The 140,912-nt window shown below is 51.7% G+C and overlaps 4 protein-coding genes across 10 annotated transcripts; 1 reads left to right on the plus strand and 3 right to left on the minus strand.

Moving 5' to 3' along the window:
• Positions 1-66,141: 66,141 nt before the first annotated feature.
• On the minus strand, positions 66,142-69,249 carry FOXL1 (forkhead box L1). Its single transcript, XM_068527859.1, has one exon. It carries the CDS (start codon positions 68,959-68,961, stop codon positions 67,924-67,926), a length of 1,038 nt encoding a protein of 345 aa, XP_068383960.1. The 5' UTR covers positions 68,962-69,249; the 3' UTR covers positions 66,142-67,923.
• Positions 69,250-75,848: 6,599 nt separating this feature from the next.
• On the plus strand, positions 75,849-105,845 carry MTHFSD (methenyltetrahydrofolate synthetase domain containing). 5 transcript variants are annotated; one of them, XM_068529447.1, is made up of 8 exons: positions 75,849-75,919; positions 90,268-90,371; positions 90,943-91,056; positions 93,295-93,408; positions 96,172-96,262; positions 99,217-99,329; positions 99,583-99,708; positions 105,276-105,845. In XM_068529447.1, the coding sequence occupies exons 2-8, from the start codon at positions 90,309-90,311 to the stop codon at positions 105,750-105,752; spliced, it is 1,098 nt and encodes a 365-aa protein (XP_068385548.1). In that variant the 5' UTR covers positions 75,849-75,919; positions 90,268-90,308; the 3' UTR covers positions 105,753-105,845. The 5 variants fall into 5 exon arrangements, with proteins under 5 accessions (XP_068385548.1, XP_068385544.1, XP_068385546.1 ...); XM_068529443.1 differs by lacking the exon at positions 75,849-75,919 and adding an exon at positions 86,657-86,735; XM_068529445.1 differs by lacking the exon at positions 75,849-75,919 and adding an exon at positions 86,657-86,735 and having other exon boundaries at positions 90,982-91,056.
• FOXC2 (forkhead box C2) lies at positions 77,459-80,336 on the minus strand. 3 transcript variants are annotated; one of them, XM_068529104.1, is made up of 3 exons: positions 78,432-80,336; positions 78,156-78,212; positions 77,459-77,835 (listed from the first exon to the last, which is right to left on the minus strand). In XM_068529104.1, the coding sequence occupies exons 1-3, from the start codon at positions 79,839-79,841 to the stop codon at positions 77,827-77,829; spliced, it is 1,476 nt and encodes a 491-aa protein (XP_068385205.1). In that variant the 5' UTR covers positions 79,842-80,336; the 3' UTR covers positions 77,459-77,826. The 3 variants fall into 3 exon arrangements, 2 of the variants coding, with proteins under 2 accessions (XP_068385205.1, XP_068385204.1); XR_011071573.1 differs by having other exon boundaries at positions 78,156-80,336; XM_068529103.1 differs by having other exon boundaries at positions 77,459-78,212.
• A 13,449-nt stretch (positions 105,846-119,294) lies between the features above and the next one.
• On the minus strand, positions 119,295-121,976 carry FOXF1 (forkhead box F1). The gene is made up of 2 exons (XM_068528304.1): positions 120,995-121,976; positions 119,295-119,536 (listed from the first exon to the last, which is right to left on the minus strand). Exons 1-2 carry the CDS (start codon positions 121,959-121,961, stop codon positions 119,376-119,378), a joined length of 1,128 nt encoding a protein of 375 aa, XP_068384405.1. The 5' UTR covers positions 121,962-121,976; the 3' UTR covers positions 119,295-119,375.
• Positions 121,977-140,912: the final 18,936 nt, after the last annotated feature.

The raw sequence follows: 140,912 nt of genomic DNA on the forward strand, positions 1-140,912 counted from the left end.
CAGGGCCTGGGTATTTGTGAATACCTGAATAAACTTCTTTAATCCAAAAACAAACTCCTGCTGAAAGAAACAGGCTGAAAAGGCCTTTCAGGGAGTGTTTTCCAACTCACTGGTTCATGGTTTCTTTGGATCTCACCGTGCTTCCTGTACTAATGGTCTCTGAATGCGTTCCCGACTGTGGCTTACTGGCCTGCCGAAGTCCCTGGCGTTACAGGGGAGGAAGGGAACAGGTAACACAGCAGATGCTCAAAGGAGCTGCCAGCACTGCATAGGTGGAAACTGGAAGGAAAGATATGTGGGCGAGAGCGCTGTGTTCTTTCTACAGCTTTCTTAAGGACGTGCTTCCCGAGGTAATGTTTTAAAAACAAAGTTATAGTCACACATTACACACACATGGGAGTAATCTGCCGGATTAAAAGCAGATCTCTCAAATCAGCATTGAAAGTTCATAAATACAAGGGCTGATGACGCTACTCTAATAAATAGATTTGCTTTTGGAAGATCGACAACTTGCATTTTCTTTTAAAGTCTATATTATTGAGATGATAGTGGGTCCATTAAAAGAGTACCGTACCGACCTGGGGGTTAACCCATGGCCCAGTGGGTGGGTTAAGTGCTGAGGCCGGAGCCCTGGACTTGGAGTTGTAAGGTTCAAGTGTGAGAACCAGCACATCCGCGTACTAGCCATATGAACTGTCCTAACTTAGTTTTATTCTGTCCCTGCCTCTGCAGCCTGATCTCCAAGGTGAAGGGCTTGGGCTGGATCAGAGGACCTTTTCCTCAACCAACCAAAGTCATCCTTATCTGAGCAAATGTCCCAGAGCCCCCACGCCTTTAGGTCCTATGCCCTCTGCCTGCTGTACGGTGATCCCTGACAGGGTCCAGTCTCGCCACTATTGCTGTGTAACAAACTACCCCAGAACAAACTGGTGTCAAACAAAAGCCCTTTTATTTTGTTCACGGTTTTGCAGATCAGGCATTTAGCGGCTCAGCTGGGCAGTTACCCCCGCGGTCTCCCGTGTGGGTGCAGCCAGGTGTCAGCTTGGGCTGCAGGCAGCTGGTGGCTCCCCTGGCCTGGACATCCCAGGTCTTCCATTCACATGGCTGGTGGTCGATGGTGGCCGTTGGCTGCGCCCTCAGCTGGGACTGTCGCCCAGAGTGCCCATGCGTGGCCTCTCCAGCATGGGGGTCTCTGTGTGCTCAGAATTCTTTTTTGGTGGCCAGTTTCCCCTAAGAAAAGTTTCCAGAGAACCAGGTGGAGGCTGCATGGCCTATTGTGACCTAGCCTCGGACATCATGCAGTGTTTCCTCCACTCCTTTCTACTGGTGGTCACAAGGTCACCAGGTTCACGGGGAGGGGACAGCATTATAGAGGCAGGTCACGTGTAAGAGCACCTGGGCATGAGACACGGTGGTGGCCGTCTTTGCAAATCATATTCCGCCTCAGGCTTCAAGAATCACAGCTGAAAATCTCTAATGTCTAGATTAGATTCAGTTCCTAATGTTCCTCCCTCTTAGAAAAGAAAAACATCTCTAATTGGGCAATATTTCTTTGTTCAGACTCTTTTTTTAAAGAGCTTAATCGAGGTATAATTGGTGTGGAATAAATTGCACATGTTTAAAGTGAGCCATTCAGTAAGTCTTGGCATGTGTACGTGCTTGTGCAGCCATCACCACGATCATCCCCTAAATGTTCCTCATGCCCCTGTACCATCCCTCCCTCCTGCTTCCACCCAGCAGTGCCTTCGTCCCCTGGCAGTGACCCATCTGCCTCCTGTCCCTAAAGATGTCTAGAATTGTATGTATCTGATCGTAAACTATGTACTCTTTTTTGCGTAGCTTCTTTCATTTGGCAGTTCTTTCGAGATTCATCTATGTTGTAGCGTGTTTCAATAGTTTTTTTCTAATTATTTTTTAAATTATTTTAATTTCTTAAATTTTTTTTTAATTATTTAATTATAGTTGATGTACAGTAGCATGGATCAATAGTTTTTTCTGTTCTTATGGCTGAGTAATATTCCCTTATATGGATATAACACAATTCTGCTTATCCATTCATGCGTTGATGGTCATTTCAGTTGTTTCCAGTTTGAGGTTATTATAACCAAAACTGCTACCTACATTTGCCTTCATTTCTCTTGGAATACATACCTAAGAGTGGAATGGCCACATCATATGGCAGGTGTATGCTTAACTTTTTAAGAAATTGCCGAACTGTTCTCCAAAGTGGTTGTCCTGACTTTCATTTTCAGCTCTGACATGTAAAAAGATCGGCATCACTCCCATTCTTACCACAAGAAAAATCCTGAACAACCTGAAGATCGATGGCTTTTCTCGGACACGTCAGAGAACTGGGGTCAAAGGGCAAACCATCAGAAGGTCGTAAGTACAACGTACTTCCTTGCAACAGGAGCTGCAGGAGCCGTAAACTGGGAGGAACATCTTGTTCAAATGACAAGTTGCTGGAGGCTGAGTGTGGGCTGCTGTGAGCATGAGAAACTCCCAGGGCGGCAGGCTTAGGGCACGTCCACGGTTTCGTGGCTTTTACCTCCAGAAACTCCACCAGGTTTCACCAGCAACGAGCTGAGGAAGACCCCGCACAGGTGTGGTCCATCTGCAATGTGGCTGTCTTCCCAGGTATGCAGTGGTACCTCACTGTGGCTTTTATGTGCAGTTCCCAAATGGCTAATGATGCAGAGCGTCTTTTCATGTGGTTCTTGGCCGCCCATAGATCTTCTCTGGTGAGGTGCCTGTTCCAATCTTTTGCCCGTTTTTCCACCAGGTTGTTTGTTTGCTTATGATTGAGTTTTGAGAGTTCTTTGTATATTCTGAATAAAAGTCCTTTATCAGATCTATGATTTTCAAATATTTTCTCTCACGATAGAGTTTGTTTTTCAGTTCTCTTAATAGAGTCTTTTGAAAGCAGAAGTTTTGAGTTTTAATGCAATTCAAAATTTCTCACTGTTCATGCGCAGATCACGTGTATGTAAAAGCTATAGATTATGACGAGTCTAAGAGATCTTTGCCTAACATATGGTCACAAATGTTTTATCCTTTTATTCCAGAAGTTTTATAGTTTTAGGTTTTATGTTTAGATCTATGATCCATTTTGAGTTAACTTTGGTGTATGGTGAGGTTGTGATATTTTATATTTTTCAAGGGAAGAAAGTTTCCTTCTAGTCATTGTTTTCTGAGAGTTTGTTTTTTTTTTCAATCCGGAGTGGGTGTTAGATTTTGTCAGACGTTTTCCCTATCTTTATTGAGATGATCGTATGATTTTCTGTTTTAGTTTGTTAATATGATGAATTACATTGACTTTCTAATCAATTAATCTTGCCTTCGTGGGACAAAGCTCACTTAGTCACAATGCATTCTCCTTTTTATATATCACTGGATTTGATTTCCTAAATTTTGTTTAGCATTTTTGCTTCCATGTTCGTGAAGAATATCGGTCTGTAGTTCTCTTAAAATTTGTCTGGATTTGGTACCAGGGTAATAATGCTGATTCATTAAATGAGTCCTTTTCGCTTTTTAAGAAAAGTTTGGGTAAAATTGGAATAATTATTCAACTTAAATGTTTGACAGAATTCACCAGTGAAGCCCTGTGGGCCTAGAGTATTCTCTGTGGGAAGGTTTCTAACTACGAATATAATTTTATTAATAGAGAATACTCTTATCTATCTAATCATCTGTTTCTTTTAGAGTTAGCTTTGGTAGTTTGTGTCTTTCAAGCAATTTGTCCACTTTTTCCAAGTTGTCTGTAAGATCTGTAGTGGTGTCAGTACTCTCATTTCTGATACTGGTGATTCGTGTCTTTTCTCCTTTTCATGATCAGCTTGGCTAGATGTTTATCCTTTTTTTTTTTGTACTTGAGTTTTGTTTTTTATTTAGTTTGACATTGCTTTTTAAAAAATTGTATTGAAGTATAGTTGATTTACTATGTTGTGTTAATTTCTGCAGTAGAGCAAAGTGACTGTACATATACATAAATATATACATATATATATTCTTTTTCATATTATTTTCCATTATGGTTTATCACAGGATATTGAATATAGTTCCCTGTGCTATACAGTAGGACCTTGTTGTTTATCTGATGTTTATTATTTGTATTGATCTTCTCAAAGAACCAGCTTTGGGGGTCATTGGTCTTCTCTATTGTTTCCTGTTCAGAATCTATCTCCACAAAAGGAGCACTGCCTTTTCTTGCTTCCCCTGTGCCTAAGGAATCCCCTAAGACAATACCTCACTTGTCCCTGGTCTAGGGCTGAGCTCCAGGACAAAGTCATCTACTAGCTCCCAATTTCATCAAACCCCCTAAGCCCCAGTACCTCCAAGTTTCATGTGACAATCAATTTGTTCACAGGCGGAGCATTCCAATCAGATACTTCAGTAAATGCCCATGTGTAGATTTTGAAATACTCTGGCCCCTTACAAAACAGCTTCAGTGACAGGGATATGCATGCAGTATTCATTTAGTGACACGGATGTTCGTTCCCTGGCTCTGCCCTTTGCTAACATATGACCTTGAGCAAGCGACTAACCATCTCTAAGCGTCAATTTCCCTCTCTGTAAAATGGGAATAATAATAATAATAGGGTTGTTTAAGGACCCAATGAGACGATAAATGCAAAGAGCTTAGTACAGAATCTGGCACGGGGCAAGCAGTCTGTGAACAGTTGCTATTAAAATATGACAGCGAGCGTTATGGTCTGGGACTCTGTTCCCTTTACTACTAGAAAGGAAGGATTTATGGTCTTCCTTTTCTTATGTTGATGTTGGAGCTAATGTTTATTGGTTGTAAATGTTAAAAATATAAACCTGTGGTAGAAATCCACAGACTGTGCATTTTGTCCCATTAGGGCCGAGTCCATGGCCACACCTGCTCAAGCACTGAAGTTTACATTTCCAGCACCCAAAATACACTTCAGTTATAAAAGTATTGCTTCAGAAGCTTGACAGCTCTGTGGCCGTGTCACAGGAAGAGCTCAGATCACGGGTATTTGTCCAAATACCATCACAGGTATTTCCCTGGGATGCAGTTGTGTTCACATGGCCGAGGAGGACTGGGGGTGTGAGGGCACGAGACCCCTGTGGAGCCAGGGCCTCTGAAGCCGAACAAGCTGGCCCCGCTCCCGGGTGGGAACGTCCTCACTGGCATTCTCGGGGCATGATGCGAACCCCTGCGGCCGGAGGGCTGGAGAGCAGAGGAGGGAGACACAGAGGAGGAGAGGGTCCAGAGGAGCCAGCGTGGGAGAGCCGGAGGGGCCGGGATTGGCCGCCAAGTCAGGGAGGACTTGAAACCTGCCAGGCTTTCTGTGGCGGTCTTTGTCTAGGGGGGTGCTGTGCATCCTGAATAGCACATGGCAGACATGGCTCTGTGTGACTCCCCAGGTGTGTTAGAAAAGGCCGGGCAGCCTCTGCTGGTCTGTCTTGGGACACTTCGGGAATCTTTGACGGGCACGTAAGATGCCCAGATGGCCAGTCACTCTATGGCCAACATGTAGCTGGGGGGAGGGTCGGGGGTGGCCGGGCCGGGGGGGACACAATGGGGGGGGGGGTTGGGGGACAGTCAGAGAGAGAAGGGTGTGCTGAACCCACGAGGAGACCCCAACCAGCCCCCGTCTAGGGGCACCCGCGTGAGAGACCCTGACTGAGCTGCTGACGGGACTGTTGTTGCGTTAGTATATTACTGTTGGGGGCGGCTTGTCACGCAGCTAGCGTTCGTAACGGGCACACAGCCCATGCCTGGTACGAGCCTCCGAATTTCTGAGGGCCTCGGGGTTTCCGTCAGTAGAGTGAGCATTGCAAGGCGGCCTTCTGAGCATTCCTGGGAGAAGCAGAAATGTGGAGAACCGAATCCCTGCCTGCGTCTCTGCAGAGCCTTCTTCCCTGTGCCTGTGTCACCTCCCCTTCTGTCTCTTATAAGGACGCTTGTCATCTCAAGATTCTTGATCACATCTGCAAAGACCCTTTTTCCAAATAAGGTCCCGCTTACTGCTACCAGAGGTCAGGCTGTCAGCATATCTTTGGGCATATCAACCCCCATGGCATCCTTTACTTAAAGGCAGTGCGGTTCAGGAATTAAGGAAAAGCCATCAGCCCCAGGCGTGAATCCCAGCTCTGCTGTTTCCCATGGGGTGGCCTTTACCTCTTTGAGCACCGGTCTCTCCATCTGTAAAATGGAGCCCCCACAGCGTTGCCGTGAGGATCGACGGAGATGGCACATAGGACGGCCCTGGAGCTGAACTTAGCCACACAGTAGGGCCTCAGGACTGGGCAGCCCAGCACAATTTTGACCTGGCAGTTAGTGGTCAACCATACTGCACCCGCCAGACAGCAATGTCACATTCCGGGACTGCGAGGAGGGGCCGTGCTGGTCCTTTCCTGCGTGGGAGACTGGGCAGACCAGAGGGGGTCAAGGAGGGGGCGCTCAGGCTGGGAGGAGGCCTGTTTTAACCCCTTCCACCCTCCAGCCATGCAGGCGGGGCCTTTCCTTGGTCTCTCCTGTCCCGCTCTCCTCTTCATCCGGCTTCGAGTGCCAGCCCGACAACGTTCCCAGCATGTCAGCCAAGGGTGAGCCTCCCCCGCACCCTCGGAAGGCAGAACTTTGGAAGACACGCTGTGGCATTCTTGGATAGCCACGGCGGCCTGCGAGAAGACGCATGTCCCTCTCTCTCTGGCCTCCCCGCCCTCCACCCATTCGCGGGCCCCCCAGCAGGCCAGCAGCAAACGAGGGCCCCGGCAGCGAGCTCTGCGGTAGACTGAACCGGGTGACCTCTGCGTTTCCCACTGGCGCCCGCACCGGCCCAGGGCAGGGATCCTCAAGCAGGCCTGGATTAGAGGTTTGGGGTTTGGAACATCCACACTGGGATAAAATCAGAATTTTTTTTTTTTTAAAGAAGACAATTTCAGAAACACTGTCTGAAAAACAAAGCAGCTTTTTAGCTCTTTCTCTGAAATGACATCAGCGGCCACCACAAAGCCTGAATCGGCCCCATTGCTTTCGGCCGTGGGGATGTGTCATTTCCCCTCCAAAATACCCACGGCCTTGTCCCCGATCCGAGCCGACCCGGAGCCGCTCGCTCGGTGGGAAGTGCCCGCACTTTCCCACCCGTGCTCCAGAAGGGCCTTGTAATCGGAAAAGTGCAAGTTGCAGATGAACTGGGAGCCCAGGCCAGGAAATGGGTTTTATGGCGCTGTGTTTGTCCTTGTTTTACATCCATCTCAATAGTGCCGTCCACGTGGGCATTCGAGGACTGGGATTCCGGGAACGACGTTGCCCAGGACCAGCTGCGCCCTGTCGCTCCCACCCCAGACCCAAGCTCTCAGCCCCTCCCCACCCCCTCCCTCCAGCCCCATCCAGACTCTCTCGCCTCTGGGGTGTTCGAATTGTGTGGAAACTGGAGGATGTTTTCAAGATGGATTTTGTTTAATTGAAGCAGCAACCCAATTGCACTTAAATTTGTTTATCACCACATAAAAATAGACATATAAAAAAAGACTAGAAAGAAATACAGTGGCATATTAACAATCTGGTTGTCTGTGGCTGATGGGTTATTTTTTCTTAATTCCTTCTACTTCTGTAAATTTTCTCAATTTTGCTTTTGTGACACAGAGAACATTATTTATTAAAAACCACCAACTGGATCTTGTCTCAGGGCCAAAATGAGCTACTTAAGCGAGTGGAAAGTCAGGCTTTATGGAGAGCCAGCAGTCCCCAGGGACTTATTTCTTTGAAGAGACACTTTTTAAAAACTCAGAAACAATCTGCATAGTTGAAACTTGTGTTCCTCTGGGATTGTTATTCCATCATTAGTTAAAGTGATTTACTGAGTCACAGGAAATTTCGCCGCTGGACCAAAAAGTGATTCCATTTCCCAAGCATTCACTGAGTGTTTGCCCTGATAAAGTTGCCACGTTCCTGCCCTGGGTGGGCGCACAGTCTAACGAAGGATTCGGGAGTCAGGTCTCTTGTTCATTCACTCAGCAAACATTTATTGAGCCCCTGTTATGCACCAGGCACTATTTGGGGAGTGCTGGGACGCGGCAGTGTGCAAACAAGACCAAACCCCCTGTCTTCATGGGGTTTAAATTTATGGCAAATGTAGAAAAAGAAGAATGTAAAAAATGCTCAGAAAGTGCAGAGGAAGGAGCCGTCTGTGATGGCGGTGATGGAAGGAGGGGGTGTCCATGTCAGGGAGGGTGTCATGGGTTGAATTGTGTCCCCCCCACCCATATTCGTCTGATGAAGTCCTAACCCCCAGTGCCTTGGAATGTGACCGTATTTGGAAATAGGTTTGTTGCAGATGTAATTAGTTAAAATGAGGTCTTCAGGGTGAGCCCTAATCCAATATGACTGGTGCCCTTATTAAAAAGGGGGGGATTTGGACACAGAGACCTCTCCCGCTCTCTCCATGTCAAACACATTCTGATTCATGTGAACACGTGTGTGTGTGTGTGTGTGTGTGTGTGTGTGTGTGTGAGCCTGGAGGGAGAGACCCCAGAGCAGCTAGAGGTTCCTTCCCCTTCTGCAGCCCCAGGCCCATCATTCGCCTTTGGGAGAGAGCTGATGGAAGCAGGGCCCCCGTATTTAGTCACTCATCACGCGTTACTGAGCTCCTACTACGAGCCAGACGCTGCTCTAGGACAAAACAGACACAAATCCCTGTCCGGGTGGCCTGACCTGGTTTTGAAGGATAACTCCGGCTCTGCGTTAGGAGCGGGCCCAAGGTGGAGAGTGAGCAAGGGCAGGGGTACCTGAGATGTCGGCCCCAGCAGAGTCTCAGCAGGTTCTGGGTGCCCAGGAATGAATGACTGAACAGACAAACGTGTAGCCTCAGGGCACTGGAGGCCAACACGGAACCTGAGAGACAACCCCGGGGAAGAGGCTCATCACCACCGTCGGTGATGTGACAGCAGCGGTCCAGCACTGCGTGCTCACTTCCTGGGCTACTGTATCAAATGACCACAAACTCAGCTTAAAACAACACACATGTGTTCTCTTACAGTCTGGAGGTCAGAAATCTGACGTGGGTCTCAGCGGGTCAAGTGAAGGTGTCGCAGGGCTGGTTCCTTCTGGAGACTCCAGAGGAGAATCACTCCTTTGCCTTTTCCAGCTCTGGAGGCGCCTGCATCCCTCAGCTCGTTGCCCCGCACCCCTCCAACCTCCACTTCCATCGTCACAGACTCTGACCTCCTGCCCCCCTCTTATAAGGCCCTTCCTGTTGCTCCATGGGACCCACCCGGATAATCCAGGATCACCTCCCATCTCAAGATGGGGCCATTATGCAGCCTACCCAGGTACCTCTGCCAGGCTGTGCAAGCCCATTCCATCCATGGTCTCAGGGGGTCCTCACAGCTGCCCAGGGAGGCAGGTGCTTCCAGTGACAAAACTGGGGCTCAGAGAGGGTGAGTAACTTTCCCAGGGTCGCACCTCCAGGACCTCGAGGAGCGGGGATGCACACACGCCGGTTCTCTCCCCGCCCTTGCTGGAATGGCCCCGCATCACCGCGTGGCAGGGAAGACACAGACAAGCCCATCCCAGACCACCTGGACACTCACAGGAGTCCCCCAGCTCCAAACCATCACCTCGGAAAACCACATCAACTCTGAGAAAGATTCACCCCCAACCTCATCCCTGTCACCCCACAAGAAGCCCAGTCTCCCGCGGTTGAGAACAAAGTGCCTTTTGAGCGCCCGGGGTTCCTCCGAGGAGCCCCTTTGCGGGGGGGTTGGGTGGTGGATGATTTCTCTGTGACAACCCGCCTCGCGGGGCGCTGCCGCCGAGTCGCTGGGTGAACCCGTGTGTCAAGCAGAGAAGAGCCAGAAGCCCCTCTGGCACCGAGCATGGGGGAAGCGGCCGGCCGTCTCCAGAAGAGGCAAGCAGCCTTGTTTATTTTCATTTTTGCGATTGAAAATGCTCACTTCCTAGGCCCCTCCGCTCAGTATGGCTGTTCCTTTAAAGAGAAAAAGGAAGTGTGGTCCTGGCAGCGTGAACCGAAGCAATAAAAAATAAATCTTGGTAATTGTTGTGGAGACAGAAAGCAAAACAAACCGGACTTAAGTACATTGCAAGAAAATGTCAGCGTCGGAGGCCGGGCCATTAGCGTGCGAAATCGTTTCTCTCCCCGGAGGAACCGCTGGATGGGGACCAGCCTGTTTGATTTTCTACATTCCTCCTTCTGGGGTTTCTTGGAATGTCAGACTACTGCGTTTTTTTTTTTCTTTTTCCTGAAAAGGACGGGTGGCTTCAGAGATGGTGATGGAGAAACGTCAGGAAAGAGCCTGAGGGAAGACAGCCGTCAGTGAGCCTTCACCGCTCGGCAATGGTTCCCGTGTCCCAGGGCCCCTCGGGCGAGGGCAGCAGGCAGGGCCGGGAGGGGGTCCTCGAAACACCCCCTGGAAGCCTCTGGCAACAGCGGCTCCCCTTCAGCCTCACCAAAGGGAGCGCCCAGCATCACGTCTGCAACACGGAAATAAAATGGAGTATTTCTTTATTCCGGAGTCGACTCACCTGTGTTTCCAGAAGTGATAACAACCCTCCCTCTCTGTGCCACTTGCCACAGAAACAAACTTCAGAGTTGTGAGTGGGTGTCCAGGAGGACCTGGACTTTGGAACAGGAGTGCAGAACCCGAGGTGACGGTCTTGGAGCTCGTCCCGGTGCTGATTCCCTAAACAGCCCTGATTTGCCTGAGAGGGTCCCTCTTCATGTCGGATGCCCCGATGGGACCTTTCACTTTCGGAAGATTCTGGTTGGGATGACTGAGTGGCGTTGGGGGTCTGAAATCACCCATCTCCCAGATGAGGAAACTGAGGCTCAGAGAGTGACAGAAGTGGCCCAAGTCATAACAGGGGCCGAGCTGGGATTTAAACCCAGGCCTGATTGAGTCCAGCGCGTGAGCAAAGCACAGACATGGCCGCTCGGCTTGAGTTTCCAGTGTCCACCAAGGTAACTGTAAGTCAGACTTTGTTTGGGAGGAAACTCATTTCTATCCTGAACTTTCTGCAGAATTTAAGACCCAAAGGTAAACCACTTGCTTAACTTAAAAAGGTTCAAATTGTTTTTCCATCGGCACCTTCTGCCCAGCAGGAGTGCCCCTCTCTGGCTGCGTCTGAGGTTTAGAATTCCAGGTTTACCTGGTGAAGGTTAGCGGTGTCCCAGCACCTGGAAGGTGAGCAGAGATCCGCTCTTTCTGAGATCTTCCCTGGAGAAGCTGAAAAGAGATTCTCCTCTCCTTCCGTCTGAAAACGCATCCCAAGGCCCTTTTGTCTCTGGCACCTTCTACGCTGGCTCTGGTTGAGAAGGCACCGAGGGGCCGTGCTGGGCTTCTCCCACTAAATCAGAAATTTGGACACTAAGTGTGCAGAGGGGGAGCCAGGCCTCTCAGCTTTGAGCTGAAGCGAGGCCCATTGACTGGCTGGGAATGACACATGGCCGGGGATTAGCGGCTTTACAGACTCTAAACAGCTGTAAGAGCAAGGGGAAGCGCTGCAGCTGCCCCCGGGGTAAGGAGGCCGGCATTCGGGCGGGGGGCACCTGGCCCCTCCCCGCTCACTGGCTGCGTAACCTTGGCCTCCTCTGCGCAACGGGGATTTGTAGTCCACTGTCGGCCTCCCTGAATCATCTCATCCTGTGCGCTGACACCCCCTGCCTTCCCTCCAGAGGGCTCTTCCTGACCCCGGACAGCAGGAGCGGCGTCTGACCCTGTTCCTTCAGGACGAAACAGAGGCTCTCCTCATTTGGGGAGGCCTCGGAGGGAGCCGCCTGTTTCTGAACCTGTGAAAGGCGCCTGGATAGCTTCCAGATTGCGAAGGTGGCCTCAGTTTCCATGCAAAGCAGATCATCCTGCAGAAGATCAAAGGCCCACGCTCGCCTAAACCAGTGGACGGCGGCGAGGCTCACGCGTCAGCTGCCGTCAACTAGCCGTGCCTGCCTGAGGTTTCTGAGGCTCCACCCCGACCGTGGAGAAGGGTGAGGCCAGCGACTGGTGACATCTGCCGTGGACGTGGTGGAGTGTGTGCCCTGGATTTACTTCTCCCGACCTAGACCTCGGGCTAATCGGAGGAAAGAGCTCAGCACACACGGATGTGAGTCTAGAGGCACCATGGCCACAACAGCCAACATTCTTTGTACCATTCCGAGACTTCGACACATTTGGTCTCTTCATCAACCCCTGGAGATAGGACTATTATTGGCCCATTTTTTTAAAGATGAGAGGACTGAGGGGCAGAGGGATTGAGTCACGTGCTCAGTAAAAGGCAAAGTAAAATGGAGGCTGCACCTTTAACCACTTACCTCGTGGACTTCTGGGACGGGAGGAAAGGCTGGTGGCTTTGAATGGACAAGACTGGGTTCAATTCCCAGAGCTGCTGTTACCAGAGAGGTAAGTGGTTGAGGGCTTTCAGCAGACAACCTGGTCTAGCCCTGGATGCAGGCAGATAGCAGTGTTTCCATTGTATCATCTGGGGTTCAGAGAAGGAAATGGACTGCTCCAAGGTCACACAGCTTGGAAGAGAAGAAACCAGGGCAAGCATACAGGGCTGGTCTGTACTAACTGATGCTCTTTCCTGTACGTTAGATGAGAAGGTGACTCAGCCCCTGTGACCAGGGATGTGAAATCAGAACCAGTCCCGAGAATGAGCTGGAAAACCAAGCAATGCGACCCTTCTTCTTAAACACGGAGCTCTGATTTCACACGGCCGCCAGTCTCCGAAACGTCCTCCCTGTGTCTGTGGATTTGCGCGCTTTCCGGTGGCTGTCAGGACAGACGCAGACACCCTGGACCACACCAGTGCAGCTGTCTGATGGCATTCCCAGCCCAGTTGGGAAAAGGAATTAGCACAAACCTCAAGAGAGAGCTGTTCTCATGAAATGCACGGCCTGGTTGGGCTGCTCGGAGTGGGAAGGGAAGTTCACAGTCTCTTATCTGCTGACTCGCCTGGCCCCGTCTCCAGCGAGTCTTTCAGCCCCCACGAGAGAGGATCTGGCACAAAAAGGGGGACAGCAAACACCGATCTGAACAAAAGCCGAACTCCAAGGTCTTTACCTAGAGCCCATCACCGTGACCTCTTGACCCCTGTTTTGGGGGTCATGACCAGACTCTTTGCTCGAGGAACATAGCTGCCCTGGGGTCCCCTAAGAGCTGTCTTCTGCAACGTGGAGAGAGTCATCTCTGGATGCTGCCGGCTCCTGGATGATTCCCTGTTGTTTCCAAGCACCCTCAAATCTGAGCTTTGGGAACCTTTTCTTGACACGTGGCCACCCCAGGAGCGCATTGCTGGCCTCTATTGCAGCGCCCATGCCCTCAGCAACCAGGCGCCGTGTCGTGGCCTTTGTGACGGGGCTTCCCTCAGAGCAGTACGGGCCACAGGCACGTGTGTGAGTGAATTGTGACAATCCCTCGTGCCAAGGACCGCCGTTGCAAAGAGGGCCCACATGAGCAAGCGTACCTACAACCTTGCAGACATTTCCCCCATCCTCTTGGATTTAAATTTTTAAATAGGGAAAATATTAACAGTACCTTAGTTCCAAAAATCAAAACGATTCAAAAAATGAATACTTGGAAGTTCCACTCCCTCCCCTAATCCTTCACCCGTTCCCACTCCCCCTAGGTAATCAATCTCCTTAATTATTTTTGGCTTATCCATCCTGCATGTCTTTTGGAGGAGGGAAAATATTACACACACACACACATACACACACACATGCTGTACACACATGCATATCTATGTGTGTACAGAAGAGATACACATACGAAATAAATATATATTATATGCAAAAATATGGCACATTATGCATTCTGTTTTGCACTCAGGGTTGTTTTCCCCCTTAACATCGCTCCCTGGATATCGCCCCATGTCAGTCCGGATCACACCTTCTCATTCCTCTTTACAGCTGTGTAGGGTTCCACTGTGTGGATGGGCCGTAGTTTGTTCAACCGGATCTCCTAGGTGTGGGCATTTTGGTAATTTCCGATATTTTGCAATGGCAAGTCATGTTGCAGTGAATGACCTCCACACATATGCTTTCTCATCGTCAAGGAAAGTCTTTTCTGTGCAGCGCAAGCCTGTATATTTTACACGGTTGAATATTGCATATTGAAGAGCACAGACTCTGGGGCTCTACTGCTTTGGCTGCAGCTCCACCCTTATGAACGGGCTGACTTGTCCTTAACAAATCACCTGCCGTCTCTGTGCCTCCGTCTCCTCTTTCGTAAATGAGGATGATAAATAGTATTTTCTCCATGGGATCGTTGTGAGGACTACAGAGCTGATGTGTAGAGGAATGCTTATACCTGAGCCTGCCACACAGGAACTACTCAGTAAATGTCTGCTGGGTGTGTCTGCGCCAGACATTGTCAGAGGTCCACCCAGGCTGGTAAATGCGTAGCTCTCCAAAAAAAAAGTCCTGAGTTGTAGCATTTGCTGATTCCCATGGTGTAAATACTCCCACATGGCAGTCGCTCAGCATGGAGTTGGGAAGCACACAGTCTGCTCTTTTGATGCAGTGCGAGCTGGCCCCCGCACCTCCCGCACATGCCCTCTGACCTCCTGCCCGCCTGTGGGCACACTGGCTGCCCAGCAGCCAGCCCTGGTGGCTGGGGTTTTTGCCTGAAGCCTCACCCTGGCCTGGCCTCCTTCCTTTCCCACTCCCACTTCCTCACGCCTCCTCAACCTGTCTTCCCTGTGAACTTTCCGAATCAGCCCCTTTCACACACAACCTTGCTCCAGGGTCTGCTTCTAGGGAACCTGCCCAAGACCGCATCTCAAGATATCTTTTTCCCTAGAATGCACTGAGGTTTGGGACGCAGTAACACTCAACAAGCTTGCGAGTTCTCTTTTCCGTTAACCCCTCCACAGCTGTCTCCGGGGCTTCATCTACGTCTGCGCCCCAAGGTGTGTCTGTCGAGGGTCCTGACTCACGGGGCAAGGTCCTCTCCTCTGACTCAGCAATGCCATTTCCTGCCCACAACCTTCTAGAACTCTTGCACTTTTGACACAATGGAGACCAGCCCACCCCTGATTCACCAGCTCAGTTTTCTGTCACATCCTGTACTTTCCCTGAGGATTTTTCTGTTCTCCTCCTGACCAGGGCCAACGCCAACCAGCCCACAAGCACCAGAGAACAGAAAGTCAGCCAGGCAGACTCCAAGATGGTTCAAAAAAATAGAGGCAAACACGCGCGGTCAAGAGGTCCTTGGTCCTTCTCTCGTTGGAATAGAATTCACTGCGTTGAGGTATACATAGTCTCTGAGCTTCCTTCCTGATTTCCCCCAAAAAGAGCTTGGTGGGGGGATGGCACAGTGTTCTATGTGGTGGAAACGTGAAAGAATCACTCACCAGCAAGTGTAATTGTTCTGGAAACCGTTCAGAATATTCACGTGTCCTGTAATTTTTCCCCAAGTAAATAAGGTGGAAAAGCATCAGAAAAGAGTCAAAGTTTTCCTCAGGAATCCAGACCACAGGGAGAAAATAACGAGTTGCCATGGCTCACCCTTGCGAATCATTTCTCCGTGAACCTAGCCTAGCATGGATGTCTATTTAGGAAGAGATACTTCCGTATCTGAGGTTGGCTTCCATACTGAGTGGAACGAGAGGGATGCCAGAAATGGCCACTTTCAAATCTAGTGAAAACAGCTAAGTCAACAAAGGAATAACAAGATCCCAGGTTGCAAAACAAGTTGGAAAAACTTTTCTAAGAGCTGTCCTGGTCACCACACCACACAGATCCTTTGCTTTGCCTCTGGAAGCATTTAGCTCAGGGTTACTTCCGGAATTAACCTGTAGGCATAGGAACGTGCTTTTAGGGTGAAACTTCACTGTTGTCATTGTTGTTGCTTTTTACAGAGCTCACCGTAATGTATTTTAAATGTCTAAGACTAGTGACATTTTCACATCAGTCATGAAATCATTACAGAACTCTATCCAACGCCAGACGAGAACCGTTGTGTAGATAAAGTGATAGTGTTTTTCCTTCCTGCAGAACTCCATCAACAATCCAGAACTATGTTCACTGGAATATTTTGAGTCATAAATCTGAACTTAAATTGATTGTCTCCTATTAGGATCATTTTAAAATGAAGCAACACAAACAAACAGAAAGAAAACAGAAACAACTAAAAACGTTAAAAACCATGCCTATCTACAGAAGACAAAATGGAGGACTCGCAATTTGGAGGTGAATATGAGCATGGCCCACATCTAATCTGGAACATATGGGTCCAGAATTACCCTTTTACATTCAAATTGGCAAATAAGAGATGCATTCTCAGTTTCATTTTCTTCCAAAGAATCTTTCAGATTTATGAATAAAGTGCAATACTTTGGACTCAAAGCACATACTTTGGACTCAAAAACCTGAGTTTCTTCAGTCTTCAGTCTATTGCTTACAAGATGCTTAATGTATAAAGTGCAAATCCCTTCCCCTAGCTCAGCCTGGGCTGTAGTGTCTCACAGGGTTGCTGAGAAGATGATAAAACACGAGGCATAGAACAGGGTTCACTATGTTATCACCTGTTCTTATAGCACAAGCTCAGTTCTATGACTGCTCTTGTTTTCTTAATTGGTCCCCTATTTGAAAGCGATTAGTTATTTAAAACATAGAGTCTCTGTCTCCAGAGCTTCGCAATAATGCAAAATAATTCTACACGATGCACACAAGGGAGCATGGGCATGCGCGCACGCGCGCGCGCGCACACACACACACACGTCTCTAGAAGGATAATTTTCTCCAAACCACATTTTAAGGGCCTGTGTGATTTGGGCAGGGATAGCGGCTGCTGCTTTCCCAGCAAATAAATTTGTCCAAATCTGTTTACTCTCAAATTTATATAAAGAGCTTCATTAGCAACAGCCATGGACTAAATGGCCGCCACATGGCACACAGAGACAGTCTTAGGATGTTGGTTTACCCAATTTTGCAGAGTGATTTGTTTTTAATGAATTATGCACACTGATCATAGGCTCTGCTCAAAGCCTCATTTACTCTGGAAATTCCTGAAATTGCTATTCATTTTTCCAAGTTTTTTTTTTTTTCCCTTGAAAGTTCACAAACACTTTCTGAGAAAGAAAAGAATTAACACACATCTTTTTGTAGATTAGGAAACACAGATGATTTGATAGAAAGCAGGTTCGCGTGAAATACTCATGAAAATGAATCAGATCTCTGGCTTTCTTTTAAAAAAAAAAAATCTATGGAAACCCTGACAGCAAAGAAACTCTGATTAAGTAAATTCAGAGTAGATTCATGGACTGGGGTCTTAAACTTCTCTGGAATAGCTCATGGTGCTGAGAACATGGCAGAAACCAAATGAATATGTGCGAGCGAGTTAATAAAATCACACTTCCAAACACATTCTTTAAGAAGTTGAGCAAGAAATTGACCCTTTTCTTAGGCATCGTATCCATGGAGCTGCCCGTCTAATGGCTCATATCTATTCTGTGGCCGTGTGTGCTAGAAGAACGTCTTCCCTTCCCCATGGACCAGACAACAGCGGGGTCTCTGGGTTGTGTCTTCTGCATGGTTGCAGCTGGGAGACAGCATTAAGTGTGTAGACAGGGCGGGTTCAATGCTAAGCAGCATTCACAGAGGGATGAGAAAAACAATCAGCTTGCCTTTTGGTCCACCCCTGCCCCAAAGACCAGAGCACGGACACTCGGGGCACCAGGAGTTGAGCACTTGGCTGGAAAAGAAGCCCAGTGTGGGCTCAGTCATCCCATTAATGCACATCGTTGAACACCCACCACAGAGAAGGCATAACTGGCACTGAGCAGAAATCAACTGGCCAAGAAGCCATCCCTGACCCCCCCAGGGGCTTGCAATCCAGCCGAGAGATAAGACTAAGAGGCCAAAAATTAGATAAAATGCAAGACGCAAATAAGAATGCAATGTGAGTCAATGCAAAAGACCAAGCAAGGGGACCCTGACCATCAGGCAAGGTGATGTCTACCAGCCGGATCTGGGTTGAGTCTTGGCTTCACCAGAAACCCGATGAGCAACCTCGTTAGTTATTATCCTTCCTAAACTTCTGCTTCCTCGGCTGTAAAGCAGGTGTAATGATACCCTCCCCTCTAAGATTGCTCTAAGAATTAAATGGCATAACCCGGGGCAAGGCAGTCAGAGCAGGTCTTACTGTCCCCAGCGTCCACTGATGGTGAGAATTTTCCAGGGTACCCAGCAATTTAGGAGACCTCACCAGAACCAAGTCTGGTTACCCAAGTCTGATGCTCTCATGCTTAGTCAACAGGCCAGCAGGCATTTCGTGAAAAAGAGCCCGTGATCGAGTAAGTTTGGAAGATGCTGGGTTAAACAAGTTTCTTTACTAAAGGACTTAAAGAGTCCTTATCTTCCCATTGTGCATTCAGAATCTTCATGAGGGAGGAAGGGCTTCACAAACTTATTTGAACCTCAAATCGTTTTGTTTTCTAAGGAGTGTTTCACAAATCTGTTTACTTCTGAACATCAGCACAGTGAAAGATCGAGCTGGATTTCAACCGAGGCCTGTCTAACTCCCATTCAGCCTCTTTCCATTTCATAGCTCCTTTTGAAGGCAGGAGCTGGTCTTTGACAACTTCACTTTTTGCCAGTGCTTCATATAGTATTTGGTTATTTTATGTGCTCAGTTCAATAATGGATGAATGCGGGAAAGAATTCAATGATGTAACAGAAAGAATGGGCGCGCGGTGGGTGCTTGGTGATTTCCTTCCTTCCTCGGGTAAAAGATCCATTCAGAGTGCCAGAGACACCAGTTACACCAATGAATTTTAATGCACCAGAGAATTAAAAGTCCATTCACAGGGTTTCAGATTCCACATTGCAACTAACCTTTACGAAACTGCCACTTGTCAAATTTTGGTGTAGTATCAAAGAAGAAAAGCTACAGTGATCTGGAGAACCTTATCAAAATACTCCTCCCTTGTCCAACTATCTGTGTGAGGTGGATTCTCTTCTTATACTTCAATCAAAACGTATTGGGTTGGCCAAAAATTTCATTTGGGCCAAACCAATATTACAACAAAGTCAGAAGCAGACTAAAAATTGAATTGTTTTCTATTGTAACAAACATCAAAGAGATTTGCAAAAATGCTAAAACAATGCTACTCTTCTCACTGATTTTGGGGGAGGGGTTGGGAACATACTGTTATTTTTCATTAAAAGTGAACTATGTAGGTTATGGGGTTTTTTTAAATAAGCTTATTTATTTTATTTATTTATTTTTGGCTGCGTTGGGTCTTCGTTGCTGCGCGCGGGTTTCTCTAGTTGCGACGAGCGGAGGCTGCTCTTAGTTGCGGTGTGCGGGCTTCTCATTGCGGTGGCTTCTCTTGTTGTGCAGCACGGGCTCTAGGCACACAGGGCTCAGTAGTTGTGGCTCGTGGGCTCTAGAGCGCAGGCTCAGTAGTTGTGGCGCACGGGCTTAGTTGCTCCGCGGCATGTGGGATCTTCCCGGACCAGGGCTCGAACCCGTGTCCCCTGCATTGGCAGGCAGATTCTTAACCACTGCACCACCAGGGAAGCCCCAGGTTATGGGTTTATTATTGCTATTTTAAAATAAATATTCTAAATGTTTCTCAGTTTTAAATTCTAATGCAGTGAATAATAATAGATATAACGCACAGACACCAAACTCTTTGGGACTCTCAGTGATTTTTAAGATTGTAAAGGGGTTCTGAGATCAAAAAGTTTGAGAACCACTGCTCAAACTAAGTACTTCCTGAAATTTCCCCCCAAACTGAACTCCATGTGGGAATGGTTCCTAAGATACTGGAAAAGTTTAGAGGCATGATCATTGAGTTCCTAGGAAAATGCCCTATGCAGGACTCTTCTTGCTCTAAGGATCTCAAATCTCCTGTGTATTTCACAGCCATATGGAAATTATTTGCAGAGATTTTTAGGATTATACGAAGTGGCAACACAAAATGGGCCCATTATTCAGATGGGAAAAGTAAAGGTAAAAAGTTGAGACGGTGCCAAAGAGCAGATCCTGGGTGGATCCGCCCTGTTATGGGGGAGGAAGACCCCAGTTCTCCAAACTTCCCGGGAGCCTCTGCAGCCCAGGAAACTGTGCAGGACCCAGCTTTTCTCATGACACATCCATGGTTTGGCCTGTGGTCTCAGCTGCAATCATCATGGGAATAGCTTGTAGTATTCTGGCCCCTGTTCATTTCCGTCACCACTGAAAGCAGGAATTATCCAAGTGGGTGGAAAAAGAAAATGTGAACAATTTAAGAAACACGACAGAAGACGTAAACAAGAGCCCAGCCGCCCCCTGTTTGCTTCTCCCCAAATTTGTTTCCAACGTGGTGTTGTTCATCCGAGGTGTGATTGATACCAAGGCCTGAAATGCAGGGATGATTTAAAGTGACAGCCGGGACCCATTTCACTGCAGTCTGAAAACTCCAGCCTCCCTGAACCCACCCCGTTACAGCCCAGGCTCAATTTCCCACACACAGCACTGAAAAATGATTCCCAACACCAGACCGCAAGGGGCTTTTTATCTTTGCTGTCAGCCTGAAATACATTCAGAACTCAAAGCAATTATGGAAACATTTGGGTCTCCTGAACTTTTCGCTGTTGGGTTTCTCTACCAAATAAAATGAAATGAAGCTTAGTTCTTTGGGGATTAATATAAACAAAGATCATAAAGGCATCTAGTGAACGGGGTAGGGGGCGGAGATCACAGGCTATGAACGACCAACCTCACTTGCATTCAGCACAAGAACATCTTGCTTCGTGGGGGAATCAGGGGCTCTAGGAGAGGGCCTTGCTATGAATACAGTTAATTCTTCTAATTAGAACCCAGGAAAATGTTGTTTCGGCTCCCCCCGCCGCCTTACTCTGCCAATCTACATCTTCAGGGTCCTGAATAGCACCAAATGCAAATGTCCTTTTTTTACAAAAAACAAGAAGGTGGTCAGAGGGTCTAGAGGGAAGAAGGGAATTTTGAAGTATGCAGTAAGTCAACAGACCCGTGAGCAGTGGGACAGTAAAATTTCACAGCCAGGCTTTGATCTGGATTTCAGAAAAATGAAGCCATAAATGTAGAATGTTTTATGAACCCCAAAATAAGAAACTCTTTGTCTTTTATCTAAAATGTCTACTGAGAAAAATCAGAGGATTATCTAAACGTCGAGCTCGTTATATTTTATTTGTGGCAGGGTAAGGAGAGATCACAAAAATATTTACTGAGGTTTATTTTAACTCAAAATAAACTAAATGTCGTTTAAAAAGTATATATATATATATATATATATATATATATTCTTCAAATGGGTTTCAGTGGACAAATCCATCAACCCAAATAGGTAGAAATGAATGCCTTTTCTTGCTGAGATGGAAATTTCCCCTCTGAGGCTGCTCTGACTGCCTTGAAAGTTTCATTCTGTTGTCAGCTCTGCAGGTGAAAATCCTCTCTCCACCCTTTGCTACCTGCCAACTATCCCAGAATGATGGTAAAAGCCACACCGTGATGGGTGACATGACAACCCGAAACCCAGCCAGACCCCTCATCAGCGCCCTACATACATCACTGCTTTTATGCTCTCTAAACCCAGTACCCGATTTAATACTTGTCACATAGTAGGTGCTCAAGAACACCAGCCACCTGACTCTTTTCACTGGAGTTCGGTCCTCTCTGGACAGGTGCCACTGCACCCAGTTTACAGGTGAACAGACCGAGTATTGAACAGTTCCCCTAAGTTCCTCAGGGCCACGCGGCCAGTATGTAAGCCCAAAGGACTCTTTCTTACAATGCCACTGTTGCTTGTAAAGTTAGCCAAGAGGAGGGGAGAGGTGGGAGCAGACCCGAGGAAGATGAAAATTCTCCCAGAAAATGGAAAGCAGAGAACGGGTGGTCTGAGTGTGTTGCCCAGAGGAGCAGGGCCTCGTTATTCCCGGCACCTGGTCCTTGGCACACCTGAGCTTGAGTGTATAAAGGTGCCAGCGTGGCTGGAGAGTGCAGAGGTGTACACTTGGACTCTCGGGATGCTTTAACGCTACTGGATGCAAAGTCAGTGCCCGTCCCGTTGTGAACTCGCCTCCGCGGAGTCCTGCGGGCGGCATCCACCGACTCCAGAGACCAGCCCACAGTGTGCCCCTGTCGTTCCCGAGCTCCGTGCTTCTTTTTTTTTTTTTTTTAAAACTTTATTTATTTATTTATTTATTTATTTATTTATTTATTTATTTATGGCTGTGTTGGGTCTTCGTTTCTGTGCGAGGGCTTTCTCTAGTTGCGGCGAGCGGGGGCCACTCTTCACCGCGGTGCGCGGGCCTCTCACTATCGTGGCCTCTCTTGTTGCGGAGCACAGGCTCCAGGCGCGCAGGCTCAGTAATTGTGGCTCACGGGCCTAGTTGCTCCGCGGCATGTGGGATCTTCCCAGACCAGGGCTCGAACCCGTGTCCCCTGCATTGGCAGGCAGATTCTCAACCACTGCGCCACCAGGGAAGCCCAATCCGTGCTTCTTTGCATTTTTGCATATCTGTGGTAACTGCCAGGGTAGGTGCTTCCTTCCACCTCTTTTTGCAAAGTGCTTTGCTCAAGGGTCCCTCGGCAAAGGTTAGTGCATTGTCTCTAGACAAGTGCTCTAGTCCTGCAGGTCGTAACCCATTAGTGGGTCATGAGGTCAGGGGAAGGAGCCATATATCTGTTTTTTTTTTTTTAAAAAAAAGTAGAGCAGGGCAGAATGGAATGGAATGGAATGGAATGGAATGGGCTAGACCAAGGCACATTTCACATGGTAAGAAGAAGCATCATCTCTGAAACATCTGTTTTGTTGTGTGTGTGTGTGTGTGTGTGTGTGTGTGTGTGTTTGCGTGAGTATGCATGTGTGTGTGTGAGTGTAGCCTGGGCACGTTAGTCAGGGCTACACTATGCTGCTGTATTAAAGGGACACACAATATAGTGCCTCAACAAGGTAGAAGTTTGCTTCCCTGTCTGCACCCAGCCAGAGGTGGGCAGGGGGCCAGGGTTAGTAGACAGCTGTGCTCTGTGGGATAATCTAGACCCCCAGATCCTTCCCAGGGTGTTCCACCTCCCCTGGGTGTGACCCTCATCAGCCTGGCCTGGCCTGGCCCCCGCCTGCAGCAAGCCGTATGGCCCACAGGAGAGGGTGGAAAGGAAGCGGAAGGCAGGTGCTTTCCTTTTCCAAGGGCCCCACCTGAGGTGCGCACACTTCTTCCCACATCCTATAGGCCGGAAGGTAGCCTCCGGGTCATACCCACTTGCTAGGAGAGGCTGATGGGAAATGTAGTCTTCCAGCTGAGCAACTGGGTGCCCACTCAAACTTAGGGGGTTCTAGTACTAAAAGCAAGAAAGAGAGAATGGAGGCCAGGTAGCATCCCCCACTGCCCCGGAGACCCAGGTGAAATGACTTCTTATTAGGGGTGTGTTTAAAGATGTTTGAAAGCCACTGCCTCATGGACACTCTTTCTTGTCCTTTATGAAAACCCCCAGGATCCCCTGATCTCATGAAAAGGGCATGATCTGAACTTAAGGAGAGTTGGATTGTAGCCTTAGCACTCACTGGTTACGTGTACTCATGCAAGACCTTTGGCCTTCTTGCTCCTCAGTATTTCAGCAGTGAGATGGGGGCATGGTACCCAGCTCCCTGATTCAGGGGCTCCTCGGAGTGTGAAATGAGATCAGAAAGGCAAAGCATCTCAGCAAAGTGAAGGATGCTCTGAAAGACAGATGTGATTATCCTCTTCAGATTCCCACTCTGCTGCTAATCACCCATGTACACTTGAGTGAGTTTCCTCCCTTCTGGGTCTCAGCTTTCACTTTTTTGTTGTTGTTGTTTTTGAACCTGATTGGGTTTTTTTTTTTGGTTTTTTTTTTTCAGCTTTCAGTTTTAACACAGGAGAGAATCAGATTTGGTGGTCTTTAAGGTCTGACATTTTAGAATCTGCTTTTGCTGTCCCCACCCTGAGTCTTCTCTATGTGGTCCGAAGCTACTTAACTGTAAGTTTAAACAAATGAGCTGGAATACTATCGGGAGGATGTCGTTTTTGCATGAATGCACTGCAGATGAGTGTGTGAAACATTATTGAGAGAAATGTTTATGTTTCAACATGATCATGATAAGACATGGATTGTGGCTGAGTTTGCTGATGTGAAATCACTGAGGGGGAAGAAAACTGAAAGTGTTTAAAAAAAAATTTCGCGTTAGGTGAATGTGTGGGAGGACCTGATTTCTAGCATCCCAACCTCAGATGGTGTTGGAAAAGAGAGAGATCGGAGTGGGTGACATTTTAGTAAGAATGACCATGTGTTAAGCATGCTTCCTTGCCAGCCCCTCTCTACATCTCCCAAAGCCAGCCCAAGACCAGTTAAGCAGAGAGTAATCAACCAACATTTCTGACAAAAGGCCATGACTTTTGCTCCTATGCCATATCTTTATACCTTGAAATTGAGTTCTTGACATGCTGTGCTTGAAATGTACAACTTTTAGCTAATTAGAAGACTAAAAAATGCAACTTAATGAATTCAAGACTTGTTTATGCTAACCTGCCAAGGCGTTTGGCAGTGAAAAAGTGTGATTTGGTGAACATCTGATTACAAGCCATGCGGAATTCCATATGCAGAGAGGCTGGGTTGGATCGGATTTTTATTGAAGTATTCTCTAGTATGTGAACTAATTTCCGACTACTTCATAAAGACCCCTAAGCAGGGTTGACAAAGGATTTATCATAATTATTGCTCTGGCCAGGAAAATGATTATAAGTGATACATGTGTAAATTGTGTTTATAAAGTTTCCGAGTCACAATTAAAACATGCTGTAATTTTTCTTCCTTCTCCCTTTTTTTCCTCCTAGTGATGACTTGCCTTTAAAAACTTCCTTTTTTCTCCCTCAAATTAATACCTGCCAGAGATTTCCTTTGGACAGAACAGACTCCCAACACATACCCATACACATTCTTAAGAAGCTTTTGATCTGCCATTTTTTCAAGCCTGCCCCCTGAGAAAGTAGTTTAGCTATCAATACTTTACATAACCCTTCTTTCAAAGCCACAAACTCAAAATAATTTGCAAATGCCATTCAGTGCTCATTCAGTGCTTAGCGCAAGCCATTTTAAAATCACAGAGTACACTGAGAACATGTCAAAAAAGAACAGAATGGGGTTCAGAGGGCTAAGCATGAAGGAAGACAGGAAGAAGAAAGGAATGTGTCAAGAGCCAGGATAGAAACATCACTATAGGGAATTCCCTGGCGGTCCAGTGGTTAGGACTCAGCGCGTTCACTGCCGAGGCCCAGGTTCAATCCCTGTGTGGGGAACTAAGATCCCACAAGCTGTGCAATGTGGTTAAAAAAAAAAAAGAAAAAAATCACTATATTGTTTGTTGGGCAGAAAGTTCTGCACACTTCTACTAGAGCAAACTTAGTTATGATGTTACTGTCCATATATGTATTATTTTTGTCTCTTTGAGCTCTCAGGGTCTAAAAGTGTGTATTTAAAAATCTCTAGGACTTCCCTGGTGGCACAGTGGTTAAGAATCCGCCTGCCAATGCAGGGGACACGGGTTCGAGCCCTGGTCCGGGAAGATCCCACATGCCACGGGGCCACTAAGCCCGTGTGCCACAACTACTGAGCCTGCGCTCTAGAGCCCACGAGCCATGACTACTGAGCCCATATACCACAACTACTGAAGCCCGCGTGCCTAGAGCCTGTGCTCCTCAACAAGAGAAGCCACCGCAATGAGAAGCCCGCACACCGCAACGAAGAGTAGCCCCCGCTCACCGTAACTAGAGAAAGCCCACACACAACAACGAAGACCCAACAGAGACAAAAATAAACAAATAAACAAATAAATTTATTTTAAAAATAAATAAATAAAATAAAAATCTCCAGCTAATGAACACCAGATGATTTATCTATTCCTCCCCATTTATTGGAAGGACCATTATAGTATCATAGTTTCTCGTCCTTTTTTTTTTTAAAGCAACAAATAAAGACTGCAAGAACAAAGGATTCCGACACCAAGAAGTTTGCAACAACTAACCATACCCCTCCCTCACCTCGCCTTTAAAAATGCTTTGCTGAAACCTGTCAGGGAGTTTCGGTTTGGGGGGCAAGAGTCACCCTTCTCCTTGCTTAGCCCTGCAGCAAACCTTTCTCTGCTCCAAACTCTGACGTTTCAGTTTGTTTGGCCTCAGTGTGCATCGGGCACATGAACTTGTGTTGGGTAAAGAATCAGTCTGAGAAACATCTTCTTTTATTTATTTTTTCTTTGAGAGGTATGCCTTAGTTTCCTCCCAGCTTTATTGAGATATAATTGACACCTAACATTGTATAAGCTTAAGGTGTGCAGCGTGTTGATTTGAGACCTTTACATGTAGCGAAATGATTACCAGCTCAGCATCAGCTAATAGCGCCTCCAGCCTGGCCCGCAGTTACTACTTCTTTTTGTGGTGAGAACGCTTAAGGTCGACTTTCTCAGCGACGTACATGATACAGTATTATTAGCTGTAATCCCCTGCTGAACATTAGATCCCCGGAACTTATGCATCTTACAACCTTTACCACCTCTCACGGGCTGAGGGGCATTTTGAATCTCCAGGAGGGAGTGTAGCATTCGGCCCTGGAACTCTGTTTTTCTGGAGGATCTCTTGGGGGGATTATTCCGTCAGGCGCACTTTGGAGGATGAGCTAAACCTGGAGGCATCTCGGAAAATATTCTGTGGTTCCGTCCTGAGGAGCTGGTGTCTCCCAAGGGGCCAATCATGAACCGAGCTCACACCCCCTCAGTCAGTGCTGATCTGGTGCGCTCTGTTAGCGCTTGGACCGTGGATGAACAAGACACAAGGACAGGCCTGAAAACATCGAGACTTCGCATTTTAATGGTAAAAGTGTTTTTTGGGAGATCATGTGGCTTGTCCCTTGGGTTTTGCATTAGAAGTCAACACTCCCGCAAGAGGGTGAGCTCAGAGCCCAACCGCCAGAGTTCAGATCCCAGCTCCACGATTCCAACCTGAGTGACCTTGGGACAGTTACACAACCTCTCTGAGCTTCACTTTCCTTATCTGCAAAACGGAGATGCTGATTGTGCCACTTCCACCGGTTGCTGTCGGGATTCAGTGGAGAAGCCACAGAAAGCACTTCCCCTAGAGCCTGGCACTTAATAAACACTCTGTGAATATGAGCTATACCAGAGGCTTTTTCTCTATTACACTTTGCTGTGATTCAGAATGGAGCTGAGGCTGCATGGCCTAGGGATTTCACGTATGAACTTGCAAGCCAGACCACCTGGTGACCTTCAGCAAGGCACTTAACCCCTGCGAGCCTCAGTTTCTTTGCAGCAGGTGGGATAAGAGCAACCCTAGCCCGCGGGATTGTTGCAGTTCAGTGAGTTAGTATTTGTGAGCGCTGAACCCAGTGCCGGCACAAGGCTTACACTCACTAAACCTCAGCAGGACTGCGCACTCCCCTCTCTTCTGAACACTCCAGAAGCGGATCAGGTGGTCTCTGCAGGCTCTGTTCTTGCGTGAATGATGTTCTCCTGGGGCAGATCCCCGCAGCCAGGAGCCACACCGGCCGCATCTCCGTACCTGGCTCCCAGCCCCACGCTGGCTGGGGTCAGGCACCCAGGAGAGACTCGGCCCTGACAGTGCACTTTCCCCGAGGGTGCGGGGCCCCTGGCTGTGCCTGTCAGCCGAGGACTGGCATCTTTCACACGCGTCATCAGATCCTGAGGTCCCAGAGGCGCGGAGTGCTTGGCACCAGAGCATCCGCTGAGGGAGTGGCCAGTCCTCAACGAAAGCCCCCGAGGCTGAGCATGCTGAGTCCCCTCGCCTGGCACTTGGAGCAGCGGGAGGAGACGGGCCTGACCTTTCCTCCTGATGTCCTGCCGTCTGCGTGAGGTCTGAGAAGCCAGGACAGCGTGTGGCCCTGTGAGATGTCAGCGGACTCTGGTGCTGGCTCTGCTTCCCTGTGGGTGCTGGGCAGGGTCTAAGTCCACAGTGACACCCCCAGGAAGGGTCCTGTCCACTGCCATCGTGTCCTCCATCTCCTTTCTGATGGGACTTGGGGCGAGTCCCGGGCACCATAAGTGTGAAAGGGGCTTAACGACAGAGAACTTACCTCGGAGCCCGCCCAGCAGCCCTCGGCCCCCACAGGTCATCGCAGGCCGCATCACACATGCCAACGGCTTCCTGAGGACCTTCTCAACCGCACCCAGGACAGGCCGGACGGGCCAAGGAGCCAGTGCCCCCAGGAGAATCCCAGGGGGCGTCCCCAGCTTCGGGGCCCTCAGTGGACCCTGCCCTGGCCCGCCCGCATGCCCACAGCGGGAAAGTGTCACCAAGGAATGTTTATTGCCTTTCTGGCTTCCCCGTCTCACTCCCAACACACCACTGCCCAAGCCGCATGTCAGGCTCTGCTCCGGGAAGACCCAGACTCAGACGGTGCTGACCCTGTGGCCTCCGGGAGCGCGGGCTCTTGTGTCCAGCTCCCAGCTGGATGCAAGTTTCCTCCTGTCCTTAGCAGCCGGGCCCTGGCAGTGAGGTCACGAATTCAAGTTTCTTCCTTTGCAACATGAGTGTGATAACGGCACTTCCCTCCTGGTATCAGCCTCAGGACTGACCGAGTCCGAGTACAGAAGGACCAAGAGAACATGTGTGTCCAGGGAACAAGCAGCACACGCAGGGCAGCTGCTGTTATGTGTGCACTTAGCACAGTTTCTCAGCCAGTCGGAGCCTCAGTTTGCACATCTGTGAAATAGGAGAATAATCAATGACAAAAGCCAATACAACGCTTGCTGGGAACCTGCACAGAAGGGGGCTCGATAAATATCAGCTGCTGTTGTAATTGTGATTGTTGACAACGACTGCCTGTCACGACTGACCCACACACAGCAGTGCCTGAGATGCTGGCTGAATGACAGTGAGGAAAAGCTGACCAGCTGCTGCAGAGGTGAGGGTGGGGCATAGATCCAATCAGTCACCCAATAGCCACAGGCAGTATTCCCCTGACACAATTCCTTGTCAGATCACAGAAGGAATGCCGAAGGGGCCAGGGAAGGGGAGGTGCTCTGATAAAAATCAGTAAAATAACATCCAACGCTGGAGATCAAAATATGCATCTGCAGTTTAACTGTTTGCTTTGTCCTTCAACAGCACTGTCCCGGTGGCACTCGGACAGCACGGCTGGTGGGCTGTGACTCCCAACGCAGATGAGAATAGCCCCGCGGGGACCAGATGCTGAGCAGTGCTTTACCACCACAGTCAAGGTGAGTCCCAGCCAGGTGCCAGGTCGGTGCGAGCGGCTGTACTGAACGGATGTGGAAACTGAGGCTCAGAGAGACGGATTCACCCGCCTCCCGCCAGCCAATAGCGGAGCAGGGGCTGAACCCGGTCCATGTGAGGACCACGGAGGAAGGGCTGGAAGCACCAAGGAGGATCAGATGGAGAGAGCTGAGATGGAGAGAGCTCTCCACCTCTGGTCTCAGCCAGGGCTCCCCGTGGGGCAAACGTACACCGGAGCCAGGGTGCAAGGCCTCTGGGAGGTGTTTGCAGAGAAGGGCAGAGGCGGAGCAGGGACGGGCTCCGGGGACAGCCCACCACCTGCTGCAACAACAGAATTCCCCCTTCTCCCAGGGTGGCCACAGGTCTTCCGTGGACACCCTCGCAGGCTCCTCCGCCCCTCCCTCCCCCGCAACAAAGCTGGCAACTCCCCTCTCTGAAAAAGAAGGGGAAAAGCATGAATACATTGGCCGGCTCCACATGATAAAATACTGTATTAGTCCCACCATTTCCTGCTAAGTCACTCTGTTCTTTTACAAAGTTCAGCCACTTACCAGGAAGATGAAAACAAGGAGTTCCAGCCACGTAAAAATCTGTGCAATAATCCCACCACGCCCAGAGCATGCGGCAAAGGCCACACATGTGCCCACAGTGGGCCACCTCCCTACCCCAAAGGCATGGGCGGGCAGCCAGGGAGGGGACCCAGCGCCCGGCAGCACCCTACACACCCAATGCAGCCTTCTCCCGCTCTCTGCTGAGCTTGGAAGCCGACCTCCCTGGATGGGGTTCAAACACCTACACATTTTTATCAGCTTTTAAAAAAATGGAAGTGAAAAGTCTAATGGGATTGCTGAGTAGAGATTGAACAGTTCCAGGGGAGGAAATAATATGGGATAAAAAGAGGGTGTTGAGTTTCAAAGCTCCTAATAGAACGTTGGCGAAAACTTCCATAGAAAGCACTTGTCCTCAGAGTGCCAGATTTCATTATGGATATCTGGTCAGAAAAAGAAGTGAAAATGCCAAGTAGAAGAAGAAATTAGGGTGACCGAGGACTTTCATGGTGGGAGGAAATGTTTAACTAAGTGCATTATTCATTTTTCATTGACTTAAATGCCAGGGGCTTTAGCTCAGAGTGTGGGGCTGGCAGTAACGTCCAGGCCCAGCAAAGCTGTGCAGTTCAACTTCTTTTCTTTTTCGTAATCTCGGTTAAACAGCTCTGGTCCTCTGGGGTCTTTTGGCTGAGAGCAAATATTCTGTCTCCTCCAGGGAAACTCTGCCTTTTTGCTTGGCAGAAAAATGGAACTGGTAACCTAATAGAACTTGCGTTTCTCTGGTTACCAGGACTGAGTGAGCCTTTAATCTCCATTGAATTACCCCATCCCCTGGGATTGGGTGGGAGGTCTTTGAGTCAGTGAAAAGTTCACTGTGGTTTTGACACAGGCCTGCTATTTCTTGCGTCTCCAGAGGGGACTCTGTGAGTGAACCATTCTTGAAATCACACAGAAATGCCTTACTTTTTCTCTCTGACTCTGACATACAGCAGTGACCTCTCTTCGTATTTGATGTGTTCCAAAATGTCGTAGTTGCTGCAAACTATTTCCCTAACTGATCTGGAATGCAGACTAATTCCCGTGCCCTGAAGTGGTTCATGGGTCCCAAATTTGGAAATCGTTTCGTACATTTAAGACTAGCCTTGTTAGGGCTACAGTTTAGAGTCATGTTTAATAAACAGGAACCCCCCCCCCGGCAAAAAAAACCCAGAAAAAACAGAGGAAGACTATGATCTCTGACCCTATTATCATAAATGTTTTTTTCTAATTCTACAAACATTGTGGTAATAATCATAACAATAACAAAAATAGAAGCAAACATTTGTGAGACACTACCTGCCAGGCACCGTACTGAGTATCTTACATACTCAGCGCATTGGATTTTCCTAATTATCTGTGTGAGAGGCATTGACACTCACAAAGAAGTTCACAGAGGGGCACAGAAGTGGTGTGGTTTGCTCGAGCTGACACAGACAATAAGAGGTGGCCCCAGGACAAAGTTCTCTTTGGTGAATTCACTGTCATCTGAGTCGTCCACAGGTGTACAATTTATGGGTATCTTACAATCACTGATGCCACAGCTTTGACCCAAGGGACCACCACACCAAAAGCTTCTACTCCAGTAAAGAGTAAGAACCAGCGGTCACTTTCTTCTTCCCACTTATCCATCCTGGAGAGCTGGTCCACGGCTTAATTCAGATGTTGGCTACGGCACTTGCACTCGTATCCCATTGGCCAGAAGTTAGTCATACGACCATGCCTGGGAGGCTGGGAAATGAAGTCCTTACCTGGGCAGCCACATACCCAGCTGAAGCCCTGGGATTCTATTACTAAGGGAAAGGGAAAGTGATACTGGGTGACAGTAGCTGTGTCTGCCACAATCCAGGCACCATTGTGTCCCCAGCGACTGTCCCCATCTCCAGTACATAAGTCTTGAATAAATAAACTCACCTGTCAAAGTTTGCCAACCTCAGATAAGAACCCCAACCATTATTCCAAGCTTCCGGAAGTCCCAACATTAAAAAGTAGAGTAAAAATCCTCTTATCCACATAGGTAAGGCAAATGCTGGTACCCCCATTTACAACTGAGGATGTAATATCCATGCTCCCCTACTTCCTTACCAAGAGGACCCCGATGTTATTCAGGGTGACAGTAGAGCCATCACTCTTCCTTCCAGAAGGATCCTAAATAATCTGCGTGGATACTCTCTGCTCCAGGAGGTGGAGCCTCATCCCGCCCTCGAGTGTGAGCTGAATTAGTGCATTGCTTCCAAAGGATGGAGACTAATAGTAGCCTTAGAGTGAAGAAGGCTGGCAGACACTATGTTAGTCAGGTGACCAAGGGCAACGTCACCAGTGAGAAGTCATGTGGATATGATGCCCCGCTCCAATATCTCTGTGCGTATAACTCTAGTCAAAGCACGAGAAAAGCCCAGCTGACAAACAAACGCAACCTGGGGGACGTTCTACAAAACATCCAACCATGCCTCTCTGAAACTGTCAAGGTCCTGACAACAAGGAAAGTCTCAGAAATTGTCACAGCCCAGCAGAGGCTAAGGAGACATGGTGACTAAATGCAGTGTGGGACCCTGGATGGGACCCTGGGACAGAGAAGGACCTTGTGGGAGAACTGGTGAAATCCAAAGAAGGCCTGGAGTTTAGTTAACTGTGTGTATCAGTGTTGCTTCTTACTTTTGAGAGTGTGCCATCGTGATGGAAGATAGTAACAGAAGGGGAGACTGGATGCAGGGTATATGGGAGCCCTCTGCACTGTCTCAGAAGCTTTTCTGAAAATCTAAAATTGTTCCAAAATAAAACATCATCAAAATAAAGAAATACCCAGCATCCCTTGCAGTTAGAGGCAGCCAAATGACCCGGTTCTGGCCAACGAGATGTGAATAGATGTCTGTCCGCAGACGTGGGTTTCTAGGAAAGCTATCGTGTGTGTGCGTGTTTTGTTTTGTTTTAAATAAAATCTTGGCACACACCTCTTCCCCTTTTCTTATCACCTCCTCCATGCCTGAAATGCAGGCTTAGTGCCTGTACTCAGGACCGAGGGCAGTAAGCCAGAAGGAGACCCAGTTCTTAACAAGCCCCTCAGCCACTGCAATGTGCTGGACTGTCCATCTTTGGAATCCTTGTTGCACAGGAAAATCAAGCCTCATAGCCTGACTTCATTTGATGAAGCACTGGGTTAAGTTTCGGTGATATGCAGAGTCTACTCTAGTTGATATTAAGTGGAATCATAGGAAGTTGCCAATAGTTGATTATTTGGACTTACAAAAATGCAGTTACAAAGTGTGACCTACCATGGGTAATTTTTTTTCCAAATGTCATTAAAACATCTTCACCAACTATAAATCTAAATAACAAGCAGTAGCAAACTGCTACTCTCCAACATTTTTTGGGGGGTGAGCATTTGGTCTCTTAAGAACCATAAGAATAGATCTTAAATGTTCTGTTTTACCTGGGATGCTGTCACTTCTTGACACTTCAGATGATTCAGTGAAAGAGATTCTCAACCTCTCACTACTGCATGCATTAGATGGCACTGTTGGTGTTTTAAAAAGATTCTTATCTTCCTAGCAGTTTCACTCTTAGGAATATGCCCAAAAGAATTGAAAACAAAGACTTGAGAAAATACTTGAATATTCGTAGCAGCACTATTCGTAATAGCCAAAAAGTGGAAACAACTCACATGTCCAGAAACTGATGAATGGATAAGCCAAATGTGGTCCATCCACACAGTGGAATATTATTCAGCCACATAAAAGGAATGAATTCGTGATACAGGCTACAACACAGATGAACCTTGAAGACATTATGCTCCGTGAAAGAAGCCAGACACAGGAGACCATGTATGATTCCATTTGTCCGAAATGTCCAGAATAGATAAACCAATAGAGACAGAATGCAGACTGGTGATTCCAGGGGCTGGAGGAGGGGAAAACGGGAAGCAACTGCTCAATGAATACAGAGTTTCCCTCTGGGGTGACGAAAATATTTTGGAGCTTGATAGAGATGGTTGTTGCACAGTATTGTGAAAGTACTAAATGGCACTGAATTGTACACTTAAAATGATTAACTTTATGTTTTGTGAATTTTGCCCTAGATTTTTTAAAAAAACAACAACTTTTTTTCAGTGTGTTTAAATACATGATAGAACCAAGGTAATCCAACAAAATGACTTATAAAACCTTAAAAAAACCTTAAAACCTTAAAAAACCTTAAAAAACCTTAAAACCTTAAAAAAGATAAAAGAAAATAAGATCAAGCCAGCCCTGCCTGCTAATGCAGGGGACACGGGTTCGAGCCCTGGTCTGGGAAGATCACACATGCCGCGGAGCAACTAGGCCCGTGAGCCACGATTACTGAGCCTGCGCGTCTGGAGCCTGTGCTCCGCAACAAGAGAGGCCGCGACAGTGAGAGGCCCGCGCACCGCGACGAAGAGTGGGCCCCGCTTGCCGCAACTAGAGAAAGCCCTCGCGCAGAAGCGAAGACCCAACGCAGCCAAAAATAAATAAATAAAATATTTAAAAAAAAAAAAAAAGATCAAGCCAGCCAAGGGCAAAAAGCTCTCTGTGCACTGGGCTTGTACCTCCAGTGTGCCAGTTATCTCTTGCTGCAGAGAGAAACCCTCGAAAATGCAGTGGCTTAAAACAACGACGGCATTTATTTTGCTCACGAATCTCTGCATCGTGCAGGGTTGGGCAGGGACGACTCATCTCTGCTCCACTCAGCGTCACCCAGGACTGCTCAAGGTGGAGGCTGGAATCGTCTGGCGGCCCTCTGGCTCACCTGGCTAGTGGTCGATGCTGGTGGGGACCTCAGATGGGCCGGGATCAGGACCCGCACATGTGGCCCTTCCGGGTGGCTGTTTGGCCTCCTCGGAGGATGGCAACTGGGTTCCAAGGCTGAGCATCCCCGGAGGTCCAGGTGGACGCAGCATCACCTTTCATGTCTGAGCCTCAGCTGTCACACAGCATGGCTCACACCACAGTCAGCAGCCTGGGTAGATGCAGGAGTAGGGGACGGTCAGCGTCTCAGTGTAGGAAAAGCAGGGGGCTGCGGTAGACGGGTGCAGCCATCCTGGGCAGTGCGGCCTGACACGACCGTCATGTCGTAGGTGTTTATACTCTTGCATATGAAGGACTGACACGGAAAGGACCAGGAAGAAGCCTAGTTAATAACGTATACCTAGGAATCTAACAGTAGTTTTCAGCTGGTGATGGAGATGGTCTCTGGGTTTTCACCAGAGAGCTTAGAAGTCAACCCTGCACTCTCACGGACGTTAAAGGATCATGTGGAAACAGTTAGCAAATGTCCAACACTACTGAACTCTGTCATCCGTACGTTAAAAATCTTTCTCATCAGCGGCCTCCCATTTACAGCCATAATGAACAACCTCTGGGCTAATTATTGCCCAGAGATATTTAGTTGACTCCACATACACTGTGAACTGACTGAAAACATTAAACACATCTGTGTTTACCCAATCAATAACTTTCCTCTTCCCAAAAAGAGAGAAAAGGAGAGTAAGAAAGAAGAAGGAGAAAAAAATTGATCCAAAGTTGTTTGGGTTAACACCAGCATTTTCGTCTTAGGGATGAAAACCACTTCCTCCGAAGGCCAGACTTCTTATAACACGCGCTACGAGTCAGTTGGGAAATGTTTAGGGAGGAGAGAGCCACCCCAGCTGCTCGGTCTCACCCCATAGTTCGACATCCTTCCGAGGCACCCTACACAGAGAGTGGGGTGGTCCTACTCCTCCCTCAGGATCCCCCAGACTTCTGTCCTCACGAGCGGATCCCACACATCGCTGGGGAGCCTGGATAAGGAAAGGGGTGGAGGGTGGTGCAGTGGTGCCATGATGTAGCTTGAAAACCCTGGAATGCTGGTAAATCCCACACACCCAGAGCCCCTGGGCTCCTGTTTCCACCTCCTCTCCCCACCTGGAGCCTCAGTGTGTGCATTTCTCATGGAAGGCCAGCTGCAGGCCGACGTGTGCATGAGGAGAGAAGAGGAAAAGGCTTCTGCTCTCAATTCCTATTAAGGAGAACACCATCCACTTTTTACTATTTAGCGGAAGGTGAGAGGTCAGACAGGGCTCTGACAAGGCCAGACGCTCCAGCCGCCTCCTCCTGGCACCGAAAACACAGAGCAGTGATCTCCCTCGATGGTAACTAACCTCACAGAAATAAGATTGTTAAAGCCCACGCGTGACTTATTTCTCATGGCAAAGTGATGACCAGGACGCCCAGTCTGTTGGCGATTATTGTCGCATGAGTCCCTAGTCTTTATCAGAGAGGCATTTTCCAAATCTGTGAGAGCAGAGCTCACAAGGAAGATTAAAGAGCTGCAGCGGCCCGGCGGCCTGTGGCCGTGCTTACTGTCACCGCGTCCCCACCGGAATGGGGGCTGACTGCTAGTTACAGAGGGAGCCTCGTGCGAGGGAGCTACTTGGAGACTCAAGCTCCGTGCTCGGGTGCCCCCTCCTTGCTTCCTTGGGGTGACCTGTCCCCCAGCCCCACCTGGAATGACCATACTTCCTATGGGAGAAACACACCCGGGGCCTGGGTGCTGACTTGGGATGGTAGGTTCTCCAGGAAAGAAGGGAATGCAGGCAACACCCGCCGTCCCCCACTTTCACCTCCGTGATGTCTCCCAGAGGACGGTCGCCGTTGATTCTCTCCCACGGCAGGCGATCTTGCGTAGTCCTCCGTGTTTGGACAAGCCCACCTCACCTGCTCCTGGGCTCCTTCTCACCTGTGTCATTACTTTCCAGGTTGGTGGGGCTGTGGACGGCCTGAGCCTTTGAGCTCAGGCCACTGTGCCCAGCCCTTTCATCTGTTCGATTCGATGCTAAGTCTGCCCTGAGCTAGGGACGCGGCGGGGAAAGGGGAGCAAGGCAGACGCTGTCCAGGACATCCGAAGTCGGGGATCTGGGGAGTCACAGAGATTCAAGCTGTTGCTGATGGGTGAGCGTGGCCAGCAGGGGAAAGGGCTGGGGTGCTGCAGGCAGAGGAACAGCCGTGGAAACCTCTCTCTCTCTCTGCATCTCTAAGCCTCCTCACCTGGAAAGGGGAGAATGTAGTTACCTGGTCTCCATGCTTCCCTCCTAGCGCCCTGCACCCTCCTTCCCGCACGTGAGCTGCAGGGATTCTTTTAAAGCCTAAGTCAGATGCTGTTCGCCTGCTCAAAACCCTCCAGTGGTTTCCCACTTCACTTGGAATTAATGAAGTCTTTGCAAGATCCCACAAACCCTGCTCCCCTCGCCCACCCCCACCCGCCTGTCCTCCACATACCACCCCCCGACCCCCTGCCTACTCTGCTGCAACACGCCAACCGTCTGCACACACAGACAGCTGCCTCGGGACCTTTGCACTGGCCGTTCCATCCCCTCTTCCCAAGACACCCCCCCATCCTCACGTGCCTCTGACCTTGCTCAAATGCCACTCCTCTGAGAGGCTGTCCCGTGCCCCTGTGTGACATCACTGCCCCCTGCACCCACCCCGCCCCACCCCCAGTCACTCTCTGTTCCCTGGCCCTGCTTTTGCCTTCCCAGCGCTTTTTGCCACTTGATACGGTGTATCTTTTTCCATTTAGGGTTGACCCTCCTCTAGTTTGTTCGTGGCTGTATCCCCACACCTAGCCCAGAGCTGGGCACACGGTAGCAGCCCATGTTTTGTGTGGCCCTCATTGAATCGGGGCTGGTTCTAGATGACCAGTAGAATACTGGGAGGTGACACGGGTGACTTCTAGACTAGGCCACAGAAGGGCTTGCAGCTTCCCCCGTGGGCTCTCAGAACACCTGAGCCGGCCCCTGAGCCACCCTGTAGGAAAGGCGGCTTCCTCGTGGCCCAGTGAGAGCACCTACGTGCAGAGGGAGATGCCTCACCCCACTGCCCCAGTTCCCATCATGGAGACAAGGCCTCCGACAAAATGAAGCAGAGACGAGGGGTCCCCACAAGCCCTGCCCAATCGCAGACTCATAAGCAAAAGAAAAGCCACCGTTGTCTTAAGCCGCTAAGTTTCGGGGTTATTTGTTACGTTGCAGTGATGACCAGAGCGAGTCCAGAGAAAGGGCTGTACTCGGATTCTTCTCCCAGAGTAGGCTTCTGGGGATCCCCCGCCAGGTGTGAGGGTCAGAGATCAGCGGGTGCCTGGCGTCTGCCCAGCGCGGCACCCAACAGTCGGGCCGGGCCCTGTCGTGTGTCAACTTCACACACCAGTCACAGGGCTTGAGCTCGGCTCTTCCCAGCATCTTCAGGGGCCGGAAGGCGTGGGGGGGAGGGCGGCTGGGAGGGTGTGGGGTGAGTAGAGACGGTGGGTCTAATCAGGCCTGCAGGGTGCTCCGAGCTTCTCTTGGACCCAGGTCGGTAATTAAAATGTCACCAGGGGCACATACTATTCACACGAAGTGACGCTTTGTACAGGGTCACAGCAAATTGAAGTCACCTGGCAAGAGGCCCCTGGGGCTCTGGGAAGGCGCCTGTCCCCGGGGCCGCGGGTGGGGGCTCCCGCTCAGCCGTCCACGCCAGCAGCACGGCCTCTACAGAAGTGAGTGGCAGATGTGGGGAGCAGGGGGCCCATGCCTTTAAAGAGGCCGAAAAGTCAGGATTCCAGCCCATAGTGGAAAGACATGCAGCAGGGGAGCTGCCAGGGTCGGAGAGTGATTTGGTTCCCTGACAGGAGGCTCCAGAGGAGAAGCCAGATCAAAAGAGGCCATGGACGCCTTGGGGATCTCGGCCTGGGAACACAGGCGAGCCCTCTGGCATCTCCCGCCCAGACCAGCCTCTGTCTCGGGCTTCAGAGGGCACCCTGGGAACTGGACTTTTCCTGCCCCATAGCTGACTCTCCTTGGACCCCTCAGGAGGCTTGGGACAGCACGCCCCGTCGTCCAAAGGCTGCTGTCACCCAAGGCTTATGCCAGGCGCCCCAGACACCGCCGTGCTCAGCGTCTGCTGTGGATCGGCTCGTGGCATTCGCACGGAACCCTAGCAGCCCTGTTCCCCAAAGGAGCACCCAGCCCGAGAGGCTGAGGCTCTGCTTCCTGCCCGCCGAGTGTAACCCATGGGCCAGCCTCGGAACGGGGAGACTACCCTTTTGGGAAAAGCCTGGAATCCTGGCAGCGGTGGTGGGGAGTGGCCTTCAGTCAGCTCATGACCCTCTCCCCAGCCACTGATTAATCAATCTGCTGGCTCGACCTTTCACCTCCAGGGGACTTAACCTCATCTCTCTCCCAGTCCGGGGCCCCAGGACAGTTTGGCAGGACCACATCTCACTCTCGCGAGAGCCCCCAGGCCTCTGAGATCCGCCTGTCTGTACCACATGCACGATGAGAAACATGCTTTACACCTCACCCCGGCATAACCAGAACAACATTCCTGCTACCCCCGATATGGTCTGGAATTTTCTATTCTATTCTAGCCTTGTTTATTTTTGTTGTTGTTGTTGAAGTGTAGTTGATTTACAATGTTGTGTTAATTTCTGCCGCAGAGCAAAGTGATTCAGTTATACATACATACGTATATATCCTTGTTCATATTCTTTTCCATTATGGTTTATCACAGGATATTGAATATAGTTCCCTGTGCTATACATTAGGACCTTGTTGTTTGTCCATTCTATATGTAATAGTTTGCATCTGTTAATCCCAAACTCCCAGTCCATCCCTCTGCAACCCCCCGCCTCCCCCTTGGCAACCACGAGTCTGTTCTCTATGTCTGTGAGTCTGTTTCCGCTTTGCAGATAAGTTCATTTGTGTTGTATTGTAGATTCCACATATAAGTAATAGCATATGGTATTTGTCTCTCTTTCTGACTGACTTCACTTAGTTTGATAATCTCTAGGTCCATCCATGTTGCTGCAAATGGCATTATTTCATTCTTCTTTTTATGGCTGAGTAGTATTCCATTGTATATATGTACTACATCTTCTTTATCCATTCCTCTGTTGATGGACATTTGGGTTGCTTCCACGTCTTGACTATTGTGAATAGTGCTGCTGTGAACATACGGGTACATGTATCTTTTTGAATTAGAGTTTTCTCCAGATATATGCCCAGGAGTGGGATTGCTGGATCATATGGTAGCTCTATTTTTAGTTTTTTGAGGAACCTCTGTACTGTTTTCTATAATGGCTGCACCAATTTACATTCCCACCAACAGTAACTTGTTTATTGATTCTACAATTCATTATCCCAGTGTTCCAAAAATGTGTTCCCCAAAGTTAACATTTTCTTATTGATAAACCCTCCTTTTTGTCGTGACTTTTTTCATTTGCTCAGTCAATAAATACAAGTGTTATTTACACTAAAGAAAGAGTCCTTTACCCCAAAGAGATACTCTGAGAACCACCTAGTTCTCAGAAGTCTAATTTAGCAGAGATTCTCAACTAGGGTGCTCCAACTTTGCAACTCATTGGAGCCACCTGGAGGGTTTTGACCCTCCCAGTGTGCAGGTCACAGCCTGACCAATTAAGTCAGAACCCAGGGGTGTGGTAGGTGGGGCAGGAGGACTGGTTGTTTCTAAGGGTGATTCCAGTGCCCAAGGCAATAGGGAAAAATACTGTTTTCAAAACAACTGGGTCTGGGTGGAGCCTGAGACTCTGCATTTCTACAAGCTCGCAGGTGATACTGCTCATCCAGGGACCCCACTTGGAACATCAAGTTTTAAACCCTGGCTGAACACAATAATTACCTGGGGAGCTTTTAGACCCCATCCCAGGGGAATTGAACGTGAGTTCCCGGGTCCCAGAGGCAGCATTCCGTATTTTCCTGAAACTGTGCCCTTGATTCTAATGTGCTTGGGTCAAGGGGTGCAAACACCCGGCTTCGAATCCCACAGCCGTGGGGCCGTGGATGAGTTCCTTTGTTCTCTGAGCCTCAGTTTCCCTATCTATAAAATAGGGATGGTGTGTGTGTCCTGGGGGCCTTGAATGGGACTTAGACTCGGCCAGGTGGTCTGGTGGGCAGATGACACCCAACTTTTATTCACCTGGGCTGAGAAGCATGAGGAAGCATCATGAGAAAACGCACTTCTTACAGAACCTGGAGTACTTTCTGGAGAGGGAGAGAGAGAGAGAAATCAGTGAAACAGGAGGGCCACTCTGGGACTGGGCCCGTCGGCCACATGGAGAGGGTCCTTGTCCCCATAGCATCCTTGGGGATCCTGCCAGGCTCTGCCCCCTGGCTCTGCCCTTCTCATGCCCCTGGGTACCCCAAGGCCTTGCCATCCAGGAAGAAACCAGTCTGATGGACAATCCGTTCCTTCCAAGCTTTGGAATCAAAAGACTTAGGCTCAAACCCCAGCCCTGCTGTGTGACCTTGGGCAAGTGACTTAACCTCTCTGGGCTCCCGTCTTCATCCGTGTAAAATAGGAATGATAAGGATCCCTCTAAGGCCTTTGTGAGGTAAAAAGAGGCATTATGTGCACATGATAAATATTATTATTTTGATTTGTGCTGGCTTGAATGAAATAGGCGTTAAGGAATAGGTAGGATTGTGAGGTCAGGTTGGAAAATGGAGAAATAAAAAGAAAACATATTTTCAACTTCTCGGAAAACATCTAAATGCTCCCGATGGAAATCTGTTTTTCAGCTGTGACAGCACCGCCCCCAGGCTTCCAGTCTCAGCAGACAAGGGCTGCTTTCTAGAGCTGTGTGCCCTGAAAACAGCGCCCAGGGTTGTCAGAGCCCAGATGGGCCGAGGGCCTCCGGGAAGTCGGGCTGAATCCAGTCTGACCAGACCTGGGGTGTTTGCCTGGGTGCTCAGGATTGTCTCGACATGGCCTGGCCGTGTCCGAGCGTGCGAGACTCCACTGTGGGGCCTGACAGCCCCGCTTGGCAGTGGGCTGGGCCGCACGTTGGCGCCAGGACTGGGAGGATGACGAAGTGCTGAAGTCTGCCCGAGACGGAGTCGTATCAGATTGTGTGGCTGCCAGCTCCACGCTCCACGCTCCACGCTCAGCGAGCGCATCCTTGGCGACCGACGGGGAGACAGGAGGGCAGGGCTGGCGGTTGTCAGCTGGGGAGCTGGCCAGACGTGGCCCGGGGGCTGAGCTAGCGTGGGGGGTAGAAAGCAGCACTGGACTGGGAGGAAGGCCCCTGATTCTGTCCGTGTCACTGACCAGGTGATGAGAGAATCGGCCGCGCAGTGAAGAGCGGAGGCCCTGATGTCACATGCGTGTGTGGGCGCTGCTGCACCCTGCCTCGGATGCATGGATGCAGGTAGATGATGGGCTAGACAGATGGATGAATAAACAGGCAATAGAGACAGAGATATATGTAGATGGTAGACAGACAGATGATAGATAGGTGACTGATAGATAGGTGATAGGTAGATAGATGATAGATACATAGATAGGTGATTGATAGATAGGTGATAGATAGATGATAGACAGATAGACGACAGATAGGTGATTGTTAGATAGATGATAGACAGATAGATGATAGATAGGTGACTGATAGGTAGATAGATGATAGATAGATAGATGATTGATAGGTAGATAGATGGTAGATACATAGATAGGTAGGTGATTGATAGATAGGTGATAGACAGATAGATGATAGATATATAGATAGATGATAGATAGATAGATAAATAGATGATAGATATATAGATGATAGATACATAGATAAATAGATGATTGATAAATAGATGATAGAAAATAGATAGATGATAGATGTATAGATAGATGATAGATCGTAGATAGGTAGATAGATGATAGATGATAGGGATGGGTGGGTAGAAATGGATGACAGATAATATAGATAGATGTAGATATGGCAATTGGGAAACGTTGAGCAGTAACTGGATATCTTATTATTTTGAAGAATTATTGTTCATTTTTCAGGTGTGAAGATGGTCCTGTACAGAGAGTAGACCCATGGCCAGGCCTGGCCAGTCGAATTCCTTCGTGAATTTTATGTATATATGCTGAGGAGAGAGCAGCTTCCACTTACCTCTTGGATCTCCAGGACCCAACAAATAGCAGGGGAGAGAAAACTAAAACCAGAGCACCGTGCAGCGCAGGTTTGCTGTCCGCCAGGCACTCACTTCGGGCAGAGAGACAGATGAACGAGGCAGGGGTTTGTGCTCGACGAGACTGAAAATTCCGTTCCTCAGTCACACCAGCCCCATTTCAGTGCTCTAAGAGCCACACGTGTCAACCACCTGGGACAGTGAGGTTCTGGAACGTTCCGTCGTAGCAGACCGTTCTTCTGGACGGCGGGCGCTGTGTTAGGGAGTCTGAGAATAGGTGCAGCTCTTGTGAGGGCAGCGAGCTAAGAGTCCCTGGGCTCCCAGACCCCGCGTCCTGCGTGGCGAGGAGCGTTAGTCAGCTACTCCCTCCTACTCCTTCACCACGAAGGCAGCTTTTGTTAACCCGCCCGCGAACATCTTACTGTTTATTGGCTTCCCGAGTTAGACTCACTATGTCCAGGGCGGCTCCAGGTCTGCATCTGGCATTTCCTCTTCAAGTTTCAGTGCATGTCCCAGTGTCTCTCCCCAAATTCCACCCCCAGCTGCCCCTTTCCTTGTGCCCGGCGTGCAAAGCAGGCCAACAATGCCACTGGTTCCCCTCTGGGGGGCTGACAACCACAAACAGCCCGAGCCCCGCTCAATTTCAGCCCATCACTAACCCTCCAGACCCGTCCCCCAACCTGCCTGGACCAAGCCCTGACCCCCACGGTCTGCTTCTGTCCATGACTCCAACTCCCAAATGACCTAAATGTACCCAAACCATTTTGTCGTTTTAGTACAGAGGACACCAAGGATGGCCCTTTCTACAATGAGCCACTGTGATGCTTGAGCTGAAATGGCTCCTCTGAAGCCAAGGTGGGTCCACTCGGGAGGAAGGGAGATTTTCTGCTCAGCGTGGACTCAATGCCCACATCCTGGGCTTCACGTCACTCTCACATCATTTGAGATTTAAGGTAGTTTTTTCTCTTGGCTAAACGTTTATTGTGGAATTGATGGAAGCTGCCTGTCTGCAATGACTTCTAAGGCGTCTGGGCTCCAAATGGCTGTTGGTAAAAGATTTGTTGGGGACATGGAAGGTTTTGGACAATTCAGACTCTGTGGCTCAGTTTCTCCATTCGCCTGGCTGGCACAGGTCTGGAAGGAGTAATGTAAATGTCAGCTGGGAGCTGTTGATGAAATAGATCAAACAAAGCCTCTGGGAAGGTTTGCTGGGGTTGGGAAGCAGAATGACTCTCGGTGGCTGGATGCTGGGTGACGCAGGTGGGGCTGTAGAATCTGAGAGCGTGGTGCTGGGCAGCAGGTGGCCAGGGACCAGGAGCTCCAGCAGGTGGGCAGGGTCCCAGCCCAGCAGTAGGAGGACAGACGCCAGAGGCAGTGAGGTTTGGGTGCACCTTGCAGGGTCTTCTGTGATGCTGGATTCAGGGACAGGAGCCCAGAGCCTGGAAGGACTGAGAAAAGTCAAACAGAGCCCCAAGCCTGGGAAGGATAGAGCATCAGGCCAGGACGTGGGCTCATAGTAGCAAGGCAGAAAGACACACGCTCAGTCAGGAACCCTGGTGGACCCATGAACGCGAGGAAGAAGCTAAGAGCCCAGTCGCTGGAACTTGTTTGCCACAGAAAGGTTCTGAAATGATTGTGGCTGCCAGCTGAAGCCCCACCAGGCTGTTTACAAACCCAGACCTATACACAGCCCTGTGGGGCCCACACCTCTCCCTCATAACACTGGATGACGTTGGCTCTAGTCTCAGGCAGGAACTGCCCTCATGGAGGCAGAATGCCTGCCTGAGCGCCAGGCTTGAATCCTATCTCCCTGAGCTGCCCCAGTCAGAGAAATTTTTTGGTTTCCCAGTATATATAAAAGTTATATTTACACTACACCGTGGTCCATTAAGTGTGCAGTAGCATTATGTCTAAAACACAATGTACATACCTTAATGTTTTTAAAAACTTGTCGCTAAAAAAGGCTAACCATGAACCTTCACCGAGTCATAGTAGTAGTATCTATGGTCACTGATCACAAATCACCATAACAAATATAATAACAATGAAAACGTTTGAAATACTGTGAGAATTACCAAAATGTGACACAGAGAAATGAAGTAAGCAAATGCTGTTGGAAGAATGGCGCCGATGGACTTGCCTGATTCAGGGTTGCCACAAACCAGCAATTTGTAAAAATCTGGAAGTGAGATAAAGCAAAGTGCAGTAAAACAAGGTGTGCCTGTACTGAGCGGGCAAAACCACAACTGTCGATCTTGTCCTGGGGCCGGGCCACCCTGCACTGTACTCCTCCAGTCTCTGACGTGGGCGGGGGCGGGGGGGGACACTTGTTCACCTTCCTGTGATGTTAGGAGCACTCGCTGGACATGTTTTGGGGCAGTGGACATGGATTCCCGCCTCGTGTACCACAGGGCTGGAAGACGGGGAACTACGCTTCTCCACAGACGACAAGCTCTCACACAAGGTTTGGAAGGCAGAAGCCACGTGTGTTTCTCTGGCAGCCACAGAGGACGCATTCGGGAAATGCATGTTTTCGTAGCTGCCTCTGTGTTCCCCTGCTCGGGCCCACAAGGCAGCCCTGTCAGCAAGGCTTTCCTGCAGTTTTCTGACCTCTGGGCAACAGCACCAGCCCGTCGAGTCTTTGAATTCCACTCACAGTGACAAACCTGCAAGCTGGATACAACCTCTCCTGACATCCCTCCACCAGGCTCTCTGAAGGTTTGATTCCCTAATGCCCTACACCCAGTCCCTTCCCTTTGAAATACCTAGTATTGCTTCAGTTTTCCTAACTGGACCCTGCCTGTGACAGTGAACTCTGGTGGAAAATTTTAAGAAGCTCTCATCTACCCAAACATCTCTTTTTCTGAGGAGAAAACAGTGGTCCATAGGGAAAACACTCTGTCACGGTCACCAGTTTGCAGACTCGCTCCTTGAATCCTCACGGCCCAGAACCAGGGCCACCAGCCATGCGGCTACTTAGATGTAAATAAGTTACAATTGAAGCAAATTTAAAATGCAGCTCCTCAATTGCCGTCTCCACATTATAAGTGCTTGGTGGCCACCATATGGGAGACCACGCACATGTATATTCTAGTAGAGAACATTCCCGTCGCTGCAGAAAGTTCTTTTGGACAGTGCTGTTCTAGGCAATCGTCTGTAAATCTCTGCCCCTTTTGTAGAAGCACTAGAGGGGTGACTCCTTCCAAATCACTTGTGTTACAAATGGAAAAACTGAAACCCAGATTCAGATAGTGACTCAAGATTTCCCAGGAGCCGGACAAGGCCAAATCTTACTTCCCTCCACTAATTTGAGTCATCTGGTGGTTCAAGTCAAAAATGTTTATTTTCATGTCAAATACGACACTAATCCAGGAAACAATTTTCAGTCATTAAAAACACCACACAAACAAACAAACAAAAAAATCATTAAGAATGGTAAAAGAAAAACAAGTAAGTAGTTATTCTTATAAATAACCCATTAGCATTGATTTTTCAATGGATTCAACCAATTGCCTTTTAAATAATATGGTGCTAGGTTTCTTTTGATTATTATTATTCCCAAATCAAACCGTGTTTTGTATCTGATTCAGATTCAAAGATTCTAAGTAGGACTTTAATTCTTCTCTTTCCCTTTTTTTTTTTTTTTTTTTTGGCCACACCGTGCAGCCTGTGGGATCTTAGTTCCCCACCAGGGATTGAACCCGTGCCCCCTGCATTGTGAGCGTGGAGTCTTAACCCTAAGTAGGACTTTAAGTGGGATGTTGGCAACAATGTCTGTAAGAGCCGAGTGATGGAAACCAGGGTTCATTCTGTGAATCATGGCACACGTCTGTTTTCTACGAGTTGGTCACTGGGGGATAAATCCCTTCCTGATAAAAGGATCTAACTGGGTAATTTTTTCAAATCACTGTGGGAGCACGTTTTCTTGGAAGGAACCATGAGTGTTTTGTATGTAGGAGTAGTTATTTCTTAGAAGACGTTTTCCTCTTTAAGCCTTTCTGGAACAGATGTCTAGGCTCTGACCACCTGGGAGTCCAGGGGATGCCCCACTGTCAGGCAGTGAAGAATACGATGGGACACGGCGTCTGGGGTCCCTGAAATGGGAGTTTCGAAAAGAGCGAATAGAACCTTGAAGAAAAGCAATGTGCTTTTCCTCAACATAAGGTTTCCTCCCCCAAAACAGCGTCAGAGACTGTCGGAAGCTGGGCATCCTTCCAAAGGTTAGAGACGGGGCCAAAACATATCATTTTAGCCTTTTCGGATGGCCATTTCTGTCTCGGAAATGTTAAATACTGTCTCACCACGGTTGCCAAAGCCCATCCCTTGAGCACAGCCCGGCGGCGGGTAAGCTTCTGGGGACCAGGGCTGGGAGGCAGAGAGGAGTGCTCAACGTGCGTCAACTCCGAGCCGGCGGTGCAGCCTGCAGGGCTCGCTGGAGGCTCAGAGGTTCAGGAGAAGCGTGCTGGGTGGGAAAGGCCTGAGCAGCGGGCCTGTATTTGCCGGCTCACTGGTAAATGTATCTGCGATCTCTTCCTGTCTTCAGTACTTACTACGTTCCTTGCATAGTGAATCCTGCCTCTCTTTCGAAGCATCAGATGCTTGCCCACTGAGGGAGCTGAAGCACTGCGGAAGTGCGTGGCAGAAGGGCGCCTGACCGCAGGGGAGTTTTGAACTAAGCACGGCTCTTTCTCCAGCCTCTGGGGCAGCTTCCTGGCAGGGCCAGCGGCCACCTCTGCTGCAGGAGAGGCTGCCAGTGCCCTGCCCTCGCGCCCTCACCCTGCCTGAACATCCAGCGGCTTCCCAGGGCAAGCTCCTGAGCCCCGCCTGAGGGCGCCCCTGGCCACAGCCCTCCTCTCCGAGCTCATATCAGGCCAACCCTTTCTATCCCTAAATGGTCACTCTGGCAACTCGTTTGAAATAGTGTTTGCTCACACCTCCTACCAACCCCGGGAGGCAAGCTGTATGATTCCCACTTTCCAACAGGGGTGGAGGAAAGGCTTAAGGAGGTGACTTGGCCAAGGTCACATAACCGGAAAACGACAGAGCTGTGGCGTCAACCCAGGTCTCCCGGCTCCAGATGCAGTGCTCTCCTGCTCCACCCAAAGCCCAGAGGGGACGGACCCCTAGAACCTCGTGGGCCTTGTCACCGTGACCCACAACATATGGCCGTGACTGAGTCAGGAGAGGGAACATTTATCTGTGCTGGTCCTACAGTCACATCAGCTGCCTTGTCCTCGGGCAGTGGCTGTACCATCTGAGTAGACACAACAAACTTTTAATAACTCTACACAACTCTAAACCAGAAGTATATTTTTACTCTTGTGAGTCAGCCATTTATTTGTCAATGATGGCCAGTAAAGGAAAAGGCCCAGGGGCCATTTATAAACAGACCGTAGACCCTAGAGACCTCCCAGGGGAACCGAACTGGCTAGAAATGCACTGGTCCCTGCAAACTGTTCCACAGGAACAGACAAGCACTGGGGGCCGCCTGGGAAGTGGGTTGCAGGGGTGCCAGAGGCGGAGGAGATGTTCGCAGGAGACCGCATAGTGACAGCACATGGGCCTTGGGCAGACCTGCATCCCAGCTCCACTTGGGACCCTTCGGGCAGAGTGATTAGCTCTGCTGGGCCTCAGCTTCATCATCTGCGAAGTGGGCAAGATGATGCCAGCCTTTCAGGGCTTCGTGGAGATTAGAGATCAGGTCCATAGCGGGCAGTGCTCGAATGTCACTCATGACGGTGAACAGGGTGCTGGCGGTGACTGTGATGGTGGTATGATGGGAAGGGGGATTTGATCCGTATTCATTCTCCAAACAGGAACCGCATTAGCTGAACACCTACTGCGTGCCAGGTGCTCACCACGTATTGGGAGAGGAAGACGTGTGTAAATGCAGCCCCTCTGCAAAGAGTTAAGAAGTAGAGGAACAAGAGTTCTGTCTCGCTGGGGCACTGTCCGGCGGGACAGAGCTCAAAGGGCACACAGCCCATGACCAAGCAATTTCTTTTCCTGAGTATATCCCCAGTCGAATCTAGGATTGTGTTCTACAAGAAGGCATGTGCAAGAACACTCAACAGTTACTCCCAACAGTCAAGAACTTCAAACAACCCAAGCTCCCACCAGCAGCAGGATGAAGAGGTCGTGGTTTCTTCATCTAGGGGAATATTACACAGCAGCGAAAATGGACCAACCACTGCCACACACAACCCCGTGGATGAGTCTCCATCATAGCACCGAGGGAAGGAAGGCAGACACACGAGCACATGCCGTTTGAACCCATGTATACAACAGTCGAGAGCAGATAAAACTAACTGATGGTGACAGAAGTCGAAAGGGCAGTTATCTCTAGGGCTAGGGGTATTGACTGGGAAAGGGCACAAGGGAACTTTCTGGGTGACAGAAATATTCCAAATCATAACCTGAGAGGTGATCAAGAGAGTGTCCACATGTCTAAAATTTTATGGATATCGTACATATATATATATATATATATATACACATATATATATTTTAAGAGTAAGATATAATCATAGAAATGTCAAGACTGGAAACTACCTAAGAGACCACCTTGTGATGCAAACTCAAAAGTCTGCAAGGGCCAGGAAGATAATCAGAGTCACTGACATGGGCCAGGTGTAAGGCAACAGACACTAGGCTGCTGAGAGTGCTACCAAGGATAAGATCTGTGAGATACAGTGTGTTTTAAAATATGTCTCTTTGAACCAAAGAAAACGGCCAAGCTCTCATGCCCCCAGCCATCGGCTGCAAGTCTGAGGCCTCGGTATGCAATCCTTCACTCCCCAGTCGGGAGCGCAGGGGCCCAGAGACACCTCTGGCACAGCTGAGTGGTGGAAAGAGAGTGAGCCTCTTTCAAACACTGTGAAACAGGCAGCGGGCTGCGGTTCAGGGGCCCGGGCTGGGCAGTTAAAAGGTCCCGTTTCCATCCGAAAGACCTAAGACTCCTGGAGTAGGTCGCTTAACCTTGCTCAGTGCCTCCATTTCTTTATCAAATGGATGGTTCTTGAGTATCACCTGCTTGGCTACAGAAACTCCATCTCACGTCTTTGCCATTCCACCGGGGTGCCCCGCTCATTGAAGGTGCTCAGCAAACATTGCTTGGTCAAATTAATCAATCAGTCATTCTGGACCATATCAAAGGGACGTGCTGAGAAAAAGGGGTAAATATGAAAATACTCGGTAAGGTTATCAAAATGCAAGGTGCTAGCTGGAAGTCTATCACAGGAAGCCAGCTGTTAGCAATGATGATGCTGAGGACGCTTGGATTCAGATACCTAGTCTAGGACTACAACTTCTCCCTCTGAAGCAATTCAGCTTGGCCATCGCAAAGCAATTAGACCAGTCCCAAATCTGTTTGCAGACATCCTGTTTGTCCAATACGTGCTTTTAAATGTAATTTTTAACAGATGTATTTCATTAGGACTCTTTTGGTCGCAGGTGACAAAAACACAACACACTCTGGCTTAAGTAAATTGGCTTAAGAGTTTTTCGGTTCCTCTAATCAAATATCTGGGGCAGAGTGAGCCTCAGAGACTCAAAGGCTGTTCTCCCCTCCCACCCCTGACATTTTCTCTTTTTTATTCCAAGAAAAAAGAAACCACCAAACTGACATTCTCCTCCTTGATATATTCGGATGGTGTGGGAGAGAACTGAAAAGGGGGAAACCTTCTCACTGAGTGACTTTCGGGTCAGCTCCGTCCACCCACCAAAGGTGGGAACCACATTTGCAGGCACCTCCAGGCTCCCATCTTTCTCAGAGAAAGAGCACGTGCTTCCCAGCTCCAGTGAGGAAAAACCCTGTGGTAGACTCTGATTGGCCCAACAGGAGTCACATGTCCGAAGCTGGGCCCAATCACTGTGGCCCAGGGGTGGAGTCTGATGCAGACGTAACTACTGGAGGAATGCTGGGCCGCCAGCCCCAATTATTTCTGGTCCCTCAGACAACGATTTGTGGGGGTTTTTTTAGTCTCTACCCAACCACCTGCTTTTCCTCCTGTTACAGTTCCAGAAGGACGGTGAGTGAATGGGGGCATCAAGAAGAGAGGGTAAAGACTATTGAAGAAGGGGGAGAGGAGAAGAGAGAAGAAATGGTGTCTGGAGGGGTGCGAAATAGACGATTAAATTATGCGTAATGATTATTGTTTACAAGGCATCACTTTCCTCATCTCTTTGTTCCTCCACCAGAACCCTGGGAGGTGAGGCCAGGCTTCGGGGCAGGGATTACGTCCCACTCCACGGGGGAGACAGACCGCAGGGAGGTGAAGTGGCTGCCTGCATTTACTGGTTAGATTACGAAGAAGGGGAGGAAAAGGACCCAGAGTTTCTCGCTGCCTCCCCCAGATCTCCCTCTTCCCCTGCACTGCTTGCCAAACATCAGCCAGCGCCGGGAGTGTGAGGCTTACCAAAGCACAGACCACTGTTCCACGATTTCATTAATGTTTTCCTTTAAGTCGACTCTCGCTTTTTACTTTAAAAGTAAACTTTGAAGTATGGCTGACCATGGACAATCCGTATCTCTTGATATGTAGATTGTAAACAAAAGCAGGTACAAGAAAAGCAAAACAATGCTGTTCAGCCCTAGCTAGATATTGTTCCCTGGCCACGGCTCCACCCCCAGGCCTTGATCTGCCTTACTTACATGAGAAGATTGGCAGGTGTTAGAGGGAAGAAAGACCACGGCCCCACCGACTGAGACTCTCCTTGATGCCATCAGATGGCGCGGAGGAGAATGGAAAGGGGGAAAGCTTTCTCACTGGGTGACTCATGACATGTTAACACTCAAAATCAAATATGGAAAAGCGTGTTTATTATGGTTGTGTGTTCATTTTCAGGATATCTCTGCTTTTTCCTGCCCCCTTATTCCTTCCGGGTCTTAGTACATAATGAAACAGGGTCCTGCCACTGCAGCATTTGATGTCTTGTAACTGTGGCACAAAATAAGTAAAACAAAAATGTACGTGTGTGTGTGTGTGTGTGAGAGAGAGAGAGAGAGATGGGGGGGGGGGAGTAATACTCAAGAGAATGGAGTTAAATATAGGACCAAAGGGGATATTTCAAGGTACAAAAAAGGAAATATTAAGCCTATCAAAATGTAAAATATTGTTCTACTAGAATTGACTCTATGAAGTTTTTCAAAAACATAAACCTTAAAAAATTGCATTTTTAGGGGAAGAGAAACTTGTTAAATACAAGAATGTAATCAGAAAAATCCAAAATGTGGGTAATGCCACATGATAAATGACCTATTTCTTAACAAGTAAATTGCCAAAAGAAAAAAAGAAGAGAGAAACCAAAGGACTAAAAGCCACCAAATGCAACGTATGGCTTCTTTTAGATCGTGGTTCAAAGAACCCAATTTTTAAAACTTATGAGAAAATAGGGGGAAATTAATCAGGATCTTTATGACATTTAGGAATTTATTGCCAATTTGTGATCAAGGTATTGTGAACTTTTAAGGAGTCTCTCCTTATGTTCTAGAGATATGGACAGAAATAGAGAAGAATGAAATGATAGAAAATCCAGGATTCATCTCAAAGTCAAGGTTGATCCTGAGCTGATAAGGGCTGAAGCTTGGTGAGTAGTACACGAGGACATTCTCTACTCTTGTATATGTTTTAAAGGTTCCGTTATAAAAAGTTTAAAGTAAATCAGGCCTTGTAAACGTTAAGTCCCTCCTAAGTTATATTCTCCTAAAATGTGGGGAGCCCAGTCCTCAGCGTCTTCCAGGCTGCCCTTCTCTGGGCTGATAGAATCAAGGTGCTAAAGTAAAAGGACCCATCATTCTTGTCCGTCACCCAGCCAGTGGCATGACTCCTGGACACAGAGGCGGTGGGACCCTGGTCCTGGCTTTAGGGGAGGGGGTCCTGACCGGTCTTCAAAGGAGGCAGGTTTTGCCCATTTCACAGCCCACTGAGAATTCACAGTTCTCTAATTGTGAACCAAACATGAACCTTTTTTCAGCTAGGGAGCTCATTTATGCTTGGCAGACGGCAACATCTCATTTCAAAGCCAGGAAGGGAGGACTTTAAAAGATTTAAAACCCAACTCCAAAAGCTCCTTGGACATCAAATAGCTTTTTTGAGACAAGGTTTTGATGAGTTAAGAGCAAATGAATCAGAAACATATGGATTAAATTCCCCTTAAAATCCACATGGGTTTAAAAAATGAAGGGGAATGGAGTTTGGCAAATACCTTTTTCAGTTTTATCAAACCCCAAGCATTTTAAAAACAGTGTGAGATGGTTGGCAAATCCAAAATGCAGCTGAACTCATCCAGTGCTAACAGCGGATCTTGGGAAAGGATCTGCTGAACAAGTTGGGGACGCCACGCCAGGGTGGCTGTTAGCTTCTCCTCCATCCAACGAGGACAGGCCTCCCCTCCACACACCGGAAAGCTGTGAGCTGAAGCTCCGGCTAACGGTGCCATAAAGGGGTTCTGGTCTTTGTAGCCGCCGTTCTTCTTGATAACTGCCTTAAAGGAAATTAAGGGAAATTGCAAAAGGCAGCATTTCCATTCTGTTCAGGTCCCCACCCCGAATTAGAGACTCCCTCCAAACCCACCCTGTAGCCATCTGTGGGGAACCCAAATGGCGCTCAGCAAAAGAAAGTAATGTAGTCTCAGCTCTGTGTCTGAGATGGGGCCCCTCCCTCAGACTCTGGACAGAAACCGAGTACGTGTTCTTCAAGTCCCTCTAGAGGGAGGTCTGTGGTCAGGCATGCACTCAGGGGTCCCTCTGCGCTCAAAAGTGGACACCCAAAGCGGGTGACAACGGAGCAGCCCTCAGCCAGCCCTGGAGCCAACTCCTTTTTATTACAGGTGAGGAAACTGAGTGCTGGGGGCACAGGGCCCCCTGGGGTCACGTGTCGGGATACACAGCAGCAATGCAGGGGGGTGGGCGCCAAGCTTCCCGATTCCCAGGCCACACACGGGCCGCATCTCAGATCACGTGCTGCACAACCAGAAAACATTCTAGAGCACAACTAACGATGAGAATCCTTGTGGATGGAGTCCTGAGAGGGGTGCAAACGTGCATCAGTGGCCCCCACGTTCCTAGAATAAGCACCAGTTCTCGGCATGCATGTCGGTGCTATCTACGGGGTGGCACCTAATCCATCATATTCACGGAGGACCCGCTAAAGAGGTGGATGGGAAGAGCGGTGAGAGAATGGACTCAGGGCCGGCCTGCATCCCACGTAGAGCCGTGCGATGCTGAGTGAGCTAGCGAACCCCTCTGTGGCCCAGCTGGCTCGTCTATAAAACGAGGATGCTCATAGCTCCCGTCTGAGCGTGCGGTTGGCGGGACTGCGTGCGTTTCTACACGAAGGCTGTCGGCGTTGGTCTGGCCCAGGGGACGCGTGCGGTCAACGTCCACTGTTGTGGTTGTTACGCTGTGCCGGTCCCTGCAGATAAACGACCTCACCCCGCTCCATCCTCACCACCGCCCTGATGTCATTACCCCATTTGAGGGATGAGAAATCTGAGGCTCCAAGAGGCTGAATAACTTGCTAACAAGGAGCAAAGCCAGATTTCCAGTCTAGATAGGCCTGGTTCCCGGGCCACCTGGAACCCAGAAGGCGCCTCTGCTCCAAGTTGCACGGGCTGGATGTTCAGCCTTAGCTCGGCCCCTCGGCCAGCTCTGAGCAGTGGACAAGCTGCGTGACCAGTCACCACGGGCCTGTCTGAATCCAAAGCTTCCCACTCCTGTTAGCCAAGGAGAGGCCGCCCCCACCCTGACCTCAGCGCAGAGTCCAAGCCCTGCTCTGTGTCCTCCCAGCTGGGTAACCGTGAGCAAATTCGTTTACTGAGCCTCGATCCCCTCATCTGTAAAATGGGCCTGTTGTTGGTATTTACATCACGAGGCTGGAAAAAATAAATGACAGAGGCCTCTGCTGCTCTCGCTTGGCAGAGTTCCCAGCACTTGCTAGCTGCCCGACAATAACGGAGGCTCCAGACTGTGTCGTCACCCACCCTCCAGCCTCCACCTCCAGAAGGACAAGATGTCTCCATAACAGAGTCCTTCAAAGGCAGTTTCCTTTCTACAGCCCAGCCTCATGCCTCCCAGAACCTGTCTGGTGTCAAGGCACAGAAACACAACGAAATGCCAGGGCTCCAGTTGTCTGCGTGTCTCCACTGACATTTTGGGGTTGGCCTTTGTGGTCGTTTTGCTCGTGAACGTGCAGACGGCTGCATCTCATCACGCTTCAGGATCCAATACCAAACCAATCGCTACAATTCTAAGATGCCACCAAAGACGGGATCCTACAGATGGCCCAGCGTGATGGGTAATGGGCTCAACCTCCCTCAACCGTGGTTTTCCCATCTGCAAAATGGAGCCAGTAACACCTGCTTCGACGGGGCAGTACCAGGAACACAGTACGTGCTCAATAAATGGTCTTCCCACCATGGGAGACTCTATTCCAATCCCCAGTCCAGTTTCACGCCAAGAGCCAAGAAAACCGTAGATCAAACCATAACCCATAGGCGCAGGGATGTGTCCGTCCCCTGCGCTTTCTTAAGATGAAAAAAAGGCTTGCTTCGCTATGTCAGGATCACAGACCTCTTACGCTTTTAAAACCCAAAGAGGAGACTCGGGGCCTTTGAAGCCAACGTAAATACAACTGTTTAACAGCTTATTTTAACTATCCAATGGGAACCCAGTTGCTTAAATGGATTCACGTTGCCAGCAATCTCTTTTTGCGACATGGTATTTGTTAGAAATCAGGATTTTACTTAACAAAATGTCCTGCGGTCGCTCCGCTTTGTTTCTTAACAGGGCTGTCTTTATGTGAGTTTTCTTTGGCTTCCCAATAGAAGAGTAACAGATTCCTTTTGAAGTTTTTTATTGATGAATGAGCCGCTATAAATAACCCTTCGTGGCAGCCGCCCGATCTCAGAAGTTTACTCTGGAATAATAGTAGCAGAGGGAATGAAGGGCAGTTCACGGCAGCGTGTCATGAAATACTTTAATGGGCTTCATACTGTTTAACTTAATCTTTACAGATGTAAAAACAGAAATACAATTATTTTAACAACTATTATTACATATTGCTTTGCTAATGAAAACAAAGTCCTGGGAAGCACTGGGAGACACCGAAGGGATCCTTATGAGCCTCATGAAGCTGTGCTGGATGCTGGCGGGCATCCCCGCAATCTGGGGACAGAGGGAGAGTCAGTGATGGAGATTCTCCATCCCCCCAAAGTCTCTTTCTGCCTTCCAGCTTTGCCACACGCACCCACGCACATGTACCCACACACACGTACCCACGCACACGCACCCACGCACACGCAACTACACACACGCACGTCCTAATCGTGCGGTCGTACCGAGTGCAGCTTCTTGGAGCTGATCTCAGGCTCGGCTCTGCGGTATGAATTATGGGGCCCGTGGAGAATTTCGGTCGCTGGGAACGACAACCGCTTGCTCCTAATGGAGCTCGAAGGGCTCTTCCTGTTTCTCACAGCCCCCAGCTGCCACTCCACCTCCTTGAGCCTAGCCCTCCCCGCCCCCACCCACACAACGCCAGCTTCCAGGGAGCGTCCCCTCGCCAGAGGGGAATGGGATACGACTCACTCGCCAACCCATAAATCCAGAGGTCACGCCTGCAGCTTGAGCGTTCTCCCTGCCGCTCTGGGAAGTCGCGGAGATTAAGTATGGAACCCCTGGGTCTGGTGCACAGTGCTGTAAAGACCGCTCTCCTCCTTGATTCTTCGGGGAGGTCTTTGCCTACAGAGGCGCGTCCAGAGTCGAGACAGGCATTTTTCTCATGAGCTGCAGCCTAAGCCCCCCTGCCCTCCAGACTGGGAGCCGGGCGCCCCCACGGGACCCTCCACTATGTAACTCTGTGCCCTGGGGAATTCACTTCCCCTCCCTGCTCCTCGGTGGGGCCCTCGCCAGAAAACCAGGAGATTGCCTGAATTTTGAACCCTTTGGGAAATGACAGGATTGGGCCGAGAGAAGTCAAAAACATTTATTTTGAAAGCTCAGCTGGAGACTGGGGGTTGTATCCGTGGTGAGCAACAGACTTGCCCGCTAGTCAGTGGGCCCTCTGGACTCTCGCAGCCTCCACCCCATAGTTGGGGTGGGGAGTGGGCAGACCCTTGAGAGCAAAATAGAGGGCAGCTCACTCCCAGGGGGAAAAAGCCAGGCTGGGACCCTGGATGCCTGCCTAGCTCTACGCATGTTTACCCGTCTGGTAAGCCCCACCACCCGCCCGTCCTGGGCTGAGTGAGTAATGGAGTAGAGAACAGTCTGTTTGGAAAGAAGCATCAGGAGTCGGACAAATGCCTTCACATGATTGTCCTACAGATATTCACTGTTATGCACCAAGCACTGGGTTACAGCAAGCTGAGGGACGCCCGCTCTGACAGGAGAGTCAGGCGTGGAAAAAGTGCAATCCCGTTAACAGACATTTTTTTGGACGCCTTCTAAGTGGCAGGCACTAGGCTGGACAGATAGGAAAAAAGGGGCAGAACAGAAAATGACGTAACCTTTGCCCTCATGGAGCACATCGCATCGTGGGGAGGGACAGATGCGAAACTCATCATTGGGCAAATAATGACCTAACTGCAGTTGGGATAAGTAATCTAAAGAGCTGCAGAGTTCTATAAAAGTGAAAGGGCAACCAAAGAGAATCTGAAGCTGTGCTGTCCAGCGGGGCTGCGGCTAAGTACGTACGCATCGCTCTTGAGTTCAAGCAATGCGGCTCATCTCAATTAAGATGTGCCATTAGCGCAGGATACACACCGGATTTCCAAGACTTGGTGCCAGAAAGATGTAAAGCATGTCGATAATTTTTTATATTAAGTTCACACTGAAATGATAATGTCTTGGATAGGTGGGGTTAAAAAAAATAGATTCCCTAAAATGAACTTTACCTGTTTCCTTTCCATTTTTCTTTTTTAAGGTGGCTACTAAAATTGTTGAGTTACTCTTTTTTGGCTCGCTGGTCTAGAAGGTCCAAATATACATCCCTGATCAAGAAGCATTCTATGGCCCTTTAGCTTGAAAATCCCAGAGAGATGGGAAGAAGTTGGAAATGTGTCTATGCCACTAGCTCTGTTCTTTGGGTGTGGAGATCTCACAAAGGGAATATACGGGGTTTCTCAAACCTCAGGGCTATAGAGTCGGATAATTCTCCATTGTGAGGGGCAGTTCTGTGCTTTGTAGGCTGTCCAACAGCATCCCTCAACACCCTAGATGCCGTTAGCACCCCTCCCCTGGTTATGACAACCCAGACTGTCTCCAGGCATTGCCAACTGCCCCAGGGGGTAAGATTGCCCCCAGTCGAGAACCAGCCTACTAGACCAATGCTGGACCAGATGAGGTCAATGGTTATTCCGCATTAGAATCACCAGGTGGTCATGCAACCCACCCAGGCCAAATGCCCTAGCATCTCTGGGAGTGGAGTCTGGGAAGCACATTTTGTTAAGCTCCCTGGATGGGTCTGATGTGCAGACCTGACTGAGAACCTCATACAGGATGCTGTTTGATAGGCGGTGTGTTCCCTGCCTGTGTCCTTCACTTTAAGAGGTGAGGGGGTGTTTGCCCTGTAGGCCCACTGCTTTCACACCTGGTCAGGTGATACTGAAGAGCAGCTGCGAGCTTTAAAGACAGGTGTGCTTGGGTCTGATACTTTGCCAAGGATTAGCTTTGCGACCTGGGGAGCGCACTAGTAAAATGCCACTGGTGAACTGGACACAGTAATCCCCAGCTCCCAGGTTCATTTCAAAATGAAAGAGATTGTGCACATAAAGGCCTCAGGACAGAGCTTGACAGCTGCTTCAGAGCCGGAGAGCCTGAATCCAAACCCAGCTCTGCCATGTATGGGTTACGAGACCTTGGGAAGTGACTAAGCTCTCTAAACCTGCTGCCTCACCTGTTAAGGAGGGAAAACTACCGTCCCTAACTCACAGGGCCTGGGGAAAAGTGAGTGAGCAATAATACATGCCAAGTATTATCCTTAGACCAGTCCCCAGCAGAGACCGAGTACTCAGCAAATACTAAGATGATGATTAGCCCCTCATAGGTCTTACCACTTTTTGGGTAGCTTAAGTTTTTACTGCAAACTCTTGTTCAGTTACACGGAAAGAATTTGCGAGTAGCTTACAGGACCTTTGCAAAGTGGATTCCAAGCTGAGCTCCCAGGAGTGAATCCCTGCCAATACTGCAGGGCTGGCCACCACGGAAGCGACCACCTCCAGTAGGATCCAAGGACTTCAAATCCTGGGCGGCTCTCATGGCTCCAGGTCCCAGGACCACTCTCGTGGTCCGCAGCATCAAAGCAGGTACACTATGCCCTCCTCCCAGCCCACCTGGCCCCCAAGGTCACACCTGTATGTCTGGTGGTGGGCCCCATCCTAGCACACAGAGACGAGCGGGGGGTTCTTTCTTTTCTTCTTACATTTGAAAGACCGGCTTGAAGGAATGGGAATCTCTCAGGAAATGGAGAGTGTTTAAAAGATTGTGAGTAACCATAAATGTCAACAGTGCATCCGCTGGTGCCTGTCAATTTGCTTTGCTAGTTTTCCCCACCTGAATATGAGCCCCTCGAGAACAGGACCGGGGTCTGGTCCATTTGTATATGGCTAAGGTGTGTCACAGGCCTGGCACTTAATGACTATTTGATGGATGGAGAATGACAAGCTATTCTGATGACAGAGGCACTTGGAACAAGTTCCTGATCATGGGAAAACAAACTCTTTTACTCCTTTGTGCATATCCTTAAATGCATGTGCTTCCTTTACCCCAAGCTGAACGTGGGTGGATATTTGTGAAACACTAGCTTGTGCAGCGAAGATGTTGTGAAAGAGAGCCGGAGCTTTAGGAACAAATGGCCTGAATGTTTGACTCGGGTTCTCCCTGACTGTGTGTTATGCACTCACGCAGCCTCGATTCCTCCTCCATCAAGTTGGGAGACTCGAGGCAGCCTCACAGGGTTGCTGAAATGATTCAAAGAGGTGATGTGCTCAGTACCTTCTCCCCGGACGGTGTGCAAGGAGGCGGGGAGGCCGTGAGCCCTGATGAATGTCAGCAGCTGGGCTGCTTCATTCAACCCGAAAGCCACTTCTCTGGGCTTCCCTGGTGGCGCAGTGGTTGAGAATCTGCCTGCCAACGCAGGGGACACGGGTTCGAGACCTGGTCTGTGAAGAGCCCACATGCCGCGGAGCAACTGGGCCCGTGAGCCACAACTGCTGAGCCTGCGCGTCTGGAGCCTGTGCTCCGCTGCAGGAGGGGCCGCGATAATGAGAGGCCCGCGCATCGCGATGAAGAGTGGCCCCCACTTGCCACAGCTAGAGAAAGCCCTAGCACAGAGACGAAGACCCAACACAGCCATAAATAAATAAATAAATAAACCCAAAAAAAGTTAAAAAAAAAAGAAAGCCACTTCTCTGTTTCTTCATGCCCAGAGGTTTTTCTGAATAATCCAGGCACTTGACCTTAAGCCTTCCCTTACTGATACCAAAACCACTGCTTCCCGACGCCAGCTGCACACTAGGATTATTGCGGGGGGTGGGGGAGGTCATCCTAAAATACCATCTGGGGCTGTGACCCGGCCGTCAGCATTTTTTTAAAGACCCCCTGGGGATTCCGGTGCTTAGTGCAGGTAGAGATCCACTCATCCAAACAGACAGCAAAAGTCGAGGTCTCACTCGCAGCTCTACCCGTAACTGCTGGAAGCATGAAAACCAATAAAAGAATGGATCTTAGGTGCTGGCGTGGCTCCCCCGTGATGGGGAGGGAGGGGACGGCGAGGGTGCGGATTGGGTCTGTCGACCAGTGGTCATGTGGTGGGAGTCTGTCCCCATCCTTGGTCCCGACCTCATGGCAGGGGGTCAGAAAGAACCTCGGTGCTGGCCATTTGCTCCAGGACTAACTCCGAGCCTGACTAGCCAGGTGCCTTAGGACAAGACACCTGTCTCTCTCAGAGAGTGTGTGTGTGTGTGTGTGTGTGTGTGTGCGCGTGTGTACGTGTCTGTGTCCGTGTCTGTGTAAACGGAGATCATGGTGATGCCATAGGTGGTTAAATTTAAATGAGAAAAGGGCTATAAAAATTTTTGTACAAAATAAGTCTCTCAAAATAATTTTTGTACAAAATAAAGCTCTATGGTGATGGTGGTGGTGATGATGATGGTGATGGTGGTAGCAGTGATGAAGCAAAGAACAATTTGTATATATACATACAGATCTAATATCAATGGTATATCTGTGGTCGATACAGATATATATATATATAGTCTGGGGGGAAATACCAACCATAATCTCTGGTGGTGGGATTGTTACAGGTGGTCATGGGATCACACATCGGTTCTCTTTTTAGTACTCTTCTAAATATTCCACACTTCTTGCGTGAACACGTATAACTTCTACGAGTGTTTTAGTGGAGGCAACTCTACCCGAAGAAATAGAAAAAGGATGCTTTCGTTCATGGAGAGAAGCTGAGAGTCTATTTTGACCAAGTGGAAATTGAGTACAAATGTGGATAAATAAGAAGAAAGAGTAAGAGATGAACAACCTGCTTTGCACGATTCCTTCACCCCCAGAGACCCGCCTGATGGCGTTGGTACCTCGCTACGGTGGCTCGCAACCCTGGCTGCAGACTCCCCTGAGGAACTTTTAGAAACACGCCATCTGGTCCCACCAGAGGCCAACGGAATGGGAGCCCTTGGGAACAGGACACGAGCACCGGGAGGTCATCCTGCAACAGAGGGGTGGGCACACGGCCCACTGGGTTTGTTCTCACCCCACGTGGAAGGCCAGTGAACCCCCGGAACAGACAGCAGAGACAAGAAATGAAACGCACTGGAAATAGATGTATTTCTCCTTGATCCCGTCTTCCTTTCGTCACTGAGTGGCCCTTATGCAGACGCTGAGCTGTCCCTAGCCTGACAGTCTCTCCCGTGCCCACCCCACCCCTGTCCTAGAGCCCCACGCCCAAGGAAGGGAAGGAGCAGCCACTTGCAGGGTGCTCCGGGCACCCGCAAGAGCCCATCGTGAATTACTCATCACCCCCACCTCCCATCATGCTCTCAAGATGGAGCCTGCAGGGCCGACACAAAGTCCAAAAATGTGGGAAAGTTTATTTATTTCTCTAAAACATTCCTGATTTGTAATGTGCTTTCTAAAAATGTTCTAGCTGACCCAGCCCCTGCTATATTTAGCCACAGCATTTAAAGAAATGTTCGTTACACTTTATAAGGCGGGCTATGAAACGCATGAATTTAGGAAAAGCTGCTCCCCAGTCTGGTCCCTTTGTCCCCAGGAGAGGGGTGGAGCCTCTCCTTGATCAACAGGCGTGGTCTTGGTGCTGGGGTGGGGGGAGGGCAGAAATGAAGAGTTTTATTCATTCCCAAGGCCCCTGAGTTCACTATGGCTGGACGGCCAGCCCTGGGAAGCGCCTTCTAAGCTCCTGGGCAAGGCAAGGAAACACCAAAGGACTCGCCCTCCTCGGCTTGTGAAAATCGCTCTCCTGTGGTTTCCTAGGATCCCCTGCTGCGTGTGGCGGCTTATTTTGCTTTTGGTTTTGTGTTCAAACGATTGGATCATCTCAAGAGATATAACAGTGCAAGGAAGAAATGAAAATGGCTGCCAGCCTGCCCGGGAGGAAGAGCTGAAGAAGTCAGGCCAGGAGGAGTTACGGAATGCGAGCAGAGTTGTGGGTTCACAAATGGACTTGTAAAACAGAAGTGTTTAGATTAGAGGCTACGTCTGTATACAGAGACAAGACCTCCCATTTACCGAATGCCTCCCACATGCCAGATATTTTATGTGTATATATTAATTAATTTAATTCTGACGACTGCCCGATGCAGAAGGCATTATGATTAGTCCCATTTTGCAGATGAGAACTGGGTCAGGTGCTGTCCTAGGAATTTATACCCATCATTAAATTTACTCCTTTCAACAGCTTGCTGAGGCAGTTACTAACGTTGCCCGCATTTGTACAGATGAGAGAGTTAAGGCACAGAAGGGTTAAGTAATTTTGCTGATGTCACACAGCAAGTCAGAGCAGAGCTGGGTTATTACTCTTTGTCTGGCGGGCTCACTCTTGACAAGGCTAACATACCCCCCCTCCCCAGCTTCCTCTGAACATCAAATTACTAAATGGTAACGAGTCAATAAGACATTAGTGAGAGGGGTTTTCCTCACTAGTAGGTGTGTCTAGAGAGACCTGTGGAACAGTAGAAGGCGACCACTACCTGGGAAAGAACTGTGATCCCAGGATGCTGGGGAGACAGGACATGTGTCCTATTCACTTTGCACAGTATGAGGACCTGAGTCAGGCTTTAAACTTGGTGTTGTCCAAGGTGGCATGGTCTTGTGGACAGCAGGGCGTCTTCCCCACTCCTCCCAGAGGGCCTGACCTCCGGCCGAGACACTTCCTTTGTGTCCCTTCCCTGGACTCCGGCTGGAGGACGCCCTCACCAGCGTGTGGGCCACACATTCTGGAAGAGTAACACAGCATCAGTCGCGCTCCTCGCACTAGCCGGGAAGGAGTAACTTTGTGTTAAATGCTCAGCAAATGGATACAAACTATGTACAGTCATCGCAGCAGCTCAGCAAGTCCTTTCCAGGCTCAGAGGTGAGAAGGCGGAGACTGTAGGGCCAGGGCCAGGGCCCTCAGGAGCTAAGTCCAGACTCTGCCCACCCAAGAGGCTCTCAGGTTAGGGTCTAGAACCACCTTCTCCCGGAAGCTTGCCAGATGGGAGAATCCAATGTCTGAGAATGCCAGATGAAGCCGCCGGTATTGTCCCAGACATCCTGGTCTTGGCCCTTGGACATCAACAGTGTGGTCCGGGCAGCTGCCACCAACTGGCCGCAGAGGCAGGACCCTCCACTGTGCTGGCCATGCTCTGTTTGCCTCGGTCCCACCCTGGTGCATTCTCTACCCCTCTCTGCCCCAGCAGCCTGAGCCCTATGGACTATATCACCTGGGCTCCCTGTAGGCCGGGCTCCTGGTGGGGTTTAGCCGATCAGAGGCGTCAACGTGAGGCTGGAAGGCGGAAGAGGAGAGAAGTCGGGTCATTCTCCTCAGCTCCTGCCTGCGCCAGCACTGTGGTCACATCTACACTCACTCCACCTACTCCCCTGTACTCCCCTGTAAGTAGTCCCTCCAACCAGGTCTTTTCCAGTGGTTCATCTAAGTAGGTTTCTGTTTCCTGCTGGAACCCTGATTCAAGCTAATGAGAGGAGGAGGTTGGGACTGAATCTTTGCCCCAGTGCCTACCCTTTGCCCTCCCCTGTCACTGCCAGGGTAAATAAAAACACCTGAGTTGATAATGTTCCCCCCCCATCCCCAGTACTTAGGATAGGCCCTCCCACCTCCCTCTCTCCAGCCACCTTCCGGGGGAAGAAGTGAATTTTCCACTTGGTCTCATCTGCCCACCACAGTGTACACCCTGGGTTTGAATCCACATCTGGCCTATGAGCCACTTGTGTGGTTTTCCCAGGGCAGTTGGCAACTGGACACCATTGGAAGAGACAGACCCTCCCAGTTGGGCCCAGGCCTCACCATTCCCTATGGACCCCTCTAGGTCACTGTACAATCTATGGGATCTGTCTGACCCTGCAGAACCCCGAGTCTGGGGCCTCTGGATAAAGACAAGTGTTGATGAGAACTTGACACTTGGCTATTCAGGCATAAAAACTGCTTGAAATGTGGATAAAAAGAATTCTACTTTTCCAACAAACTCATGTTCTTCAATTTTAATAATAAACTTGGTTTATTGTCATGTGTATTTTTGACCCTATGAAACAACCCCTGCTTCATGGAAGCAAGACCCCAGCCACCATGAAGACGGGAAGTACACCGAGTCGTGGCTCTCACATGGGTGCAGCCCGGGCGGATGGGCTCTGGCCTTCAGCTGTAACAATAACATCACATGCGGCTAATTCATTAACCCACACATGCATAGACACTGACCACTCTTCGTGAAATGGTAGAGACCACGGGGTGGGCTTCTTTCCAGAGAGATGCGGCTGTATTGGAAAATGGCAAAACATCCTGTTCCAATTCTGGAAAACCTTATGGGGCATGTAAGACCCAGGAGGCCATCAGCTTCCACAAGAGCCAGGTAATATCCAAGAGCAGACAAAGCAAAAGGCCTTTGTGAAGCCCCTTGCAAAAGTTGTGAAGGTAAAGGTCTCAGGTGGGTATGTCTTCCAAGATTCTTCTATAAAGTCCTTGTTAGTTTCACTATAATAGTGCAAAAAACTAAATTATTCCTTGTTCAAATTATATAGAAAAACAAAATCTTTCCCAAAGTACCAATGCTTGTGTAAATCTAAAGGAATTCAGCACTTGATCTGAGTTTATCTGTCTCAGCTATGCAATAAAGGTGAATTTCTGACCGTTTGTGTGTGTAGAACATACACACACATGTATGTATATACATACATACATGTATACATATATGTACACATACACATTTATCACTGTACATACACCTGCCATAACCCCTATTATGATCAGTGTACTCATAAGTGTGTGTGTGTGTGTGTGTGTGTGTGTGTGTGTGTGTGTAATCAAGGCTTAAACCAAAGATCATCTACAGGAAACAGAATCTGTTCCCTTTGTTTAGATGAGAACACTGAGTCATACTTCAGATTGCCAAAGAACAGAACGATATGGTTGCTTCTAGTTTACTTGAAATCTAGGTGACTTTGTTTTTATTAAGAGTAGAAACCTTTCCTTGCTCTCATTGATCCATAATTTGGAGCACACGACTAAGACTGGAACATTAGAACAGCTGTTTCGAGTGCTAAGTCCCAAAGCCCCTCTTTCTCTTCAGTAGGAAGGGATACACATGGAATTGTACAGAATCCATAGAAATGACCCCACTGTCGGTTTCTCTTTGCTTTCCTAAACCAGATGAATGTGGGGATTAGGTAACAGAATCCCTCTTTATGTATGTATAAACACCCTTACAAAGTGATACATACTCCTGCCTTTTTTTTCTTTGCCATGAAAATACTGTTTGTACTATGCTTTTTGGAACTGCAACTCTAAGATACCATCCTTTTAAAATGACAGTATTCGATTATTTGCTTCTCCAGAAAACAGCCATCATAAATTAACAAAACACACAAGATCGCAAATCAAACATAAAAGGAAAACGTTAAAAATATATCCTACACAGCAGAATCTTCATCTTATTGCTGACATTCAGGCAGATCCGCCAGTCCTGGGGTTTTCAGCTCCTACTCTCCAGTCCATGTTTGTGTACCCTCCCTCGAAAGCCAGAGCCTCCAGAGACACTGCTGGGGTTCCGAGATATAATCCCAGCCTCCCCTTTCTTATTACACTGTTTGTTTATGCCCCCTCCTCCCCAGTAATCCATTGAACCAGTCACTGAGAGGTTAATGAAAAAACAACTTTATTCACAGAGGCTGAGACTTCGGGATAACAAAATATCGAATGACGGCCCTTCCACCACATTTTAAGTTAATCACAGTGATCCTGCATCTCAACAATAGGACCTCATCAATGTTCTTAACATCAAGGACCCTGAAGCTCGTCCGCCAAAGTGTTCCCACCAGCCCGGGCAGAAAGCGGTCATGGATGCATGTGTGGGTCGGTAGCACACGGCCTTCAGGATGAATTCTCAGTAAGTCACCTCTGTGCCTACTAGTTATTAAATTGTTCTGCCTGTCCAAAATATCCAACATATTAACCAACAGGCTCTCCTGATGCAAAGTCTGTGTTCATTTTTATGTGTCCTGGAAACTGCTCTAAAAAGTTCAGAGACCTGTCTCCACCTCCCTCCAAGAACCCATGGCTTATTGTGCTTTTCCCACATCAGATAAAATTAAAGTAACTTGGAGGTTCAGGAAATCAAGTTTCGGAACCACCAAAACAACCCAAAGAGAGATACCATAAGAGGTTAGATGCATTTCCCAAAAGTTCCAAGCTGTACGGGACTGTGAAAATCTCAATTTTCATAACCAGATCTTTGTCTCAGCCCCCCGCCTTCCCGCCCACCCCTCACACCAGACTTCCAGTCACCTCCATAGGTGTTTGTTTAGCGGCAGGCTCTGGGCCTGCCTGGTTGGGGCTTGGAGGGAGGGGCCAGTTGCAGTCGGCTGGGAAGCCTCCCACCAGGCCTCCTGTTCCTTGGGGTCCAGAGAGCCGCCTCCACAGACACCAGTGGGCTCCCTTACTCCTCCTGGCACTAAACCATCTCTTCCTCTACTTGCTTTCCATGTGTTTGTTTCACCCAGCTCTTTTGATGAAAAGTAGTCCTTCACTACACAATTCTGGAAAATGTAGCAACAGTCAAGCCTAGATCTTGAAAAAAACATGGAAATGGAAAATCTTCCACTGTCTTAGACATCTTCCCTCCCCCTCACACACTTCCGGTGTCTCCAGAAATCTTTTGACCCCGTAAACAAAAAAGCAAAAGATAGGAGGATGGCTATTGCTGGTAACATGCGTTGGAGAACATGTGTATTGATTAACAAGCTAGCATAATGCAACAAAATGCTAAATTATATAGAGTGCACTTTCTTAATAGAAGTTGTTAATACAGATGTTTTCAGAGGGCAGTCCCTACAGTAAAAAGAATCAAGCATTTTAGCCAAAGAATATATAGCATGTTCCTTTTACTATCTAGAAAGGAAAAGAGAAAAATTCTCCCTGGACTTCAGGGACAAACCTAGCTGTGAACACCCATCACTCCGACGAGCTCAAAGCCAAGGCCCGGGCCACAGTGACAACCGAGCTGGTGATGGTCAGACCGTGGCTCTCAGATAGAAAGGACCACACTGCGGCCATGTATCTGCCCTCGGGTTGTCTGGGCCCTCCCGTTCCCCAGACACGCAGGGCCTGTCTGGGTAGCCAGTGGGACTGACCTAAGGTCAAGGAATTTTCCTGCTCCCGCAGTAGGAGGTCTGAGATGCCCAAGTCCCAGCGTGGGCAGCGTCTTTTAAATCTCCGAAGCTGCTCGGGGTTCTGGGAAGGTCCGCCTTGCAGGAGGCAGGGGAGTGTGCCCATCCCTGCGCAGAGGTTGCTAATACTTCCCAGGAGTCGGCAGAGGAAACCATTTTTTAAAAAACACGCAACTTCTTTCTCCAGCGGTGGGAGTCCTGGTTGCTCACAAGAAGCTCAGACCAGGGCAGGGGAAAAATGAGGCACTGTTTGCTTTACTGGAAATGAAGCACCGTGTCGGGGAGCTGCAGAGGGAAATAGGAGAGGAAAGGGATCCCGAGCTGGTAAAAGCCGCCCTGGACGTGCGGGTCGAGCATCAGGGAAGCGTTGAAAGGTGGACGGAGGCCGGAGGAGGTGGCCAGAAGCGAGGCGCCCAGACAGCCGCCGGGCCCCTGCTTGGCGCCCCCCAGGAGCTCGCCCCCTCCAGCCGGCTTTTGCCCCTGCCGTCCCGCCAGGATGCTGTCTATGCTGAAGCTCTTGGACTTGTCCGAGCTCTTCGGAGAACTGCGGGAGGCGGGGCGCGGAGGGGACCGCGAGCCATCCACCGTGCGCGCGGGCTGGCTGGCGGCCACGGCCGCTGCGCCCTGGAGCGCGTCGCCTGCGTCCCCAGAGGGGGACGCGGGCCTGGGCCAGTGGAGGGACGCTGGAGGAGAGGAGCCTTCCCGGAGGGGCGAGGGGCGCGCAGGCGCTCCCTCGTGGATGGGGGTCGCGGGGCGGGGGCGCGTTCCCCCGCTCCCCACCTCCGGCTGCGCTTCTGCGCCGCGCTCCTGCAGCTCGGCGCGGGACCGCTTGGCCTCCGGGGCTCCGGGGCCCGGCTTGGGCTTCCTCTTCCGGCGCCGGTAGTTGCCATTCTCGAACATATCCAGGCAGCGAGGGTCCAGCGTCCAGTAGCTGCCCTTGCCGGGCCGTCCTTTCTCGCGGGGCACCTTGACAAAGCAGTCGTTGAGCGAGAGGTTGTGGCGGATGCTGTTCTGCCAGCCCTGTCGGTTATCCTGGTAGAAAGGGAAGCGGTCCATGATGAACTGGTAGATGCCGTTGAGTGTGACCCTCTGCTCAGGCGCATCCTGGATCGCCATGGCTATGAGCGCGATGTAGCTGTAGGGCGGCTTCTGGGGGGGCTCCACCCGGCCCGAGGCCGCCAGAGCGGCCGCGGGGGCGAAGGCCAGAGGCAGCCCGGGTCTCTCGGGGCCGTACAGATAGAGCATGGGCGAGGCGGCCAGAGCAGGCAGCCGGGGACTGAAGAGGTGGCTCATGGTGAGTGGGAGCCCGCGCTGCGCTCCGGCGTCGCAGGCGACCCAGGCGGCTTAGGGACTGTGCCCCGCGCCGCAAGGGCCCTCCAGGGGAGCGTGCCCTGCGCCTGCCTCCCGCTCTGCCGCTCTCCCCGGCGGCTCAGGGCTCTGTCCCTTCTTCATGGCTTTAAAAATGTTAAATAATTGTTGTAAGTTTGCTATTATATGTTGACTTAGCGCTGGAAAATAAATTGTCTATGATAAACAGTCGCTGTGTTCTCAGCCCACCCACATTAATTAAAATTTCATTGCTGAAAAACTCCAAGCTTTTCCCTCCACGTGTCTTTTTGATACCAGCCAATCGGTTTCGGGGTTATTCCTTCATTTGTTTATAGAATTAGTCTGTTGATAAGTCCGCCCACCCAAGTTGAATCAAGCTGTGTTTATTTGGAAAAATTTCCGGGCACCCAATATATAAACGCACTGATCTGATGTTTGAAATATCACGTCCACCCCTTGACGCTGTAAGCACACACAGTCAGTGAGGCAGGATGTGGATCGCGGTGGCTCAGAGCGGGGTCTGCCAGGCCAGGAAGGAGAGGTGGGGGTGGGAGGGGCGCAGGGGTGAGTTTTACCTCTGGCCTGGGGGAGCCCCGAAATCCCATGGCTTCCCACAAAAGATCTTTTCTTCTCCCAGGCTTAGTAGGAAATGTAGAGATGACACAGTCTCATAAAATGCCTTCTGAGGTCTTTAAGAGCTCTTATTAGGTATTTTGGCGGGGGAGAGGAGATAGATGGGAGTCTGATTAGAAGAGGATGCAGCCCTCCTTGGAGAGATCCTTGGGATGCCCCAGCGGAGCTGGGGGTGGAGGCGTACTCCCTGGGGGCCTAGTATCCCGAAAGGGGCACGCTTCGGGGCTCCCTGGGGACCTCGGGAAGAGGACTCCAGGAGCCCAGTTTCTCCCGAAGCCAGTGGCACAGGGCACTGAGAGTTGGAGAGGGCGTGCAGAACCGGGTCCATAGCTTGGTTGGGGAGGTTTCAAAATAAACCCTTTTGGAGAGTTGAGGGGGAGAAACTAAGGTCTTTCTGATGGGTCTGAGATTGCAAGGAGGAACACCATAAAAGGGGAATTTGGCAGCTGGTGCAGGAGAGCTGGTATTTGTGAATGCGGGTCTCTTGCTTTATATTCTGTGCTTTCCTGTTTATAACAAGGAGGGGGTTATAACAACTTTACAAGTGCACGCAGCTGGCCCGTGATTACATTAAGCGTTTGGGAAGCCTGCTCGCCCTCCTGCTGCTCCCCCCCACTCACCCTGGGGTGTAAGCACTCCCCACCCGGTCTCATTTTACATTTAGCCACGTCCCGGTTTGAATCAAAAACCCTGAATGATGCTGACTTAGAAGGAGGCGTCTCCCCCTACTCCACCGCCTTGGAGGGGTGGCACGTAACGTGACTAGTTCCTGTTTTATGATCTTTGCTGAATATATTTTAAAAGAAAAAGAAAAAGCTTGGGATAACTGAATTAACGTTTCATTGAGTCAACCGTGTGGATGCCAAAGAGGAGGCATAGGAGTGAGGATGGCAGGTGAGGGCTGTAATGGCCCTCGAGGCTCCCCGGCCATTGGGAAGAGAGGCACTAACCCTGCGTTAATGAGGTGGGGGGGGGGGGCCTGTCTGCTGCTGCTGTCACAGAGAGGCGACCCCATGCTGGGGACCGGCTGCCAGTGCTCAGGTCACCCTGAACACGGAAAAGCAGGGAGAATCCCACTCTAAAATGCGGAATCCAGAAAGTAACTCATGTGGCTGGGGGTTCCGAATAGACTACAGGGGACCCGGTACGTTTGAAATACCAAAAAGGAAGTCGCGATCAGGGTCGAAAAACCAGTTTGGGTGCAGACGTGTCTTGAGGGAGAGCCAGGTCAGGCCCTGGGACACATCCAGGCCTCCGTCCCCAGCGCTGCATTTCTAACTTATGCTCAGTGTCCCGCCTGGCCTGGTCCCGGCTTTGGTCTTGAGGATGGCCCTCTAGCCAAGAGGGGGCGGGGCGCTGCCTTCTCTCTGGATCCCTGGCTTTCCTCGGAGCACCCTTTTCAACCCTGGGATGGAAAAACAACCTCAATGTCGACGCTTTTGCAACGCACGGGTACCACACTCGCCGGAGTCACCCAACCCCTCCAGAGCAGAGCGCCCCCTACAAGCTCAAGTTTGGATCCAGCCTCGGTGCCGGCTCTAACAGACCCAGAGCAAGAGACAAACCGGTGTTACTGCGCGGAGCCCCCACCTCCGCTCCCGGAGCCCTTCCTGGAGTTTCCCAGGCACCCAAAGTCCAGCACGCATATCCCTGCCTTTCCGGAAAGGCGCGCCGCCGCGGCGCTCCTCCTAAACTCTAAGGCAAATCGGAGCTTGAATTCGTACAATAATAAACATCGCCCAATTTGGGCATGGGCGGGACGCAGGCGGAGACACGCGCAGCTGGTGGGCAGGGCACTGATAGTAAAGAAAAAACAACCCCGGTTCTCGTCGTGGTCTGGAGAGGCGAGCCCCACGTGCTTGCAGCAGTTAGCAACCTCTCTGGGAGGTTTCAGCCGCAGAACTCCGGCAGGGCGCCCTAACCCGGCTCCGGCGGGGGGACGAATCCTGGGCTCCCAGGTGAAGTGTGTAACTTGAGCTTAGGAGGGGACGCTGCAGGAAGGAACCCCGCGCTGGGGCTTATTTCCGGGGAGCGCAGGGAACAAGCACCGAGTGTCCGAGTGTGGATGCGCCCTCGTGCGGAAGCTCTGTCGGGTGAGGACCTATCGGAGGCTCAGTGGGGGACCAGCTGAGCCTAGGAGACAGCCGGGCAGACTGGGTGACTCAGAGAGCCAGATGGAGACGCCGAAAGTTCCCTGCAGGTTCATAGGTCTTCAAATCCCAGAAAAGCACATTCATCTCTGAAGTCAGTGGGAGCGCGTCTTCCAGATTGCAGGAAAGCCCTGAAATCATGCTTCCGGAAGGACCGTGGCAGTTCCAACTCTGGGGCCCAAGCACAAATTGGGTTCAGTGTGGAATGAGGGCAGGAAGTACCATTCCCAGCTCCCTAGCAGAAAGCCTGCTCCTTGGGCAGGCCAGGCACCAGCCCGGACCAAAGAGGCCTCACAAAAAAAGGCTGCGGAGGAGAGACAGGAGTTCCTCCCATGCCCCGCTCCCGTCTACCCTTCTTCTGCTTCACCGGTAAATAAAGAACAGACATTCAAGTTAACGATGATCTGCGCCATATTCCCAAATATCTGCCTCACTTTTCTAAGTGTGAAGATAGTTAACAAATTGTATATATATTTGAATGAATGAATGATCCATTCAATGATTCATTCAGTTGAACGAATGAATGATTCTACCATATGTTTGGGAAGAGTGAGGGTGGAAAGATGCAAGGTCGCCTTAATGACAACCTAAAAATGTTGGTGAAGATGATGCTAATAAGGATAATACGAATAACTAATTATGTCTTGAACACTACTATGTACTGGCACTGTTCTAAGTGCTGTCCTTGTATTAAGTCACTCCATCCTCACAGTAACCCTAAGGAACAGAAATATTTATCATTCCCATTCTGCAGACCAGGCAACTGAGGCCAGGAAGTTAACTCACCTCAGGTCTCCTAGGAGGAAGTGTTCCAAACACAGGAAAACAATCACATTATAACAGCTACTGTGTGTGGTTCTTGAGAACCCTGGCAGCATCTATGGAAGATGGGAGGATGGATTCACCCATTTTACAGATGGTGAAACTGAGGCCGGGCACAGAACACCGGAAAACAACGGAGGTAGTAAATAGAACAGGGATTGGAACCCACACGGTTTCCTCCAAAGGGGGAATTCTCTGAGGTCTGACACCCTCAGGTGAGCACAGAAGCTGAGGAATGTGTGTCTGGAGTAATCAAAGGGGAAGGGGGCCCTCTGGAGAGGAGAGATGAGTGCCCCACCCCCAGAGCTGGGAGATTTGGGGCATTGTAAGTAGGAGACCCAGAGTCCTCACATCCTTCCAAAACCCAGGACACCCTCTCCTCCCCTACCCTCCTCTTCCACTTTGAAAGGATTGGGGGGCAGTGTCTTCTGCTTCTCTCAGGGGAGTGAGCCATAAAGGTAATGGTTGGCCGGTCAGCTGATGCTGATTGAAGCCCAGAGAAAAGGGGCAGTTAGGGCCCGGGCACCACCCTGCCCAAGCATATCAGCATTTAGCCTGATATATGCAGTTAATTGAGACCAAAGAATCCTTTCTCTTCTGTTATCCAGGTAAATCCTAATAGCTAACAGCCCTTACTATGGACTAGATGATATCGAAGCACTTTCCCCATGGGTGTTGGGTTCATTAATCCTCAACATAACCCTAACTGATGATCCTGTTATTTTTTCAGTTGAGAAATGGGCTCAGAGAGCTTGAGGTAGCATGCCCCAGGTCACAGGAACCCTCAGTTGGCCTGTGTGCTTAGGGCCTGAGTTGGTGCATGTGGATTTGGCTTAGAGAGAACATCTCCACTGGGGAACCCATCTGGAAAAATAACATGAGGGCAGAGAGAGCGCCCAGAGGGTCTGCTGGAAAGGTAAGGTCCAGGATCAAGGGCCACTGAGCCTCTGTGAGGTCAGAGCGGCCTCTCTGGCCTCCATGACCTCCCAGCCTGGGTGGGCGTATGGAGTGAGCACAAAGCCCTCCCAGTGCTCCCCAACTCCATTCCCTTAAAGGGACCATCAATGCCAGCAAACCCAGCAAGCTGTCAACCCACCCCCTTCCTCCGTTCCAGCCTTCACACACTCACAGCCCCAGCATAAAGTCCCCACGGACCTGACCCAGGAAAAAACGCAGCGCCAGAGAGGCACCTTCAAGAATCCAACTCTACACAAGCCATGTCCGTCTGCTTCTGCCGCAGAACAGAAATGTTGCAGAAGCCAGAGAGGGTAAGGCTTGCATAAGTGGAGGCGGTGGCGTCTTCCCAGGTGCAGGAGCGGCTGCCCAGCCTTCCCGACTCCCTGAAACTTTCCACCCCCTTCCTTACATGCCTATGTCAAAAAGCAAACATTTCAAATGCCTTGGTGAGCTGAGGCCAGGCAAGAAAGAGGCAGGCAGGCAATGCTTCTCAAAGTTTGGGAAAGCATTTCAAGTATGTGGTGCCAGCAGGCACTCGGGGGTGGCTCTGACCAGGGGGTCCCACTGACCTCGGGTCTGCCCCCCACTCCCCAGCCATCCCTGGCCTGGCTGCACCCAAAGGCGTCTCTACTCTCTACTTATCCACTCCCACCACACCCTGAGCGGCAGGAGCACGTGGTCCTGAGGACGCAGGCACATATCCCCTGAGACGCCCGGTACATTCTGCTTATTCGTCACGGGAGTCTCTTCTCGGTGTCACTCTCTCCACTCACCTCAGGTTTATGGTTACCAATAAATTTCCATTGGCCAACCTGGCCCAACACCCCCGTCCAGATTTCTGGATTTGGGCTGGGGCTGAGGATGGAGGAGGCGAGCACTCGGCCACCGGGGACCTGGGAGCTCTGCTCTGCGCTTTGAGTGAAGCTCACAAGCCTCTCCCAGGCCCAGAGGTGATCCCACCCCCCCCACCAGGCAGTCTTGGGGTAAAGGGGAGGAGATGGACCTGGAAAGATTTATGAGCCAAATGCTGAAGTTCCCAGGACCCTGCATTTTCTTCTCCCACTAACTTCTGATATTCACTTCTTGCGAGCAGAGAAGGGGAGTGGGCATAAGCGAGGGCCCATCGCAGGAGCCGGGGATGCAGGAAAAAATATGCCCGCTGCCCTGAAATGCCCTTGCACTCACCTGCTCATTTTAGATGAGAAGACCAAGGCGAGGGAGGGAAGGAGTTTGTTCACACAGCGAGATGTGCTCCTCTAACCCCTAGCCCACTGCTCCAGCAACTCGAGGATGCATGTCGCTACCGATTTTGGCGTCCTCGGGGACAAGCCACTTGAACCAGAGCAGTGAGGGCCGCCGGGCCACAGACCCAAGACTGGCGGTGGGAGAAGCCCAACTTTCAGCCTCTCTCCCTGAAAGCAGTGAGCCTGGGTGTCTCTCCGAGTCTTAACAAGAAGCGAGGCTACCCCAGTTGCGGCCTCTCCGGGGCTAAGGACAGCGTGCAGGATGCTCAGAGGCCACTGGGTCTCTCTGGCGGCCTTTATCTGTCAAAACTGGACCCTGGTTAGGGCCACAGTCTACCCAGCCAAGGCCAGTCGGGGACGCAGGCTTATCTCTGTGGGAAATGGTCTCGTTGTGGTGTTCGGGTCACTTCCATTTTATTTGCTGTGTCTTTGAGACCTGCCCGGCTGTATCTTACTGGGTCAGGAAGAAACGTGGTTATCAGACGCAGCTTCACGCAAACTGCGTTCAGTGGACCACAGAGCCGCCTCAGCAAGGAGTCCCGGCAGACCTGCAATCCGGCCCTTCCAGCCCCGACCTCCTTTCCCCTTTTCCTGAAAGGCCCTGGGCCTCCCGAGGAGAGCGGCGGAGGAAGGGGCGGCGAGCGGATGGAGACGTGGAGCCAGGACGGCCCGAGCAGTCTTTGCGCGACGGGGGCAGACGCGTAGGGTGGCGCGAAGACCAGCAAGGCAGCCGGCGGCGCCTGGGTTCCGCGCTCAGTCCCGGCGTCCGGTCTTTCCCACTCCGCGGAGCAACCGACGCCCCAGGCCACTGAGCCCCGAAGCCGCTCGGGCTGCCTCAGGCCGGGGCTGAGCCTGGCTCCGAGCGCAGGGCCTCCCCCCGCACGCGGCCGGCCTCCAGGCGCTTCCCGCACTCCCGGCCTCCGCGCCCCAGGGCCTGACTCGCCTCCATTCTGCCGCCTCCAGAGGCCTGGATAACTCCTCCAACAGTCCCCAGGTGGCCCCATTCCCAGGGGAATGGAAGGGCCCCTCGCCGTGGCCTCCGTGGCCTTCTTGAGCTACCCGCTCAGGTGAGCGGCCCACGCACAGCGGGGACTTCTTTAAGAGGCTTTCTCAAAGGTAGGAGACCCCAGCGCGGTGTCAAGGGCAGATCAGATCTCTGACCCCGTGGTTCCATTTCTCTCTCCACTGTTTTCCATGTGTCTCTGAGACCTCCTCTGAGTTCTAAATCTTAAGGTGAGGGCAGGCTTTCAGGGAGGACTCTGAAATATCTGGGGGGAGCAAAGTGAAACCCCAGTGCCCGAGTCCGCAGTGAGCGATCTGCGGCCCCATTCTGCAGCTCAGAGAATGGTCTCAGGGGTCTCTCCCTCCCTCTCTCTGGTCCATCCCACTCAACTGAGCACCAGGGACCCGGGGGCTCACCACTCCTGTGGTCATGAAAAGGAATAAAATGCAATCTTTAAGTCTTAGCCGGGTGCCACCTCTGGGGCCACAGATTGAAAGAATCTGTGTTGCACATATGGGGGAAATTATTATGCTCAAACTTCCCCCAATTCGATTTCAGCATAACATAGAGACAAAATGCCATGTTAAAAACAACATAATGCCCAGGTTACATTCAAGGCTACTGCATCCAGCAAGATCACCTTTTGGAAAATCATCATCTCCTGAAGTGTTAAGTTCACAGGAGCTGCACTCTAGGCAAGGTACAGAGTGCCTTCTCACCTGCTGGGCTGGGAAACTAATTCCCAATTTGGAGCTCTGGACCCCAAAGTCACACACAGAGACCAAGAGGGGAGTTGCGTGTTTTGGCCAGTGAAACAGATAGTAAAGCCATCCCCGCCCCTCCCCCGCGCAGCCACACCTCACAAAGGCTGCATTGCTATTTAAAATTTTAAGGACGAGGTATCAAAATTGAAAAGAAAAATAATCTATTATTTGAAGTCCTGGAAAAGTTGACAAATTTAAAACTGTAAAAGCATTGTAAATTATTTTTGAAGTGCGACGAGGCTTTAAAATTTTTCACTGCAGTAGGGTAAAGATTTAGAAATCAAATCCAGAAGTAAAGAGGTCAGAGATTCACCTCTGATCTGGTCACCGCCAGGGATGGTCATTAAACGGTACAGAATCAATCCCCTTTGGATTTTCGCCATCCGGGTTCAAATTCTTTTCTGGAGAACTATTAAAGTGGGGAAGGAAGTCCGTATTTTAGGAAACTGAGGAAAAGCAGGACTCCCCCTGGTTTGTTGTTAGCTAATGGAAAATGTTTATCCTCCCCTCCCTCACCTCCTAAATTGGAGATGGCTGAACACTGGGATGGAATGGCACTGTTTGTTTTGACTATTGGCATGTTTTTCTGCATTTAACAAAATGCATTACAGCAAATGTCATTACGCGGCTCACAGCCCTTCAGGCAGCTACGTCCAAGCAGGACTGTTTCTTGATTGCCTCAGTCAGGGTGGGATTCTGAATTAATCGAAAGCCTTTTCTGACACTAGCAGGACAACAGGGGAGTTCCCCCAGTCTTCTGTGATCATCTGTAGATGTCTACACATTTACCCACCTGTGTAACAAAAGTAATCAAAACAGGTGGATTTGTGAACACACCTGGTTTTTAAAAATTCGAGAATACAAACACACTGTCCGGACTTTGGGCAGAAAAACAACATGGGTTTATTTTAAGGCAAGTACAACAATTAAGACCACATAAGACAAACACAGGTCAAGTTAAATTTTTAGTGTTTTTTTTTTTTCTTTTAGGAATGCTGGGGGAGGAATCTACTATACAACACCATCACACTTTGTATATAAAAAGTATCAGATACTTGACTTCTTTATCCGCCAACAACAACAAAAAATAAATTATTTTCTTGTTTTGTAAAAGACCTACAACTGGGAAAAGAATTATATCTCATAATTGTACAGGGGGGAAACCCCGCATAGGTTTCTTGAATTTTCACTTTGGCCGTTAGAAATGGTCGGGCAAGATGAGAAATTATCCAGTGAACTCAACTTTAAATATTATATTAATGGCTCTGAAAAACAACAAAAAAATAGCCTGATTACAAATCCACACATTTGTACAGCACGGTTAGAGAAATTTAAAATTACACACAGCACATACATAATCTATAGAGACCCCCATAGACCTATGGGGGTCTCTACAGAGAGTCATTACTGGGTCGCTATGGGATTTGGTCCATAAGTTATAAGTTTTGAAACCCCGAGTGGAGCAGTGAGCACAGCCATCCTGGAAGGGGTGGGGGATTTTAAAATCATTATTCATTTCGTTGGGCCGCGTCCCTGTACTGGGGCCTCTTGGGGTCTCAGAAACGGGGCGGCGAATTAAAGTTACCTGCGGCTTCTTCGCAGAGGGCTGAGGCTGGCGCGCGCGCTCTCTCTGCTCCCGGGTCTGCGGAAAAAGCGGTGGGCAAGTTTGGGTTCTTTTTGCGTCTCTGCAGCCTGAACTGTTTGAGAGGGTCGCGTCTGGGAGGCGAAGCGAGAGCGGGCCAGGGCAGAGGAGGGCCGGGGCAGGTCAGTATTTCGTGCAGTCATAGGAATATGGAGCTGCGTGGCGGTAGAGAGAAGGCGTAGATCTGTAGGGCAGCTGACAGCTCGCGTTGCTGCTCACCTGGGGTTCCCCGAGGGTCGAGTTCTCAATCCCCAGCCGGTGGGAGTTGAACATCTCCCTGACGTGAGGGAAAGTCTGCTGCTGGGCTGCGAACGTGTGGCCGGAGAGGTGGTTCAGGTCCCCGCTGTGGTTCAGATACCAGGACGCCGCCTGGGCCGCGGCGGCCCCGGGCTGCGGCGCCGGCTGGGGCTGGGGAGCCGGCGGGGGCGGCGGCGCCTGCGGGTGGTGCTGGCCGTGATGCTGGTGGTGATGGCCGGCGGCGGCGAGCGCGCCCTCCTGGCCGGCGGCGAGGTTGAGGGCGCTCAGGGGCGATGTGGGGCCGCTCGGGTGGTCCGAGAGGGCCTCGTCCAGCGCTGGCGGGACGCACATGTGCGCCGGCCGCTCGGCCCCGGTGTACAGGCTCATGGCGCGCATGCTGCACTGGTAGCCCCCGGCGCCCGCAGCCTCCAGGCCCTGCGCGCACGGCTGGCCGTAGGCAGCGGGCGGCGCGGCGGCGTAGGGCAGAGCCAGCGGCGGCACCACGAGGCCCGCGCGCCCGGCCGCGGGGCTCAGCTCGCCTCCCGGCGGCGACGTTCGCAGCGTCATGATATTCTCCACGCTGAAGCCGGGCAGCCCGTTGGGCGCGCCTGCGTGGTGCTCCGGCAGCGAGCCGTCGGGGGAGCCGGCGGGCGTGGAGGCCGCGCTGCGTGGGCTGCCCTGCAGCGCACTCTCGGGGCTCAGCGTCTCCACCTTGGTGATGACCGGCAGCGCCGGCGACGCCGCCTCGCTCTTGATCACCACCTTCTTCTCGGCCTCCTTGGGGGCGTCCGCTAGCGGGGGGGCGGCCGGGGCGCCCTTGGACGCCGCCGGGGGCGGCTCCTTGAGGTGGGCCCGCTCCTCCTTCTCCTTGGGCACGTCCTTCTTCTTGAAGCGCCGCCGGCGCCGGAGGAAGCTGCCGTTCTCGAACATGTTGTAGGAGTCCGGGTCCAGGGTCCAGTAGCTGCCCTTGCCAGGTTTCTTGTCGTCGCGGGGGACCTTGACGAAGCACTCGTTGAGCGAGAGGTTGTGGCGGATGCTGTTCTGCCAGCCCTGCTTGTTCTCCCGGTAGAAGGGAAAGCGATCCATGATGAACTGGTAGATGCCGTTCAGGGTGATCTTCTTCTCGGGCGCGTTCTGGATCGCCATGGTTATGAGCGCGATGTAGCTGTAGGGCGGCTTCACGAGGTCCTTGGGCGCCGCGGGCTGGTGGTGGTGGTAGGGCGCGTAGGAGCGGCCCATGCCCGCGCCGTACTGCTCCGGGTGCCCCGAGTAGACACCCATGGGGCTGGCCATGCCTCCGTAGCTGCCCGCCGCCCGGTAGTAATTCTGCTCGCTCAAGTAGGGCACCACTCCCAGGGCGTTGGGGTCGGACACAGAGTAGCGCGCCTGCATGCTGCGTCCGGGACAGCTAGCCACCGCCTGCGCGCACGGACCGCGAGGAAGGCCCTACCAGAGCGAGCGCGAGCGAGAGAGCGAGAGAGGGAGGAAGGGAGCAGGCGGGGGGAGCCCCGGGCGCCTAGAAGCCTCAGGGGGGAGCTGGAGGAGGCGCCGGGAAGGGGCGCCCGCCGTTGGGCCGGGAAGGGGCGCCCGTTTTCAGCGGACCGGGCGGAGCAGCATCCTGGAGGGCGCGCCCGGGCGAACGCAGCGCCGGCCCCCGCTCGCTCGCCCGCTAGCTCTCGGGACTCGGCGGGTGGCAGCCCGGGCGGGCGGCCGGGGACGGAGCGGAGATGCAGCGCGCGCGGTCGACCAAGGCTGGCCCCTCTGTCCGCGTCAGGAAGGGGAAGGCGGCTCTCCAAGTCCCCCCAGCAAATCGGCAGCCGTGAGGGTCGGAGAGCCGGGGCCCCGAGTGCTACCCTGCCGAGCCCGGAAAAAGAGGCGAAGTCCCTTTTAGGGAATGGGAAAAGTTTCAAAAGTCTTCTTGCTGAAAGCGAGTTTTTACTTTCCTCCGGCCACGCCCCCTCCGGGAACTTTGGACCAATAACCCGGCCGCTGTGGGGACTTGGCACCAATCAGGACGAGGGGCGCCGGAATCCGTCGGCTCTAAGACCCAGCCGCGCAAAACCAGACTCCTGCAGCTCAGTCTTCACTTGAAAAGATTTTTTAAAAAGTTATATCTTATTGAAATTTATTTTATTATCACAGTTTGGTTAATGGTCCCACGTGCCCAGAGCAAAAAAAAAAAAAAAAACAAAAAAGAACACAAAATAACCCCGACGCTCCTTCGCAGATAAAAGTCAGTTTGAGATAAAAAATCGAATTGATTAATGTAGTCCAGTATCTCCCCAAAGACCTTGTAAGTAGCAAAGAACCTGGGACTGTTTTTCTTATTAATGAGTGATGAGGCAAATAATTAGATTTCCTAATTATCGGGGCCCAGGTGTAATGGCTTCCAAGTAAACGTGCTGGACTGGAATGGAGGAGCCTCCGCTGTATGTTGTCATTATTTAAGCAAATAATTAATAATCAACGGGAAGTTACCAGGTTCAGGGCAGTCAAGAATAACCTGTAAAGGTTTTAGAGGCAAATTATAGAAACCGAGTGCCCCTCACCCCAACCTGAGGAGGCAGGCCAAGGCGTCTATAGGGGAGAGGCGAAGTGGGGAAAGTAGCGACATCTTGACAATATAATCCTCTAAATTCGCCGTGGATTCAGTAAATCATCCACGACATCGGGAGCCGTTTTGTGGGGTTTGGGGAAGAGAGTGAAATCATTCTGTTCATTTCCCCCTTTCCCCTCCCGCGTAGACGCTTGCAGCCCACCAACTCCAGCTTCGCAGCGTGTCTCCCTTTTCCCAGAGATAAATTCCCTTTGACAGGCTGACTCCCGCGCTCCCCAAAGATGGGAACAATGCACCAGCCACCCGGCCCCGGGAAAGCCGGGTTCCTCTGCGCGCGAGGAGAAACCCGAGCCGCACCCCGCGCCCCGCACTCCGAGCCCTGCACTCCGCGCTCTGCGGTCCGCTGGGGCTTCGCGCTGGACGCGCGTCCGTAGAGCGGGCTCCCGACCGCCACCCCACCGGCTGGAACCCACAACCCTGGGCGCAGCCCTTGCCTCCAGTTCCTGGAGAAGCCCCTTGGGATTCTCCAAGTTAACTTTCTGTATTTCAGTCTTTTCTGTTTGGCTGCTGTTTGATAAGGTGATTTGGGCACTGGGGCTCCGCGAGAGGATGGGGTAAGCGATTGCAAATGGTTAAAGAGACCTCCGGAGATGGTATTATTCGGGATATCGACCAGGAGCGACTCGGAGATCCTCGCCCTTCAAAGCTTTCTCCTTCTCTCTAGGAGTCCCAGAAAGTTTGTTTATTTGTGGACTGAGTATTTATTTCTTCAACACCTCGAATAATCAGGTCCCCCTCCGCTCGCTTCCCTGAAGGGGCAGGACATCTATAAGACGGGCTAAATGCTGGTCAGAATTCTTCTGGAAGTTGTCGGTCCGGTTGGGTAGGGAAGAAGACTTCGGATAAAGCTTTTGTATTTCAGGATTCCTTTTCCCCTCCTCACTCTCCCATCAGTTGTTTATTAGATTCCCAGGAAAAGGGTTTGAGAGAATCTACGGCCAGTCTTAGTTTTGGGGGAGGTGAATAGAACGCATTGGGGATACTTCATTCATTTTCAATAACAGAACAAAAGAAAAACATTTATATGCATTATCTTTGAATGGTATTATCTCCTGATAAATTCAAAATCAAAGGGAAAGTACAAAATAGTTTCCTATTACCTCGAATATTCTGCTTCTGAAACATTCGCTATAATTTTTTATGGGTGCTCTGGGTTCTTTCTCTAACTTGAGTTTTTGGGGGGCAACGAAGTAAAATAAACTGCCCAGTCCTCAGCTCACAGGTGAATGGTTTGAGCGTTCTCCACAACCCTCCAACTCCCACTACAACTTTATTATTTTTTCATACCTCTAGTATTTTCACATCCATAAAAAAAAAAATACTCTAGCAAAAAGTGTCTTTCTCCTGGAGTACGTGACAGGCAGCCCGAGTTCTCACAATTTTACTGGAAATGCAAACTATTGATCAAGAAACACTCCTCAGTCTGTAGACTTCCTGGAGGAATATTATTTACTCTGCTTTTACGAGGTACTTCCAAAAAAAAAAAAAAAAGTCTTATCACTGCACAGGGCAAAAACCAAAATAGCTAAGGACCACGGAAAATAAATCCCGAAATGTCAGTTTCTGCCTGAGTTTATATTTCCAAGGGTGTCCAGGTTTAAACCAATGACATCTGAAAAGAACTAGGCTGAATGGCCTAAATTATTCCCCCCGCCAAAAAAAAAAAGTGGGATGGGAGGGGAAAAATCCTTATAATCAAGACAGAAAAGGTGAGAGAGACATTTTCCTTTGCCCCTGGAATTAGGTTTCTTCTCCGCTCGGTAGGACTCCGGGAGAGATGTTTGTTCAGGTTATTAAAACAACACCTTCCACACACCTGGACTTTGCAAAAACCATGTTTCCGATCTTTTCTTTTTCCTGCCAAGGTATTTTGGATTGGGGGCTGCTGATTTCTTCCTTTCTTGACCTTGCTGTCAGTGAGCCGAAAGCCAGATCGGGCCCCAGAGAGCCCTGTGCATTAGTAGAATAATAAGCGACGATAAAGGCAGAAGATATTCAAGTCACTGCCCCACCCCCGGCCCCGCGCCCCACCGCACCGACTCCTTGCCTGGGCGCCGCGGGCTCCTGCACCTGGAGGCGGCTCGGGCGGACCTGTGGTGTTGGCGCCACCTTGAGGCCCATCAGGGAACTACTCTTGAAATAGTGGGGCGGGGTGGGGGGAAGCTCAACCATTCCGGTTACAATGGAGGTGCTGACACCTTATGGATGCACCTTAGCATTGCATGGCAGGAATAAAGTTCAAAATCTCTGAGAGAGAAGGTAAATAAACTGTGCGCGGCGCGTCGATCAAGAAAAAAAAACATTCTCCATAGCTTTGCGATGTGTCAAGAACATGATGTGTTGGAAAACAGAAATGTCTTTGAAACTGCATGGGGAGCAAGAAATCCCCTCTAGAGAGACTCGCTGAGGTTTTAAGCAAATAAAACCTGCGCCTCTTAGGTGTCTACAAGTCTGGCTATATTTTTGCCAGAGCTGTTAACAAATTGCTCTCCTCCGTGTCTTCCCAGGACAGCTGTCTTTCTGCCCGATGTGTGGCGTGAGTTTCAGGGAACTCATCAAAAATGTTTGGGCTGCATGTGTGTGCCTGACATTGGCTTTAACAACCCTTAACTTTAACCAAAGTTAAGGGAGACTTAAAACACCTCTGCAGCCGCTTCTGCTTCTGAGGAACAACAGATTAGACAAGTGAAAGGATTGTTGTGTCTCTCCTCCCTATTTTCAATACATTTCTCTCCTGGGCTCATGAGGTTTTAGGGAAAGGCACCAGCAACGAGAGCAGTCTCAGGCTTCCAAAAGCTACTTGGGATCTTATGAACCCTTGAGTTCATCAGAGCCAATGCTGCTTCTTAGAAATCCATTGCAATCCAGCTCCTAGGAATTTTTTCCAGGACAGAAAGTGTGTCCCTGACGAAAACTGTCCAAACCACCGTTCACAAATGGTAGCACCATAAACAACAAAATAACAGGGGTAAGGACTATTCTTGGTTAAAAGATTAAAGAAACTGAACAACTAAATGCAATACTTAATCCTAGATGGAGGAAATTATTTTAAAACACTAATAGAGGAGAATACCTGGGGAAGTTTGAATCTCACGTGTGTATTAGGTAATAATCTTTTATCAAGGTTAAAATTCTTGAGTGTGATCATTGTATGTGGTCAAGTAAGAACATGTCTTGTTTTTAAAAGATGCATGTCAAAATATTTAGAGCTGATATTCATCATCTCTGCAACTTTTAAAAGATTCAACCAAGGGGGAGGGTGTGGACAGAGAGGAGAAGGAAAGAGAAAGTTATCTAAAATGTACTAAAATGAGGACAATTGCTGAACCTATGGTATGTAGACATTCATTGTTTATTGGTCTTGCAATTTCTAAGTTTGAAATTTTTCGAAATTAAAAAAAAAAACTTGGGAGAAAACCACCTTTGTTACTCTGGAAATTTAAAAAGGGATGTGACACAGAGCAAACATCTTTCCATGGAAGGAAATTAGGTTTTCCATATTGCAAACACTAATGTGGGGGCCTAATTTGGCCCCCAATGTCCCCTCTCCTTGTGTTCTGGAAGTTTCTGGAAAACAATCTTGAACAACCATGGAGTTTATCACATTAACTTGTGGTTGTTTTAAAAAAACAACAACAACCAAAAGCTGATTGTCTAAGGAGCTTATCTATCTTCATAATTCAAGCATCGCCACGATTAATACCATCAAAATTGCAAGAAATCCAGTAGAGTACTGTAGATGTTTCCAAAATAGAATATTAAAGATATACATATGTTTCTTCTTAAAGAGAGTCAATTGCATACCTCTCTCTGCTGCCCGTTTCATGCCAGTTCTATACAGTTGCCCTTATGCATGTTGCTATGCAATTGGTTGGCTTACACAGTGTATCAGTCAGTTGAGGCTGGTGTATGCTGCAGTAACAAACAGCCCAAGTCTCATTGACTTCGTCTTGAGCCAACCCCAGCTGGGTGTCACTCAGGAGCCTGGATTTTCAAAGGCTGCCTCTCCTGTCACCTTGGCAGGGGCAAGAGAGGCAGATTCTGCCCTGGGAATTAAGTGTCCAAGTGACACATGTCACTTCCATTCACAACTCATTGGCCTGAACAGATCATGTGGCCCCAACACACCCCAGGGACAGGAAGTTCAGTCTTCCCTGTGCCCAGGCAGATGGGTGAGCTGACTTTTGTTTAGCAGTCTCACATCTGCCACACATGTCCTACCTCTCCAGGCAGCTGGTGACTCTGTCTTGTTTCTCTCTGCAGCCCCAGTGCCTTGCAGGGTACCTTGGGGCATAATAGTACACAAGAAGTGTTTATTGAATGAATGTATGACTTTTCCAAGACTTTCCTCCCTAATAAATAAGGGAAAATATAACGCATGCATACTGTGTGCCAAGATGTTCTGCCTGTGACATCTCATTTAATCCTCTTTTGGGGTAGGTCCTGTTAATATCACCATTTTACAGGTGAGGAAACTTAGGTTTAGAGATCTTAAGTAACCACAAATTTTCAGCTACAAGTGAGAGAATCGGGATCTCTTAACCCATTAATTTGCTGCCTCTTTGAGATTAGGGTTAGCGTCTTAGAAATTAGAGTCAACTTAAAAAGTTAAAATACAAACTTCTGTATAAACAAAAATAGTCTATATGGAAACATACGTTTATGTAATTTCATAACTATATATACACAGTCAATAGCGTATGCACGAAGGCATGACTTCTGAACACATGACTCAGTGTCTATGAAATTTTAGCTTCTTATACCACCAACTTGCAAGCCTGTAATTAACCGGGTGGGGTAAAAGGATTCATTATCGGAGCCTGCAAGAAGCGACTGCTCTCTGGGAGGTGCAGACAAGGCTTTGATTGTTGGACAGGGCAGGGAGAGAAAGAGGTGAGGAGGCTATATGTTTTTCACCGAATTTGCAGACTGTGGGATGGGTGTTCTGAGCCCCAGGGAATACACCAGACTTGGAATCACCATCCTGCCTTAAAGTGACCACCGGGTCTCACGGTGACGATAAGCAAGGGAGGCCCTAGGGGGCCTGTAAAGGACCGAATGAAGCAGAGCGGCTCCCCAGGGGGAAGGGAATCTTCTAGCTTCTCGGGAGCCAGCCTTTGTTATTAGAATTATTTATTTATTTGTTTAGCACTTTAGGAGGGGTGTGTGTGTGTAGATGATGCAGGGGGAAGTCAGGGAACAGAAAATAAACTGCGGCATTTAACGTTTGTAGGGTCTCACAGGAGAGGGATCGCGGCATGGAGGAACAATCCAGGCCGGCTTCCCGGAGTAGGGGGCCTCTGGGGAATAGAAGAGGAGGTAGCTGTGTTTGAATTGGCAGTGGGCTCCGACAGTCCAGGGGTTGTTCACTCGGTAGCTCCCCAGCGCCCGGCAAACGCACGTCGGAGCAGGGGCTCTATGCTGGCCTGCTCAGAGAACAAACCCTCAGGCCCCACGCCCACCTCCCTTCGCAAGGCCCGCGGAGCCGCACGCGCATGCGCGCCGCAGAACGTTCCCACCAGGCCTCAGCGGCTACGCCACCGCCCCCACCCCCACCCCAGGCCAGTGCGCAGGCGCCTGGAGGGCGCGCACAGGTGTCGTCACTTTGTGCCGGACTCCGCTGGGGGAGCTGTCGCGCACTGACGGCGTCGCCATGGAGCCGAGGGCGGGTGAGGAGTCGCCGGAGGGACCACCTGAGAGACGGGCCGGGGACGCGGAGGGGCCACTGAGAGACGGGCGGGGAGGCGGAGGGGCCGCTGAGAGACGGGCCGGGGACGCGGGGAGGCGGAGGGGCCGCTGAGAGACGGGCGGGGAGGCGGAGGAACCACCTGAGAGACGGGCCGGGGCCGCGGAGGGGCCGCTGAGAGACGGGCGGGGACGCGGGGAGTCGGAGGGGCCGCTGAGAGACGGGCGGGGACGCGGGGAGTCGGAGGGGCCGCTGAGAGACGGGCGGGGACGCGGGGAGTCGGAGGGGCCGCTGAGAGACGGGCGGGGACGCGGAGGGGTCCCCGGGGATTGGGCAGACGGGACGTGGCGGGGCGGGCGGGGTCTCAGAGGGGTCGGAGGCGGGTGCGGGGTCGAACCTGCGGTCGGTTGCGACCCGGATACCCGACACTGTCGGTGAAGCAGGTGGGAAGAGGAAGGGAGACCATCTTCTGGGTACGTGGTACTGTCCGTGCGCCCCCGTGAGATGTGTCTCCCGTATCACGCCCTCTTTACAGCAGGGGAAACGGCGGCTCACAGCTGCTGGCAGGGGCACGACCGGCAGCCAATTTAACCTAAACGCTGGCGTCCTGCATCACAGACCTCTTAACGGATGGTTTCCGAGACCTCGGCTGTCCCAGGCCCTTCCCTAGGCCTTGGGGAGGCTCGCCCCAGAGCCCCTGAGCTTTGGTTATTGATTGCAGAATTGCCTGGCAAAGGTGTTACGAAGGCTGTTGGTGCCCCAGGGTCTGTTAAAGCCCGGTTCGACAACCCTGAATAAATCCACTCCTCCCTTACTGTCTGGGTAGCGTGGAAACAGCACAGTAAACAGGTGCCGATAGTTCAGTGGGATGGTGACAAAGACCTTTGGAGATGCCAGGAGTGACCTCAGGGCTAGAGGTAGAAGGAACGAGACCCAGGCTGACCTGTTGGGCAGTTACGGAACAGGGTTCATGCATTTCTCACATTAATATATGTCGCGTTTTATTATTGTAATTATTTCCCATGTTTTGGTAACTTTCCAAGGGCAAGAACCTGCCCTTTTATTCTCTCCCTCGCCTTGCAATTAGCCCATTGCTTTCTAAATGGGAGTCACCCGGATGTTTGTGATTTACTGACTCTGGAGCAAGGGCCCCAATGCCTACATCTCTGTGTCCCACACAGCACTGTGCACAGTGTTGGGGATATTATTGGACGTCTGGGTTGTTAGTGACAGTGATAAATGTAGTAGCTTTTTAATAGTTGTGTCGATGTAATGGTTTCTGTTTGAAAAAGCAAGCAGTGAGCGTGCTCTGGGTTCCTCAAGGGGGGAGGGTCCTAAAGGAGGGACGTCTGTCTGTGACCGAGCACTCAGAATGCTTTCTGGGGGAGGTGGCGTTTCAGCTAGGCCTGAAGGGAGAGGAGGGGGAGAACCTGGGAGGCGAGGGGAGGAGAGGAGGTACAAAGGCCTGAAAAAGACAGGGGGACAGGTGTGTGGGGCTAGGTACCGGCGTGGTTGGGCCACTTTTTGAATTCGATGTGAGGGTGACAGGAGATGAGGCTGAAGCGGCCAGGAGAGCTTTGCAGCTCATTCCACACCCTGTGCCAGGGATCCTCGGGGCACTGGAACAGCATGGAGGGGAGACTTCCTGGAGGTGGTGCCGAAGCTGGGCCTTGCAGAGTGAGGGTTTGCCTGAGGGACAGGGAGTAGAACAGACTTTCCAGCAGAGACCAGCAAATGCAGAGCTCCCAGCAGGAAAGAACAAGCCAAGTGCTGGAAACTGCCAGCATGGCCCTAGCCAGGCCAACAGTAGTATAGTCTTGGCCGGCATCTTTGGAGATGCGCGTTCCCTAAGTACACTCGAATCTGCATTCTTGATTTCTGCAGTGGTTCAGAAGCACAACTAGGGTCAAGAGGCACCAGCAGTGTTTGCAGGAAGTCCAGGAAGCTCTGGGGTCTGGCTGTGAAGGGCCTGGTATGGTTGCTTTTCCAAGGGAATCTGTGTCTAGCCTGTGGGCATAAGCAGTGGAAACCTTTGGCTCTGGCCCTTAACGCCTTAAAACTACATGTAGAGGTTTAACAAATCACTGTAAAATGGGCAAGGGCTGTAAAGGCACACATCGGTAACAAGGTTGGAAACCACCTGTTGCCCATCAGTCTTGAGTAAAATTTGACCTGCCCGCATCGTGGGAAACTGTGCACCTGCAGAAAAGGATGGGGGTCCTTTTGTATACCATATGGACCAATCTGCAAGATAGTAAGTAAGTAGCAGCAGGGTTCAAAGCAGTGTATGTAGCTGCATGTATAGCACACCCTCTTAGGGAAAGAAGATGAGGGCAAGACTGGAGTGTCTCCAGTGAGAAGCCTGAGATGCCTGGGGAAGAATTCACTAGAACAAATAGGTGCACTGATTGCCTAGGGGGAAGGGACCTGGTACTCGGCAGACAGTGAGGAGAGAGGCTCTTCATTATAGATGCCCTTGTATGTTTTAAAACTCCATTTACAAAAGAATTAAGCTTTTAAAATGTAATTTATTCACAAGATTCAAAGCCACACAGTTCGTAAACGTTTATGGTAAGAAGCCAGCTGTCAGCCACGTCCCACCAGCCAGGTTGGTGCCCCCAGCTCTCTGGCTGTGGGGCTGCTCCCTTGTGTCACTTTTGAGCAGCCTCCACTCACGTAGGGGAGACGGAGGACTTGAGAGGTTGAACCTGCCCCTCTCTCCTGCCTGGGTGATGAGAGGTGCCCCATCACACCAAAGTGATTTGAAACGAACTTCTGTACGAGTGCAGGGATATCTTTGTGGACTAAGAAAAACAAAAATTCAGTGAATATTTTAAAATTGTTTGTATGAATGTGCTGATTTTATTTTTTCCTGCGTAACTGGAAGCTGCTTTTCATAGTTCTCCATTCCAAGAGGGGCACATGGTTGATGCGGATTTTCTTAGGACTCTCCCAATCAAGTCATTAAGGAATATTTGTTGCCTAAAAATCCATTACCAAAGTGAGGTCTAGAATAAAGATTCCCGCAAAAAAAGGGGATTGTAGTTGGTAATCCAAAATAGTAGCTGGGTTACGAATCACTTAGGTCTAAGAGAAGCGAACAGGACTTACAGCAGGAGTGCAGTAATCACAGCTGTCCCGAGACCGATAGACTGAGAGTGAGATCACAGAGCCTTAACTGAGCAGAACTCGTATCTCCACGTTTGGAGTTAGGAATGCTTGGGTCCATGGCTTGGGTTGCGTTTGTTCTCCCGCCGCTGCAGGTTCATAGAACTAGCTTAATTAACACTTGGGTTACATTGAATTTACACTGTGTTTGGACTATAGCAGTTTACTGAGGTGTAAAAACTTATCACTGACCCTAGTTTTTCGACGTAGGGATCAGAAGCCCTAGGTTCTGTCTGGCGGGGCAGAGCTGGGGGTGCAGCGGGAGCAGGCGGGCCCCGGGCCCCGGGCCTGCTGCACCGTGGGCTTCCTGTCTGTGAGTTCATCAGTCACACCCTTTATTGCCGTAGGTGTTTCCAAGCAGGACATTCGTGAGCAGATTTGGGACTACATGGAGTCACGAAATTTAGCTGATTTTCCCCGGCCTGTTCATCACAGGATTCCCAACTTCAAGGTACTGAAGCATTCCTGGAGCGCTCGCAGTGAAAGCAGGACACCCCTAAATGAGTAACAGTAGTAAGACAGTTACCATCCTGCTTCACGGTGGATTTGAACGCGGTGAACAGTGAGCGAGTGGTGTGAAATCCGAGCCAGCTGGCCGGGGTACTTTTATGCTTTGAGACGTCCTTCATCTTGTTACTTAACCTTCGCTCTCGAGCACCTCTTGCCTCTCTGTGCAGGGTTGGTGGGTGGGTTGCACCTTGCCATGAGGAGGTGCTAAGGCTACTGTCCCCCGTTTGGTACAGAGTGAAATGTTTCTCCTGGCTGGAAGCGTTCGATCGTTGTGGTGCCTTTTCACACAGTTGGCTCCTGAGGAGTGACGGGCTCTGAGAGGGAGCCCCAGCCAGCGAGGCTGGCTTCTCAGCCCTTTCTACCTGGCTGCTTCCTTAGACATTTCTCGGGTGACCCCAGACCTGGTCTCACAGTTGGCCCCCGCGCCTGCCTGGGGGAGATGCTGGAGCATCAGGCTGAGGGTGGCCCAGGGTGGTGGCCTCTTAGTAACGTGCACTTGCATTTAAAAACAGGGTGCTTCTCGGGCCGCTGAGCATTTCCCACGTTTGCAGGCGTTCAAAATGGCCAGAACCATTAAAGTCAACCCTGACGCACCCCAGAAAAATGCCCGCTTCTTCGTCCTCGACGTAAGTGCACCTTTGTCTATCTGCCTAACCAGGGCTCTTATCTGGCTTGCCAAAACATCAAAGACCTCGAGGTTTTTGCCAGAACACAGGAAGTTAAAGTGGACCCTGATAAACCGCTGGAAGGCGTCCGGCTGCTGGCGCTGCAGGTAATCCCATTCCCTGAGCCTGAGCCCTGGCTGCTGAGCGGCCCACCTTCCTCAGGTGGCTGGCAGGCGTGCACAGTCCCACATGTGGAAAGATGGTGCTTCTGACTCCCTCCGGTGCAGAAAGCGTCCTTGGAGTTGTTTTTTCCAGGACCGTCCAGAACTCTTTCGTTGTCTGTCGGTCAGAAGTCCTGAACATGTCTGAATTCAAAGAGAAAAGACTGTGAAACCGTGACTTTGAGGCATCCCAATTATAGTGTACCTCTCCAGAAGCGAATGATTGCAATATATTTCATTTGCTACATTTGTAATACTGTAATTCTTTGAAACTTGATAACCCATGAGTAAGAGATCTGATAAATGAGTCCCCAAAATATATGAATTAGAACAGTGTTTCTTAACTTAGCTATAATAGGCCCCGTTTCAAGAAGAAAAATTCCCCCAGGGTTGCTTCAATTTGTTATAATTTAATAAGTATTAACATAAAACTTGGCATAAATTATAATGCTCAGGATCTTATGTGACTGTAAAACCAAAGTAAACATGTAAATTACATATAAACAAAACTATAAAAGCAGTAAAATTCAGATAACAGCACTCATTTAGTGTAATGGCTGATGTTGTTTTGCTGAAACAAAACACCCTTTACAGTGAGTGTAGCGCTGCGTGTGGCAGTGTGGGGTCTGTGGGATTCTGCTGTATGCCACCAGGCCTCGGGTGGCGACTCAGTTTCCCTACAACTCCTAAGAATCCTTGATCTGCGGGCGCCTTTCATCCTGTGTGGAAAAGTGCATACCTCGGCAGGCAAGGATAGTGATGCGTACGGCCGCAGATCACACCTGGGGGCACAGCTTCCCGGGCTTGACCCCAGACCTTCATTCGGTTCTAGAACCTTTTCATAGTAAACGCCCTGATGGAGCTTTGAGATCCCTGGGCCTGAGCACACTGGCTGTAAGTCAGCACCCCTGAGGAGCTTTGAAGACTCTTGCCAGTGTCCGGTTCTGAGTCAGGCTCGAGTGGAACTGGACATTGGGGAGTCTCAGAGCTCCCCAGGGCACTCTGGTATACAGCCAAGGGGCGATCAGAGTAGTGTGCAGTATACCAGGATCTGGAGACTGCAAACAAAATCACCCACCTCTGTCACACTCAAAAGGAGAGTAGCATGTACTCGTTACTTTTGCTGAAATACTCTTCTTGGGGTTGAAAACCTTTATTTAAATAAGCCAAACTGTGATTTTATAGGTCTTTTATTGGTCTCAGGCTGTCATCTCCTGCACAAAAAGTAGAATATGTGATCTTTTACATGAGAGAGTTTATAAATTTTATGATTGCCTCATGGCCCACCCCTGTGTAATCTGCAGCGGTGTCCTTGGGCCTTGTTTCTCCAACTTTCTTGCGCATCAGTATTACCGGGTGGGCTTGTTAAAGCAGGTTGCTGGGCCCCACGGGGCTTCTGATCACTTCTGACAGGCGTCCAGGGGCTGCTGACGCTGCTGGCCGGGGGCCCCCACTTTGAAAACCCCTGCCCTGGGGCTCGCAGTAGGTATTTGAGAACTAAATAGAAGAAGACGGTTATCAACCCAGGTCAATATAAAATGCTGATTGTAATGAGCACTGATCTCTCAGACTGTGATTTATTGAGCAGCAAACTAGATATAAGTGCTTGATGGGGTAATGTTTTTAATGTGGCTGTGTAATGCCAGCTTCGAGGTAAAACATCCCTGTACCTGGGTAGTGCTTAACGCTGGGAGCAGAGGGCACAGGCAGGTTATGGCTGGAGTTTCCGTGAGAACAGACTGCATCTGGATTTGCATTGTCCTTTGCACCTGTACGCATTTTGAATGGCAAGTAGAGTTGAGTCAGCGAGCTTCACAACCCCCCTGCCCCTTTATTCTGAGGCGGCTAGTGCAGCTGCTCTAGGTAGAATTGGCCCCTGTGTTATTCACTTGGGTTTGCAAAGCAACTCATCTCCTTGGCGCACACCCCAAAATGCAGGTAATAGTAACTTGCTTCTGTTCCTGCAATGTTAAAAATATACACAAGAAAGTTCCCATCTTAAATTTTGTAATTTATTCATTGTCTTTTCTTTTAAAAGAGCAAAAAAACGTTGTTGGTTCCAACACCACGACTGAGAACGGGGTTGTTTAATAAGATCACCCCACCCCCCGGGGCAACTAAAGACATCTTGAGAAAATGTGCCACCTCTCAGGTAAGTTTGAGAAGCAACACCGGCCACAGGGAAGAACCGTTCTCATCTGTGACTTCTGGTGAGTTAGAACAGTGTAAATCTGCCAAGGTGAAATCTGTGTGTAACAAAGCCAAATGAAGAGTGATGTTAAGTATTCAGCAATCTTGTCATTACAGGAGCCAAGCAGAAAAACTGCCTGTAACTCGGTTTTTCTCTTGCACTAAGCTGAGAAATAGTAAATTCCCCCGTTAAAAAAGAAAAGGGAAAGCCAATTTTCCAGTACTCTGACGCCCTCTGGTGTTAACTTTTGATGCTGTTCAGTGTCCTATAGCATTTTCTCAGATGCCACCAGAGCAAATGGGGACACAGGGTAGAATTTCCAAAATATGTTCAATTGGAAATTGCCTTACCAAGTGCTAAAGTAATAATGGCTTTAGTGATTTAGCAATATGATTTTCTTCACTGCCTCACAATGCCAGAAAACCAGTGTGTAAATATTACATTAGAGTGCCTTATAATGGAATTTGTCTAGTATTTTATAGATGAAGAAATAGAATTTGGTGACTTTTCAGAGTTCTAGAGTTGACCCCAGGTCATTTGATTCCTAATCCAGTGGGAAGAAGAAATAGGGCATCAAAATATTCCTTTTAAAAAGGGATTTTCCACTTAAGTCTAGTGTATAAAAAGTGAACGCTTTATCGCTATTTATTGATAACCTGTCTTATTGCAAAAATAGAATTTGATGTGGCATACAAAAATACATATAGTAAAATAAGATAATAAAATACACGTAGGAAAAAGAACAAAGGGAAAATAAATGTAGAAAAATAAGAGATAACCCTGGTTCTGGTCAGTGTTCAAAGTGCCCACCCCGTGATCCCCTGCAGTTGGCGGTCGTGGCCACAGATCTGAGCCCATACTTCCGAGAGCTGGCAGGGAATGTGATCTGTTATAAGTCGTAGGTTCCGGACAGTGAAAGCAGCCCCTTTCCACGTACTGAGGTCCAGGTCAGACGTGGCTGTGGTGCTGGTGTAGTGGTCTGTGTCACCCTTAACAGCATCCCACTCCCCTCTGAAGGGTGACCGACATGGGGCTCGTTGCCAGGAGGCCCTGTGAAGTGCCAGCACTGGCTGGTCCCGGCCTGGGTAAAGCCAGACCAGCTCTCACAACTGAACTTGCATACAGACTGAACTGTGTTTGGGCTCTGTTGTATCATGAGATACCGGATGGAAATCAGAGATCCAGGGCCATGAACCTCAGAATGACAGAGTGCAGGTAAAGGAAACCAAAGATTTTTGTTTTCTTTGTGGCAGAGGAAAAATGGCAAAGTAGAGAGAGACTCTTAAAGCCACATGTAATGCAGATGCAAATTTAGTACGATTATTATTTAGGTTGCCAAAGCTTAGTGGTGAAATGCTGCCACCGTGCATATCACTGTAGGAGACTGTGATGTAGCCTTACTTCTTGGCAGATAAGACTCTGAGTTTGTCCCTCAGCCCCCTGCTACTGTCACACCCCAGCCACCTGTGTCTGCCATCGTTGTCTTTGTATTTACTCTTTGACTCAGGAGTGTTCTGGTAACCACCCCAGAGGGCAGACAGAAAGGTCTGTTAACTGCCTCATAAGTCTCTCTGCCCATCCGGTGACTCTTGGTTGAATAGAACAGGATTTTGGAGAGTCAGGGTGACTCCTGGTTGCTCACGCTGTGTCTGGTCAGACTGAGCAGGTGAGGCTGAGCCCCCGAGAGAAGAGGGGACCTGACAGACAGGTTACAACACAGAAAACCCCAGGCGGGTGCATGCTCCCCAAGGCTGCCAGGCACCAAGCTCACTGAAATGGGCTTGAGGACATGGGCCGTGGGCAAGAGACCTGCCTGCGTGGCCGCTGTGAGCTCAACAAAAGACACGCTTTCCCGCAGTGGGGGCACCGCGGGCCGATGACCGCGGTTTGATGGTTGGGACGCCCCAATCATGGTACCGATCCTATAGGGACTTGTCACGTGCTTGTCGACAGGGCACCGTACCGCATCCAGCGACCACTGCTGCCGGGTACTGGGCCGTGCAGCATCCTACTCTAGTTTCCTAGATTTCCCTGGCGCCCATTATCAGAATCATGGCCACAGGAGCCTCCCTGTGCTTCGCACACAGGCCTCCATTAGTTAGCATAAGTGGGTGTGCTTTGGGTGCTTTTTGGTTGAGTAATTAATATGTTAGGAGTGATCAGCTGTTCACACAGAGAGAGGCCTCCAGTGTTTCACAGTGAACTAATATGTCACACACACTTAATGGCCATGTCTTACGTGCTAGACGCTTTACCTGCGCTCTGTCATTTCATTCCAACGTGTCGGACGAGGCAGGGCTGGTGTCCCTGTCTTACAAAGGAAGAGACTGAAGCTCAGAGAGTTTCCTCCTGTTGAGGCCACAGAGGAGAGGGATCTGGACCCAGTTCTTTGTGACTCCCGAGCCTGTGTTCTAATCACTGTGCTCTCCTGCCTCTTGGAGGAAAATGATTTGTTGAATATTATGAAATGAATATCCTGGTCGTTGTGCTATCAGTTCCTCCTGATGTCTTTGCTGGGGAAGAATGTGGGGAATTGTCTTAAAATGGTTCGGATCCGTGGTTTTCCTGAGCTGCCGCTTCCGTGATGCTGCGTGTTTGCTGTGGGATGGTGCACGTGCTTGCTTCCCTCGGGAGGTTGTTCAGACCCTGAGTGCATCTCCCCGTGGGTTATGAGACGGGTGGTCTCTCTGCCAGGGAGCTCTCAGGCCGCGTGTCTGTCCGCAGGGCGTGAGGAACTACAGCACTCCCGTGGGCTTGGATTCCAGGGTCCTTGTGGACTTAGTGGTGGTGGGGTCCGTGGCTGTTTCTGAAAAAGGTAAGATTAAGAACAGAAACTCTCGGATGTGACCACTTACCCTGCAGCCTGATGTTCCCCCAGCGCTCCGGTCGCCTTTCAGACATTGATGGTGAGTAATTTCAGCTTTCTGGACGCGTGCCTGGCCTGCATAACCACTGCATCTATCACTCATTTTGAAGAATTAACTCGGTCCCTCCCACTCTCAGCCCCACTCAACACCTTTACAGCATTTTCACTTTTCATAACAGGAAAAATAAAGTGAGATAATCTCTCTTCAGGTGGTGAAAGATTTCCCCTCTGTTCTTAAGTTAACTGGAACTGGAGCTGAATTTATTTGCAGTGCGTCAGTAAATAGTTGGTTTTGGAGAGCCTCCAGTAAGTGGAGAAACGTTGGGTTCTGAAGCTCCTTTTTGTTGTGAAGCAGCGGCCTCCTGGACGGGGCGGGGCGTCCTGAGCCTGCCTGTGGGGCCTGGAGCTTCACCCCGCAGGCCTGTGAGCAGGGACAGGGCAGGTCGCTATGCCAGCCTCTGCCCTGGGCTGAGCCACCCTCAGCACTCGTCTCGGGGGTTCCCGAGGGCCTCTTCCTCTCTGCCCTGCTCTGCCCCAGGCCCAGCTGGGTGCTGTTGGAAACGAGCTGCTGATTCTGCGGCAGGGTGAGCACATTGCAGAGCTGCGCTTGTGTGGTGTGATTGGGACCCCCACCCTCGCTAGGAAAGCCTTCTCCCTCCTCCCTTCCCGCCAAGAGGATGTCCTGAGATGCTCATCCTCAGATCTCCCTTTGGAAGTTAATCGGCCAGAGCCAAGTTCTTCCTTCAATAGAGGTTCCGAATAAACAGTTGGCGAGCAGTGCTCTAAATCATTTGTTCTGAACCCCGAACGTCGTGTTTTAAATGTTGGCCTTTAATACCATCACCTTAAACTTACTCTTTTCTCAGTTCCTGCTCTGAGCTACTGTGTGAGATGCTTAGGAGTGAGATGTTACAGGTCTTTATTCCTTGTCTTCCATGTATTCCCAGTTACAGATGCTTTACCTGTGTTCTCAGGGACGGGCACACATGAGCACACGTGTGCCCACTGTGTGCCGGATGCCAGGCCGGCGCTGAGTGGGCTCTGCTGTGGGTCCTCAGTGGGTGGGAGGAGCGGACATGGGAGCTGAACCACGATGCGACGTGCTCAGTGCTGGAAACAGAAGCCGGGGTGGACGTAGTGGGGCTCAGAGGAGGGGCTCGCCAGCTCGGAGCAGGGCGACCTCAGAAGAGGCCTCAGGGTTAGCTCCTATGCGCCAGGCGTGTTCGAGGCAGGTGGCGCAGGACAGGGAGAGGGAGTGCCGTGGTCATGTAGCATGACCCTCTAGTGTCCGGGGCTGTCCTTCCAGAGACCTGAGGCCAGATGCCGGGAATTGGGCTGTACTCTTTTGGCAATGGGAAGTTAGCAAAGATTTCTTCTTTTAAAAGGACACCAGGAGTTTTCTTTTTTAGTTCAGGATGTATGAAAAAGAAAACAATGTTTTGTAACTGTCACTGTTCCGATAACCCCCTAATTAAAACAACAAAATCACCATGCATGTGTTTAAAAAATGTGGATAGCACAGAAAGCATTGCCTGGCCACTTTCCCTCTGCCTGTCCCCTGATGCCCACAGAAGTATCAGCTGTTGTGGTGTGAGATACAGGCGTCTCGAGTGTTCTGTGTGCGGGCTGCGTGTTCATGTTGGTTCTGTTTCCGCACTGACAGCGCTCTGTGCCCTGCTGCCACTGCGTCTGCGTCTCCAAGGGCTCTGCCCGTCAGCACAGAGCTCAGCCTCCTCCTGTTCATCAGCCCTGACTGACATACATTTAAGTTATCTCCAGTGTTGGTTTCCGTCTTTCCCTTGCAAATAGCGCCAGAATGAGGTGTAATCTTATCATATGCTCTAGGGGTACCTTTGAGGACTATCCGTGGGATGATTCCTAGGAGAGGAATTGCCGGACCAAAGGGTTTTTAAATCCTGATGGATGTTGCCAGATTACGCACCAGAAAGTGTGCTCACCTCACATCCCCACACCATCTGCTTGCGTCTCTCCCTCTTCTCCTGTTAATAGCTAGAATTATCCCGCCTCAGTTTTCGTGTCTGATAGTGAACAGTGGTATTTGAGTTGCCTCTTCACTTGCATCTGATTTGGGTGAGCTTGAACGTTTCTCCTGTGTTCAGTGTCCATCCGCCTGTCTCTCTCTGGACTCTTTGTACCCTTTGCTGTTCTGCTGTTGAATTGTCTTTCTCTTGCTTCTTTGCATGCACGGTTGAAGGCTTTTCATTGTAAAAGTAGCTCAGTCAGGTCTGAATCTTACAAGGACGCATGAGTGATGGCGCTCACACGCTTGGTGATGATGCTGACGTTACGTAGAAGGCCTGGGCATCCTACCAAGAAGGGGAACTGGATGCGGCTGGGAGCTAGCGGCGTGCTAACGTCCACCGTCCACTGTCCTGCGTTCTTTTCTCCTGCTTAGCTTGTCCTTCAGCTTCAGATGATGAATCCTTTTCTTGTGCCGCATTTGTGAATTTGCAAAATAGCACTAGTGCTGCTTAAACCGCCTCCTTCCAAGCTGTGGGGCTGCGCTGGGTGAGTCCTTAGTGCTTTTACAAGGCAAGGCTGTGCCGTCTCACAGCCATGTCCCTGATTTAAACTTTCTGCTTTCCCTCCATGATGAAAAAGATTTGCCTTTAGTAGGAATTTGTTCTTAGTGTTTTTAAAAACTACTGTTTCACTACTTTTAATCGTAAACATAAAGCTCACATAAATGCAAGCTCAGTTTCCTTGGTAAAGGAGAGGTCTCTGTGTTTAAAAGGCTCCACGCTCACTTCACTGTGTGTTAACCACTGTACGCATTTAGTGTGGCTCTTCCTCTGTAACTCCTCTGAGTCCACGATGAGAAATGTAATCCTGCGTGGTTCCCCAGACCCCACAGAGACGCTGATCCTCTGCGTTGTTCTTAGGCTGGAGAATTGGGAAGGGAGAAGGCTATGCCGACCTTGAATACGCCATGATGGTGTCGATGGGAGCGGTCAGCCAGGGGACGCCGGTGGTCACCATCGTCCACGACTGCCAGGTGCTTCCTGGGATCAGGCCAGCAGAGCTACTGCTGCTTACCGAGAGCACGGGGCGGGGCGGGGCAGGGTCTCTGCCGTCACTGCCTGCCGTGTCAGGCGTGGCGTCGCTCAGCCAGGCTGGATTCGCTTGGTGCGGCAGCTCGGCCTTGCCCACGATGGGTTTGGGGGACATCGTGCTTCCACCCAGCGGTGCAGCGAACACAGCTGGGGCCGTGTCCCTGTCAGCTTCTTCACGCGCCTCTGTTTGACCAGGTTGTCGACATACCTGAGACACTCCTTGAGGATCACGACCTCACCGTGGACTATATTCTCACTCCAACTCGAGTCGTCACCACGGGCTGTGCGCGCCCCAAGCCAGCAGGAATCGTGTGGTCCAAGGTGGGTCCCCGTGGTGTGCAGTGAGGCCAGCGCCGGCCCGTGGCTTACAGGCACCTCCGCTTTCCCTGCGTTCTCTGTCTGGCATGGCAGCTGCCCCCGGCCTGCATGGCTGTGCGTTAGAGTCACCCATGAGTTTCTGAACCTTTCTGCTTCTGAATCACGGTCTCCAAGCATGGGCTGGAGAATCTACTTTGCAAACCTGCTGGTTCTGACGAGCAGGCAGGGTTCAAGGTCTCTACACAACACCAGCTATAGGCGGCGGGAAGTGACCAACTCAACTAGGAGAGCTGACGCCTTGAGTCTGTTTGCCAGCTGGTTTTCACTTCTAAGAGCTGTCTTCTGCCGTCCCTGCTATGCATGGTCCTAATCATCAGTCTTTCCTTTTGCAAACCTAGATTTTCTTAATGCCGTCTGCATCTCCATGCAGAACCAAATTGCGTAGGAGGCAGTACCCAAAGCCTTCGTAAGCTGATGCCGTGGTGACTTTTATCTCCAGAATAGGCAGTGGCGTGTATCGCAGACTGGTCTGCAATTGGAGTTTGACCCCAGAAGCCAACCTGTAGGTTATGATGCCATCTACTGGTAAATAGCCAGAATTACTGAGAAAACTGGAGAAGTTGTACTCTGTTTGGATTGAAACTCTTGGTCAAATTAGCATGTTTGTCCATGTTTCCCATTCCTTAAACCTGAGTCATCCAGAGCTGGAAGGCCTCCTTCCTGTGGGCGTGGGAATCAGCAGCATCCACCTCCGAGGATGAGCCCTGTGCTCTCACCGCACCCTGAGGGCTTCCGCACAGATGCCTGCGCTCCTGCCAGGATAGCCCCTGAGGAGAGCAGAGGGGAGCACATGAGACCCTGAGATGGGGTGTGGGACCGTGCACGTGCACCCGGAGCACCAGGGAGAAGGCCGCAGCATCCTTCATGACTATTGAAACGTCCCTCGGGACATTTAGAACTCAGGGTTCCCCAGAATTCAGACCCACAGCCTCCCTTTGAATGGTGACTGACATACAGGCCGTGGGAGCAAGGTGGCTGTGCTCAGAGGTGAGCGCGCGGTCTGGGGAGGATACATCACAGGGGCGGCCACAGTGAGGCTGCAGGTGCCCTGGGGCCAGCACTTCATAGCTGAGGGCCAGCTGCAGCGCAGGCTGGGAGGATTCTGGGGGCCTCTCCAGGGAGAGAGAGATGGTTGCCTTGGAGAATAGCCGTGGTTACAGTCTGCAGATTTTAACAAGAAAAATATAAAGAAAGCAGCAAATTAGGTTATCAGTTGTGTTAGTTGAATATAATCCCTCTGAGATGAAAGGAAACCAGATTCAACCCCAGCTTCCTGAGACATCTCAGCCTGCTCATCGGGACGTTGGCTTATTCCTCCTCTTCCTGGAGGATGCTAATGGTTAGTGAGGCCTTGGCAAGAATCCCTAGCTCGTAAAAGGCCATTTCTTATTTTGGGTCCTGTGTTCTCAGTTCTGCCATGCAGAGGGATGAGTCCTGTGAAGGCAAGGACTCTCTCTAGCCCCTGGGGTTTCTGTCTTGGCCTTGCTATGTGTGCAGCCAGAGTGCGTTTTGATTGACTCTGGGGACAAAGTCCCTAATTCCACTGAAGATTTGAGGAGGTGGGGGGGCAGTTCAGTGCTGGGTTATAGTACTGTTTCAGGTTGGCTCTTTGTTTGGCACATACCGGTAAACCCTTCTGTGATGCTCCGCCCATAGACTTGTCATGCAAGGACCAGACTCTAGGAATTTGCCTCTTGTCTGTATCATTGGAATATCTGGAGTCCCCTTTTTCTTCTAAACACTGTAGCCCTCCCAGATGAAATGTTTTGAAATAGGTACAAAATGGGATGCTTTTTTTTTTTTTAACTCATTCTTAATACACAAAGACTGTACAGCATTTGATTTTCCAGCTTTGCTCCAACTTCTCAAGAAATGTGAGTACTGCCCCAGCCGATAGACCGATCTGATATGGACTCTGTTTCCAGCTCCAGTCACCTCGGACAGTGGGTCTCCTCGACCCACCTTCTAAGTCTTGCAAGAGACTAGCGTGATTTTTATGGAAGTTGTAGTTCTCATTAGAAATACTTCTGGTGTTTCTGTTTAACCTTGCCAGCAGCTGCTCCAGCACATCCTGGCATTATAGAATGAGGTCATACCTCCCAAGCACCTTATCTTCTGGTCACGTGAAGTGAGAACCAGAAAGAAAATCAGTTTATCCCAGAGTGTAACCCCAGCGTGTGGCGGAGGGAGGTTAGAGCCGAGTGTCTTCTTCTTGGGTTGGCAGCAGATGCCTCGAGAGTCAGATTTCTGATTGTATTGGACTTAGCGAGCATTTCTAGGGGATAGGTTTAATTTAATCTCTAAAGGGAACATATATTTATAAATGACTGCCATCTGCATGCTTCAGCAAAAAGTGATTGTAGCGTACAAAAAAAAATCAATTTTGCTTTATACTTGCTTTTTAAATGGTATGATTAGTTACAGAAGGGCATACATTTTTTTGCTTTGATTAACAAGCAGAATCTTTCATTTCACATGGCAAATAGACAAAACCTAACAAACGTTCCTAATTGCCAGCCAGGAAAAATAGAGAGAGAGCAGCACTGTGGGTCCTGTGTGGGTGTCCAGCCCGTCCACCTGGCTCGCAGAAGCCTGTCGGCTGTAGGGCCACCGTCAACCTGCGCCATCCCATGAGGAGCACATAGGTGGCAAATGGCTGGGAAAGTGGCAAAGGCCCCTCACGGTCAGGGAGGTCTGTCCTTTAGAACTCACGGGGTGGGAGCGGCACGGAGAGGGAGCTGACGCTGAGCTCTGTTGTTCCAAAGAACGTACTGCTCTCAAGACGAGCAGCTCTACGTACGAGCCTCGCATTTCTGTGTTTCCGTTTCCAAAGGTCCCTTGGTGTGCGCCAGCGTGGCGGTGCTGTGGACTCAGTTCGCAGTGTGTGCTGGAAGGCTTTCCTTATCCTGCAGCTGATTGCAGTTTGTATGTGCGCCAGCTTGGGATCAGGTAGCTCCCGGGGACGTGCACAGAAGGATGCGTGTTTGCTTCACACACGTTCTAGGGTGGCTTTCTGCTGCCTGAGCGTGGAGCCTCACCCCGTGGGTCCGGCTTCCTGAGGACACGCACCTCTGCCTGAGGCAGCCCTGTGGGTCCACTGGGCACTTCAGGGGCGCTCATCTGGCCACAGTGGGCCCAGCGGACGCACGGCACTTCCCAGGAGGTGTGGGCTGGCGGCTCCTGCTGCTGCTGCTGGGATGGGGGTAACGTTTAGTCCTCTCATGCAAGGACATAGTCGCACTTCTTCTCTGATTGTAATTACAGTTTTAGATTTGATCATTCTTTCTCAATGCTAGATCCAGTAACTTAAGAAATCCCCAAGAACCTAATTATGACCAGTTTAAATTTGCTCCTAGATACTTTGAAAGAATGCAAGAATCTGAACTCCTTAAGAAGGCAGAAGGGGGACGTGGGAGGGAGTTGGGTTGGCCAGACTCGCATGGTCTTTGGGATTCTTTGGGAACCGGAGCCTCTGGAGGACTGGTCTGTGAGTTTAATCACCTTCAGATGCGTCAGTTCAGGAGATGGCAGAGGGTCAAGTGGAGGAAGATTCCCTTTGATCAGGAAGAGTGGCTCCATCTTGTGGGTGTCTCCGTGGCATCGACGTGGTTTTTGTTTTTCTCTTTGTATCTCAACAATGGGAAACATGAGAAGGAGGGAGTTTTTCTTTGCGCTAAGAGTGTGCTCTGTTCTGAAGACCCGAGTGGTCGGGTGCCCCCCGCAAGGCTCCTGACTTGGCTGTGCCGGGGACAAGGGCAGCGTCTGGCTGGGGAGGGCTCTGACCACCAGGCAAGGCTTTGCCACGGTGGACAGCATCGTTTGCATAGCACTGGGAGAGAGACCTGGGACGAAATTGATGAGGATTAGGAGCCTGCAGGTTTGTGAGAAGGTACTTGCCGTGCTTAGGTGTTTGTGTTTCTTTAAATCTTATTCTAATCCATTGATTCTCAACCTGGGATCTGTGTGCCTCTTGCAGTTTGTAGGTCCATGAACAGATGCTGGGAAATTGTACAGAGAATTGTGGGGGAGCCCTTCTTGGGAGGGAACCCCAGCTTCTCTCCAGGGTCCCTGACACCCTGACAAGGATAAGGACCATTGCCCTAAGCTACATAGGATTCTGAACATATTGAGAACACTGGTACCAGTTGAACTATTTTTGTAGAAAAATTATAGCTGTCCACCTTGTGTGCTGGTCTGTGTTCTGATGTACCCACATCTGTGGGAAGCCCATGTTTGGACCATTGCTTGCCTCTTGGTGACTGATTCCACCCCCGCCCCCCCCCCCCGGCCACACTGCACAGCTTTGTGGGATCTTAGTTCCCCAACCAGGGATTGAACCCATGCCCTCAGCAGTGAAATCATGGAGTCCTAACCACTTGACTGCCAAGGAATTCCCTTGGTGACTGATCATTTACATGCTTTGTGCCCCAAACAGAAGACAGAAAGCATCTCTAAAGAATGAATTATCGAAAAGAACTAAGCATGGCTTTCTGTTTCATTTCTGCCTTGGGATTCCTTAAGAGACATGAACCACTTCTGCCCCAGGCTCAGCCCCCAATACCCCTGCCCCACAGGATGGAGCCGTGGGTGTCCTGTTCAGGCTTCACCTCGAGTATTGGGGCTCTCCTGTCACCTCCGTTGCTATGGGTGCTCAGGAAATACTTGCTGATCAATTTGACCAAAAAGCCAGAAGTGTCCTTTGTGTAAAAGTCCTTCTCTTTGAGATGTAAATTGTGTGTGGGATTGGTTATTTTGTAGCCTGATCACCCTTTGCTAGAAGGTGTTCTCCATGTAGCATTCTGTTTCACATTCGCCTTGTCTGTGCTTTTTCCCAGAGGTCTGGATGGGTTTGGCCCTTAGTTAAGGGGTGCGGGGCGGGGGTTGGGGGTGGGGAGGCTGAGAAGGAGATCCCCACGGCCCCATTAAAGACCTCATCCCACCCAAAGGCGTAGGTCGGGGAGGAGACGGGTGTGGAAGCAGAAACCGCCCCATTATCCTGGGGTCGCCAGGGCGGTTGCCATTTGTGACCCTGTAACCCTCATACCAGTGATCTTAGCTCCTCCCCTTCGTTTTTCTTTTAAGATTTTTTTTTTTTTTTTGATGTGGACTTAAAGTCTTTATTGAATTTGTTACAGTGTTGCTTCTGTTTTATGTGTTGGTTTTTTGGCGGTGAGGCATGTCACATCCGTACCCCCTGCCTTGGAAGGCAAAGTCCCAACCACTGGACCGCCAGGGAAGCCCCTAGCTCTTCGCCTTCTGCGTAGGAAGCCTTGGTTGTCTGCCTTCTGGGCCCCCAGGAAAATGGAGAAAGCCATCCGGTTCCTGCCAGCGGCCACGGCCTGTCGGGCAGATGCAGAGCGGCAGATGGAGGTGGCTGGCCTGAGTGGATGCAGGCTTCCACGAGCATGTGGGGCAGAGGCCCCTGAGTGACTGAGTTCTCTTCCCTTGTGACCAAGTCATGGTCCCTTTTGGACACCCCAAGAATAGCTGGAACTGCCTTGCTTTTTCAGATCAGCTGTGAGATGATGGGGAAAATGCCAGTCCTCAGAAGCCTGCGCTGCCGAGAGGAGCAGGCCGGGAAGGACGTCACCCTTCGGGATAAACACCGGAGCCTTCCGGGTGCCCGGGCCGCCCTGAGCACCGTCAGAAGCCCGCGGGAGCTGCCCTCGCTGGAATCGGGCTCCGTGCCGGGGGAGGATGTGCCTTCCAGCACTGTTTACGTTGGGAACCTCCCCCGGGACGCCCGGGTGAGTGAGCTGAAGCGAGCCCTCAGCGCACGGGGCGCGGCTCCCTCACGGCTCACTTGGCAGGGGCCGCAGCGCGGGGCCTTCCTCCACTACCGGGACCCGGCCGAGGCCTGGCAGGCCATCTCTCGCTTGCAGGGCTTCTGTCTGGGCGCCAACACAGCGAGGGTGGCGCTGGCCAGGCAGCAGGGGGCCAGTGGCCCGGCGGGCGGCCGCGCTGGAGAGCCGCACCCTGACCCGTGACAACATCCCACTCCGGCCCCCGGCGAACTTCAGAGCCCAGCACAGCGGGATGTGGTGGAGCTTTGCTGCACGAGCTGCTTTGAGTTCAGTCCTTTCCGGGAAGTCAGAGCTTCAGTTGGTGCCTGGTATCTCCTGAGGGGCAGGGAAGTCAGCCGTAATATACTTCCCATCTTTTGAAGGCGGAAAGGTCCATGTTCAGGCTTTGGCTTATCCTGGTCCTTCAGCCTGCTGGACGTCACAGCCCTGCTGGTGTCTTGGTTTAGGGGACTGAGTGGGCAGTAAACAAGTAGGAGTAAATGCTGACAGCAATTTAATTTGGGGGAGTCTGTGTTTTGAACTTGAGAGGCGTGGGGGATTAAGAGAAGGTGGACAGAGGACCAGATGCAGAGGCATGGCGGCTCAGATCCAGAAGACATCCTTGTGTTCCTGGCTCCTTGGCCTGGCTCCTTTTCCCTAGAAGGGAAAAGATGCGTTCAGCTCGCAGAAGCCAGGTGGTTCAGTCCCCTGGGTGCAGACTGCTTGTCACAGCTCAGTCCTGGTGTCGGAGATGGAGGCCAATCTGACGTGGACCCTTGGCTGTGTGGTCTCACCTCTGTCCCCTCCTTACCTTTCCGGCCAGGCTCCTCCCTCAGGGTGAACACCCTCTGCTCTCGGCCATCTGCCCCTGAACAGCAGGGAGCTCTGTGTCTAGGAAGTCCTGGCTTTCAATGAGTTGTCCCAGCCTACGTCACAGACGAGGCCAGACAGATGCTCACACGCTCATTTGTCCACTGTCGTATGTTTTCCGTATGTTTTCTTTCCCTCCATTTCTCTGTTCCTGAAAATCAAGCTGGATTTTGGCTGAACTGTGCTTTCTAAACAGAAGTGCTTTTGCAGTTGATCCTGGGTGAAAAGTCAAGATAAGCATTTAAGTGGAGATTTCATTTTTTTTTTTTCAAATGTATATGCACTGGATATTTTTATTTTTTCACAAGAGGGTCTTACTGAGCATGTTTTAAACCCATTATTATGCCTCAAGGGGCAGGCCTTGCCTGCACTTTGAAGATAATGTTCTCAAGGCTCTCAGTCTCCCTTTGAAAAAGCATTTTCTCCTTGGTTTTACAACGAAAATGCAGTGGAGACTTTGGAAAGAGAATTGATCCTTAGATTTGCTCGGTTAAATGCAGACTCTTTCCACATTGTCATGAACAAAACCAGGGGGTAGAATATCTTAACACAGGGCAGCCCAGGCCGTAGGGCCTCTGGGCTCACTCTTTCTCTGCCCGAACCAAACCCCCCGTCCCTTGGCTGGTTTCGTTTTGTCACTTGTGTCCAGCTTGGCCATCCCAGGCTGACTGACTGCCCAGTCCAGAGTAGCGACCTGATACCTGAACTCCTTGCTCCGTTCCGGTTGGCTTTCCCGTTTTTTCCAGAATGCCTCCTGTCTTTGGCATGTTCTTGTTCAGTTTTGGTTGATGTTTCTATCGTTGACTTGCTACCATTGCAGTAGTGCTACAGGAGGGCAGGAAGTGAGCCTGTCCCTGCCTTTACTCCCCACTGTGCCCCAGCCCCAGCCCTGAGAACCACCTGCTGATACACAGCAACTCAGGAGAAATGCAAATGTGAAGGGCTCCGTCAGAGCCAAGGCGGGGGCTGGGTCCGGGCCTCAGCCCTGGGGGCCGGTGTCCGGTGAGTCTGGCGCCAGCACCTTAGACTGTTGAGTTGTGCACATCAGGGATGATCCCTCCGGGTTGAGCCAGAGTGCTGGGTTTTCTGTCACTTTCAGCCAGAATAATCCAGATGTATTGATATACAGATAATCTGAATGCATTCATCATTTTTTATATTTGTGGACAGTAGGTTAGTATGAGGGAAACTAGGACCAAGGGCCTGAAATATAAGCCCTCCAGATGTATCACCTGCACGCCTCCCCTCCATTCGCCTCAGGCAGCCCCAGAGCCATAGTTGTTCTCAGCGCCGCCAGGAGGGGAACTCAGGGACCCTGCTTTTCGTTCTCAAAGTTCTTGAGTATTTGTCAGCATCATAATCGTATAATTCGCATAATAGAAAATAATGGAAAATGAGCACTTGACAAGTTGCTGAGACTGTATGAACCCCTTTTAAGTAGATTTGTCACGATTCCTGGGTCGCATCTTGTATGTTCCTGAGTGGCGCTGCAGTTTTGCTCGCAGGTGCGAGGAGATTCCTGCCGCCCTCAACTCTGCATGGCGAGCGCCGGCCCTGGGGCTTCGCTGTGTCTGCTGACGGTTCCTGTGTTGCCGGCAAGTCATGGAGCCTCCCCGGGCATTAGCGTCCTCATCTTTACAAGGGGAGGGTTGAGCATGTTTGCTTCTAAGGCCTGAACAGTTGTAACGTTCTGTTTCTTTTAAGGCTCACTGCTCACCGTCACTTAGATTTTTTTCTGTTTATAAAAGTAAACTTACCCGTTCTGGAAATTTGGGGATATCAGAAGGACAAAGAGTGTCACCCCTCACCCCACCACTTAAGCAGCCTTGACACTGCCTCTTACTTACTTCCATTCTTTTCTCTGTGCAGTTTTAAAACATAGCTAGGATTCACAGCGTGAGCTTCAGAATCACACAGGTTCGGCCGAGAGCATCAGTGTTGCTGCTGCCTGACACCTCCTGTCGAAACTTCCACGTGCTCAGCTGTGAGTGGACATAGTGATAGGACCTCCTCTAGATTTGTTGTTTTGAAGGGTGAATAAAGCAGCCTGGATTTATTTCTAAGTCATACCACACGTAAAAATAAATTCCAGGCTAATTAAATATCTAAACATAAAAATGAAGGAGGGGCTTCCCTGGTGGCGCAGTGGTTGAGAATCTGCCTGCCAATGCAGGGGACACGGGTTGGAGCCCTGGTCTGGGAAGATCCCACATGCCGTGGAGCAACTAAGCCCGTGCGCCACAACTACTGAGCCTGCGCGTCTGGAGCCTGTGCTCCGCAACAAGAGAGGCCGCGATAGTGAGAGGCCCGTGCACCGCGATGAAGAGTGGCCCCCACTTGCCGCCACTAGAGAAAGCCCTCGCACAGAAACAAAGACCCAACACAGCCATAAATAATAAATAAATAAATAAATAATTTAAAAAGATAAATGAAGGAATTTGGAGATAATAGGAGAGAATGTTTTCTAATGTTGAGTTAGGAAAGGATGGGCAGGGCCCTGAATTTAAGGAGGAACTTATTCCTTGTCCTCTCTTGGAATGTCAGGTTTTGGTGGGTACAGAATCCAAACGAGCCCTCCAGGATGAACTGTCTGCGGGATGCTTCTCCAAGCTACGGCATTAACCAGTGTTTTATGCATCGAAATTTCTATGTGTTCTTTTCTAAAATTTGTTACTATGCATAAACGATTTTATTTAGTATTACTTAAATTGTTTTTTGAATGTTAAGGTAAATAAGCTTTACAACATGTGTCTCCTACTTCTAAAATCGGCCTCTGGACTGGGTGACTGTTACAAATGGAAACAGCTGCTCTCAGAAGGTGCAATGGGCTTGTTCGGGGCTCCAGACCCAGACAGAGGTAAAGCGGGTACTTGGACCCTGGCCTCTGCCCCAGGAACCGTGCCGGCTTCTCTGCATTACGGTTGGCCCTCAACACCTGCAGGTTCTGCACCAACCGTGGCTTCACCCAACTGCAAATTTTGAGACCTGGATGTGGAACCCATGGATATGGAGGGCCGACTGTATTACACAATTTTATATAAGGGACTTGAGCATTGGTGGATTTTGGTATCTACGGAGGCTCCTGGAAACAGTCCCCCACAGATACCAAGGGATGACTATACTTTCTCTACCAGCAGAGGAGCAGGGATAGCGCTGTTCACACCCCACCCTCCCCAACCCAGCCGGCAGCCCCTAAGCTGCCAGGGCGTGTGGGAGCCAGTCCTCCTAGACTCTTAGGGGAGGGGTTCTGTAGGTCTGCCCTCCCATTGTCCTTCGGCCATCATTTGGCCCTTCCTGGTTCCCATCCAGCGACGCACACAGACCTCCCCCAGATGCTGCATGAGGAGAAAGAAACACGACACAAGACTGCAGATAGAAAAGGCTGAGAATAAAACTATCCAAGAAAAGAGAGCCCGTGTAGCTAAAACCACAAAAGAGTTTATGTTTGGTGAAGAGAGATATTGGAGAGAAGATAAAATGTCAGATGAGAGCAACATTTAAAAAGAAACAGTAATCGGGTCCAGGGATGGTAAACATGGGGCAAATCCAACTGTCCATCCACACCCACACCCACACCCACACCCACAGCAGACATCAACAGTCCATCCCAGCACCGTTACTGGCCAAGCCTGAGAAACCTTTGCACTGGATTTTAAGGAACCGGGGCCAGATGATCGTTAGGAGATGAAGCTTTCTGCCTTTTTGCCAAAGGAGCAAAACAGGATCCTTCCCTTCACCTCTTGTTTCCCTGGGGAGCATTGCCACCTATTACTACCTGCGTCCCGCCACAGGCTCCCAGGAAGCACCTGGCTTGCAGAGGACTCTTCCAAAACTTCAGTTCTGCTTCTCACAGCCCCTGCACTCAGCAGAAAGAGCCGAATGGGAATTGCTAACCTCACTTCCCCTGTATCTGGATCTAACCCAACCAATGTTCCAAATACAACAGATACTGTGGACTCCATAGTCATTTTCAAAATGGGTTTTTTCGGGGGTGGGGTGGGGCAGGGCTATCCTGGGGAAGTCTGTCTTCAAAATAAATCTTACACAAAACTCCATACATAAAAGCAGGAAGAAGAGATTAGTGTGTAGGTGAATTTACAGTCACCTCCCGCGGTATTCTTTAACGGGCGCTGCCTACCTGAGCCCCCAGCTGTCCTGCAGCTGAGGGCGGGGTGCCAACCTCAGCTGGGTTGGCTTCTGTCTTCTGGTGATATCGTCTTCTGTCTTCACTCCTGATGATAATGGCTCAAATTTATTGAGCTGTTTAAAATGCTGTGGAAGTTGTAAAGTGTTAGCCCAAGGTTCTTCAACAGCCCCATTGAGAGAAGGGGTCTGTGCAGATGCCCTTGAATCTGGGCCCTGGGGCAGCTGGGTGAACACTGCTGGCTTGCATGAGGAGACCGAGGACCCGGCAGTTTCCTCCTCCTCTTCTCAGGACACTTGTCCGCAGAGCCTGGTCCCCACGCTGTGAGGAAGCCCGAGCTGCCTGGGCCGAGGCCTGACAGAGGAGCGAGTACCACCACCTCACCGTCCTCGTGGGTGTGCCATCTTGAAGGTGGGTCCCCAAGCCCAGGTGAGCCGTCTCAGCTGATGCCTCCTGGAGCAGACAAGGGCTGTTTCCACTGAGCCCTGCCCAGATTTCAGTCAGGAGTGAAATGAATGCTTTTTGCCGCTTTAAGTTTAGAGGGTGATTTGTTCTTCATTAATAATATAATTTCATTTCATTTATATTAAAACAACATTACTATATGAATTGTATGATGTATTTATAAATACACGTATATTACTGAAGATACAATTTAGAAATACAAATTCTATAGATACGCAAATGCATAATTTCACCTGATCCTCACGGTCGCTTTTGAGAGACGTCCCTATTCACAGACGGGTAACTTGCCCACAGTCCCCCAGCTTTGGTAGTGAAGCCAGGAGTCGGGTTGTAGCTGATTGTAGTCTAGGCCAGAGTTATCTTGTGTATCTTCTTTCACTGTGGGTCGCCTTCACCTTGCCACCTAAGGTATAAAGAGGCACACAAAACCGGGTCATTTTCTAGAAGAGAGATTCAGGGTGGGGTGATACCCCCAGGCGCACACATGCTAGTGGCAGAGACACCCCTGGGGCCGGGTCTGCTCAGTTCAGGAGCCTGCAGGAGAGTCTCCAGGCAGGGGGCGGTGGGTTTTGTCCACTCTCTGAGTTGCATCTGTCGTGCTGCCTTCAATTCTGATCTGCACGTCACTAGGTAGCTGCCCCTGCTGGAAGCCCTCAGTCTGAGGGTCACCAGGCCAGCTTCCCCTCTGTTGCTTGAAATAGCCCCGTATTTTATTGCCTGTGTAGATGAGGCACCTGAGGCACCGAGTTGTGATGGCTTGTCCCCTGGTGCGTGGCAGAGCCCCTCTTGTCCCTCTCCCCCACCACGCCCTCCCCTGTGAGTCCCACTTGCTTTGCCGGTCCTTGTCATCCTAGGTTTTCACTGGAGACTGCCTGGGCGATCTTTCAGACAAGCAGAGGCTTCTAAATAGCGGAACCCACACTCCTGTTCCTCCAGTGGGGCAGGACTTCTTCTTGTGAATGGAATTCTTTATTTCCGACGTCCATAAATCACAAAAGTTAAAATGGGAGCTGACATGTGACCATGTAATGTGGACATTTTGCACTTTGGATGTTTTGGAAGCAATAAACTCAGACCCTGAAGTGCTGAGTTGTGAGCAAACTAAACATCCCTGCCTGCCTCGGAGGGTGGATTAACTCAGTTAACCCTTAGAAGAATGCCATGAAGCAGGTGTTGTTACGTTCCCGTTTTCTAGGTGAGAAAGATGTGGCTCCCAGAGGTTATCGGACTTGTTCAGGTCACACGGCAGAGCTGGCCTTCAGTCCCAGGGCCTCTCCCCACCATCAAGGGAGAAGCCTGTCCGTCATCATCTCTTGACTACCAACAGGCCTCCGAGGCAGCGGGGAGCCACAGTGGCCCATGGGGACACCAGAGACAATTGACTTAGTGGTGGAGGCACATGGTGTTGAAGCCACACCCACCAGGGTTGGCAGTGAATCCAGTTCCAACGGGTCCTTGCTGTGCAACCTCAGGCGGAGTGCTTGCCCTCTCGGTTTCTTCACCTGTAAGCCCTTCATAGATTTTCTAATCCTTTGAGAGGAGTTCTCCTACCATCACCCCCATTTTAAAGATGGGGAAGCCGAGGCATAGTGGGGAGGCACCGGCCCGAGCTCACAGTTGGGAAGCAGTGGAGTTGGGACTCAGACTCGGGCCCTCTGACTCCCAGGGTCTCAATCCTGGGTTCGTCGTCTGCTTCTCCAGGGTCGGGAGGTCTCCGTGTGTGCAGGGAGACGTCTCCTGGAGCCGACACACTGTCTCAAGGGGTGGGTTTGAAGCCATGTTTGCTTCCTTCCTTTCACCTTTCTACAGTTTATTTATTTTCTTTTGAATAAGCCCTATCATTTGTGTAATTAGGAAAAGACTAAATTCATTTAGTTTGGCTCTCTCCCGTAAAACGCCAGCTGCCCCTTAGCAAAGGTCAGAGGGCCTGAAACATCAAAATCAATTTTCCTCAGTGGGTCCCTGCTGTGGTCCCAACAAAAACGGCGAGGTGGACAGCAGGTGGCGCTGCCCCCTCAGAAACAGCCAGGGGCGGGATCCCTGGGACCGTTCAGATGCTAGGCTGCCTCCTCTCCCAGGGAGGGTCCCCTGCCCCGATCTCTCTGCCCAGGGAAGGCTTCTGACCATTTGGACAGAGATGGCCCAGCCCTCCCTGCTTCACCCCAAGCTGTGACCACGCAAAGGTGTTACAGCAGGACCCAGAAACACGGTGTGCTGAACTATGGGGCTTGCTTTGGTGGAAATTTCCAAATACAGAAACGTCTCCTTTTCCAGGGGACATCTGAGGGCCCGGCATGCCCTGTGGTCGTGAACCCTGACACAGCAGGGCTCACGGAGCCCGTGCCTCCTCCCTGGTGTGATGCCGTGGTTTTAATGACATAAGCCTGGGGAGGCTTATCACCACCGTTACTCCTCAGACCACTATCCAGCTGCAGCGTTTCTCCCTGGGCTGCCACCCCACTGACACAGTGAACTGCAGGAAATCAGCCGCAGGGCACAGCCTACACCCGGCCCCAGCGCCTCTGTCCACTCTGGACAGGCTCGCCCTTCTCGGCGTCCTCAGACAGCCCGCGCTGTAAGAGTTGGCGGGGACCTTGGTGACAATGACCACACGGGGGTCTTGAACAGCACCAGCTTTCTGCCTCTGCCGGGGGCTTGGGTTGCCTTGGCCTTGGTGACGTTGCCTCTTCAGGGTGTTGACACGACCGACCCCAAGTATCCTGATGCTGGAAACAGTGCACTGGTCTGTTGACCTGTGTCAGCAGGGGTGTGTCAGCTGCTGAATCTTGTCTGATCCAATGGCAGAGGGTAGTGGGTACTCAGTGTCCCTGAATGAGTGAATCTGTGCCAGCTTCTTCCTCTGTCCTGTGTTTCGTGCCGGCGGCATTTTACACTTGCAGAGTCAGTTGTCCCTCCTCCCCTGCCCATCCCCAAAGCACAGAGATCAGTACAGTTGTTAAGGGCCCATGATTTGTCTCCGTCCCACAATAAGTCAGTGCGCCATCGTGAGTGGACGTGGCTTGCCAGCGGGAGATGCTGAACAAGGGCCTCCCTCCTTAAAACAGCCCAGAACTCTGAGCTCTTGGTACCCAGAAGATTCCAGAGGCAGAGCAGGAGGGCGCAGCCACATATAGTGCCCCAGCTGGCCTCTCTTGCCTTGAGCTTCAACTTTTGTTTGAGTTTTTCTCCGTTGGACTAAGGGGCCCAAGGAAGTGGAGGGATCTCTCATGGAGGTCCATGGTGGGAACCTACGAAAACCAGGTCCATTGTCCCAGAGAGGAGGTGAAAGTCAGGTGTCTGAGCTGGGGCTGCTAGGAGAGTCTCCCCACCCCATCCAAATGGAGGCAGGGGGTTCAGAGGGACCCCAGTCCCTTGTGCTGCCCCTGCCCATTGCCATCTCCCCAGCAGAGGCAGGAGGCTGGCAGAGACTGGATCACGGACCACACTTCAACTTCCCTCCTTTTTCACTAGGCCTCATGGCTGGGGAAAACGGGTGTCCAGGAGCCATGGGGCACAGTGGTTAGGGACATGGGCTTTGTGGTCAGAAAGTCCTGGGTCTGAGTCCAAATTCCACCTCTTACCAGCAGTGTCTTGATAAAGTCCCCTAACCTCTCTGAGCTCATTTCTGCATCTGGAATCGGGAGCAGTAAGTTGTAGGACCTGTCTAAGAGGGCTGCTGAGAAGGTGAACAGAGGTGGTGTGTAAAGAGGACGGCCACGTGGCCAGCACAAGGCGCCTCCTGCACAAACTCAAGCCCTGTGTCTGCTCGCCTGGGTGCCAAGTGCCCTCCATCAGCTGCTGCTTAGAGTCACAAGCTGGCTGGGCCACTGGGCGGGAGGGGGCAGCAGAGGCCACAATGAGACTCCTTCACCGGGCTTTTCTCAGGAGCCCAGAGAATGCTGGAGGAGAGACTCTAAACTTAGCACCCATCAGGACCACCTGGAAATCTGTGAGCCTGTGGATTCCCGGGTCCCACCTCCAGAGATTCTAATCCAGTGACTCAGCACCTGCCCCTGCCTCTGCCCCCATCTGCAGTTTGAGCAGACACCCCTAGTATTTCTGATGAGGGCAGTTCCTGGGCCTCATTCTTGAGAACCACCCTCAGAAGTGAAGCCCTTGAGCACAGGGTTAGGAGATCCTGGGGAGGGTCCACATCGGAACCCCTGACTCAACCCCACTTTGGAATTCCATCTCTGGAGCCAACTGGGACGTCTTCCTTCTCCCTGGGAACGGAGGGAAAGTCCAGGTGCGTCATACTGGAAGATGGGGCGTCCAGTGGTTCCCAAGCTGGATGCCCGAGTCCCTGAGCAGGAGGCCTTGTAAATATGGGTTCTTGCAACTCGTTTGACACCCACCCCACTCTCTAGGGGAGGAGGATAAGAAATGCCTGCCTCTCATAGCCATTCCTGGCTGGGCATCCTGGAGCTAGGCTGTCCTCTTGCTCCTGACAGGTGTCGCCTCACTGACCACTGAGGTGAGGAGAACCGAGGCTCCGAGGTAACATGTCTCGCCCAGGTCAAGTGGCGCTGGAGCTGGGACTCTAGCTCCATCTTTGCACTGCTTCCAGGAGAGCTGCAGGCGGGGAGCCAGGCCTTCAGTACACGCCCCCCCCCAGCCACTCCCCGTCCCTAGCCCTCCAGCCCCAAAGGGCAAAGGGAACGGCAGGACCAGGCAGGCACTTTCCCTTCGGAAGCACGCAGCCTGAGTTCCGACTGGTCGCCAGGCCTGTAGCTCCCGTCTGCCAGGGGCTGGGGAGCCAGGACACTGCGCCAAGGCGCCGCTGCTGCTGCCGCTTGGGGCTGCGATGGCCAGCAGCCGAGGTTCAGCTGTGTCCGAGCCGTCGGCCCCCCGCAGAGAACTGCCACGGGAGGTGTAATCCGCGAACAGAAGCCCTAGATAGTGAACATCCTGCCGCTTCCCCACCTCCTGGCCTATTGTTTTGGGGAGTATTCATACCCTTGGGGTATTTTGACTGCGTTTTTCCAGGACAACCCCCCTAAAGATGTGTGCAGAACTTTTGAATTAATTCTCTCGAAAATGTCCCTAAGCTAGAATGATACCCCTTTACGCACCCAGGGCGTGTGATTTTGCACCAGACTCAGAAGCGCCTTTGCATTTTAAGCTGGTAACTTGCACAAGCTGTGCACGCTTTTGTGTTGCACGGTGGTGGGAGCTTCATCCCCGTGGTCCCTGTGTGAGCCAGGCCGAAATGGGCCTTGGGGAAGACTCGAGCGAACGTGGTCTTGCGCAGGGGCAGCGGGCGGCTTCGTGAAATCTTGGTCGTGGAGGCAATTATGCCTGTAGAATCTGGCCCTTGCGGGTGTGCCTGGAGCCAAACTCTGTCCGCGGGGAAGGCTGGACTTTGCTGTCATCCGCAGGCTCCAGGTCAGGCCCGAGGCAGGCCAGGCCCATCCCTGATCCCTGGGCTCCCCGGGGCTGGTTTTCCTGCACAGGCCCCTCTGGGTGCCTCCCACCTGGCCTGGCCGGGACGTGAGCGCGCCGGGAGATCCTGCTGAAATGAAGGCGCTCGCTCCGGGGGAGATGAACAGGAGACCTGGGTTCGCCGCCACCCCCCACCCCCCACCCTGGTCCAGCGGCGCCAAAGCCACGTGCTACCAGGGCACACCAAGGGGCCAAGGGGGTGGGTGCGGGGACTGGAGACGCTGCCCGAGAAGTCAGGGAGCGCGCCGACTGGGCTGGCATTGGGTTTCTCCTAATCAGCCCCACTTCCCCGGAGCCTCCATCCTAATTGGGGCGCAGGCTCCGATGGAGGGAGTAGGGGGCCCCACTCCTGCCTGCCTGCCTGCCAAGGTTGTCTGGAGCCCCACCGCGACGTTCCTGCGCTGGAGGCCTGGGGGCTTTTCTCTGGCCCCGTTCTGGGCACCGATGGGAGGCAGGGGGTGCAGAGAGGTGGCCTCTGCCCCGCAAGACAGTGAGTGCCTCCTCCGCCCTCCGTGAAGCTGCCCAGGAGACCCGGGCCCGCCGCTTCGGCCGCCCAAGACCCCGAGGGACGGAGGCGCCGGCTTCTTCCTGTGCCCTTTATCTCGGTTTTATAGACAGCTGTTAGTTTGGGGCATTGATTGCCTGGGCGAGTTTATTGATAATTTTGATGTAACAGAGCACCGGAGAAATTGCCCTCACGTCCAGAATGTCAAATTTGAGAAGAACCAGGTTCAGAGGCTCACGACCCCACGATGCGGAGAAACTGCGGTGGGTCTTGAACGGCTGCACCGACAATGTGACTTTATTGTGTTTGTTTTCCTAGGTAGCTGGGAATTGGAATAGAAAGAGGGTCAGTAGGGGAGACAGACTTTTTAAAATGGATTTTCCCCCTAATGATTTAGGGGGAAATGTAAGCAGATTGGAAACATGCCTATCACCTTGCTCTCCCACCAACAGCCTTTTTCCTGCTCAAATTTTACTCGCTTCTCCATTGGGGAAAACCAAGTGCAGGGCACAAAAAAAAAAAAAAAAAAAAAAATCCTACCAAAAAAAAAAAAAAAAACCTTAAAAGATGTTCCATGATTTATAACAGCTGGAATATGGGAACAGTAAAGTCTGAAACTCAAAGTACAATTCTCATTGGTCTTGGAGTGGCCAAAACAAAAGTGTAAAATATTTTACATGTATACATATATATATACACACACACACATATATATATGTTTTTTCCCTGGGGGAGGGACAACTATAGTTTTTCTTTAAATGTTTGCTTATTTCTTTAAAACAAGAAATGACATTTAGAGGGGCAGAGGGCTCTTCTTAAAAAACAGAAGCCAAGAAAAAGAGTTACTCTTGTCCAGATTTCACTTCAGCGTGAAATGAAGAGTGAAAAGAGAAGGATTAGCCAAGAAATAAAAAAGAAGAAAAAAGTATTAAGAATCATCCATACTTTAAAAAAAAAAAAAGCTAGATATCCCAGGCTCTTTTCTGTCTGTATTTGGAAGATATTCTGCAATCCCAATGAAATACTCATGCGATTTTATTTCTAGTTGATACAATATTAAAGGCCATGTACAAACGTTACACATTTTTATTTTTGTTCTTTTTTAGGAAAAAATACACAAAAGGCAAAAACATCCTCAAATTGTCATTTTTATACAGTGCAGAAGGAAATTTAAAATACGTGTCCCAGACGCTGCACCCCAGCAGCCAAAATACTAAAAAAAAGGGGGGGGGGTCCTTCATTTTATATATATATATATATATTTATTTATTTATATAAAACATATGGAAATTTGTCTTTACACAGATCGGACTTAGTTTCAAATTTACAATGGATACCTAAAAAAAAAAATCTACGCGGCAAATATTGCCAACAAAGTTACACCATTAATACTGATAAACGGAGGAGCCTATGCGGTGTTTCGATTATTAGGGAAAGAAAGTAGAATAAATAACAGGATGAGCCTTGCTATCGTTTTTTAAAAGTGCCTTAACCTTTCTGCGTCACCGCAATCCTGAATCCGAGCGCTCAGCGGGCCTTCCCGGTCCCCGCGGCGCCGTGTTTTCCTCACTCTCCCACCAGAAGGTTTACAGTAGAGATCAGGAGACAGCCAGGTCTCGGGAGAAAAACACCCACCAAAAAAGTCAAAATAAAGTTAGAAACCAAACCAAAATCACTGAAGAGAAGGAAGGAGAGGAAGGTGGAGGGGGACGGCAGCAGAGGCCCGAGAGCCGCCGCTTCTGGGCTCCTTCTGGTTTCTTTCCTAAGACGAGCAGTGGCTTCAGAAATGCAAGTTATTCGCACAAGGATCCACCTGTGGTTGATCGGAGGACTTCTGAGGTGGGGAGGGAGAAGGCGATTTCTTGCCCCCCCTTCCCTGCAAAAGATGGCTCTGAAAGGAGACGCGCATTCCAAGACATTCTTTCAAAAAAAATTAAAAATAAAAAGATAAATACTCAACCAAAAAATAAAAGTATTTGATAAAGACGGTCTCACATGTTTGCCTTTCTCCTTCCCCGACTTTTGCCATTGGAGGGGAAGAGGGGGAGAGACCTCAGCAGAATGCCTGTTTAGATGTTGAGGGTTTTTCCCCAACACAGCACCTTCTCAGCCGGTTTCAATAGGATCAAAAATAGATATTTATTTTTCAACAGCTGCGGTCAGATCCGGCCCCACCACCACCATTTTAAAGAAACTGTTGAGGGAGTGGCGGGGAGGTGCCGACAGCGGGGCTCCGTCTTTGCCTTGGGGATTCCTTTCCCGAATAATCCGGTCGGGGAGGGGTCAAACCCTTTTCTTCTGCCGACGGTTATACCTCGAAAATAAAGCAGTTTCTGGCGATGGGTTCCGAAGTCCCAGTGCCCGGCCAGCCCCTGCCCGGAGGGCCCCGGGGGCTGTGGCCTCACATCACGCACGGCTTGATGTCTTGGTAGGTGACCTGCTGGTGGTAGTAAGAGCCACCGCCGGCTGAGTGCATGGACGAGGATGCCATTGTGTTGAAAGAGAAGACGAACTCCTTTCGGTCACACATGCTGGGCGACTGCGAGTGATACCGCGGGATGCCTGCAGGGCAAGGCGACAGGAAAGGGGACGTTAAAGGGTTAGCCTCCGGAGGCCAGAGTTCCAGGTGGAGAAGCGCCTTTACCCGAGGGGCGCACGGGGCAGGCCTGCCCGGCTCGGGCGCAGGGCTGGAGGCCTCCCCTCTACAGCGCCTCCCCATGTCCGAGTTCCCGGTCTCCGTAGGGCCGGCGCCCAAAGGGAAGATCCCCAGACACTGGCAAGGATCCCTGCTCCCCTGAGTGCCCGCTGCCTGGGCCTCTCCCACCTTGGACACCGAGCCTGGGCCGGGGGCTTCCAGAGGCTGACGGGGAAGTGGTGAGGGGGGCCGAGATGCGCCAGCAGAGAAGGTCCAGCGGCCTCCACGTTCAGGGCAGCCTGGGGCCTGTGCCTGGCGCTGGGCAGCCACCTTCCAACCCCAAAGGCTGCGGCGGCCCCAGAGCAGCCAGCCAGGCCGGCAGGGCCAACACGGGGGCCAAGGGTGGCTTCTCCAGAGGAAGGGCCCTTAGGAGAACCGAGCCTCTGGGACAGCTGGAGCCCGCCTGGAGTTTGAAGCCGCCCAAGCTGGGCAACCCCCGTGCAGAGGGCCCCTCCAGCCTCCAGGCCCGGCTCCTCCCTCCCACAGGCTGCTGACAGCTGACTCCTGACAGGCCCCTGCTTGGATCACTCCAAGCTCTTCTCAGAACCAGGCCCAGAAGGCTGCTAGTGGGTGCCGAGATGGAAGGTTCAGAGGGGAAGATTGCTGTGCACCTTCTTTCTCGGAGGATTGCGGGTGGGGCGGTACCTGGAGACCTGAAAACCTGGCTCCTGAGAAACAGTCTGTGCGGGGGGCCTGCAACTCTGACCCTCGATCGGGTCCCCTCTCTGCCTCTGTCACCATAAAATGCCCCGACTCAATGTTCGCGTGCCCCAGGCCTGATTCCTGAAAGGCCGGCCTCTGAGCCTCTGAGCAAGCGTGGAGCCCGGCCGGCTTTGGGCCTAACTCTTCCGTCCTGCCCGGCTCAGAGCAGAGGCGGCTCTCCCGCAGCTTTTCTGGGGCGACTGGGGAGAGTGAGCCAGCTGTCCGGGGCTGGGCCTGGCTCCATCCCGGGAACTTGCTGAGGTGTGAGGGGGCTAAGGGACCTGAGGGGACTTAGAATATTGGAGTCTAATAAGACTTTGGTGAGGATGGGGCCTACCTGGCCAGGCTGGGGCAGCCAGCAGCTGGGAGTTGAAACAGAAAAGACGACGACATCTTAGTCTATACTGGGGGCTCCAGGCTGCACTCGCCCCTCAAATGGGGGGAGGTGGGGCTGAGAGGCACCCTGGGGAGCTGGTGCCTCCCCACAGCATGGGGCTTGGCACCCCACGGCAGTGGCCGCAGGCTGTGGCCCGGGGCGGTCAGCAGCTTCTGGGGGCTGGGTCTGCAGTGCACTCACAGATGCCCTCCCCTCAGGACTGGGGCAGCTCAGCTTCCCCACTCACCTTGCAGCTCAGCTGGGGCGTTGTGACTGTTCTGGTGCAGATACGGCTGGTCCAGGGAATGCGTGGAGAGGCTGCCGGACAGGGGGTTGGCCGCGGGGTTGCAGGGGGACAGGGGCTGCTGCTTGATGTAGGAGGCGCTGCTGTTGAGCGCCGCGGAGGCAGAGGGCGGCCAGGCGGCCGCGGAGCCTGAGTAGACGGCGTGGGGCTCCATGACCCCACCGGCGGCCGCGGGCAGCAGTGGGGAAGCAGGCACCGAGCTGTCGTGGTGCGGGTACTCGCCGGCCGCCGCGGCGCCGCAGCTGCCCATGTACGAGTGGCCGCCGTTGGCGGGCAGGTGGGGCACCGAGTGGCTGGGCAAAGCCATGCCGTCCACGTTGCCCGGCAAGTGGCCGTTCATCATGCCCAGACCTCCCTCCAGCGCCAGGCTGTTGGGCGGGCACGAGAGGCCGCCGGCGGAGCCCTGGAAGCTGTAGGTGTCCGGGAGGTGGTTGAAGCCGAGCCCGTTCATCATGCTGTACATGGGCTTGAGCGCCTGGCATTTCCTTCGGAAGCCGCGCGGCCGCCGCCGAAAGGAGCCCTCCTCGAACATGAACTCACTGGCCGGGTCGATGGTCCAGTAGTGGCCCTTGCCCGGCCGCCCGAGGCCCTTGGGCAGCTTGATGAAGCACTCATTGAGCGAGAGGTTGTGGCGCACGGAGTTCTTCCAGCCCTGGTAGGAGCCGCGGAAGAACGGGAAGCGGCTCTGCAGGAACTGGTAGATCTCGCTGAGTGTCAGGCGCTTGGTGGGCGAGCTCTGGATGGCCATGACGATGAGCGCGATGTACGAGTAGGGCGGCTTCTCTGGGCGCCGGATGCCGGCGTTGGTCTTCTTGGCCTTGGACGGGCCGGACGACGCGGGGTCCATGGCCGCGCCGCCTCCCCCGCCGCCGCCGTGCGGTGGCTGCTGTTTCTCGGGCGCCGAAGACATCGGGTGGCTGCTGCCGCCGCCGCCGCTGCCGCTGCTGCTCTGCGCCGCCGACGAGCCGGGAGGAGGAGGAGGAGGAAGAGGAGGGGGAGGGGGAGGAGGGCAAGGGGGAGGGGGCTGCGCGCGCGGGGCTGGCTGCACCTCTGCCGTCATCGGCGGCCACTTCTCCCGAGCGAGCCTCGGCGCGCCCTCCCCCGCCCGCCCGCCCGCTCGCCCGCTCGCCCGCTCGCTCGCTCGCTCGCTCGCCCGCTCGCCCGCTCGCCCGCTCGTCCTCCCCGAGGAGCTGCTGGATCCGCGGGCGGTTGGCGCAGAGCCCCCTCTCTCTCCAGCTGCCTCCTCCCCCCACCTACTCTCCTCCCTCTTTCCCTCTCGCCCTCCCACAAGGGAAGGAGCCGAGCGGAGGCTGAGAGCAGGCTCTCTGCAGCCTGGGCGGAGGCCGCTAGGAAGCCCCCCACCGGTTTTTTGGGGGAGGCACCACCTCTCGGGCCGGTGGCCGTGCGCCTCCGCGGGGAGCAGCGCTCGGTCCCCACCACCCGCGGCGCTCGGCTCCACGACTCCAGCCGAGGCCGCCCTCTCTGCCTTGTCTCTCGGCGGCGTCTCGCGGGCCGGCGTAAGACCCTCCAGGAGTTCCCTCCCCTCCCTGCCCCCCTCCGGCCCCCGCGGTGGTGGGCGCTTAAAGGGCCCCCACCCTCGCCTCCCAGCGGCCGCCTGCAGAACCCGCCCCGCCTCCACCAACCTGGCGAGCAAGTGTTAAAGCGCCCTCGGCCCGCGGTTCAGCCCAGCTGCGCGCAGGCCCCCCGCCTTCCCTGCCCGGGCCGCGCGGAGGAAAACGCACCCCGGGTCCCGGGCCTTCCCCGACGCGTACTGCTCGGTGGCAAATCGCAACTGCAGTGGCGGCCGTGGCCGCCGGATCGTGACCATCGCGGACACAGCCGGTTCGGCTACGGGTCCCCGCGGCCGGCGGGCGTGTGTTCCCGCGAGGGACCGCCTACCCACTCTCCCCGCCCCGGGAAGGACTGCGCCGCGCCCGGGACTTTTCGGACTCGCCCAGCCCCGCGCGAGCGGGCGGGCAGCCGATGGAGCCGAGCGCGGGCGGAAAACGAAACCGCAGGGCGGGTCGCTGCCGCTTTGTCTCCGGCGCCGCGGGCCGTTCGGGGAGCGAATGAGAACCTCTGGCCTTGCGGGGACCAACACCTCACGGGCTTCCCGAACAAGCGGCCACGCTCATTCACTTTGTGCACTCGTGCACACACATGCATACACTGATGCACATGCAAACCCGGTAAATTTCGCAGACTCAGACGTGCAAACTCACACCCACGCGTTCGTTCCCACTCACGCGCACACGGCGCTCAGGCATGTGCGTGCCCACTCTTGCGCTCACTCACGCGCACACAAAGCCCACAGGAGCTTCAATTCGCACCTACTCCCACTCATGTGCACACTAGCCACGCTGATCTGAGCTCACACATAGCTCAGTTGACCCCCCCCCCCCAGCATGCACACTGAAAACCCGCATATTTGGCCCCGCAGTCCCTGTGTCCCCGCTTCCCAAGAGCAGGTCCCGATTTCTCGCAGATGGTAAAGGCCCTGGCAGGAAGTTTATACGGCTCAACGTAAACACGTTCTGGGGGATTCTTTAATAATAATAATAGAGAATTCCGCGTGCGCGGGGGGAGTTGGCCTAATGCCCCTGTGGGCTCGGTCTGCCGCCGCCGCGGGGGCCTCTGACATTGCGCGCCAGGCCAGGTTCCGGAAAGCAGTCTGCGCGGGCGGGGAGCATGGGCCCCGGGCGGCCCTGGCGCGCCGGGCTGCCCGCAGCGGGGGGCTCGCACGCAGCCTTACCCCGCCAACCTCCCGGCGCTGGGGTGCGGGCTAGGACGGGGTAGGGGGGACGGTGGCGCCGAGCGCAGGATGGCGCAGGAGCCGGGCGCAACGCCGCACGCGGGGACCCAGGTGAGTGCTGTTCGCTCGCAGACTTCGGGGGAGGGAGGCGAGGGGTGTTTTCGCGGGTCGTCGCGAGGAGCCAGGACGCCGTGCCCCGGCGCGAGCTGGGGCGAGAGGCGTGTGCCGGGCTCGGAGTGCGGCCCCGCGGCGCTTTTCAAAGCCCACCGGCCTGTCGGGTTTCTCGGGCCTCCTTGTCAACCCGCTGACGCCCCTGCCTGCTCCGATGCCTTCGGCATCGGCGGTAGACGCCTCGTCGCCTTCGGGGCGCCTGGCACGTCCATGCGAGGAGCTAGGGGTCTCGGCGGCGTAGCCTGCCCTGGCGGAGCGCGCTCGCGGGAGACTAGAAAGCCAGCTTCTTTGCGCTGCGCTTTCGCTCGGCTCTCCCGGCCTCGGCTCCTCACGCAGGCAGGGGTCGGCTGGGGAAGGGTGAGTGTGGGATGTGACCGCGTGGTGTGTGGTTGTCTTCGCGCAGGTAGACGCGCGCTGGCAGACGCACTCCCACTTCACAGAGCCCAGCCAGCATCCACCGACCCAGGCATCCCGAGCACCGCGCACGGCCTCGGCTTCCATACGTCAGAGAACACCCCTCACACAGCTCAGGCGCCCCAACCCTTGCACGAGCGCTCAGGCCTGCCCACCGCCGAGGACACACTTTCGGTTACGTGCACACACTCCTGCACTGCGCGTTCGCCCACGCACAGCCCGCCGCACATGCACACGCAATCGCACGCACGGCCGCTCCACTCGCGCGCGCACACGTCCACGCACACGCATTCCCACATTTCTCTCTCCATCACTTTTTTTTTTTTTTTTTTTCCGCCAAACGGCAGCTGCAGGGTAGGAGGCCCCGCGGTGCTGGGAGGGAAGTTCCCGAGAAGGGGTCGCTACTACCAGCTGCCGGGAGCACATCTGGCCTTTAGAAGAGAGGCTATTGGGGGAGGTTGCCCCACTCCCAAGCCAGCGAGGGGTGCAACGCAAAGCCCCGAGGCTCCCAGAAAGTGATAGCAACCCCTCCCTTTCTCTCGCTCCTCCCCCACTGACAGGACGCTCCAAAATGAGGGGGCTCTATAGAGCATGAAGTTGGGGGCCCTTTTTCCAGTAGCCCCCTTCCCTCTTAGGCCCTCTTTAGTTGGGAGAGGGCTACAGATTCCATCTTCAGCTAACCCACAGATCAGTTTCCCTCACTCCTGCACATCACCGTTTCTCAGCGGCTCCCTTTGCGGGCTCCTGTGTGTTTTGGGGTGGGAAAGCTTCGGCCTTCCTGGGAGGAAGTGTGGAGTCAGGGCCCCACCTGGCCTCCACTTACCCCTGAGGTCTAACAGTAGAACAGACTTTGCTGGGGAAGGCCAGCACTTGCTGTGCCCAGGGAGGGGCTGAACGGCCTCGGAGCCTCACGAACGCGGCAGATGGAGGCTCTCCCACAACCCCGCATCTCCACTGGGGCAGGAGGTAAAGTGGAGGGGGAATGAGTTCCAGCTGTGTGATTTGGAGGTCTCCCCCCGCCCCCCGCTATTCTGGAAAGAGCCACAGCCATGGCAAGGAGGGCTTTTCCAGGTGCCCAGAGACTAAGCTTTCGGCTCTTAAGATGCCCTGAGAGGTCGTTCCTGATCTTGCCTTTGGCGGATGGAGAAACTGAGGCCCTGGCCTGGGTCAGCCCGTGCTGCCAAGCGAGCACCTCTCCGTCGTTTGCTCCACCTCCAAGGGCTGACTGTCATCGAATTTTACCCTCCCAGATGCCTCATTACAGGCCACGAGTGGAGAGAGAGGGGTGTTTAGAAATGCTTCTGTTGCCCCCCCACCCCTGGCTTTCCAGGTTCAAGGGCACTGAGACCCACTGGAGAACTGACGGTGATAAAATAATAACCACGGCCACAAACACATGATGATAATAGGATTTATCGATTGCTGGCCATGCACCCGGTATTGAGCTTCGCCTTACAAACACCTCTCAGATGTTCTTGACGTTTCTCTGGGCTGTGAATCCCTTTGATAAACTGTTGAAAACTACAACCCTACACCCACCCCTTCCAGAGGACAGATACCTGCGACATTTGTAGAATGATTTTCAAGGTTTCACCAAATGCCTGGAGCCCACCCATGAATCCACAACCTCCCATCCACGAACCCAGGACTGTGGTTAAACACCCCAAGGATACTTGTTTAACCTTCACAGATGACCCTACCAGGTCAATATTATCCCTCCCTTTACAGATGGGCTCAGTGACATTGCCTCATGTCCTAGGTCACCCTGCAGAGGCAGGACACAAATCCAGGTCTGAGCAGGACCAGGGGTTAAGCCTCCGGAGTACAGGACAGAGACTGTCTACGTGCAGACTCACAATCGTGGTCCGAATTTGAATCCAGCCTCCACTATGTAGTGATGTTGCATAAGCCGTTTGTGCATTTGTTTCTTGTCTTTTTTTGGCAGGGAGTGGGAGGGTGGGATTTATTGGTTTATTTTTCCTCAGCTTTATCGAGATACAATTAACTGACTGGGTAAGTTTCAGGTGTGCGGAGTGTTGATTTGATACATGTATATGTTGCAAAATGACACCATCCCATCACGTAGTTACCATTTCTTTCTTTTCTTTTCTTTTCTTTTTGTGGTGAGAACGTTTTAAGATCTCTCTTAGCAACGTTTAGGTATATGGTACAGTGTTGTGAGCTATAATCCCCATGCTGTAACTTAGTGTCTTCATCTAAAAAAATGGGACGAATAATGGCGTCTATTTGTTAGGGCTGTTGGGAGGTTTGGACAAGACTGTGCAGAGAAAGACAGGCTATCCAAACAGAAACAAACAAAACCCCCAGGGGCCCAGCTCCAGGGACTGTCGGAGAAAACGCAGACAGGGATTGGGGCAGCTTTCTGCTCTTAGCGCAAAGATCTATCAAGAACACCCACCCATCCCAAATCCAATCTGCGCTCCAGCGCCGGCCCCAGGAACCCCAAAATGGGGAGGGGGGTGTAAAAACAGACACGCCTGCCATGTCTCCCACTCCCCAAGCCCAAGGTATTTTTACTGGCTAATTGCTTAAGTGAAGCCGCCCGGGCCGAGAGCGCGCCGTAACCCGAGCAGGGAACCAGATCCAGCTCGGATTGTGCCCGGGCCGGCAGCGGGCGCGGGCGCGGGCGCGGGCGCGGGCGCGGGCGCGGGCGGGGCGGGGGCGGCCGCCGACCACCCACCGCGAGGGCAGCCGCCCTGCTCTGCATTAGCGCCGGCCCGCGCCTCCCTCGTCCCCGCTCCCTCGAACCCCTTCCCCGGCGACGTCCAAAGGCGACAGAAGGTAGCGCGGGCCAGGCCCCAGACCAAGGTGGGCGTTTGGCAGTAAAGGAAACCGCTTGGCTTGCGGACTTCGGTGGGGGGTTAGGGGTGGGAGGTTTGTGGTGAAAATGCGGCCCTGGGGACAGGAGACCGTGGGGAGAAGCGTCAGAGTCAGGAGGAGAGGGCACCCTCTCCCCAATTATAGGATGATCTGTGCACAAAATAAGTGGGGTATTTCTTTGCAAACTCTAGAGGTACACACGTATCACGTGTGCCAATGTGCAGAATATTGTCCAGAGGGCAAGAACTATAGAACTAGAGAGGCACCGAGTAGTGCCCCGTAAGTGTGATCGTGTCAGGTGGGTGTACAATGTAAGGCCTGTGTGCACAGAATAGCACAAGGTGTGCAAATATAACTATTTCCTGTGTGCTGAACATTATTAGGATGTGGGTACAGCATAGTGGCTTCATGCATAATGAATATTTTAAGATGTGAATAATATGACACGCTGTGTGTGCAGAATATTTGAGTGCAATAAGAGGTGTCCTGTACACCAAATATTATAAAGTGTGTATAGTACGTAGCAGGTTACGCACGCAGAATAGTCTGGGGCGTGTACAGCATCACGTATTCTGGACAGAATGTTGTAGGCTCTGCGGACCATATAATATAGAAGTACGTGGACTGTTGTAAGGTGTGTGCGTGATATAATGGGTTGTACTGGACATGATATAGTGGTTTCACACGCACATCATAAAGTACGCGCGGTGCCTGTGCGCACGGAGCATCCGGGCAGCGTTTCGCAAGGAGAGGGGTCTGCGCTGTGACGCTGTGTCTACCCAAGCGTCAGGCAGTGCGTTTGCAGTGGAGCATGGTGGCGTGAGTAGAAGCACGCAGCCGAGCGTGCAATAATAAAAATACAGAGCTCACACATCCGACAGTTATGGAGGCCTGACTTTGTGCCCTCGAGAGGCACCTCAAGGCCACCACTCGCTCAGTAACCCCCACCATAACCCTGGCAGGCAGGTTCTGTTCTGATCGCAGGTCCCCGGGAAGTGAGTGATTCCCCTGGTCTGTTTTTGTAGTGACAGAGCAACTTTCCTGCCCTTTGTCGTGCCGGGAAGGGAGGGCTGTCCTCGGCATGGCATGGAGACGTGGGGACGATTTACCTTCTGTGCGGGGCTTTGAGAGGCTGTGAGCTCAGGACCGTGTAAGCCTCTGTCTGCAGCCAGCACAGAAAAGACGCAGAGACAAGGAACGTGGGCAGAATGAGCACTAGAAGGGACCCCAAGTCCTGGGGAGCCCCAGTGCCCTCAGAAGGCCATCGGGGAGGCTTCTGCTCTGTGCTGCACACCCACACCTCGGGGTGGTGTCCCTGCTTGTGCCCGCTGCTGCCAGCCAAACTCAAAACCAACGCAGTCCCGTTTTCTCCTCTTGTCAATGGCAAGTCAGATTCCGGGGCCCCTTGGAGTGTTCCTGGGGGTGCCCCAAAGTGAGCAGGAGAAAGAGCCATACCTTCTGGCTTCACTGGCCCGGCCACACCCACCTCGGCACAGATGGGGCTCAGAAACGGCACCTGTGGGGACCACTAGGGCCATGTTTGGGGAGCAGCTGAGGCAAGGGTTATCCCTGACCCAGGTCCTGGCAGTTCATCTCCCCTGTCAGCTGTACATTAGAGAGCGGTTCATATTTTGGTCAAAAAAAAAAAAAAAAAAAAGAGGCTCGTATTTGCGCTGCTGCAGCCCTGCGACTGCCCCTCCACTTGGCCTTTTACCCAAAAGCACGCATTTTCCATGACGTTCTTCAATGAAATATTTGACAACATTGCAGCCCAGGAATTTACAGCCCTCTTCCCCTCGAGATTTTTGGGAGTTTTCTGGCATTAGCAGTGCATACTGCTCTAAGGAACAGAGAACACTCCGGGGACACTGCGTGTCCTGGGGCTCCCACCCCGGTGCCTGGCCTGGCTGCAGCTCTCCTTCTCACAGGGGCACGCTCCAAAGCATCCGATGTATCTTTATCCCTGCTGCCTGGACAGCTGCTCTCAAAAAGATGGCGAGAAGACGTTCGCTCCATCATGGGGAGGTGTGAGGGAGGGAGTGTCTCCCAGGTCTTGTTTCTGAGCAAAGGACCCACACGGAGGGAGAGAAAGAGAGGCATCTCCCAAGAGGTGCGGCTGAGAGAAAGCGACTGGTCCTCAACACTTACTCGGGGGGTGGGGGGCGCCCCGTGGAAATAAGTCCTCTGGGGGCAGAGGGAGAGGACAATGTAGAGAGAGAAGATGAAAATGAGTGAGTTTCCAAAAGAAAAAAAAAAAAAACCAAAAGGAAAATATAAATTAAATTTCAAACGTCAGATATTTTCTATTTCTCAGGTTCAAGGGGGAGATAAAACAACACACACCACCTTCGGGGAGCAGGGGTTTAGAAGAGGGCGAGATGAGGAAATGAGGGCCAGGCCAAGCAGGGACGGGGGCGGGGGTGTGCTCAGATCGGGTTCTTAATCAAAAGCAGCAATTTGCTCCCAGAAACCTGCCAGCGTGCGCACTCAAAATGTGCCTATTGGTCTCCACTGATAGCTTGTAATGCTCTATTTCCACTTAGAGGGTGTGGAAAATATGAAAACAAGTGTTATCTCTAGGGAGAAAACATAATCTGCGCAGCCCAGCGTGCCTGGGGGAAGAAGGGACTTCACCTGCCTGAGCGCGGCCCACAGCCCCGGGTTTGCTGAGGAAACGGAGGTGACGCGCTCTTCCCACGCCTCCCCCCCCACCCCAGGTTGGGTTTGGGTCCTTTTGTCCCAGCCGGGTCGTGTCCGGGCTGCCCCGGGGACCCCCTGGGAGGATTTGCACGTGGGCGTGCCGACTTGCACAGCCTCGCCGGTCTGTCTTCTGCACGATCGATGGGAGAGCCAGCTGTATGTGTGACATGGGGAAGGCGACACAGCTCCCGGGCAGTCAGAGCTGAGTAGAGTGCCCTGTGGACAAAGAACAGAGGCACAGGTGGCCAGGAGACACAGAGACCCTCCTCCACCCCAGAGAGACCCCAAGGTATCTGGTCACCAGAACCCAGAGATGCCTGGGTCAAAAAGACAGAGGGCGAAGCCCCAGGAGACTCACGCGGATTGTGAGAGAAGCAGGGACTCCCACAAAGCCTAGGGTGAGAGAGAGAAAAACAACTCACCCAGAGGGACGCAGGGAGGGATCCCCTCGGTTTGCTTGGGGAGGAGGTGGGCAAGGAGCTCTAGAGTGGAAAGGAGTGTGTGTAAGAGGGAAGGAGAGACAGAGAAAGACAGAGGTCTGTGTGTGTGTGTGTGTGTGTGTGTGTGTCTGAAGGCACAGCCCCAGGTGACTGGACACCTCTCTCCGGGGCTCCAGCGTTGGGCGGGCAGTGGCTACTCTGACGTGGAAGTTTCTTTGTGTCCATTTTTCTGAGGAGCAGGTCCCAGACCTCAGCCCACTTAGCCCTGGGGTGGGGCTTTCCCAAGAGAGTTGGGAAGGGTCTCTGTGAGGCCCTTGTCAGTGTCCCTGAGGCCATGTGGGAGGAAAGCCAGAGGAGGAGGCCAGGCGCAGCAAGGAACGAGGAGAGCCTTTGCAAATGATTTAACCTCTGGGTGCCTCTGTTTTTCCTTATCTTAAAATGGGGATAAAGTCAGTACCCATCCATGGAGCGGCCTGAGAGCCAGAGGAGAAATGCAGAAGAGCTCTGAGCACAGTCTGGGAGGGGGCTAAGGCAGGGGGATATAAATGCGAACCAGGGCAAACTTCTTAAACAAATAAATAAGACTGTATTGAGACTTGGCTTCCATTGCTGTGTGACCCAGGGCTGGTGGCCTTACCTCTCTGTGCCTTGGTCTCCTCATCTGCAGAACCAGAACAGTGACAGTAGCTCCTTCTGGGTAGTTAGCAAATTGTGAATAATTCTTAGCCTGGTTGTTATTATTGGGGGTGTTCCCTCATCCCTGGTGTTTGGGGTGCTGGGGGTGAGATCCTGTGGGGCTCAGCTTGACAGGACCAAGCTTTGGTGGAGTGAACTCAAATAGGGGAATCAGCTCACCTGAGACTTGGGGCAAGTCCCCTCCCCTGGGCACTCTGGTTTGCCCTCACCCCTAGGCAGCGTGGAAGAGAACGTAGCTCAAAATCCTGGCACCTACTTCACAGAGCAGAGCGTCGGGTTGGGTTGGAGGGGAGCCTCCTCTGGCCCTCTGACAACTCAGAGCCAACTTGCTGCCACACGGAAGGGTGATGAAGTCTCAGGTGCGCACCCCGCCCCCCCCACCCGCCAGCCTTGGTCCCTGGTCACCCTCTGCAGACAACAGAGCCCACTGAGGGCTCCCATCCCGCTTGGGGTGGCCTCTGGAGCAGGGGCCCGGCAGCCAAAGGCCTGGGTTAGAATCCCACCTTTCTGCCCCGGCTGCTGTGCGGCCTCTGCGCAGCTTAGTGACCTCTCTGAGCCCCTCTTCTCATTTGCATGATGGTGAAAATAAAGATATCCCCACCCTTGGGCTGCTGTGAAGACTAAATGAGAACAGCATTATCTTTAGAGAACCATTGAGCGCCTGCTGTGTACCAGCACCGGGCTAAGGAGCTGCTGTGCTGAGCCCATTTCGCAGATGGGAGAGCAAGAGGCAAACGGCGACGGCTCCATAAACGTGGCTCGGTTTAAGACACTTCTCTCCTCCTCCCGAGGGCACCTGTGGGGTCCCAACTCTGGGCTGCCATAGGCAACTCCAGGAAGAAGAGGGGAGACTGTTAGCTCCTGACTCGGAGGCTCCGCTTCACGTCCCCCTGCCCCAGCTTTCCACCCTGCGTAATAACAGAACAGTAGTCTCCAGCCTTCTGGACCCTGCCCTGTAACCCCCGCGTGGGGTAAGGGGGCTCCGAATCACTTCCATCCCACCCGCCCCGCCCCGCCCCGCCCCGCCCCGACCCGACCCCACCCGCTTCCTGGCACTGCTCCCCAGCAGCCCGGTTTCTGAGAAACGCCAGGGACGGGACGGAGAGCGGCGGGGCCTGGCCTGGACATCTGCACTCCTCCAGGGCATCTGTCTTGCTGGGAGTGGGGGCTCATTGAGACCCTCGACTGCCCTCCCGCAGGGTGTTCAGGGAAAGTCTTCATGGCCACTCTTTTTGTGGAGTTAAATTGGGGCAGGAGGACTTGGGGAAAGGCAGACATTGGAGAGCCCCGGCTGAGCTCCTTGGGGACCGATGGTGTCCCTGTCCCCCCAGGAGCAGACCTCCAGTGGGATCCCTTGGCGGAGGCGGTCCTGACCAGCCCAGGCAGTAGGTCTCAACCTGGGGCAACTGCAGAGCTGCCCCAGCGCCGCTCCTTGCCTTTTAAAGTGCGCTGTGTCTCTTTAGGCTGTACTTATTTTTGCATCTCAGTCAACGCTCACCTTCGTACCGGCAGCTTCCTACCCCGTAGAATTTAAAAATCAAACAGAGGTGCAAAGATAAAGTAGTCACTCACACTTTCTGGTTCTTTTATTTTGAAACATGTTTTCTCAATGCTTGATATACACCAAATCTGGGAACAATTTGATCACATACAGGTCCTACCATGGGTTCGTTTTTAAAACTAATTTCCTTGGGGCACTTGGTTTGCATTTAAGTACTTCATTTCTGTACTCCAGCACCAGTTAATTTTTATCCTGGGTACTTTTCTTAATAATTAGAAATCAATTACATACAAAAAGTCTATATAGCCCTGACATGGGAAGACCTGCTATTTTAAAAAGTGTAAACCTCAAAATATTTTAAACATTTTGTTATATTCCCAAGGTCAAAATCGATCTTTTTATCTCCGTTCTCCTCCCACCTCCCTTTTTCCTGTTAAAGTTTGAGAATGAGTTAGGTTCACGTGGCAGCTACAGGCAAAGCTTCCACGAGGTCATTCCCACCCCACCCCTAAGCTGGGCTAAGACCCATTTAATTCGCCATGAAAACTAACTCAATTAGGAGTCAGATTTGCCCTTTTTAAGAGACCGGTAGTGAGCATCCTAACACCCCCTTCGCCATCGCCTCCACATTTTCTCCGCGTTTCTTGCAAAACAGCATTTTCTGAAGAACGTAGCTTCAGGCTGGCTGCCTGCCCTTCACAGCCGCCTACCTGCCCTAACTTCTTTCTCTCTCTCTCCTTTTTAAGCAGCCGAGACTCACTCTGGCTTTGCGAGTCTGATTCGAGCACTGTCTAGTCGCCTCCCAGAAAATAACTGTGGAGGGCTGGCGTTCGGCCGAGACGGCGCTCTCACTCGCGCAGGAAGCCGAGAACGCGTTTCTCTCCGCGCGGACCCGGGCCCACGGGGCTCCGCGTCGCGCACGCCACCCCTCGGGGTCGGGGCCGCCCGGGCTGCGACGTGGCTCCGCGTCCACCGAGGCCCCAGCGGCGGCGGCGGGAGGGTCCCAGGCAGTCCCGGCTGGTTACTGCCGCTCTCGTCCTGCGACGAAGCAATTATTTTAACCGTGGTTTGGGCTAATGATGGGTTCTGCTTGCTTGAACGCGGTGTTTATTTTACCTCGACCACCCCCGGGGAGGGGGCGTGCGCCCGAGCGCGGGACGCTGGAGTTGCAAATCCGAAAACTCTCGGGCTGGGGTAGGGTCTTGGGAGGTGGGGTCAGTGAGCTCCCTTTTCTCGCTCGCTTGGCCCTGCCTGGGTGGGAGCCGAGGGGGAGGATTCAGCCTTCTCCTGCGGGCGTCTAAGCGGAGAGGCCGGGGGCTGGGGCACCGGGGCGCGCCCGGGACTCGCGCTCGTGGAGAGGCGCCTTGTGGAAGCCAAGCACGCGCGCGTCTCCGGGCCCCGTCGCTTCCCTTTGACCGTGGTGGGGACTGGCCAGTTTCGGATACCGCGGGCACTGGGCGCACGAAGGGAGAGGGTCGGATAAGAAGGGTCTCCGCGCTGGACTCCGGATGCAACCTAGGGTACCGCTACGGAGTGAGACGCCCAGGTCAGACTCTAAGGCTCATGAAACTGGGGTACCTCGAAGTGTTTTTTTTTTTTTCTTTTTCTTTTTTTCTTGCAAAACCGGGAAATGCACTTAAAGTGCATAATTGCTTGGGACGTGTCTATACGGGTAATGGGAAATAGCGGAGACCAAAAATTATGTAGTAACGTTAGGAGGAAAACAGAACATCAAAGGTCTACTCCTTGGACAATTCCAGCTACGTTGTTTGGGGCCTGAATTATACGGGGAACTGGCTCTGTTCTTGACCTGCCTGTGCCCGCAGAGACGGAGACTGGAGCTGGGGCCTGGACCAGTCGGGGTGATTTCCCCTTGCGGTCTCCAAGACCCTGTCGATTTTTAATTCGTGCGGGTACGGGGCCCGAAATGGGGGTACAGAGCGGGGTGGAAGAGAGCGAAGCTCAGACCCACGACTCCGGGCTGACTCTCGGTGAGCTCTGATTTGGGGCGGGGCGCGCGGGAGGAGATCCCCGCTGGCGCAAGGACCGCTTGCACACGCGGACGTGGGGGGGGTGGAGGGGCCAGGACTGCGTGGACGCGGACGCGGGAGGCCGGCGCACCAGGAGAGCCGCCAGATGGTCACCGCGCCCGTTTACGCCGACGGCAGAGACCACCCCATGTTATTGCTCTTCCTTCACCAAGAGCCCACCCCAGGCCAGAGGTCCCAGGCGGCAGGCCCACCTCCACCCCTGCCCCCGGCTCCTTTTTCCACCCCTCCAGGCGTCCAGCTGAACGGAGGCCCTGCGAGTTCCAATTCAATTAGCTCCCTGCGAGGCCGCCGCCGCCAGCGACCACCTCCTCCTGAAACTAGGGCCGCGCCGGCGAGGGCGAGGGCGAGGGCGAGGGCGGGGGCTGGGCAGGTAAAGAGGAACCAATTTGCCCCGAGGCTTTATCAACAAGTGGCTTAACTAGGAATTTACATTGACAACTCAGCACCTCCGTCGGGACTCTGGTGGCGGCCGGCCGGGATGACAGGCTGAACTGTGGGGGGCCGGCCCGAGATCCGGGCGGCCTCAAGCTTCAAAGCCACCCAAAGGCGGCCTCCGCCTGGGCCCCGCGCGCCGCGTGGATGGCGCGGACCCGGGCGCCCCCGGCGCGCCGCGAGGGCAGGGGTCCCGGTCGGCGGGTGAGCGCGGGCCGGTGGGCGCTGGGCCGTCTTTCCCGGCAAAGTAGGTGGTCGTGTATATTTTTGTTCAAGTGGTGTTTATGTTAATGAAAAAAAGGATGGAATTACAAACAGCCCGCCGATGGAGCTTCAGCCGCCGGGGCCTCGCGGTGCTCGCATCCCAGGTCCAATCAAAGGACGTGCGCCCTGGGCCGCTCGGACTCTTAGCAGGACCCCGTCCTCCTTCTTCTAACTGGGTGAAATTGTCATGTCTCCTCCCCCCACGGTGCAAAATCGGGACTCTGTTTGTTATCACCCCCCCCCCGCCCCCGCCGTCCGCAGTAGCACAATCAGGTTTCTGGGTAAGAAAAACCCTAATTTAAGGGTTTTTCAGCGCCCCTTTCTAAGAGCACCCGGACGGTTCCTCTGGGACAGTCAGCTGGGGTAAACGCAGCCTCCGGCCTCCCTCTGCCACCAGCCTTTCCCTTGTCTCTTTTCTTTTCAAATAAGAGAATTACCCCAGGCTTTGACGTTTGTTTCCTGGCCCGGATGACTTTTTTTTCTGGGGAGAAGCAGTTGGCTTTCCAAAGGCCACCCCAGTTCCCCCATCCCAAGAGAGTTTTTCTCCTCTCTTTTTCTCAGCACCCACTGCCCTCTTCTCTTCCGCTGGCTCAGAGGACGGCATGTGTTGGCTTTCGCCTCCTTTTCTTTAGCTGAATGAAAACTGGAGTAGGAAAAGCAGGACCCCGCTGGAGAGATCCCCCGACCCGCAGCCATCGGGAGGGATTCCACTGCTCGGGGGCAGCGGCGGCCGTGGCCGAGGCCAGGTGGGTTGGACCAGAGCAGCGGGGCTGATGTGGGCTCTGCATCCCTTGGGGATCACAGCCGAGCGCTTCCTCTTGGAAACACACCCCCAGTCCCTCTCCAAACACCGTGCACCGGGAGACTGGCAGCTGTGTAGCCAAATGGAGAACTCAGGGCCTTGTCTAATCTCCTAGAGGACACTGGGCTGGGAGATTCTGGTTTCCCAATAGATCCCCGCAGCTCTTCACCACGCTCTGCTTGTGTAGATGCTGTGCCCCCACCTTTTGGGATCAGTTCAGCCCGCTCCCAATCCTGTGTGCAGGGTGCTGGGCCACTGCAGATGGCAGGCAGTGGCCTAGAGAACACCCCGCCTGGGCTTCCAGCATCCAGGAACCACATTCCCTGGTTCTGAATCTCTGCTTCCCGGGTACTACAAAGTCCACAGACAATACTCAAATAGGCTTTGGAGGCCAGGCTCACCCCAACTCAGCAATCCGCCTGGCACCCCAGCAGTAAAGAAGTCGTGGGAACCAAAGAAACAAAACTCTTTCAGGAAGAGAAAAATAGGGAGATGATTACTTGGCCCTTAGAGTTGTGCAGGTAGAGCCTTCCACAAGGGAAGGAGCAGACCCTGGCGTACTTCTCGGGTCTTAGGTCGAGCTGGTGGGGGTGCGGTTCTTAACTCAAGACCAAAGGATCTTGGGGTGGGAGGTGCAAAACTAGGTGTGTCAGTGCATGTTGGGGAAAAGCAGCCCATAGCTTTCAGCGCTGTGCAGTGTCCCTTACACACTCCCTCCCAAATAAGAACCAAGATCGAATAAATTGGGCCCAAGTCACAGTTATTGACACTCCCTTCTTTCAAACAGTTGTCATTTGTCAAAGCCCTCCGTTCAGCTGACACTCCCTTGATGGCTTTTGTAGCCTTGACATTGAGCAGCGGAGAGAAAAATCCAAGAGGCACGACTGGGTGCACCCTGCACTGCCACAGGCCAGAATCCGCCCCCTCTCCTCTGGGGCGCGGAGGTCACAGGCCACGTTTTTCATGCAGAAGTGCCAGCGTCGCCGCCGGCCCAGAGGCAGGTTGCTTCGCGGAGCCCCTCCCGACTTGCAGCCCAGCTCCGGGTCGCATCACCAAGTCGTCTGCCTGCTCGAGTTTCTTTCTCTCGATAGCCTTCAGCAGGTGCCAGGGCACCTTCGTTCCCGGGTCCCCTCTCTCCCCTCGCCCTCACCAGCCAGGACAGATACAGAGGCATGTGCCGGGAACACTTGAAACCAGTGTTTAGTCTGTGGCGATTGGTGGCGACTCTTGTCCCAAGCCTAACTAACGCCCAGCTAACCGGCCTTGCATTCTGCCAAGGGGGCGGGGGGCGGTGGGAGGGTAGGAGTGGCTTTTTTCTGGGGGACTTTGGAAAGCAGGGTGCAGGCAGAAAGAGGGAGTTAGTCGCAAGAGGGCCACTGTCCAGGGTCAGCAGCCGCCGGAATCCACCCACACCCAAGGGTTCCAGGGCAGCCCTGGCCATGGACCGCACGGTGCACTCGGCTCCTGAGCCTTCACCCTTCACCCTGCTTTGCGTCCCAGGCGCCGCGGGAGCCCCTTTCTCCGACGCACCGCTTTCTCCGGGTCTGGCGGATGCCAGATGCAGAGCCCTGAACTTGCCTGCGAGCTGGCGGGGCCCCTTCTGCACGTCCCGGCCATTTATTCCATCCTGCAATTAAACCCGAGGTCAAATATCTCCTTAACGACGCTATCAGGCCAGTGGCTCATTATGGCGTATATTTAGCCATAAACTACGGGTTGTAGCGAGGGGGAGATGAAAATTATTGTGTTCTGGGAATGAATCCTTTTAGCAGAAACCGGAGCTGTTATTTACCAGAGAGAACTAAGTACAGGCTCCGGCTTCTAGGCGACCCCAGGCAGGACAAGCTGTGCTTGCAGGCCCTTCCTGCCTTCACCTGCGCGCCCCTGCTGCAGGCCTGGGGCCAAGAAGGCACTGCCAGTAGCAACATCGAAAGTGCCCAAGGAATGGTCTGGAGCTTGGTGGGGTCAGAACATTTGGCTTCTAGAGTGATTCTGTTTCTCCTGTGCAGCCTTAGGTGGCTTACCTAACTTCTCTGCGCCTCAGTAGCCTCATCTGTAAAATGGGGGAGAAGTCATACCTTCTCTCTAGCGGCTCAGGAGAATTAAGTCTGACCCAGGGGGAAGTTTAGCAAGTGATGGCCGAAAGAAAAATCATGAGGATGCTGATAAAAAGCAACTTTATAGGCTGCTGGAATGAATTATGAATGAAAGCACTTATGTAAGGCTCGGGGAGACTTGGAGTCCAGGGTTGGACGGAGCCCAGTTTGAATGAAGCCCAGACCATCACCAGCTGTGCCCACTGGCTTGAGTAGCTTATTTTCCATGTCCAGGCCCTGGGGTCCTCATCTTTGAACACTGCCTGACCAGAGTTGCCAACGGTAGCTGAGATGCTGCTGTATCCAGTGCAGAGCTTTACAGGAGGGAAGATGCGCAAACATTATCTCACTTCCTGCCCCCCCACCCCCAATCCGGGATGTCAGGGTGGCCCTGGTTGGAACCACAAGCTTCTGTATACGCTGGAGATGCTCAGGTTGGCCCCTGCAGTGCAAGGGAGATGGAGATTGTGTGGGTCAAAACCACCCCACATTTAGCCTCTCAGGAAATGACCAAGTGACCCACAGGCTACAAATATCTGGACAGATGAGACAAGGGAGTCCCCAGTCTAAATGTTTGCCCGAGGCTTCCGAGGAGGCAGATTAATTGTGAGGCTGCTGGGCCCCCTTCCCAGCCCGGGCAGGTGTGGCCTAGAGGAAGGTGGCCGTGGCCCCTCACCCCTGCTGGCCAAGGCCCAGCTTCCCTGGCCTCCAGGCTGGGCAGCACACCAAAATCCCCATCCCTTCCCCATGGACGTCCTGCCCAGAGATTCTGAGAGCACCTGCCAGATATTAGATGTGGGTTGTGTTGGGTCAAGAGCAGATCCCCCAGACCTTCCTGATGAACACACACACATCCAACAACCAGATCCCCTACTCTGCCTCCTTAGGGCAGACCCTCACCGTCCTGGGTGCTGTCCTGTCAGCTCAACCACCCGCCTTCTCCCAGGCGGCCCATCTGACATGAGACTGCAGGGAATCCTGGCGGTCCTCCTGGACTTCCGTCCTGGAAAGGGGAGGGGCACCAACACTCTCCGTCTTTACGAATCATGGCCGGTTCCAGAGGTGTTTGCAGTTCTGAGAGGGAAGTGCTGGATGGCAGCGCTGGTGCCGTGCTGTCCCTCAGCTCTGCGATCGTGGCCAGGTCCCAGCCGTCTCTGAGCCTGTTTCTTCTTCTGGGCAATGAGGATCCTCAAGAGGCCAGGCCTTCCACCTCTGACATTCGATGTCAGACCCTCCTTCTCAGTTTGAGCACTCTCTCTCTCTAAGGCGTCACCCCATCACTTTCAGGAGGCACACACCAGGTACTTCATGGGCATTTAACCCCGAGGTGACGGGGATCCAGGCTGTTCTGATGGCCCGGTGGCTGGGAAGGGGCACAGGGAGAAATTCAGTACTTAATCACAGAGTTCTGATTAAATGACGTCACAAGATGTAACTCTTGTTGGTCAATTAATATACATATGTATGTGTTTATTGCCAAGGGGAGATGTGCATTAAAATCTTGAGTGTCTTTGGGCTGCACACTGTATTACCCAGGAACTCCACAGGGCAGAGACGGCAAAGAATGATGCGGGTGGTAAAGGCATAAATGCATCCCCGGGGGTGTCTGCCCATAGTCATTGGCCTCAGGTGGGTTAGACAGGCTGCGGTTGCCTTGGAGACAGGCTCACCGCACAGGGCTGGGCTCCGTGCTGCCATTCAGGTTGTGTTGTTGGGAGGGTCTCCCTCCGAGATGACAGATGCACTCAGCCTGACACGCTCTTGGAAGCACAGCGCCTGCCTGCCACTCACAGCGGAGACTCTGCTGCCCGACAGCTTTTATTTCATTAGAAGCGTGTTTACTGTCCGGTGAGCTGGCTGCTCCGGTGAGGAGCCCGACCTACAACATACAGTCCTCCAGTTGTGCTCTCCAGGCCTTTGAAATGGCAGTCCTTGCACAAAGTAAGTTCTTTCTGTTCAAAAAGGGTGTTTCTATGCTTTCTTCCCCTGTGAGAGTGAGATTGAATGCCTGCCTCGTGTCAGGCTCGCTTAAGCGGCGGAGGAGATAGCAGAAGATCCAGAAGGATTAGGCTAAGGAGACAACATTTTCCCTTCGGGATCATATTTTGGTGTGTTCTCTCGGGTTAGCACTGGTTTCAACAGCTGACGTGTAGGGAGACCGACGCCGGCCACAGGGAGCCTTCATCTCAGTTAGGAAACCAGGACTATGGTCCCAGGACAGCGGTGTTAATGGAGCACTTCCTGTGCATCAGGCACCATGCAGAGTGTTCTATTATCTCACTTAATCCCCAAACAGCCTTGTGAGAGAGACTTTGAGATCATTGTTCCCATCCTGCAGATGGGGTCATGGAGGCCCAGAGAAGGCCTGGCTTGTCCGGCCACACAGTTCTGAGTGGTAGAGCCAGGGGCCAACGCAGCGTCCAGCTCCAGAGCCTCAGCCCCCAGGGGTCCTGGCTGTCCACTCATCACCACCGACACTGACCCCGGGACGCAGGGTGAGGAGCTGTAGGTGGTGGTGCAGGAGTTTGGGGCCTCGCGTGGGTGGGTATTAAAATCAATGGCCTACTTTCCACATCGTGTTCATAGGATTCTGAACACGTTTGAATTCGGACCACCCTAGAATCACGCGTGAAGTTTTAAAAATTGCTTTCTAAAAAAAATGAGTGCATCCGTGGATGTTCTTATTTGCGTTTTCGTGTCT

This window comes from Eschrichtius robustus, chromosome 19, assembly GCF_028021215.1.
Source record: "Eschrichtius robustus isolate mEscRob2 chromosome 19, mEscRob2.pri, whole genome shotgun sequence".
NCBI classification, from domain to species: domain Eukaryota; kingdom Metazoa; phylum Chordata; class Mammalia; order Artiodactyla; family Eschrichtiidae; genus Eschrichtius; species Eschrichtius robustus.

Coding starts and splice junctions, on each gene's coding strand:
- FOXL1 (XM_068527859.1), bottom strand. CDS start 68,961: ATGAGCCACCTCTTCAGTCCCCGGCTGCCTGCTCTGGCCGCCTCGCCC.
- FOXC2 (XM_068529103.1), bottom strand. CDS start 79,841: ATGCAGGCGCGCTACTCTGTGTCCGACCCCAACGCCCTGGGAGTGGTG. Junction 78,213..78,431: donor CGACCCTCGGGGAACCCCAG/GTGAGCAGCAAC, acceptor CTTTTTCCGCAG/ACCCGGGAGCAGAGAGAGCG.
- MTHFSD (XM_068529443.1), top strand. Junction 93,409..96,171: donor GAAAATGTGCCACCTCTCAG/GTAAGTTTGAGA, acceptor GTCTGTCCGCAG/GGCGTGAGGAACTACAGCAC. Junction 99,709..105,275: donor CAGGAATCGTGTGGTCCAAG/GTGGGTCCCCGT, acceptor TTGCTTTTTCAG/ATCAGCTGTGAGATGATGGG.
- FOXF1 (XM_068528304.1), bottom strand. CDS start 121,961: ATGTCTTCGGCGCCCGAGAAACAGCAGCCACCGCACGGCGGCGGCGGG. Junction 119,537..120,994: donor CGCCCCAGCTGAGCTGCAAG/GTGAGTGGGGAA, acceptor CTTGCCCTGCAG/GCATCCCGCGGTATCACTCG.